The 113,856-nt window shown below is 47.9% G+C and overlaps 4 protein-coding genes and 2 long non-coding RNA genes across 11 annotated transcripts; 2 read left to right on the forward strand and 4 right to left on the reverse strand.

Annotated features, from left to right (window-relative positions):
- Positions 16,451–29,731, reverse strand: PLIN1 (perilipin 1). Its single transcript, NM_001038638.1, is given in 9 exon segments — positions 16,451–16,603; positions 16,606–16,798; positions 17,761–18,006; positions 18,407–18,598; positions 22,267–22,439; positions 22,777–23,041; positions 24,242–24,324; positions 26,119–26,323; positions 29,667–29,731. Coding segments are annotated over 9 exon segments (1,548 nt in total). The 5' UTR covers positions 29,712–29,731; the 3' UTR covers positions 16,451–16,457.
- Positions 27,973–35,345, forward strand: LOC106510160. Its single transcript, XR_001308377.2, has 2 exons — positions 27,973–29,037; positions 34,528–35,345. It is a non-coding gene; the product is annotated as an uncharacterized LOC106510160 (long non-coding RNA).
- Positions 35,173–43,187, reverse strand: PEX11A (peroxisomal biogenesis factor 11 alpha). 2 transcript variants are annotated; one of them, XM_005653526.3, is made up of 3 exons: positions 42,960–43,187; positions 40,268–40,383; positions 35,173–37,582 (listed from the first exon to the last, which is right to left on the reverse strand). In XM_005653526.3, the coding sequence occupies exons 1-3, from the start codon at positions 43,013–43,015 to the stop codon at positions 37,011–37,013; spliced, it is 744 nt and encodes a 247-aa protein (XP_005653583.1). In that variant the 5' UTR covers positions 43,016–43,187; the 3' UTR covers positions 35,173–37,010. The 2 variants fall into 2 exon arrangements, with proteins under 2 accessions (XP_005653583.1, XP_005653584.1); XM_005653527.3 differs by lacking the exon at positions 40,268–40,383 and having other exon boundaries at positions 42,960–43,181.
- On the forward strand, positions 43,174–95,330 carry WDR93 (WD repeat domain 93). 5 transcript variants are annotated; one of them, XM_021098963.1, is made up of 17 exons: positions 43,174–43,233; positions 47,829–48,173; positions 49,062–49,254; positions 51,476–51,540; positions 63,944–64,022; positions 68,054–68,169; positions 69,986–70,024; positions 71,110–71,194; positions 75,459–75,630; positions 77,741–77,811; positions 78,776–78,862; positions 80,716–80,835; positions 81,140–81,353; positions 83,238–83,301; positions 84,807–84,963; positions 85,581–85,782; positions 94,983–95,330. In XM_021098963.1, exons 2-17 carry the CDS (start codon positions 47,847–47,849, stop codon positions 95,080–95,082), a joined length of 2,091 nt encoding a protein of 696 aa, XP_020954622.1. In that variant the 5' UTR covers positions 43,174–43,233; positions 47,829–47,846; the 3' UTR covers positions 95,083–95,330. The 5 variants fall into 5 exon arrangements, with proteins under 5 accessions (XP_020954622.1, XP_013852569.2, XP_020954623.1 ...); XM_013997115.2 differs by having other exon boundaries at positions 43,199–43,233; positions 47,802–48,173; XM_021098964.1 differs by lacking the exons at positions 43,174–43,233; positions 71,110–71,194; positions 77,741–77,811; ... (5 more) ...; positions 85,581–85,782; positions 94,983–95,330 and having other exon boundaries at positions 47,266–48,173; positions 75,459–75,583.
- Positions 45,063–99,337, reverse strand: LOC110261554. The gene is made up of 3 exons (XR_002345805.1): positions 98,972–99,337; positions 75,186–75,598; positions 45,063–46,049 (listed from the first exon to the last, which is right to left on the reverse strand). It is a non-coding gene; the product is annotated as an uncharacterized LOC110261554 (long non-coding RNA).
- Positions 100,950–106,534, reverse strand: MESP1 (mesoderm posterior bHLH transcription factor 1). Its single transcript, XM_001925990.6, has 2 exons — positions 101,579–106,534; positions 100,950–101,295 (listed from the first exon to the last, which is right to left on the reverse strand). Exons 1-2 carry the CDS (start codon positions 102,272–102,274, stop codon positions 101,221–101,223), a joined length of 771 nt encoding a protein of 256 aa, XP_001926025.1. The 5' UTR covers positions 102,275–106,534; the 3' UTR covers positions 100,950–101,220.

Here is a 113,856-nt window from a genome sequence, read left to right on the forward strand (position 1 = left end):
TGCCACCTGGACTTGGGTTCCTGGATGGACAACTGCCCCTAGGAGAGGTCACTGGAGGTGGGGGCTGCTGTAGACATCTTAGCCAACCTCTCTGGTTGGGGAGGCAATTCTGTGGGTGCATGGCCAGTGGAAATCTTGCAGAGGCATTCATTCTGCATCCACCTGGGCAACTGCTGCCCAGGGCTGCCCCCAAACATCTCTTCCAGCAGATGCCCCTCCATCCATCCCATCACTGAAGCCATCTTTGACTCTTCTCTTCCACCATGTCTGATTACCCCTCCTCAGTAGCTTCTAAATCTGGGCAGATCTGTTTTCCACAACCTTTCTGCCCAAGTCACCACTGTCTTTTGCCTGGGCCACTGCAAATCCTCTTTGCTGGCCTCGCTTCTTATAACATACGCCAATTTTAAAAACGGGTTTTAAAGAGCACAAAAGCTGGAGTTCCCACTGTGGCTCAGTGGTAATGAACCTGTCTAGTGTCCACGAGGATGTGGGTTAAAGCCCTGGCCCCCCTCAGTGGGTTGAGGATCCGGTGTTGCTGTGAGCTGTGGTGTAGGTCACAGATGGGGCATGGATTCCCACATTTGGTGTGGTTGTGGTAGGCCAGCAGCTGTAGCTCTGATTCGACCCCTAGCCTGGGAACTTCCACATGTCTCAGGTGTGGCACTAAAAGCAAAAAAAACCAAAAAACAAAAAAATAAAAAAATAAAATAAAATAAAACTCAAAAGTACAGAAGAAGACAGGTAAGCATAGTCATGTCTTGGAGGGTACCCCTCTAACTATTATTCTCTATGTGTCTTTGTCCATTCAGGCTGCTGTAACAAAATACCACAGACTGGGTGACTCATAAACAGCAAATATTTATTTTCCACTATTCTGAGGGCTGAGAAGTGCACGACCATGGTGCTAGAGGACTCAGGGTCAGGTGAGGGCCCACTTCCTAAATGGCCATCTTTGCGGAGTGTCCCAATGGCAGAAGGGACAAGCTAGCTCTCTGGGTTTTTGTTCTTTTCTTTCTTTCTTTTCAGGGCTGCACCCGCGGCATGTGGAGGTTCCCAGGTCAAACCGGAGCTATAGCCCCACACCACAGCCACAGCAACGCCAGATCCGAGCCATGTCTGTGATCTACATCACAGTTCACGGCAACACTGGATCCTTAACCACTGATTGAGGCCAGGGATCGAACCCGAGACTTCACGGATACTAGTCAGGTTCGTTTCCGCTGCGCCCCAACAGGAACTCCTGGGGTTCCTTTTTATGAGGGCACTGATCTCAATCATCAGGGCTCCACCGTCATGACCAAAGGCTCCACCTTCGAATGCCTTCACACTGGGGGTTAGGATTTCAACATACGAATTCGGGGAACACAACATTCAGACTATAGCACTATGATATACAAGCATGTACATACACATATAATATACACAAGAAGAATATACATATTATAACTTGTCCTGCTAAACTGTGAGGTCCTTGAAGGAGGTGTGCCTTATTTATCTCCAAGTCTTTTCCGTGGCCCGAGACCTGGCATAGTCACTCCATAAAGATTTTGGTCAAAGTTACTGAAGAAAAGAAGGAAAAAACTGTCTTTGCATTAACAGAAATATGGACATGGATCAATATGGCTCATATTTTCATTTTGTAGACACAGATGACTGAGTGGTATGCAGAACACCTCTGCAGAATGCAGGCATAGCCTCGCGATGGCATCTCCTTATGTCACGTCTCCAAACTGGACACCAGACAACCCTGTCCTCAGCTCAGAGTCCTTTCTCCATTCACCCCTGTTTTCCACTCTCAGTCCCAAACCACCCCTCCTCACAAAAGACCAGCAGAAATTTACATCTCCCTACATCTAAAAATGCTTTCTCAGATTTAAGATTCTTATTTGCTCACATTTTAACATCTCTGAAATTAAGTTGTATCTTGTAGTCATTGCTAAGGGAAACCAGGCACCAGAAGAGGTGACATAGGAATATCCACATGCTGCCTTAAAGAGATGGTGTTTTCACCTCTGTGACCTCTGATGGGTTGGTGACATTGGGAGCATCATGCATGGCTAAATTTTAATGAACATCTAGAAGCATATTGGTTACTTAAAATGCCATTAGAGAAATTGAACTTGGGAGTTCCCATTGTGGCTCAGCGGGTTAAGGACTCAGCATTGTCTCTCTGAGGATACACGTTCCATCCTTGATCTCACTCACGGGGTTAAGGATCTGGTGTTGGCACAGATCACAGATGCAGCTGCCACTCTGATTCGACCCTTGGCCAAGGAACTTCCATATGACACAGTATGGCCATTAAAAAAAAGAAGAAGGAAGAAAGAAAGGAAGGAAAGAAGGAGGGAGAAAAGAGAAAGAAAGAAAGAAAGTAGGAAGGAAGGAAGGAAGGAAGGAGGGAGAGAGAAAGGAAGAAAACCAAAGGAAAAAAAAGAAGAGAAAAACTGAAATCTGAGACAGTAATGAAACAATTTATTATATGTGCAGAAAATTGCCTGTCACAGACAAGCATTATAATTAAAGGCTGTGGAAATTGCCAAGCCTCTTGGGATAGATCTGTATTAGGAAACCCTCAACCTCAAGAAACAGAAACCACAACTTGAAGTGGCTTGAACAATAGACCATGTGTTATCTCGGTGAACAAAGAGACCAGAAGGAAGAGGGCTCTCAGCCAGGTTGAATCAGTGACAGGAGACCTGGCTTTTCCATTTCTCCCCTTTGCCGTCACCTTCTACCAGAAAACTTCCAGAGGAGAGCACTGTGTCATGCAGCACACTGTTTGGATCGGGGAAGTTTTCCTAGGCACCTTGCTGTCAGCTTTCCTGCACATCTCCTGTACCACATGGCTGAGGCCTGTCCATCCCCCAGAAGTAACCACTGGCAAGGAGGGAGGATTGCTATGGTTGGCTTGCAATATTCACATGGGATGAATATGCATGGATGTTGGGATGTATGATGGTTTGTTGGTTGGTTGGGTTTTTTTTTTTCCCTTTTAGGGTCCCACTTGCGACATATGGAATTTCCCAGGCTATGGGTTGAATCGGAGCTATAGCTGCCGGCCTATACCACAACCAGAGCAACTCGGGATCTGAGCCATGTCTGTGATCTACACCATGGCTCACAGCAACTCCGGATTCTTAACCTGCTGATCCAGGCCAGGTATTGAACCTGCATCCTCATGGATACTAGTCAGGTTCATTTCCGCTACATCACAATGGGAACTCACAGTGAGGGTGTTTTTGAATGAGATTAACATATAAATTTGAGTAAAGCACACCCTTCCCCAACATGGGTGGCCCTCATCCCATAAATTGAAGGCCTGAAGACAACAAAAAGGCTGACCCTGCTCCTGCCAGTCTTTGAACTGAGACTTTGGCTTTTTTCCTGCTTTCAGACTCAAACAAATATCGGCTCTTGGAGTTCCCGTTGTGGCTTAGTGGCTAACGAACCTGACTAGGAACCATGAGGATGCAGGTTTGATCCTCGACGTCACTCAGTGGGTTAAGGATCCAGTATTGCTGTGAGCTGTGGTGTAGGTCGCAGACTCAGCTCAGATCCCATGTTTCTGTAACTGTGGCAGCTGCAGTTCTGATTTGACCCCTTGCCTGGGAACTTCCCCATGTCGTGGGTACAAGGGGAAAACAAACAAACAAACAATATATATATATCGGCTCTTCTGGGTCTTGAGTCTGCCAATCTTCAGTCTGGAACTACACCATTGACCTTCAGGCTTGAACTAGAACTAAACCACTGGCTCTCCTGTGTCTCCAGACTTGCCAACTCAGCCTGTAGTTCTTAGGACTTGCCAGCCTCCACAATCTTGTGAGCTGATTCCTTATAATAAATTTCTTTATATATGTGTGTATGTGTTTATATAGTTACACATACAGTTGACCTTTGAGCAACACAGGTTTGAACTGTGCAGGTCTGCTAATACGCATGTATTTTTCTTTTTCTTTTTTTTTCTTTTTTCTTTTTTTGTCTTTTTGCCATTTCTTGGGCTGCTCTCGCGGCATACGGAGGATCCCAGGCTAGGGGTTTGATTGGAGCTGTAGCCGCCGGCCTATGCCAGAGCCACAGCAACGCGGGATCTGAGCCATGTCTGCGACCTACACCAAAGCTCACGGCAACGCCAGAGCCTTAACCCACTGAGCAAGGGCAGGGATCAAACCCGCAACCTCATGGTTCCTAGTCGGATTTGTTAACCACTGAGCCACGATGGGAACTCCTATTTTTCAATAAATATATACTACAGTACTATACAACCCCTGGCTGGTTGAATCTGCAGATGTAGAGGGCTGACTGTAAAGTTATACTAGGATTTTTTTGGAGTTCCCATTGTGGCTCAGCGGAAACGAACCCGACTACCATCCATGAGGATGCAGGTTTGATCCCTGGCCTGGCTCAGTGGGTTAAGGATCTGGCATTGCCGTGAACTGTCGTGTAGGTCACAGATGTGGCTTGGATCTGATGTTGCTGTGGCTGTAGCTCTAATTCCACCCCTAGCCTGGGAACTTCCATATGTCTCGGGTGTGGCCCTAAAAAGACAAAAAGTAATAATAATAAAGTTATACTAGGATTTTCAACAATGTAGAGGGTTGGCACCCCAACCTGTGTGTTGTCTGAGGGTTAGCTCTGTATATTTCCTACAGGAATAAATTTATACTTCCTATTGGTTCTGTTTCTCTGGAGAGCCCTAATGTAGGAAGTCCTACATAATATCTACCAACAACCTCCTAGAATTTTCTTTCTTTTTTTTTTTTTTTTTCCTTTGTGCAGCCGCTCCTGTGGCATATGGAAGTTCCTGGGTCAGGGGTTAAACTGGAGCTGCAGCTGTAGACTATGCTACAGCCATGGCAACACCAGATCCGAGCTGCATCTGTGACCTATACCACAGCTTGCAGCAATGCCAGATCCTTAACCCACTGATCAAACCTGCATCCTCACAGAGACAATGTCATGTTCTTAACCTGATGAGCCACAACAGGAACTCCTCTTAGAATTTTTAAAGCTAAGAGAAGCTGGTCAACTGATTCATGTATAATGAAGGGCCATCATTCAGGGACTATACATCTATCTGTCAGAAGCTGCCAAAAGGTGTGACTCTTCCTAAAATACAGAATTCAATTAAGGAGAAACTAAAAATTCAAACATTTGGGAAAAGTAGATGAAACCCCAGTGTTTTCTGACATGCTATAGATTATACTGTTTGTTCTAAAATACTCTTTTTTTTTTATTTTTTTGTCTTTTTGGCCGCTCCCACGGCGTATGGAGGTTCCCAGGCTAGGGGTGTAATTGGAGATGTAGCCACCGGCCTGTGCCAGAGCCACAGCAACGTGGGATCCGAACCGCCTCTGTGACCTACACCACAGCTCATGGCAACACTGGATCCTTAACCCACTGAGCAAGGCCAGGGATTGAACCCACAACCTCATGGTTCCTAGTCGGATTTGTTAACCACTGACCCACAACGGGAACTCCCCTGTTCTAAAATATTCTAAAGCAGTTGGGGTCCTCAGCTGGAATAATTCATCCTGTTACCATAATGATTAAAAAAAAAAGATTCATTTATTAACACAACATTGTAAATCAACTATATACTTGAATAAATTTTTTTTTTTCTTTTTAGGGCCACACCTGAGACATATGGAGGTTCCCAGACTAGGGGTCCAATCAGAGCTACACCTGCTAGCCTACACCACAGACACAGCAATGCCAGATCCAAGCCACATCTGTGACCTACACCACAGCTCATGGCAACGCCGGATCCTTAACCCACTGAGCGAAGCCAAGGATCGAACCTGCGTCCTCATGAACACTAGTCAGATTAATTTCCACTGCACCATAACAGGAATTCCTCAATAAACTGAAATTTTTTGTCTTTTTTTTTTTTTTTTTTGTCTTTTTTTTTTTTGTTGTTGTTGTTGTTGCTATTTCTTGGGCCGCTCCTGCGGCATCTGGAGGTTCCCAGGCTATGGGTTGAATCGGAGCTGTAGCCACCGGCCTACGCCAGAGCCACAGCAATGCGGGATCCGAGCCGCGTCTGCAATCTACACCACAGCTCACGGCAACGCCGGATCATTAACCCACTGAGCAAGGGCAGGGACCGAACCCGCAACCTCATGGTTCCTAGTAGGATTCGTTAACCACTGCGCCAAAATTTTTTAAAAAGATTCACTTAGATGCTGAATGCGAGAAGTCTAAAATTAAAGACTTAGGTCTCTATGTGTGTAAAATAACAAAAAGTGATACTAATTGATGAAAGTTCATATTTAAGAGAAGGAGGTACAATTATAGTTACACTTATAGTACTTATGTTTAGAGAGAAGAAAATTGAAACTTTTGCTACAATAATTCTTTAAAAAATTTGTGATGTTAGAGGTTACCGAAACTATCAGTGTGAATTAAATACCTTTTTTCTAGCTTTCACTAGTGGATGTGCACTGCTTTTCTATCACCAATATTCACATGGGACAATCAGATAGGCATACCCAGGATCCAAGATATTGCCCTTTGAATGTAACCGATTCTGGAGTTCCCACTGTGGTGCAATGGGATTGGTAGCATCTTGGGAGCCCTGGGACGCAGGTTCGATCCCCAGCATTGCCACAGCTGCAGCTTAGATCATGACTGGGACTACTATTTGATCCCTGGCCTGGGAACTCCATATGTCATAGGGCAGCCAAAAATTTTTAAAGAAAATTTAAAAAATAAAAGTAAAAGTAGCTTATTCCATGGATTAGGTCAAGAACTGGAATAATTTTTTTATGGTCAGAAAACTCAGATGCTTTAAAAATGTCTGTCGTAGGCCTAAAGGACAAAGGTCCCAACTTAAAGGGGTCAAACTGTAACTATTTGAGCATCAAAAGTACAAAGAATAATTACAGTTAATTGAAACAAGCTGAGTCTGTAAATTTTCCTTTCATGAAATTTGACAAGTTGACTTTATTGTTTGTATGGAAAAGCAAAGAGCCAGAAGTTGCAAAGACCCTCTTCCAGAAGATCAATGGCAGGGGAGGGGGCTTGCTCAACCAGATATGAGAACATTATTTTTATTTATTCATTTTATTATCTTTTTTTTTTTTTTTTTGTCTTTTCTAGGGCCGCACCCACGCCATATGGAGGTTCCCAGGCTAGGGGTTGAGTCAGAGCTATAGCTGCCAGCCTACACCAGAGCCACAGCAACACGGGATCCGAGATGCATCTGTGACCTACACCACAGCTCACGGAAACCCTGGATCCTTAACCCACTGAGTGAGGCCAGGGATCGAACCTGCAACCTCATCGTTCCCAGTCAGATTCGTTAACCATTGAGCCACGACGGGAACTCCTGAAAACATATTTTTTAAAAAGTTTATGGCTGCACCTATGGCATGTAGAAGTTTCCTGGCCAGGGAGTGAATACAAGCCACAGCTACAGCAATGCCGGATCCTTTAAACCATTGCGCCATGGCAGGAACTCCTGAAAACATATTTTAAGTCAGACAATGTCTTAATGCCACAGGAACAGAACACACTTGGAAACTTGATCTTATTAGAGAAATGCAAATCAAAAACACTGAGATATCACCTCACACCAGTCAGAATGGCCATCATTAAAAAGTCAACAAATAACAAACACTGGAGAGGGTGTGGAATGTAAATTGGTACAACCACTGTGGATAACAGTAAGGAGGTACCTCAGAAAACTAAATATAGAACTATCATATGACCCAGCAATCCCACTCCTGGGCAGATATCCAGACAAAACTTTCATTGAAAAGGATACATGCACCCTCATGTTCACTGCAGCACTATTCACAATAGCCAAGACATAGAAATAACCTAAATGTCCACTGACAGAGGAATAGATTAAGAATATGTGATAATATACGCAATGGAATACTACTCAGCCATAAAAAGAACAAAATAATGCCATTTGCAGCAACATAGATGAAACTAGAGACTCTCACACTAAGTCAGAAAGACAAATACCGTATGATAGCACTTATGTCTAGAATCTAACATACGGCACAAATGAACCTTTCCACTGAAAAGAAACTCATGGACTTGGAGAACACACTTGTGGTTGCCGAGGGGGAGGGGGAGGGAGTGGGATGGCCTGGGAGTTTGGGGTTAATAGATGCAAACTATTGCCTTTGGAATGGATAAGCAATGAGATCCTGCTGTGTAGCACAGGGAACTATATTTAGTCACTTGTGATGGAGCATGATGGAGGATAATGTGGGAAAAAAAATATATATGTATGCATGACTGGTCACTTTGCTGTACAGTCGAAATTGACAGAACACTGTAAATCAATTACAATAGAAAACATAAAAATCATAAAAAAAAGAAACTTGATCTATGACAGAGCTGAGAGTGAGGGGAAGTCAGACTACTCCATACATGAGGCAGAAGCTGGTCCCTCTGCCCCACCTAGATGCAAGAAAGCATCGTTCAGGTATCAGACATCAACAGGCCAGAAGCTTCCAGATGACTTTCATGAGAAAATCTTAACCTTCCCACAGTATAAAATTCAACTAAGGAGAAACTAAAAAATCAAGGAATTAGAAAATATGTAGGATATGGAGTTCCTGTCGTGTCTCAGTGGTTAACGAATCTGACTAGGAACCATGAGGTTGTGGGTTCGATCCCTGGCCTTGCTCAGTGGGTTAAGGATCCGGCATTGCCGTGAGCTGTGGTGTAGGTTGCAGACACGGCTCGGATCCCATGTTGCTGTGGGCTGGTGGCTACAGCTCCGATTCGACCCCTAGCCTGGGATCCTCCATATGCCACAGGTGCAGCCCTAGAAAAGACAAAAAGAAAAAAGAAAAAAAGAAAATATGTAACATAACCAACTATCCATGTGGAAGAAAAAGTCAGATTCCTATTCAAATCATACATAAAAATTAATTAGATGTATAAAGTAAACCTATGAAAACATTTGAAGGAAATACAGGGGAATATCTTTATGACTTCTTGGCAGGAAGAGCTTTTAAAAAAATAATTCAGGAGTTCCCTCATGGCTCAGCAGAAACAAATCTGACTAGCATCCATGAGGACGCAGGTTCGATCCCCAGCCTCGCTCAATGGGTTAGGTTAAGGATCCCACTTTTCTGTGGCTGTGGTGTAAGCCAGCAGCTGCAGCTCTGATTCAACTCCTAGCCTGGGAACCTCCTAAAAAGACCAAAAAAAAAAAAAAAAAAACCAAATTGCAAAACATAAAGGAAAACAATTATAATTATATTATAGATGCAAGAAAGCATCGTTTTAATAATAATTTTATATTATAAACAATTATAATTTTGACTAAATTTGATTATAATTTTGACTAAATTAAAATTCAGAACTTTTGTTCATTGAGAGAAACCATAAAGAGAATGAAAGACAAGCCACACACTGGAAGAAGTGTGATGTGCAGAGCTGATAAAGGATTAGTAACCAGAAAATACAAAAATCTAATAAAGATCAGCTAGAAAAAGAAAAACTACCAATAGAAAATTGCTCAAAAGTTTTGACAGACACTTCACAGAGGAGAAATACAACTATTCAATAAACACAATAAGCCATGTTCAATATCATTGCTAATTAGGGAATTAACTCTATAAAGAGGTACCATTATATACACTTCAGATTTGCAAACATTAAAAACAGACAATGTCAAGTGTGATAAGAATATTGGCAAAAAAAAAAAAAAAAAAAGACAAGTGCAACAACAACAACAACAACAACAAAAAAAAAGACAAAAAAAAAAAAAAGACAAGGGAGTTCCCATAGTGGCTCAGTGGTTAACGAATCTGACTAGGAACCATGAGGTTGCAGGTTCGATCCCTGGCCTCGCTCAGTGGGTTAAGGATCCGACATTGCTATGAGTAATGGTTTATGTCACAGACGTGGCTCGGGCTCGGATCCTGCGTTGCTGTGGCTCTGTTGTAGGCCATTGGCTACAGCTCTGATTCGACCCCTAGCCTGGGAACCTCTATATGCCGAGGGAATGGCCCTAGAAAAGGCAAAAAGACCAAAAAAAAAGAATGTTGACCAAGAGCACTAATACTTCTGGTGAAAATGTGAATCAGCACAACCAAGTTGGAGGACAAGTTGGCAATATTTGGTTAACGATACACATGATTCTTTTTTTTTTTTTTTTTTTTTTTTGTTGTTGTTGTTGTCTTTTTCAGGCTGCAACCACAGCATATAGAAGTTCTCAGGCTAGGAGCTGAATCAGAGCTGTAGCTGCCAGCCTACACCCCAGCCACAGCAACGCCAGATCCAGGTCACGCCTGCGACCTACACTATAGCTCATGGCAGCACCAGATCCTTAACTCACTGAGCGAGGCCAGGGATCAAACCTGTGTCCTCACGGATACTAGTCTTTTTGTATGCTTTTATTGGCCATACCCACAACATGGGGAAGTTCCAGGGCCAGGGATCCAACCTACGTCACAGCAATGGCCTGAGCCACAGCAGTGACAATGCCAGATCTTTAACCTGCTGAGCCACCAGGGAACTCCAGCAATCTCACTTTGAATTATATTCCCTAAGAAACTCATAATAATATTTGCTGCCCAAAGTATGTACTAATTAAACTATAGAAACAACCCAAATATCTGTGGACAAGACAGTGGGGTAGCAGAGACTTCAACCTGCCCCTCACTCCCAGGATCCACTCCCCTTCCTAGGAAGACCTCAGGTTTTTAGCTGGATGCCTAGCCACTCCAAATGAAGATCATATTTCCCAACCTTGCTTTCAGCTAGATGTGGGTACGAGACTAAGTTTTTTCCAGCAAGTTATAAGCAGAAGGGGCATGTTGCATTTGTCTTACCCCCTTGCTCTTTTCTGTGGCTGGGATGTGGAGTTGATGGCTGGGGCTAGAGCACCTCTCTTGGTCTATGAGAAGACTTTAGAAAAGAAACTCAGAATGTACATATGGATGTGTGCCTGGGTCACCTTGCTATACAGTAGAAAACCAATGGAGCCCTATCAACCAGCTGTAATGGAAAACCATAAAAATCATAAAAAAAAAGAAAAAAGAAAAGGACCTCACTCACAGAAGAACAATAAAATCGAAAAAGCCTGAATCCCTGCCATCCCAGCTCTGGACCATTCATCTCTGCGCTTTTACATAACAGAGAAGTAAACTTCTATCATAGGCTGAACCAGTATGTGCTAGTTTGCATTACTGTTCAGCAAGTATTTGCTTCTCTACCTCGTCCCCTTCCCCACTGATGTGGCTGTGGCTGTATGACATGGTTTGGCCAGAGGAAGTTTGAGTAGATATGCAAGCAGAAGCCTGTTGATCTTGGTTCTCACTCACCAGTGATTTGTTATGGGGAGAGCAGACCCCACAGAGCACAGCCACTGATGCTGCAGCCCTGAACCACCACACCTAGAGCAGATCTGAACCCATGCACAGCCAGGAGCCAAGTTCAGCTGATCCACTGGCTGAAGCAGAGCCACTGTGGGTGCACAGTGGTGAGCTGAACAACAGTAGACCTGCTGACCTCAAAACATAAGAGTAAATGCATGGTTTTGTAAGCCACTGAGTTTTAGGATCGTTTCTTGTGCAGCAATATTATAGCCAAGGCTGACTGATACACACTGTTATTTAGGGCTTTCAGTCCCTCAAAACTGAATTGAATCCAATACAAAAAACTAAATAAGTTGTCACATGTTTATATATTTTTATTAAATTAAAAATACATTTGGCTTGGAGTTCCCTGGTGGCTCAGCAGGTTAAGGATCTGGCATTGTCGCTGCTGTGGCTCTGATTACTGCTGTGGCTTGGGTTCAATCCCTAGCCTAGGAACTTCTACGTGCCACAGGGGTTGGCCAAAAAATAATAAAATACATTTTTCTTAGTCTATTTGGGCTGCTCTAACAAAACACTGCAGAGTGGGGTGGCTTGCTAACAACAGAAAGTTATTTTGTACAGTTCTGGAGGCTGGGAAGTTCAAGATCAAGGTGCCAACATTGTCACATTCTGGGGAAGGCCCTCTTCTGGGTTCATAGCCAGTGTTTCCTTGCTGTGTCCTCACACCTGGTGGGAGAGGCAAGGGATCTTGCTGGAGCCTCTTTTATATGGGCACTAAACCCATCTGTGGGGGCTCTGCCCTCCCATAGGCCCCACCTCCTAATACTGTTATTTTTTGGGGGGGGTTAGGTTTTCAACATATGAATTTGGGAGAGGATACATATAATCAGGCCATATAAATAGCTGCATATTAAAATCTCTAGTGAAAATGAGTGATTCTTAAGAACTTGATTTTGAGTGGGAAAAAAGCAAGTCTCGGAAGAACACATGTAATCCTAAAGTTACAGCATGCAAAAGTAAATAATACTGGGATGTGGTATATACATAGGAAATAAATCTATAAAGAAAAGCAAGGGGGGAGTTCCCACCGTGGCTCAGCAGTAATGAACCCAACTAGTATCCATGAGGATGCAGGTTCAATCCCTGCGCTCACTCAGTGGGTTAAGGATCCGGTATTGTCGCAAGCTGTGGCTTAGGTGGCAGATGCAGCTCAGATCCAGTATGGCCGTGGTGTAGGCCAACAGCTGCAGCTCCAATTTGACCCTTAGCCTGGGAATTTCCATATTCCAGAGATGCAGTGAAAAGAAAAAAAAATGTTAGGATTGTGGTGGAGGGCGCCAGGGTGTAGGTTTTTCCAGTTCTGCTCATGGTCTAGCTCTTCCATGTGCTGGGAAGGGTAGGAGAAGGGTGCTGTAGGAGGAGACCTCACTGAGCCTGTGCAAGCTTAGGCCCCTCTCTGCAAACAGAGGAAACTCTGGATGCGGACAAACTCCAGCGAGATGTCGATAAGACATGCAGAGGTTTCCATTCACTCAGAGTTGATAGAAATGTTTGGCAGAATTTGACGTTTTAGTTTGCAATCAACATTTAAAGATTTTAAATAATTTGATTCATGCATTGTATAAGCTTATATATGAAGTGATTAAACGTTTAGGAAAACTATGCTTAATACAATGAGCATTAAAATCCAAGTCGTGGGCTGTTCTCATGTGAATCAGCAGGTTGAAGATCCGACATTGCCACCGCACTGAGGGGTCAATCCCTGGCCGGGGAACTTCCACGTGCTGTGGGTGAGGCCAGCAAAAAAAAAAAAAAAAAAAAAAAAAAAATCCAAGTTTTAGAGGTGGCTCTCTCCAGGCACAGAAGTCCTTTGGATATTAAAATCCTAGATAAGTATGGGGGGGAAACGGTAAGTAATTGCATATGGATGTTGGGCTACACCCCACTGGCCTATGAGGCCCCGTGCTCGCCCAGCTTCAAGACCGAAGAAAGAGCCGAGAATCAGCAACAGAGCTATCAATGGTTTAATGGATGGAGCTGACACAGCTAAAGTAAGGAGCTGGCAGTTCCTGTCATGGCTCATCGGAGATGAATCTCACTAGTATCCATGAGGACACAGGTTTGATCCCTGGCCCTGCTCAGTGGCTTAAGGGTCAGGTGTTGCCCTGAGCTGCAGTGTAGGCTCAGATCTGGCGTTGCTGTGGCTGTGTTGTGGGCTAGCAGCTATAGCTCCAATTCTACCCCTAGCCTGGAAACCTCCAAATGCTGCGGGTGCAGCCCTAAAAAAAGGACAATAAATAAAGGTCCTGAAGCAACTCTCTCCTACCCCTTCACCCCCTCCCCACCCCTACCCCCCACCTTCCCACCTCATAGTGTTCGGCGGACAGCAGGCAGGACAAGATGGGTGTCTTGCTTCCTGAGGGAAGGGAAGATTGCCAGTTATAGGGGGAATTGATGCCAGGTTTGTTCATTAGTTTCCAGGGAAACCAGCAGAGGGGCACGGCTCTCAGCACCCCTTTGATAAGCATCACCAGCTGGGGCCTGGGGCAAAGAGCAGGAAGGTAAGTCATGGGCACGAAGGGTGCAGATGAAGCAGGCACTGGTTGAGCAGGGGCCGTAAAGAGAGCAAGAGAACAGCCATCTTGAGTGGCCTGATCACAGAAAAGATAAATGATGCTATGGTCTGTACTGCTTGTGTTTCCAACTCCGAAAGCTGTGATTGAGTTGGAGGTGCATTTTGTGAGCTGGAGTAGAAGAGAGGGGACAGTGTAGAAGAGGGGGACCTGGGCATCCCAGTGTGAAGGGGAGGTCTTCCTGAACTTTGGTCCAGAGCTACCAAAGGCAAGTGTGGACGAGCCCTCACATCCACCTGAGCAAGAAGGCTGGCCAGAGTGATGCCTTGCAGAACAAAGTCCCACATCCAGCCTGGGGCCAACAAAGCAAATTTCTGCTCTTCAGAGGAGATGCTTTGCTCTCATTTCTCACTAAAAAGTATTCAGGAAAACTGAGGGCCAGGCTCAAAGCACTTGGCTCTCAACCTAATGTTAAAAAGAGACTTTTATGACAAACTATTTGCTTCCTGGCTTGTGCTGTGCCATACACTGGTTCCTAGCACCCTGGTTGAGGTCCAGGGCATGGGGAGGGGTCTGGGTCTGACCAGCGGGTGTGTTGACTTCTACAGCCCTCCTGGGTTGCTCCCCCGGGGCAGGAAGGGCCCCTGGACTACGGAGGGGTGGACAGTCAGGAGTGAGGTTTCCGGAGTTCCAGGAAGAAGGCAGCAAGGACAGGCCAGCTGCACATTTCTCTCTACACACCCAGGCCTGAGGCCAGTTCTCCAGCAGCAGCTAGGCTGGGCTCTGTCTTCTTAGCCAAGTCATATCAGCTTCCAAGGGCCCCTCTTGCCAGATCCACACCCCCTCCCCAGGGAACTGCTGAGTGTGGTGGGGATTGTGAGGGGAGAGTGGGGAGGGGTTCCCAAAGCTAGTTCAAGGTCAAAACCATGCCCACATGTATAAGTCCATCAGCAGGCCCCTTTTCCCATTCTGGGCATCCTCAGAGTCCAAAATCATGGAGCAAGGCCAAGAACTCATTACATCAAAGATCTGCCTGGGCCCAGCGTCAGTGTCAGGGGGCTGGACTCACAGAGTGGGGGCCAAGAGGGTGCTCATGGATCTGAGGGGGTCCTATAGGAGAGAGTGTGTATATACACGTGTCTAAAAGGACTGACAGAAGTGTCAGAATTATCTGTGCAGCTGCAAATGCCAATAACAAGAAAAATGGAGTTTGTTTTGGAGGGCCACTTGGCATTATTTGTCAATATTTGAAATGAACATACTCTTTCACTTGGCATGTCATGGTTCCAAGTTACAAATGTTTCCTATAGACATATGCACATATCTACATGAAACATTTTGTATAGAGACATTTATTGCAGCACTGTTTGCAGGAGCAAAAAATTGGGAAACAACCTAAGAGTTCATGACTAAGGAACTAGTGTAATCAAATACAGCACATTTATATTATGAAGCACCTACTACGTGACCATTAGAAAGAGCAAGGAGGATTTATGATACTGACACAAAAAGATTTCTAAGATGTATTGTTGAGTGAAAAAAAAAAAAAGCAGTGAGTATAACATCCCACACATGTGTAAATAGAGTAGAGGGTGTATATAGGTAAGCTTGCCCATGCACAGCCGGTAACCAGAAGGATACTCGAGAGACTGGACCCCCACGGGCTTTGGCAAAGTGGAACCAGAGAACTCAAGGAGGAAGGCACACACCCTTTTGCAATGTCTGAATTTTTACATAATATGAAGGCATTTACCAAATATTAACATTTTCAAAAATAGGGCTGGGAATGAACTGTGGCCATAGAGCCCATATCTAATATCTATATGATCTATATAATGAACGGTTTCTACTGTCCCTCAGCATGCAGGCGGGGGGTGGGGGGTGGCGGGGGGAGGAAGGCAGCATTCAAAAGACGGCTGGAAGGGTGGAAGTGCAGGTGGAAGGAAATAACGCTGCAAATGGAAATGTGTCTGTTGAGCAGGAAGGTGTCGCTATACAGCACAGGCCACGACTCAGCCCGGGAAGACAGCCGGTTACTCAGAAAGTGACGCTAATATGTACATAAACGCTCCTTAGCTTTTGCACCTGACCGCTGTTCCCTTCAAAGTGGTCTGCTGCGAACCTGGATACTCAGAGGAACCTCTGCATTCGGGGCTTAAAAATGTGTCAGGATCTCCCGCTTGAACCCTCGGGGTGGTGACACGTCCCTCGCTGGTGGCAAATATTTGTCTACAGAAGATGGATGTAAATACTGGAAACAGTTAAATGTCATTTGGCCACAAGTTTGGTCAAATAAGCGAGAGATCAAGCTAGGCAATTAATTTTTTGGTAAAAACAAAACAAAACAAAAACCAAGGCATAGAATCAAAGCGGGCTGCTACTCTGATGCTTCTCAAAAATGGGCTCTGACAACTAAGCCCCAAAAGGATGCTCAAAAGATGATGTGTGCCTTGGCAGCGTCCTTGGAACGAAGCTCGGGACGCTCGCTTGGCCGCGCAGGTTCTTCTGGTTTGCAGGAGACAGCGCCCTGGCCCTCGGGGGAGCGGGGGGCGCGCGGGCCGGGCCAGGCCGGGCGCGGGAGGCGAGCTCAGCTCTTCTTGCGCAGCTGGTTGTACTGCGCGCGGCCCAGGATGGGCTCCATGACGCTGGGCCGGAAGAAGCTGTCGCTGACCCTGCGCGCCGGCTTCTCGCGGGGCACTGCCGGGAAGGCGGGGCGCAGCGCGGCAGCGGTGTCCCCCGGTCTTCGGCGCCAGGGCCCCGAGCGCTGCGCAGGCTGCCGCGGGTCGGCGCGGGGCGCGGCGCGGCTTCCGGGGCGGCGGGCAGCGCCCCGGACCCCCTGCGCTCCGCCTCCCGGCGCTCGGCCTCTGGCGGCGGGTTGTCGATGTCCCGGAACTCGCTCTCGGGCTCCATCAGCGACAGCCTGGGGAGCTGAGGGCCCGGCAGCCCCGTTAGGGCCCCGGCTTGGCCCTCATCCCTGCTCCCTCAACCTCCGCCCCTCAACCCGCGCCGGGGCCCCGGAAGCGGCCGTCAGGAAGGCACAGGCGGCGGTGCAGGAGGAAGGGGGGTGCCGGGGACACCGCTGAGCCCCTGCCCTCTCTGACCTTGTGCACAACCCAGACCCCCAAGGCAAGGCAGGCAGCCACCCTCTAAAGCTTCTGGACCCTTCTGGTCACCCTTGGAGGTCCCTCAGTGAGAGGTCAGCGGCTTTCCTGACCCTTCCTTAGGCTGAGTTGTGGGCTAAGGACGGCCCCCACTTTCCCCCCTCCGGGCACGAACACCTCGCTGTTTCTCTGTTCGAGGCCCGAGGTGGCTGCCAAGACCCCTGTCATGCCTCTTGGTAAGAGTGACTTAGTAATCAATTCCCCCCCACCCCCGACCCCGCAGCACCAACCCTCAGCTCGAAGGGGCTTCCTGCCCAGACCAGCCCTCCTAGTGGCTGCACAACCTGTAACTTGCTCTGGGAAGGGACCCAGGGACTCCCAGAGTGATAGTCCTGGTACCCTTGGAGTTTTCCTGTTGCCCTGGAAATCTCCGTCCAACCTCTTCCCAGGGAGCAGTGGGCAAACCTGCCAGGCCCTTCAGTTGGGAGCTGAAGGGTGAAGGCTGGGCCCCTGGGGATCCCAGACTGATGGTGGGCGCCCTGTGAGCAGCAGGTGGGAAGGGCGGATGTGGGGAAAGGTCTCAGGCCAGGGCCATGGGTCTCTATGCTCTCGGGGCTGTGAAGGCCCCCAGTCAAGGCCAGAGTACGTCGAGGTGTTTCTGGGGCACTGAGGATCGGAGAACCCCCAGGAGACTGGGGAAGGAGCGCAGCTGCAGGCGCTTCTGTCAAATCGGCTTTACCCGTCCTTTCCAGGGGAGAGGGGATTAGGGCAAGGAGGGTGGGGACTCACCGGCACGTAGTGCACCACCGTGTCCACCACGTTGTCAGTAACGCCCTTCAGGGCGTCAGACAAGGACATGGCCCTCCCCTTGGTCGAGGAGACAGCGCGAGCCGGCGTGAAGGGCAGCATCCTCCCAGCGGTGCCCAGCGCAGTCGCAGGTGCCCAAGTCACGAGGGAGATCGTGCTCTGGAGCGCTCTCTGCAGGGTGTGCACCGCTTTGCCCAGGAAGCCTTGCGGGCCAGGCAGGGCTGCTCCCTGGAGGCCAGAGCAAAGTCAGTGCCTCCAAAGGAACCCCCCCCCACACACACACCAGAGCCTTCCCCTCCTCACTATCCCCAGGGATAGAGGGGAAAGGACGTGGTCACCAAATTGAAAAAAACTATCGGCCTGGCTCTTGGGTAGGTCGCTTCTGCTTTCTGCACCTCAGTCTCTTCATCTGCAAAATGGGGATGACAAGCTCTGTCCTGCCTATTTTATGGGGTTGTTGTGAAGCTCTGCTGAGCGGACTTTCTTAGCTGGGTGTTCCAGGGTGAGGTGAAGGGCCACTGAACCCATGTCCCTGGGCCTGGAGGCGGAGACCTTGTCTCGGCCGCTCAGTGGGCTGTGGGATCCCCAGTTTCCGTCATCCCCACTCAGCTTCCGCTTTCTCCCTTACCTCACTGAGCTTATTCTCCTCTGTCTCTGGTTCCGCCTCCTCCTCCATCTCCTCCCCCTCTGTGTCCGTCTGGTCATCGTGATCCTCCTCCTGGGTGGCCGCCAGGTTGTGCAGCCAGGGCACCCGCACCACACTCTGCCGCCGGGACACCACCTGCATGGCCGCTGATGCACCCCACTGGGCCAGGCTGCTCTGGGGGTGGGAAGACAGCAGGCCACTGACTTCACAGCACCTGCCAGAGGCTGGGCAGCCCCAGCAGGCAAAGCTCCTCTCCCCCAGGGCCTGACCCCAGCAGACTGTCCTTCACACCTTTTATGGTGTGGTAACTTACACCCACGGAAGCGCACTCAGCCTTGGAGTACAGCTCCAGGAATATTAAGAAGCACACACCTCTGGGACTACCACAGATCAAGATACAGGCCATTTTCAACACCCCAATAGACTCCCTGGACCCTTTATCTAGTCAGTAACCCCCAAGGGTGGCTGCTTTCTAGCCTCTGTCATTCTCTATCATCATGCACTGATTTTGCCCATTTTTGAACTTCATGTAAATGAACTCAATGTGTTATGAACTCAGACAATATGTTTTCTTTTTTTCTTTCTTTTTTTCTCTTTTTTTTTTTTTTTTTGCTTTCTAGGGCTGCACCCGGGGCATATGGAAGTCCCTAGGCTAAGGGTGGAATCAGAGCTACAGCCGCAGGCCGACACCACAGCCGCGGCAACGGCAGATCCTTAACCCACTGATCAAGGCCAGGGATGGAACCCACATCTTCATAGATCCTAGTCAGGTTCGTTAACTGCTGAGCCACGAAGGAACTCCCACACAATGTGTTTTCTTTCATGAATAGCTTGTGTTCAGTGTCATGAGATTCATCCATGTTTATCTGTTTGTTTAATTTTATGGCCACACCTGCAGCACATGGAAGTTCCCAGGCCAGGGATTGAATATGAGCCACAACTGTGACCTACACTACAGCTGCAACAACGCCAGAACCTTTAACCCACTGCCCTGGGTTAGGCTGGGGAATCAAACCCTCATCTCCACCACGACCACAAGACCTGCTGCAGATAAGTTCTTAACCCACTGTGCCACAGTGGGAACTCCCATCCATGTTATTACTAAGTGTCAGAGTAGTTCCTTCTTTTTCATTTCTGTGTCTATTCCACTGCATAAAATACACTACAATTTACCCATTTTACCACTGATGAACGTTTTTGCTGTTTTCAGTTCTTGGATAAAGGTAAAGCTGACAGGAACATCTCCAACATGTTTTGGGGGTGATAAACTCTCCTTTCTGTTGAAGGAAATGCTGAGTCATAGGGGATATGCATGTTTAACTTTAGTAGATGCACCTGGCAGATATTTAGAGAGTGAAAAACCAAGTGGGCCAGAGTTTCCTATGGGAGGAAGCTGACCTGGGCAGGTTGGCTGATGTCCACTGAGGCATAGCTTGGCTCATTTCAAACCCCTAGGGAGCCCCACAAAGAGGGTCTCCTTGTTGTACAACCTTAGGAGACACTCTTCTTTTCTTTTCTTTTTCTTTCTTTCTTTCTTTTTTTTTTTTTTTTTGCTTTTTAGGACCTCATCCTTGGTCTATAGAGGTTCCCAGGCTAGGGGTTGAATCAGAGCTGCAGCTGCTGGCCAACGCCACAGCCACAGCAGCGCAAGATCTGAGCTGTCTGTGATCTATGCCACAGCTCACGGCAACGGTGGATCTCACTGAGCGAGGCCAGGGATTGAATTTATAACCTCGTGGTTACTAGTTGGATTCATTTCCACAGTGCCACAAGGGAACTCCCAGGACACCGTTATTTTCTATGTGAAAGGTGATGTCTGAGGTTGTGCTGTACAGCGTCCCCCCACACACACACCACCATAGGGGCTGGGCTGGGGCCCAGGAGTTACTCGAACTCCCAGGGGGAAGTGACTGCCCAGTGCAGACAACAGAGTAGAGCACTACTCTTGTATTGCTATTGGAGGTACCAAACCTGACACACAGTAGGTTCCCAGCAAAGATTTGTTTGAGTGATGGAGCCAGGCCTGATGATGCTTTTAAAACTACCACTGTTTGGAGTTCCCATCATGGCTCAGGGGTTAACGAACCTGACTAGCATCCATGAGGACGAGGGTTCCATCCCTGGCCTCGCTCAATGGGTTAAGGACCTGGCATTGCCATGAGCTGTGGAGTAGGTTGCAGATGCGGCTCAGATCCCGGGGTGCTGTGGCTGTGGTGTAGGCCAGCAGCTACAGCTCTGAACGGACCCCTAGCCTGGGAACCTCCATATGCCGCAAGTGCAGCCCTAAAAACAAAAAACAAAAACAAAAACTACCACCCTTTGGAATTCCCGCTGTGGTACAATGGGATCAGTGGTGTCTCTGCAGCATCAAGATGCAGGTTCGATCCCCAGCCTGGCACAGTGGGTTACAGGATCTAGTGTTGCTACGGCATAGGTAACCTGATCCCTGGACTGGGAGCTCCATGTACTGTGGGGTGGCCAAAAAAGAAAAAATAAAAAAACTAACACCCTCATGATGGCCAAAAAGTGGTTATCTTATTTGCTGACCTTTGTTGTTTAATGCTGTTTTACTTTTTTCTTTTCACCTTAGTTTCTCACTAATGTTCCTATGCAAAAAAAAAATTCAGGTGGAGTTCCTGTTGTGGCTCAGTGGGTTAAGAACCTGACATAGTGCTCCTAAGGATGTAGGTTCGATCCCTGGCCTCAGTGGATTAAGGATCCAGCATTGCCGTGAGCTGTGGTGCAGGTTGCAAACGCAGCTTGGATCCCGTGTTGCTGTGGCTGTGGTGTAGGGCGGTGGCTGCAACTTTGATTCGACCCCTAGCCTGGGAACCTCCATATGCTGCAGGTGCAGCCCTAAAAAGAAAAAAAAAATTCCAGACTATCTCTGCTAAAATCCAGAGAGAGGTGGGGGTAGGGTGTAGTGGGGAGTAAGCCCTATCTGGGCTTAGAAAAGGAAGCTTTGCGTGGGTGCAGTGGGATGCAAATTAGAAGCCTCTAGAAGGGCCCAGGACCCTAGGGGTAGGTAGGACACAGACAGCTAGGGCTCTCTTCCCAACAGAAGGGGTTTTGTGCCTTGCTTATTTACAGGTGACACTCCCTAGTACCTGCAGGTTTCCTCACGGGGACGGGGGTGGGAGGGCCACTTGGGAGGATGAAGGCTGGGATGAGGGTAAGACTCAGAGGGAGAATGACAGCAACAGAAGAGAAGGAGAGGCAGGACCCCCTAACAACCAGGCCTGCCCTTGGCTCAAGTCGTGTCCCTTCTCTCCCCTGGCATCCTAGAGGACTAGCCTACCTCCCCTCTACTTTTTTTTTTTTTCTTTGGTGGCGGGAGTGCCCAAACTCATGGCATATGGAAGTTCCCAGGCCAGGGATTGAACCTGAGCCACAGCAGTGACAATGTGGGACTCTTTTCTTCTTTCTTTCTTTCTTTGCTTTTTAGGGACGCACCTGTGGTCTATGGAGGTTCCCAGGCTAGGGGTCGAATCGGAGCTGTAGCCCCTGGCCTATACCACAACCACAGCAACGCTGGATCCTTAGACCAATGAGTGAGGCCAGGGATCGAATCTGCATCCTCATGGATGCTAGTCAATTTTGTTAACCGTTGAGCATGACGGGAAGTCCCAACTCGGGATGCTTAACCCCCCGTGCACCACAAGGGAGCTCCCACCTTCTGCCTCTCTTAAGGCCTCTTGTTCTTAGACCTAAAGTCCCAATCCCAGCTGGAAGACAGGCTGTTCCCAGGACAGAAGGCGAAGTGGGGTGGAGGATGGACGGGCCCAGGAGGCCCTTAGGATTCTCATGCTGGGCGTCAGTCAGAGCTCAGGGCAGACACTCACCAGGGGTGCCACACCGGGGATCCACATGGCCAGGGCGTGGCCCTGTTTCAGAGCGCGAGACGTGGCCTGGAAGGTGTGTTGAGAGATGGTGCTGGCCAGAGTTCCAACCCTGCTCACGAGGCTCGGCTTGGCCTTGGGAGGCTTCTGGCCATGCTGGTGTCCTGGAGCGGAGGCTAGGTAGGGATTTGGGGGTGGGGGGAGGGAAGGAGAGCAGATCAGAGAGGGCTGGCCAAGCTGGGCTGTGTCTCGGGTTAGAAAGTGGTCATCCCGGCTCCCACCACCAGCTCCCGGGTGATGCGGGCAATTCACTGTCTCCACTTAGGGATGGGGTTGGGTGGGGGTGGGGGTGGGGGGGGGTCGGTGAGGGTGGATCCATCTGAAAACCTTGCTGGGCTCCAGGCCCCCTCTGTTCCAGCAATGGCTAGAGGAGCCCTGGTGGCCTCTTGGTAATTCCCAGGCAGCATGGGGGGCCCACTCACTCCCCAGGGTGCATCTGCCAGATCCTGATACCTGACTCTTCCTTGGCTGGAGGGAGGAGGAGCTCTACCACCTTCTCAACACCCCCCAAGGCCAAGTCGGCACCCCCAGAGGCCAGTCGGCCGGCTCGGGTGTTGGCGGCATATTCAGCAGTGTCTTTGGCCATCCCCCAGGCGAGCTCGCAGCCAGCTAGAGCAGCACCGAGGACTTTGTCCGCAGTGCTGGTGACGGGCACGCTGATGCTGTTCCTGGCACTGCGGAGGCGGGTGGAGATGGTGTCCTTCAGCTCAGAGGCGATCTGGGGAGTGGGCAGGGAGTCAGGCGTGCAGATCTGGCAGGCCCCGAGCCCAGCTTCAGGAAAGCCTCATGTCAAGCCCAAGGGGCTGGCACTGATATTCAGGCACCTTAAGCTGAATTTTATTTTACTTTTTTTGCCTTTTTGTAGGGCTGCACCCGCAGCATATGGAGGTTCCCAGGCTAGGGGTTGTATCGGAGGTGTAGCTGCCGGCCTACACCACAGCCACAGCAATGTGGGGATCAGAGCCACGTCTGTGACCTACACCACAGCTCACGGCAATGCTGGATCCTTAACCCACTGAGCAAGGCCAGGGATCGAACCCGCGTCCTCATGGATGCTAGTCAGGTTCATTAACCACTGAGCCATAACGGGAACTCTCTATAAGTTCTGCACTGAAATACCTTTCTCTCCACTTAGCTTGGGGACTCCTTTGAGACAAAGGCCAGTTGCCCTTCATCTGGAAAAATAAATGAAGAGCACAGACCTCACAGCCAAATAGACCTGCTCCCCCATGACCTTCACTTACAGATGTGTGGTCAGGGGGACGTCTAGATTCCTCATCTCTAAGATGGGGTCACCCGCCCCCATCCCAGATAAGAGGAGTAAATGTGAATTACACATCATGACCCCTGGCAGAGAGTAGGGCTCAGTAAATGTGAGAAGAGTGGAAATTTGTTAGTGAGATGGATGAGCTCTGAGACTAAAGCTTCTGCCCACAAAGTACCTGGCATGGCTCCTACCAAGGCAAATACCCAGCGAATATGGATCTGGATGAAGTGATTTTTCACTTTCATGGTCCATAAAGTCTTGAAGACATGGGACTGTGATCCTGGGATCTGATGAGTTGGACCCGTGACATTAGGTGATGCAGCCACCAAATGGTCCAGCATAGGTCCAAAGGGGCACCCGTAGAAAGGGATCGGGAACAGTGGGCCCCACTCCACCCCAAGTTCCTTTTGGAGTTTGCCTCTGGGCTATGCATGCTGGTTTCAGAAAGCCTGCCTTCACTTGGCCCCACAGGGAGAGGAAGAAGCCTGCTGTGCGGTCTCAGGAGCAGGCAGCTGCCACCAGCCCTGGAGGCATTTGCCATGGAAGCGAAAGTCTCTCAGTCAATCATCGATCATCGGCTGGTGCCCTCTCCTCCCCTGAGAGGCGGGCATCAAAATATGGAGAGCATTAGAGAAGGCGCTGGGGGCTCACCTTTTCAGGAGGATACTGGAGGGCCGGTATCTTTTCTTCCAGGTGGTCCAGGCCTCGGCAGGCCAGCTCATTGGCAGCTGTGACTAGAAGTGAAAGGCCATGGGGGACTGAGCTCTGCCCATCCTGCGAGAACCCAGCAGGGCCTCTGTGCCAAGGAAGGCCCCTTGAAGTTCTCCAACCCCCAGCTCTGTTCCCTCCAAGGGTCTGGGAACTGGAGGCCCTCTGCTGCCCTGAACCCCATCTACTGTGACATCCTGGGACCAGAGCAGTGCCTTCCCCCCTGCAGGAACTCTACAGTCATACAGATTGGCACGCAAAGCAGTGTGGCTTCAGGCAAGTCAACACTTGGCTGAGCCTCAGTTTCCTCATTTGTAAAATGAGAAAGTGACAGAAGCTATGTGCATCACCAACAAATACTGGCTCTCTCCTCTCTCCTCCCCTGAGCCCTCTCTGGGTGAGGGCTGGGTGTACCTGAGTAGGGAGACAAGTGTGCGTGGGTAGGGGCAGCCTTGGTGGGAGCAGACCTGGTACTGCTGTCCTAGAGCTCCAGATGGTTCATGGCCCTTCCCCCCACTTTCTTTTTTTGCTTTTTTAGGGCCGTATCTGCGGCATATGGAGGATACCAGGCTAGGGGTTCAATTGGAGCTGCAGCTGCCGGCCTACACCACAGCCACAGCCATGCAGGATCCGAGATGTGTCTGTGACCTACACCACAGCTCACGGCAACACCAGATCCTCAACCACTGAGCAAGGCCAAGGATGGAACCTGAATCCTCATGGATACTAGCAGAGTTCGTTACTGCTGAGCCACAAAGGGAACTCCCTCATGGCCCTTCCTTTTGAGCTCTCGACAGTGGCAGAGGTTCATACGGAAAAGAAAGGGGCAAGTGCCAGCAGGTGCAAATGTCCTGGGATACCGCCCAGGGACTGCCAAGGGCAGGACCTCTGTGGTCATGACCCTGGACATCATAGTTTTAAAGGATCCCTATATAGTCTCTTTCATGCATTCTTTCTCCAGGTGTCTTAGGTTTCTTCACAAAATTCTCAAGCAGCAGAAAGCCCAGTCAATTTGGCCAGCTTCTGACTGAGCAAAATGAGACCCAGGGCAATGATTTCAGGCACTTACAGGCCGGGAGTCTGGCCAGGCTTGGGTCTCCTTTATATCTACCCTCTCCTGTTTGCCGTGCTGAAACTTCAGATACGCATAACTCCTTAAAGAGGATGATGGAAGGTCCTAGACCTCTAGAGTTTCCCTCCGCCCTGTCAAGGGCTGTGCCTTGGAGACTGTATTTTCAAATGAGGCAGAACAATTTCAACAGGGGCAGGTCTGGTGAGGCCTGCAGGGCAGCTGTCCTCCACCTCCAGGGCCCTGACTGGTAGCTCTCTGGCTTCCCCTGCTCCGCCCCCACTCCCCTCAGCCCTGCCAGGCCAGCCCAGTGCCTGCTGCCTCTGCCTCTGTACCAGGCTCTACTAACTCCTGCTACTGCTGCTGCTGCTGGATTTGGAGCTAAGGTGGGTGTTTGGTCTGGCATGGGCCCCACTCCCACCACTGCCCATGTAGCTCTGCCCTTCCCTTCTCCGGTCAGTCCTTTGGCCCATTATTGTCATCCTAGGAAAATACCAGTGGGGATATTGATGAGGCATCTAGAGATGAGAAGAGACCCATGATCTATAGCTACATGTGCATATCATGTATCTATATAGATGAAAAGATTATATAATGGAATACAGGGAGTTAGGCAGGCAGGCAGACAGACATACTGACAGACATACTGGCAAACAGACATACAAGCTATCAGACAGACTGATGGATGGAGGGAAAAAAGGCTGGCAGGCAGTGAACGAGCAAGCAGCCTCCAGGTGCCTGGACGACTCACACTGGGTGGACAGCCTGCGGACCACTGGCTCCATGCTCCAGGCGGCCAGGCTGCCAGCGCTCTGGATGCCCTTCTCGTAAGCATTGCATACAGATGCCACCAGGGGGTGCGCTTCCTTGGTGCTGGTGTAGGTCTTCTGGAAGCACTCACAGGTGCCGCTCACCACCGGTAGCTGCAGGACCCGCTGCAGCACGTTCTCCTGCTCCTGGCAGGGAAGGAATGCAGCACTGAGGGCAGGCGGCCCCAGGGCCACAGAGCCCATCAGGACTGGCCTGGGTCCAAGGAACCCAGACTAGGGAGGTCTCTGGATGCCCCACAGGAAAAACAAGAACCAGGCTGCCATGCTCTCCTGGTCACAACCTTGGCTCTGGAGAGCTACTAAGGCAACCTCTGTCCCACAGGGGTTGAGCCAAATGCCACCCCATCTTGCAGCCACCCCACTTAAGCTTAACAGCAGAGGGCAGGTGTGTCATCTGGAGTTTTTCGGTTTGTTTGGCTTTTTGGGGGGCCCCACCCCGGTATATGGAGGTTCCCAGGCTAGGGGTCAAATCGGAGCTGTAGCCCCCAGCCTACACCACAGCCACAGCAACTTGGGATCCAAGCCGTGTCTGCGACCAACACCGCAACTCACAGCAACACCAGATCTTTAACCTATTGAGCGAGGCCAGGGATTGGACCTGCATCCTCAAGGATACTACTTGGATTTGTTTTTGCTGCACCACAACGGGAGCTCCCCCCCTCTGGAGTTTTAGTCCACCTTGGATGGGTAGCTTTATCTGAACGTTTTTCTGGTCCCTCTGGAACACCACCTCCCTGCCTGTGTATCCTGGTCCCACCACCTAGGGCGCTCCCCTTCCCTCCTACAGTCCTTTCTGTCTGGCCAAAGTCCACTCCTTCAAAGACAGAATTTTTTTTTGTCTTTTTGCTATTTCTTTGGGCCGCTCCTGCGGCATATGGAGGTTTCCAGGCTAGGGGTCCAATCGGAGCTGCAGCCACCAGCCTACGCCAGAGCCACAGCAACGCGGGATCTGAGCCACGTCTGCAACCTACACCACAGCTCACAACAATGCCGGATCGTTAACCCACTGAGCAAGGGCAGGGACCGAACCCGCAACCTCATGGTTCCTAGTCGGATTCGTTAACCACTGCACCATGATGGAAACTCCCCCAAAGAGAGAATTTGAGCATCACTTTTCCTGGGAAGCTTCCTGCCTCTCCTTTCACATCAGAGGCCACCTCTTCCTCCCGGGTTGTCTCCAGGCTCATGCCAGGGTGCTATACTCGTCTTGGTCATGTGTGTACTTCTCTCTCTCCCAGGAGACTGCTATCACTGTACCTCCAGGGCCTGACCTCAAGCCTGCACATGTGAGTTGAATAAGTGAGTCACTGTTGGGGCTGCACCTAAGGAGTAAGTTCAAATCTGCGCAAGTGCACAGAATCAGGGACTCTCAGGCCTTCCAGGGGCCTCTGTGGCAAGGGTGCCTCCCACAGTCCCTCTGGGAGGCTTGTACTTGGTCATCTACTTGGATGGAGCTCACCCTTCACAGAGCGGCCTATGCCCCTTGTTGGATGGTGTTGCTGAGCTGAAATCCACCTCCGCCCACTGTTCCACCCTTTACCCTGTGAAACAACACGAAGCTATTTCATCACCCATGGGCTGGCCTTTCACACACTTAAGACAAGTATTTCTCCCTTGCTTGTTCGGTCCCTGCCCTTGCTCAGTGGGTCGAGGATCCGGCGTTGCTGTGAGCTGTGGTGTAGGTTGCAGACGCGGCTCGGATCCCGCGTTGCTGTGGCTCTGGCGTAGGCCGGGGGCTACAGCTCTGATTCGACCCCTAGCCTGGGAACCTCCATATGCCTCAGGAGCGGCCCAAGAAATGGCAAAAAGACATTAAAAAAAAATACATATATATATATATATAAACTCAGACCTGAAGAGAGAGTCCAGGTGTGGTCTGAGTGTGGGGTACACTGAAACCATCATTTGCCTTATCGGGGTGCTGTGCTCTTATCAATGTGTTCTAACTTTGGCAGCAGCCACATACTTAAACTTCAGATCACCTGGGAAGCTTAGTGAAAAACCATTGGTCTTTGGGTGAGGAAAAAAATGTGAATTCTAGTCTCTTGGAGAGGGAGACAATATTTACTCAGGGTCATTGTGCTCCAGGCACTTATCGGAGTGTTTTGGTGACATGACTTTATTTAATTTTAACTGCAACTCCCTGAGGTCAGCATTCTCGCCACCACTTTGCCAGCGGGGAGGCAAAGGCTTGGAGATGTGAAATGACTTATCCAAGATCACACAACTAGTTAAGTGGAAGAGCCAGGATTCCAACTCAGGCCTGAGATGGCATATGTGGAATTTGTTTCACAATAACACAAGCTTGGGGAATAGAGTGAGGATGGGACAGAACTGTCCATGGATTACATTGCCGGGGCTAGTGAAGGGCATTCTATTTTTCCGCCTATTTTTAGGAATGTTAAGAATCTCCACATGAACATCTCAGGTCAGATCAGAAGTGCGAGCTCTCTGCAGCTTTGAACACACACTTTTGCGTGGTTCGGCTCTGGAGGGGAGAACCTAGCTTCTTCTGTTTGTAAGAGGCTGTGTCAGAAGACCCATCAGGGAGGCTGGCATGTACAGTAGAGAGCAGGCTATTCTATTTTAGCTTCTGGTCTCACATGTGAGTTTGAAATTTGAACTAGAAAATGATTAGGACTGAAAGTAAGAAAACATTTTCTTTTACATTTTGGGCAGAGCCTTCCGGGGTTGTTTTCGGCAAAGCGGAGGAGCGAGGGAGACCCTGGGAAGGGAACCAACTACCACCTGTTAGGATGGCTTAACCATGCCCTTGACCATTTTACGCCTGTGTTCTACGAACGAATACGAAACATAATGTGGCGATTCCTCATGCAAAGGTGAGTTAAAGCCTAACTTGGGACAAAATGCCTATTATATGGGTTCAAGACTTTTTCAAAGTTTCACTGTTTGAACTGGACCAAATCAGAGGGGCCTTGCCAGGAGGCACTGGGTCCACCTAAACGTGTTAAACCACTTTGAGTCACAGTGAAAACGAGGCTAAAGGCACAAGGCCAGACACACTGCCTCTCCGACCTCCTCCCACCTTCACAGTGTGCACTGTGTAACCCTGAGAGGTGCCACGGACATAGCCTGCACCGTGCACGCCACCTCTGGAGTCACAGAGCACAGTGGCTTAGTCCTGAACATACATTTCACCCAGGTGGACAAAACATGGGCTTCTGCTTCCGGGGTCAGAACCTAGAGCTTCCCCTCCTCTCCTTTCCCTCCCAGCCAGTTTTCCATTCTTTTTGTCCAAGGTGGTTCATTTTCAATAGGCATTTCACTCCTGCAGATCCTCTAATAGGCTTCCGCAAGAAGGAGTGAGGGCAAGAATAACTCAGACATAATGGTCAATGAATTAAGAATATAATCTACACCCATCTTGCGCTGAGGCCCCGGAACCTCTCCTCCCAGCTCTTCCTTCCCCCATCAGTTGTGCACGGCCTCAGAGAAGCCCGTTACTTACAGGGAGGTCTCCATCCAGCAAAGTCAGGCCCTTGTTGACTGCCATCGTAGTTCTTCAAGCTGCAAAGCACAGGGGTCCAGGTCCATGAGCAAGTCCCCTGCCTGAGATCCACAGGCTCGGCCCCCTACCTCTCACCATCAGTTCCCTGAACAGACAAGTGGCCGCTCCCTGGAGTCTGATGAGCTACTCTGCAGCCTTCTTGTCAAGACTGATGTTTCTTATAAAGATTCAGGGTAAGAAATAAAAAATGAAAGTAGCGTTAAGAGAGAAGAGGCCTTAAGATGAAATTTAGGGGCTCTCAGATGACTGTCCAAAAGAGACTCAAGAATGAGTTTCAGGTTTAGTCTTTTTTTTTTTTAATTTTAATAAAAAAGTTCTTCATTAATTCCTTCTTTTTAAGCAAGACTATCTACCAGTCGTTCCCTCTATGCTCGACCAGATGAGAAAGCAGTTGTTCTTAAAACCAGCCATTTCAGCTGTGTTCTGGAAAAGCTGGTGGCCCCGGAATTCCACACCCTTGGTCATTCACCCTGAATAATCTCTCTGCCATTGGTTTCCCTGCAGGCCTCTTCATGCTCAGTAAAATTCCCAGAAGACCCTAACCCTCAACTTCTTTGGTGCTCGAAAACAAACCTAGTAAAGTTGTCCCAGGACCCCGACGCTCGCTCCAGCTAATGCCACCTCAGTCCCACAGAGCCCAGGCTGCAGAGCGTCTCGTCTGGCAGAAGCAGCCCCGTTGCTCTGGGGAGCCTTGAGCAAAGCTCCTAACACCTCCCAGCTAGAGGAGGGCAGAGAGGAAGAGAAAGTTGGATCAGTTGGTTGCTATGGTTATTTGACCCAGTGTCCCCTGGGCACATCCTAACTTCTTTAAGGAGGTTTAGCCAACTAGGGGGTAGATCGCAGAGCTGAAAGAACCAGACTCAGAGGAGTTAGTATTCCAGAGCTGTGAAATATCTGTTCTGTAACTTATTTCTGGCCCCTAGTTCTCAAAAAGCTGTTTCCAGAAAGATGTTGAGATATGTGTCATTAAACTCATAAGCTCTAAAGTTTTATCATCTTTGGCTCCTTTTCCGCAGAGGGGTCCTGTGGAACTGTTTTCAACCCATTTCCATCATGTTTATTTTTCACTTTCGGGAATGAAGTTTGAACAGTAAGATTTAAACCCACACAGGAACAGAGTTCTCTTGAATGTACAAGTCTTTTTTTTTTTTTTTTTTTTTTTTTTTTTGTCTTTTTAGGGCCACACCCGCAGCATATGGAAGTTCCCAGGCTAGGGGTCCAATTGGAGCCACAGCTGCCAGCCTACATACACCATAGACACAGCAACATGGGATTCTTAACCCACTGAGCAAGGCCAGGGATTGAACCTGTGTCCTCATGTTGCTAGTCGGGTTCATTACCACTGAGCCATGACAGGAACTCCTACTAGTCTTTTGATTATGAAGATAAATTTCTCTCAGTGAAGAAGAGAAACAGAGCTGAGGTGGACTCCTTGACAGTCTAGCTTTTGAGAAAGCAACTTCATCTCCGTAAATCCTAGATTTCTTTTTTCTTTCTTTTTCGTCTTTTGATTTTCAGGGCCACACCTGAGACATATGGAGGTTCCCAGGTTAGGGGTCTAATCGGAGCTATAGCTGCCAGCCTATGCCACAGCCACAGCAATGCCAGATCCCAGCCGCGTCTGTGACCTGCACCATAGCTCATGGCAACACCAGATCCTTAACCCACTGATTGAGGCCAGAGATTGAACCGCAACCTAGACGGATTCGTTTTCGCTGCGCCACAACAGGAACTCCAAATCCTAGATTTCAAAATAGTTTATTGAACTCTACCTGGTCTAAGATGTCCCAGACTATGCAGTGGGAGAGCCAACTGGTTTTTATCAGGTTTTGGAAAAGGGACAATGTTGACCAAGATTCTGTTACTGATCATCAGCATCCAGACAACCAGCTGCCACCACTCATCCTTAGCAATTAATCAGGCAGGAGTCCTGAGTTCTAATGCCTGGCTTCAAAGATGATGGAAGGCTGTGGTGTAAACCATGGCCTCCAGCTGGTCTAAGAAGGCCTTTAGAAGTTCCCATCGTGGTGCAGTGGTTAACGAATTGGACTAGGAACCATGAGGTTGCGGGTTCGATCCCTGGCTTTGCTCAGTAGGTCGAGGATCTGGCGTTGCTGTGAGCTGTGGTGTAGGTTGCAGACGTGGCTTGGATCCTGCGTTGCTGTGGCTCTGGCATAGGTCGGTGGCTATGGCTCTGATTAGACTCCTAGCCTGGGAATCTCCATATGCCTTGGGAGCAGCCCTAGAAAATTCGGCAAAAAGACAAAAAAAAAAAAAAAAAAAAAAAAATCCTTTAATTACAGTGGATAATAGCAGCACCTGAACCGTCTTTTATATTCCCTTCCAATTGTGACAACCGCCCACCCTGCCAGGGTAATCCTCTTACTATCTTGACTTCTAATATGTAGGTAAGTTTTTCCTTGTTTTGGATTTTTAGTAAATGGAATCAGTAGTGAAAAAAAAAAAAAAAAGAAAGAAATGAAATAGGATCGATACCAGGACACAACTTATTTCCCTTATTTTTGGTAGAAGCATATCTATTGTTGCCTCTCTGCTAAGGCATATACTGTGGGCAACAGGAGAAAGAGGCACAGGGTGGGGAGACACGGAGATTCGTGACAGATCCTTTATAATCAATTCTGTATCTAGGATATGATAAAGTGGGAGATGAGAAGTCAGGAAAGGGAGGAGAAAGTCAAGTAGATAGTCTCCAAAAGGAGTAATAAATACATGATGCATTTAATACTTACTGATTCAACCGGGCCTTTCAAAAACACAGGATGATAACCGGGAGGAAGGGTGGTGGCTAAAGAAGCAACCTCTGCCCTGACCACACTTCAAGGCTCAGGGCACGTTGTCTACGAGGCTGTGCCAACAGAGCCACCTGGGCCAAAGGGCAGTGTTAAGCCTCTGGAGCAGTGGCTTTGGGCTGCAAGGAGCACAGGGCTCCATGCCCGACACTCTGCTGACAAAGCTCATTCTTTGGCTGCTTCATCTGGGCATCCAGAATGTGGGCAAGAGGTGGGAAGTGGTGAAAGGGCCCAGGAAGGTCCCTAGGCAAAAGTTCACTTTCCAGAAGCTGCTGAAAGGACATAGCTATCTTCTTTCCTTCCCTACTCCTAATGCCCACCTCTCCAACCTCGTCCAACCACTGCCCAAGCACAGGGACCTTGGCCATCTTGGGAACAAATGGTTCCAAATCAGGGACAGCATTCAAACATGCATTACTGACTAAACAAATTCTCAAGCAAAAACATTTAGTTGTGAATGTGCTGACCTGTACACCTATTAGAAATGTCTTTGGACAAATATTATGGTATCACTTATACATGGAATCTAGAAAATAATACAAATGAATCTATACAGATTCACAGACATAGAAAAGGAGCTTATGGTTACCAAAGGGGAGGTGGGAGAGGGACAAATCAGGATGATGGGATTAAACACACACACACACACACACACACACACACACACACACACACACACACACACACACTGCTATATACAAAAGAGATGAACAGGGACCTTACTGGAGTGCCCATCATGGCTCAGCAGAAACGAATCTGACTAGCATCCATGAGGACGCAGGTTCGATCCCTAGCCTCGCTCAGTGGGCTAAGGATCTGGCATTGCCGTGAGCTGTGTTCTCGGTCACAGACGTGGCTGAGATCCAGCGCTATTGTGGCTGTGGTGCAGGCCCGCAGCTACAGTTCCGATTCAACCCCTAGCCTGGGAACCTCCACATGTTGCAGGTGTAGCCCTAAAAAGACCAAAAACAAACAAACAAAAAGGACCTACTGCATAGCACAGGGAATTATACTCAATATCTTGTAATAATCTGTAAAGAAAAAAAATCACTGAATAGTTTGCTGTACACCTGAAATTAACACAATATTTTACAGCAACTATATTTCAATTAAAAAAAAAAAGAAAAGAAACACCTGGGGAATTCCCATTGTTGTGCAGCGGAAACAAACCCGACTAGGAACCATGAGGTTGTGGGTTCGATCCCTGGCCTTGCTCAATGGGTTAAGGATCCAGTGTTGCCGTGAGCTGTGGTGTAGGCTGCAGACGTGGCTCATATCCTGCACTGCTGTGGCTGTGGTGTAGGTCCACAGCTGTAGCTCTGATTCAACCCCTAGCCTGGGAACCTCCATATGCTGCAGGTGTGGCCCTGAAAAGCAAAAAAGAACCATCATTGTAAATCAACTCTAATAGAAAAGTAGAAATCTTATAAAAACCAAAAATAAAAATAAAGATAAAAATACAGTTAGTAAGAATACCTTCCATTTGGGATGGGGGAATGGGGGGAGAAGAGAAATAGGTAAGGGAGAGTAAGAGGTACAAACTTCTTAGTTACAGAATCAGTGTGTCATGGGCCTGAAATGTACAGTGTGGGGAATACAGTCCATGATTGTGTAATATCTTTGGTGACAGGTGGTAACTAGACTTACCATGGTGATCATTTTGAAATGCACAGAATTATCGAATTACTAGGTTGTGCACCAGGAACTAACATAGTGCTGTCAGTTCAGTATTACTACCACCACTACTGCTTCAGAAACAAACTCATAGGAAAAGAGGTCAGCTCTGCAGTTACCAGGGGCAGGGGATGGGGGAGGGGAAACTGGATGAAGGCAATCAAAAGGTACATACTTCCAGTTATACGACAAGTAAGTACGAAGAATGAAATGTACAACAAAATACACAGAAGTAACACTGCTGTTCATTATTTATGAAAGAAAGTCCTAAGAGTCCACAAGGAGGAAAAAAAAATTCCCTATCTTTTGTTTTACAGCTGTATGAGATGACGGATATTCACTAAACTCTGTCATCATCATTTCATGATGCATGTAAGTCAAATCACTATGCTGCACACCTTAAACTTACACAGTATTGTGTCAGTATCTCCACAGAACCGGAGGAACAAAAAAGCACACGTCTTTGGTATTTAGAAGGCCTTATGAATAAACGCAGAGGCTTGGAGGTGGGGGGTTAGTTATAAAGGAGAAAGACGCACAAGGAAGGAGGTAGCAGGGCACCTCGAAGGTTTTCACAGATTCCAGTGGGGGTGGCACTTCCCAGACTCTCCACCACCCACCCCACCTTGTAGAGGACAGACCTACCAACACGGACACTACTGTAACATGCCATGGCAGATTCAAGGCAGAGTTCTCCAGGCAGACGGGAACACACTACTGACAGGGCATCAGGGGACCCTCTCCCGGGTAGCAGTCTGGATGAGATGGTCTTAGAGGTCTCCGTCTACCTGGACATCCCACATCTAAATCCTCTTCATCCTCCTCATCAGCTTGCACCTTCCAACCGGGGGCTCATTTTACCAGAGCTCACTCTACCAACTGTGTAGATGCTGATTAAGTTTGGATCCTCCTGTTTTTAACTCTTCTCCATTGTAGAACACATGCACAGATACGTGAGGACATTCTGTCTACAAGTTTATTAGACATTGTTAATTTATTACAATAGAAGATCTGGACAAAGTAAAAACAGTTAAATTTTTCATTTGCCAGGGCTTTGCTAGCAGCTTTCATTTCTCTTAAAATTCCCCAAATGTTCTTTCTCAAATCCCATTACCTTGAGTGGTCACTTGAAAAATAGAGATCCAAGGACCTGAGTCTACTTTTTAAGAATCTCAATTACAATTTTTTTTTTTGTAAGAATCTCTATCACATTCATGGGAAATTTATTCAGTGCACATTTCTTTTCTCATTTCCATTCAGATAAATGTGACGGCTTTACTGGTAGGACTGACACTGATCCCTTACCTGATGGTACCCTATTTCTTTCTCTCACTTGCCTCAAATTAAGAGGATCTGCAATCAGAAATAAGACCCCAAAACCCAAGACAGAAAGGAGGAACATAAGTGGCACTGACTCAGTATTCTACTGTCCCCTTCACGAGCCCCTCCTTGCTCCTTCCTGCCTCCCCAACCACCCTACAGACATGAAATCTGATTTGTCATAGAACATTACCACCCTCCTACTTTTGTAGTCTTCTTGAAGTTGTGTTTCTTGTTTTTTGCTTTTTATGGCCGTACCTGTGGCATATGGAATTTCCCAGGCTAGAGGCGAATCGGAGCTACAGATGCCGGCCTACACCACAGCCACAGCCACGCCAGGTCCGAGCTGCGTCTGTGACCTACACCACAGCTCACGGCAATGCTGGATCCTTAACCCACTGAGCAGGTCCAGGGATCAAACCTGCGTCCTCATGGATGCTAGTCTGGTTCTGTACTGCTGAACCATGATGGGAACTCCCGTGAAGTTACTTAATTGTACAATTTTGATGAAAATGAATGTAGAAGTGCCCAAACTGTTATAGGGCTTAAACTGAACAATCCAGTTGATGGATCTAGATCTAGTTTTAATTTTTGTAGAATAGAATATAAACCACTCACCAACAAAGGGTCTAAAAAAGGCTTTTTGCACAGGATTCTGGAGAGTCTCATACATCCACTCAATCGGGAAGGCAGTATATGGGGGAAAGAGCACTGGATTGGGAGTCAGAGAAGTGAGGTTCTGCCCTCAGTTTTAACCTCTGCCTCCTCATCTGTCACAGGCACCAACTGTGACTTTCCATTTTATTTTGACCTCAAGTCATTTTTATCTGCTTCCAATTTTTTGTTTTTTCACTGTGTTACCTAAGGATCAATTTATACCATGAAGGTGCCTGATGCATTTGATTTGACTTCTGGATACAGGAAGGACAGGAATACAGTGATGTAAAAGCCAACAAGTTAAGAGGCTATAAGCTCAGCTCTCCTCCATCCTGGCACTGGCAGCTATGGAGGAAGGGGGGGTAAACCACCAGAGAATAAGGGGCCGCTACTAGATCTGAGAGAGGACTGTGCATCACATCTAGTGTAGCTATGCAAAAGTAGGCGGGTACATGGCCCCAAAGTCACTGCATATTAGGGTCCACTTGTTAGGTTGAATCTTTTTCAATTTTTCTCTTTCAATTTTTATTTATTCAGCAACTACTAAGTTCCTCCTATGCACATAAGAGATGCTCAATAAACGTTAGATGAAGGAAAAATACTCAGAAGTTCAGACGTCACTCCAGCACTCTAGAACACATATAAATCATGCTCTCCCCTCCACCATTCTTGGCTTCACCTCTGGTCACATCACAGGTCACAAACTGGTCATGTGAGTAAGTCCTTAAACACAGTATGACATGACTGTGCCTTAATGCAAATGTGCATTCCACTAACAGGTTGTCTTTAAAAAGCAGATACCAGTCTTCAGCCTGAAACCACCTCAGTGGATCTTCAGCTTCATCTGAGGATACGCCAGGGTGATGATGCCTGCTAGAGAGGACACAAGACCTCCAAGGCCTATGATGCCAGCATTGGACTTATAGATCCCCAACTGGTCCAAAGGGTTCAGGATATCACAGAAGTTCTTCACTGTGTCCAGGAGCAAGGGAGGATGCTTCTTCAGAGACCGGAATAAGAGAAGGAGAAAGGACTGGAGCCATTCGGTTTCCTCATCAGCCACGCTGTACCCAAAAGGATCCTGGGTGGGTGATTTCTCCCTCTTTGCCCTGTCGTGGGCAACCTGCTCCATCTGCAGGGAGATTTCATACAGATCCCTGACCAGGCTCAGCAGAAGGGAGGAGCAGTAATAGCGAGCAGCCCACACTTGCCATGTCTCTTTGTTTATGCCAGAGGTGATCCCTATGCTCTTCACAAAGAGGATGGTGTCACAGATGAAATAACCCACGCGGTTCAGGCTGGCTAGTGTTAGGCAGAAGCGGGGCACCAGGTCAGTGGCATGAATGCTCTCTCGAGTCGCCTGTAGAGCATGCACCACATTGCCTACTCTGAACCCTGCAAGAAGAACCCATGACAGTTAACAGTTATTTAATGGGTAGGTAATAGGATTTTATAGGCAGAATCTCTGCATCGGGAGTTAGGTCAGTTGTTTTAACAGCTGACTCATCTGAAGCTCAGCCTTTGCTCAAGAAAGGAGAATTTTACAGTCTGTTAAGGATACCTAAAATGATCCCGGAAGGCAAAAAAGACAGGGACTCGTTAAACACTGCCTCCATTTCACTGACTACATTCACGAGGACTTACAATACACCTTAGGTCAGGTCAGTCTTCAGTGTGGATTGTTATATTTGAATATTACTTCTTTAGCATGAAGGTACTACTATAACATGAACTCAGATGCAACATTCTACACTTTTATTTACTTTCCAGTGAAAAGACTGCTTTAAAAACAAAAACAAACAAACAAAAACCACACCATTATCATCTTGCCCTTTCTTTTCTTTTCTTTTTTTTTTTTTGTCTTTTCTAGGGCCGCACCAGCAGCATATGGAGTTCCCAGGCTAGGGGTCCAATCAGAGCTGTAGCCGCCGCCTACGCCAGAGCAATGCGGGATCCAAGCCGCATCTATGACCTACACCACAGCTCACAGTGACGCCGGATCTTTAACCCACTGAGCAAGGCCAGGGTTACCCGCAACCTCATGGTTCCTAGTCGGATTTGTTAACCACTGCGCCACAATGGGAACACCTATCTTGCCATGTCTCTGCTCCAAACCCCCTTTGGCTCCCTACTGTCGAAAAGACAAAGTAGAGATGGTAGAATTTAGTGGACAGCACAACTAATAATATTGTCACATGTGACTCCTAGCTGAATTAAACCAACCGTCACAAGGGCATGTCCTTTATCTGATGTTGTAATTCAATTAATCAGGGACAGCAGCAATCAACCAATATTTACATAGTACTTTCTCAGAAACAGTTATAGTCCTAAACATTATGGATGATACAAATGAAGTATCTTCCTTAAAGGACTCTATCTTAGACTCAGCAAATGCTCAGAAGTAGCTACCCTCAGGAAACTTACAATCTCAGAAAAATCTTTGGTAATTAATTACTTTATTTATTTATTATTTTGCTTTTAAGGGCTGCACTCGGGGCATAAGGAAGTTCCCAGGCTAGGGGTTCAATCGAAGCTGCAGCTGCCATCCTACACCACAGCCACAGCAATGCCAGATCTGAGCCGAGCCTGTGACCTACATCATAGCTCACGGCAATGCCGGATCCTTAACCCACTGAGCGAGGCCAAGGATTGAATCCGAGTCCTCATGGATCCTAGTCAGGTTTGTTAGAGATGAGCCATGACAGGAGCTCCTGTTTGGTATTATTTTATCAAAAATAACACAAAATATGTAATGAATAATCCTGGGTTCTACTTTTGGCTCTTCCACTAACTGGCCGAGTAACCTTGGCTACGTCATTTCTGGACTTTAGAGACTAGTGACCTTTAAATTAAGGACCTTTGAGCTCCAACATTCTAAAGAGAACTTCTAATCTCGGCTTTCTAAGCCATCCAGAAAAGCTCACCCCGCCCTCTGCTTGACAATTTAAGTGTTTTCTCCATCAAACCAGTTTCTTCATTGATTCTCCAATACAATGGTTTGCTCATAACAATTCTGAGCCTTCACTAGAGGAAACCACCCTTCAAGAATGTTCTCCTTCCTTCTCCCTTTTGCCACACCTCAATTTCTACTTCCTCAAAACACCTTTCTTTTTCTCTACCCCAACCAACATATTTGGTACTAAATTTTATATGATTATACCATGTCATCTTAGGTGTCTCATAAGGCTTAGTACTATATCTTTATGAAGTAGGTACTCGAAAATAATTGATCAACATCTGATTTCTACATTGCAGGCCTCTGCTTATCTGATTCTCATCAACGAGGAGTTAAGCATGCAATTGCTATCAGAAGTATGAGATTTTTCCAGTATGCATTATCATTATTATTATTTGTTTTTTTTAGGGCCAAACTCGAGGCCCTATGGAGGTACCCAGGCTAGGGGTCAAATTGGAGCTGTAGCTGCTGGCCTACACCACAGTCATAGCAATACCAGATCCGAGCTGTGTCTGTGACCTACACCACAGCTCATGGCAACGTGGATCCTTAACCCACGGAGTAAGACCAGGCATCGAACCTGCATCCTCATGGATGCTAGTCATTTTTGTTTCCACTGAGCCATGACGGAAACTCCCACATTATTATCAAAGTGAATCAAATGAGTACAAAACACTGATCATTTTTTGCCTTGAACATGAAGCAAACCCACAAATGACTTAAGAAAATGTATCCATCCATTTCCTCTAGCAGTCCTTCAAGAGAAGAGGAAAAGGCCAGGGTTCAAGCATACAGCAGTTCTGTTCTTCTAGGGCTCCCAGAGCCAGGAGCTTAGGTTAATGTTAGGGATTACCAGAACATTTTGTGATTCTAAGAACTAAAGGTGAACTCACACACTGTAGGTCCTTCTGGCTATGATTAAGCAGAAAGATGTGGAACACAGGACAGTGTTTGTGAACGGTCAACCTTTTTGGCCTGACATTTTGTGAGGGCAGCCTTGCTAGTGAACTTCATCAATAAACTTGACTGACTACAAATCAATGATCTAGAAAGTATTTTGTGCATTACAGGATCTGAAGGTGCTACACCAGGAGCCACTGTCCCTCAAGGGACAGGGTACTTACATTTACGGCCAGTGCTCACACTGGCCTCCAGTTTCTTGAGCTTCATTACCACCTTCTCTTTGTCAGCTTTAGGCTCTAACAAATATCTAAGCAACATGCATGTGTACTGAGTGGCTCTGAAATGGAAAAAAAAAAAAAATGAGGAGAATGATTTACAAACCAAATAAAATTCATGAAGTAAGGGAAGGAGAAATGTGTCTTGCTAAAGGCAAAGTTTCCAGAACAATGTCTCAAGTAGCAGCTCTTACAAGAGCAAATTTTTCAACAGTCACCCCACAGGGCCAAAAGGTAGAACATGCAATGGAAACGCCACACAGAGGTAACACAAAGAGAATGAAAAAGAACTCTGCAATAACACACTCAAAAGGCCTTTGGCTGGCACAGAGAATGGAAGATAATCAAAGCAGTAAATTGCACAAAGATCTACCTCATGTTAATTCTGCAAAGATCTTTACTTATTTTCTCCAATGTAAATTTCTAAAAGATTTTCAAATTTCTAAAACAGATTTTTTTTTTTTTTTTTACCAACTGCTTATATGACAGGTCACACATTCAAACCAGACCCAGTGAAAAGGTCACAGTCTGAGTATTGCTTAACTTTTATAAAAGGTCCAAATACACACCTATACACAAATAAGTATAGATTTGTCTTTTGAAACTAATTAGTGACTAATTAGTGCAGTTCCCATCATGGCTCAGGAGCAGCCCTAGAAAAGGCAAAGAGACAAAAAACAAAACAAAACAAAACAAAAAAAACACTAATTGGTATTTTATATAAAATACAAACTCTTGTTTGATAATAGTAAATGTCCAATAAAGTGATTATTGTCATGAGTACAAACAGCAATGCCTTACCAAGAAACATAAAAAAATGAAAATTTTTTTTTTTTTGTCTTTTTGTTGTTGTTGTTGCTATTTCTTGGGCCGCTTCCACGGCATATGGAGGTTCCCAGGCTAGGGGTTGAATCGGAGCTGTAGCCACCAGCCTACGCCAGAGCCACAGCAACTCGGGATCCGAGCTGCATCTGCAACCTACACCACAGCTCACGGCAACGCCGGGTCGTTAACCCACTGTGCAAGGGCAGGGATCGAACCCGCAACCTCATGGTTCCTAGTCGGATTTGTTAACCACTGCGCCACGACGGGAACTCCAAAAAATGAAAATTTTTATACCACATAGTCAAACATCTAAATGCATTTGGCAGTCTAGTAAACCAAGTAGGCAGGTGCTTGTATTCTATAATCCCGTAACTGCATTTGAAACCCTTTATGCCATAAATACTACTCCCAGTAAAAATGTGGCACATTTTCCAAAGTGGTGAACTGTGACTGAGGGTGAAGTAAAAAGGAACAATCTCTCTCTCTCTTCCTCTTTTGGTATGCTTCTTGGCTAGAGAGCTCAAGCTGCTCAAGTCAATGAATCCCTCTTTCTCAGATGAGGTCTAAAAACAGAAATGTGTCCAAAGACAAAGCACTACTTTATGAATGCCAGTCTGTTCATAGAAGCTGTAGATCACCAAGTAGATTAGGAAATGAATGGCAGAGATCTCAGATCATGCTAAATAAGTACATCCTAAACAATTATTTATTAACCAACTTCACTGATAAACTTTGCAGGTATATTCTGAGTACACTGGAATTGTAGGCTTTGATTTAATGAAGCTTATAATAGAATGCAACCATTTTGAAAATCTATCAAATTAACCAGGAAGGTAGTATGGCTTGGTAATTAAAGACGTGGGCCCTGGAATCAACTGCGTGCTTTGAAATCTCTCAGGTCAGCCATTTAGTATCTATTAACCTCCTGCTTCAGTTTCCCCTTTCTTGAAATGGGGATGATTTAGAGAATTTAATTTCCTAGGGTTGTGTTGAGGGTTTAAGGGGTTAATAGTCGTAACATACTGAGAACAATATCTGGCATAAAGTCGGCTTTCAAAAGTTTCATATTTATTGGGGCTACTATTGGCCTGGGTGTCGTAGCAGTTGTATACCCAGAAGAAGGAAAAGCTGTTAAATCAAACTGCAACTGTAATAATTTTTTTTATTATTGAGCAAAACTCAACTGAATTTCTAAACGAAACATTATGAATTAGCATTAAAAGTGCAACCTCCGTTCAATATTTTCAGTAGCACAGCGTGTGCCTTCGAGGTGCTGTCAGTTCTTTCTCCAGCTCTCCACCCTCTACTTTCCACAAAACCATTTCACACATGGTATCTCAATGACAGGACAAGAATGGAAGATAAATAAATGCATTTTTATTCTCCCCATAAGAAGTTCGTGGGGTCTTCGAAGTTACAACCATGTATGGTAGGCTTCCCTAGACACAGATGTCAACCCCAAGTTTTTCTTCAATAATTCCTCGGAAGAATAATCATTCCCAGTCTTTCTCAGGTTAGGAGAAAAGGGTTGGTTGGCTGGTTTAACACAGCCATCACTCCCGAGAGGGCTGCGGGGTCAGGCACCCGGGCTTTGGGGCGACAGGTTCAGGATGTGAAGCGATGCGTTCGGCTCAGCCCCTTTGAATTTAGGGTGAACAGGGGTTCCAGGACTACATTCCCTGCAGGGGCCGGCAGCGTCCTTGCTGCTTCCGTCCGCTGGGCCACGATCTCCTCCCCGGGTGCCGGAGAACATGAAGCCGAGTCCGGGGTGGAGGGATGGGGCCCGGGTGGAGGCCGCAGGCACCTGACTCACCTGAAGAGCCGGTCCCGGCCTTGGGTCTGGTTGGTGAAGCGGATGAAAGCGTCCATGGCGCCCGGCCCAAGACCATGCGTCGCACTGGGCTGTGTCGCGCGAATGGTCAGGGGCGGCCGTCGTCGGGTCCCCGCGGGAAGGTCAGTCTCCGCCGGCCCCAGGGACCGTCTCTCCGCCCCCGCAGGGGCGGGCGCCTATTCGAAACAACGACTTCTCGGGCTTCCGGCTGGGCCGGAAGTCGTGGTTACTAGGCAACATCAAGCTGCCAGCCCAGGTGAGAGAATCGTGGCTTCGGGCTTCCGGGGCTGCGGCTCCCGGTGGACTTCCACTTACCTTTGGGATCTCCTAGCAGGGGGAGCCGGGCTAGAGAGGGCCGGTCTCCAAGCCTCAGAAGGCCCCGGGGCGGCCTGCGCCTCCCGGCAGATCCTGGGTACCCAGGTTCTCCCGCGGAATCCCTAATGGAGATTCCCCTGAGTTTTCACTTGCGGATTGAAAGGCCTGGTCATTTCCCAGCTCTTTGCCTCCGCGTCCCTTGAGCAACACAGCTCCACTTCTGGGATAGGAAATGGTTAGAGCAGAGTTAAGCCAATGCTTGGAATGTATTTTTAGCATGAGAACTGGGTAAATGAGAGAACTTTCTGTTGGGATTATTTAACACTGCCAGAAGAGTGCTACCTGAGGAAATTCTCAAAGATTAACATGAACAAAATGGGGGCAAAAAGAGATTAAAATGAAACTGCACAGTTGATGGAACTTGGCCTCTGTCCACAGGTAGAAACAGTAATGTGGAGTCAGAGTTTTAGGTGAAGGAGAAAAAAGTTGCTTTTATTGCTAGGGGTCCAATCAGAGCTGCAGGTGCCAGCCACAGCCATAGCCAGGAGGGATCTGAGACACATCTGCAACCACACCAAAGCTCACAGCAACACTGGGTCCTTAACCCACTGAGCGTGGCCAGGGATCAAACCCAAATCCTCATGGATCCTAGTGAGGTTCCTTACCACTGAGCCACAATGGAACTCCTGTTTTTACCTATTTTTGTGACTCATTTTTTCCCCTTTCGTTGGCTTATTAGCTATAACTCTTTGTTTTATTACTTTAGTGGTTGCTTTAGGATTTATAATATGCTTTTGTTTTTGTTGTTGTTGTTGTTGTTTTTTGGCAGAGACAGCATGCAGAAATTCCCAGGCCAGGGATTGAACCCATGTCATAGCAGTGACAACCCTGAGTCCCTGTTGTTCTACATATGTTCTTAACCCCACGTTACATTATTATTTTTGTTTAAACATTTTAAATATCTCTTAAAGAGATTTACATAATAAGAGAAATTCTTTTATATTTACCTACATATCTATCATCCAGTGCTTTTCATTCTTTTGTTTAGATTCACATTTCTCTCTGATGCCTGAAGGCCTTTCTTTCACATTATTGTTGCTTTTTTTTTCTTTTTACGGCTGCATCTGCAGCATATAGAAGTTCCCAGGCTAGAGATTGAATCGTAACTGCAGCTGCCAGCCTATACCACAGCCACAGCATTGCCAGATCTGAGCTGCCTCTGCAACCTATGCTGCAGCTTGCAGCCATGGCAGATCCTTAATTCACTAAGTGAGGCCAGGGATTGAACCCTCATCTCATGGATACTGGTTGGATTCTTAACCCTCTGAGCCACAACAGGAACTCCCTTTGCATTAGTTCTTATAATGCTGATCTGCTGCTGCTGAATTCTTTCAGTTTTTGAATGTATAATAAGTCTGTATTTTACCTTCATTTATTGAGATACGTTTTTTAACCTAGAATTCTTGATTGACAAATTTTTTCTGTTAATACTTCACTGCCTTCTCACTTGCAATGTTTCCTTCAGGAAATCTGTTGTTCTTTGTTCCTCTGTAAATGTCTTTCTATCTCTGGCTGCATTTCAAATTTTGTCTTTATCATTTTTTTTTTTTTTTTGTCTTTTGTCTTTTTAGGGCCCCACCTGTGGCATATGGAGATTCCCAGGCTAGGGGTATAATTGGAGCTGTAGCCGCCAGCCTACACCACAGCTCATGGCAACACCAGATCCTTAACTCACTGAGTGAGGCCAGGGATCGAACCCACAACCTTATGGTTCCTAGTCGGATTCGTTAACCACTGAGCCACAACAGGAACTCCTCTTTATCTTATCACTAGTTTTGATTATGATGTGCCTTGGTATAAATTTCTTCATGCGTAATTTGCTTAGGATTTGTTTTTCTTCTTGAATCTGTGGGTTTAGAGTTTTCATCAAAATTTGAAAATTTTTGTCCATTATTTCTACAACTGTTTAAAAAAATCTCTTCCCTCATTTGAGGATTTCAATCACACTTATACTAGGCTACTTCAGATTATACCACATGTCACTCTTTTATTTTTTTTCTTTTTTTTTCTCTTTGTTTCATTTTATTTCTGTTGCTGTGTTTTTAAGTGCACAAATCTTTTCTTTGGCACATTTAATTTGTCTTGTTTTGAAATCTTTTTATGAATCGAATTCATTGCATTTTTTCATCTGAGACATTGTAGTTTTCATCCCTAAAAGTTCAGTTGTGTGTTTTTAAATATTTCCACATCTTTACTTATCATATACAGCATTTCCTCTTGGTTTTTGGCCTGCTGAGTCTAATATCTGTTAATTATGACTCAGCTTCAAGTGACTGAGTTTTCTCTGTATTATGGCTTGTGGTTTCCTGCTTCTCTGCATGCCAGGTAATTTGTTTTTATTGGATCTTAGGCATTGTGAATTTTACTTCATTGGATGCTTGATCTCTTTGTAACTGAGCAAGGGCTGTTGTGCCCAAGGTGCAGAAAGCCAAACTCTGACAGCAGGTGTTTGCAGCATAGTAAGTGTTTATTGCAGAACCACCAAGCAAGGGAATGGGAGGAAAATCTCAGAACTACTCTGTCTTGTTCTTTGGGTTAGGGGTATTTTAAAGGAGAACAAAGAAACTGGCATTAATCATCATCTTGTGACATTTCTGTGACATGTCTTAATCACAGTTTCGGGAATCAGGATGTCTCTGATTTACAATCCTCTGGTCAGGTGGTCCATGGCTTGGGGGTCTGCGAGCTCATCCTGCCCTGAAGAAACAACCAGAGTGTGTACTTTAAGGATGATGTCTACATGTCTAAGTTTAGTACTTATGATGTTATCAACTACTGCGGTCTTAGTCATCTGATTCTGGGTGATTAGTGTTTAATCAGCACAGGCTTGAGTTCAGAGGAGACATAAAAGGGAATAAAGTTTCAGACAGAAAAATTAATCGCAAACTCAGTAAGGGTACCCTGTGTTAGGGAGCCTAGGTTGCATATTTGTATTCCTATAAGTCTTCTCCAGCTTTGTCTTGGTATATAGTTAAGTTACTAAGTAAGTTTGACCTTCTGACTTCTAAGATTTGATGGGTAATACCAGTACAGTGTTTATTCCAGGGTTAATTTTTCCCACTACTTGGCTAGACTCTTCTGAGTACTCTAGCCAGTGTTTGTGAATTAGGAGCTTTTCCCATTCTCACTAATGGAAACGGTTGTTATTCCCAGCCTTTGGTGAGTTCAGCTTGCTGTTCCCATGATTATTCAGGCGGTTCTTTCCTCTCAGACCCAGACTCACCTTTGCACTGGAAACATCACAGATGTGCTCCAGTGGGTAAGAGAAGATGGTGGGAGCAGAGCCTTTATATGACTTCCATGGATCCAAGACACTCTGACAGTGCAAGACCCTACTCCACTACCTATTAAGCATCTTAAAATCTACCCTGTGTTCCACATTAAATGCCTTTTTAAAACTGTAACATTTGAAAGCCTTTTTTTTTTTTTTTTTTTTTTTTGCCATGCCTGCAACATGCAGAGGTTCCTGGGCCAGGGATCAAACCCATGCCACAGCAGCAACCCAAACCGCTGCAGTGACAACATGAGATCCTTAGCCCACTGTGCCACAAGGGAACTCCTGAAAGTCTTAAACATTATGCACACTCAGAGTGGAGCCAATAAGTTGATTTGGGTTTTTTTTTTTACTCAATATTTTTTTCGAGTCTCAAACATTTCTTGAAAAATCTCATAGGCTCTGGGCACTGTGCCTATAGAGCCCCTGGATGGCAGCAGCGGGACTAGAAAGGAAGGAACAAATTCAACAGTGAGAGTTGGAAGTACTTGAGCTACACCTTATTATTTTTTTTTTTTTTAGGGCCACACCTTTGGCATACAGAACTTCACAGGCTAGGAGTTGAATCAGAGCCACAACTGTGCCACAGCCACGCAACGAGGGATCCGAGCCGCATCTGCAACCTACATCAGAGCTCACGGCAATGCCACATCCTTCACCCACTGAGGCCAGGGATTGAACCCTGGTCCTCGTGGATACTAGTTGGGTTCATTAATCTCTGAGCCAGGATGGGTACTCCGTACTTGAGCTACATCTAATTGGAGGTGAGGGAAAAGGAAGTGCAAAAGTCATGGCTCCTAACCCAGCTGGCTTGAGCACAACCGTTTGCAGAGATGCAAGAGCCAGGAGAAAGCATAAGTTGTAGGAGAAAAGGCATATCCTCTTTGGTCCAGAAAGACAGCCACTCTCTCATCGGGAAGTGAAGAAAGGCAGTAAGGATGCCAAATTTCTTTCCTTCCCTCATAGCACACGTCATCCTGGGCTGGCCTTGAAGATGTAAGCAGTCAGTACCTATCTCAGCAGATAGCCTTAGTAACATGAAGAGCATCTCTTGACAATGTGCTAACAATCATGTGATAAATAAGGAAGGTATCAGTCTCTAGAATAAATAGCTCCCACAGACTCTTGTGCCAAGGAGAAAATAGCTGTCCTTTGTAACTTATCCTTTTTCTCAGAGTACCTTGGCTTGCTTCCTTCATTAGCCTTTCCGAGTTTCACTGATGTTTCCAGCACCACCTTCTGCCATGACAGCTCCCAAAGGAAGTCGAACCCAGAAGATGAAGCTGCCCATTTTTACACGAAAGGGGACCCTGAAGGTACCCTCCCCCACAGAGGAGGACTGGTCTAAGGATGATGAAGAGGATTACATCTTCAAGGGTCCAGATCAAGAGCTGGATTCCTTACCTCAGCCTTATCGAATGATCAACAAGCTGGTGAACTATCTGTTTGACTGTTCATGGGAAATTATTGAGGAGAGGGACAAATCGAGGAAAGCTGAGCTCAGCCGGATCCAGCCCACCATCTACCCTCCACTGATGGAGAGCAAGGTATGGAGCAGCTGACCAAGAGCCCTTGTTTCTCAGTTGAGTGTTGATGCATGAAAGCATCTGATCTAGGGAAGGACTCCTACCAGGAACCCTCACTCAGTAAGACAGGTGCATAGTTGAAAGATGATGGGCCTGCTGATGCTGATTAAAATAGATTTAGTAAATGCCTGAGGTGGTTGTTCTGGTTCATTAAAGAGTATACAGTTATGGGAGTTCCTGTTGTGATGTGGCGGAAACAAATCTGGTATCCAAGAGGATGCAGGTTTGATCCCTGGCCTCCCTCAGTGGGTCTGGGATCCAGCATTGTTGTGAGCTGTGGTGTAGGTTGCAGACACAGCTCAGATCCCGTGTTGCCATGGCTGTGGCTGTGGCCGGCAGCTGCAGCTCTGATTCAACCCCTAGCCTGGGAACCTCTATATGCCACACATGTAGCCCTGAAAAGAAAAAAAAAATTATACAGTTTTATCTTTTACATCCTATTGTTATTTTAAAATCTTCCTGAGTATAATAATCACTCTCTTGCTGGATTGTTGGGAATCTGCCAGGGCATCAGCCATTGTTCTTTCTGCAGGGTTCTAGATGAATAAAACACAGAGAATGGGGTCACTGGTCCACTCAGCACAGGGCCCACAACCATACTTCATGTTGGGATTGAGCACTTTATTCTCAATCTCTTTGCTTTCTCTGGCCCTGTTCCCCTAAAAGTGGAATGCTCTGACTTTCTTGATGCTTGAGCAAGACAATTAGATGGGCACTGTGTTTAGGCATGATACCGTAAGTACAAAGGATTTACATCCCTCTTTGCAAAGTTAGCTCATATTACTTGCAGATGGTGATAACTGAAAGCCATTTCTTTCTTTTTTTTTTTCTTTGTTTTTCTTTTCTCAGCTCAACAAAATGCCACACTGCATGGCTCTTTCCCAAGACTATGTGTTTATTGGAGGAACCAAAGGATTCTCCATCTACAGTCTGTATAATGCTAAACGAGTCTATGCTTGGGAGAAACTTAAGGTTGATGTCACGTCCATCTGGGCCACAGATCTGGGAAGTGAAATACTCATTGCTCCTGTGGATGAAATGGGTATTTGTCCCTCATCTTCCTTTTTAGCCTAGTTTGCAGATATCGGTAGACTGGTGTTCAATTTAATCTCCTTTCCAGGCATGGGAGGCGCCAGACATGGAGAGTCCTCCATGGCCACACAGTATTAACTAATATCTGCAGGACAGTCTGGTGTGCCAGGCACTGTTCTAACAATTCACATCCCATTTAACCCTCACGACAGCCCCTGGAGGTAAATAGAGTGTTTTTCAGAAGACTAGACAACCGAGGCATGGAAGTTAAATAACTTACTCGAGCCCACGCAGGAAATAAGGGACACAGGCAGGATTTGCAGCAGGCAGTATGGCCCTGGAGGCCACACCCTTTCTGGCACTTAGCAATCCAGCTGCTCAGATAAGCCAGAGTTGCTTTATTTTCTCTTGGCCTAAGGATGAGCCAGGCCTGAGGACCACAGTATAGAGAACTATGGACCATTCCTGGATCCTGTTTCTGCAGGAGAGTGGCTCCTCCAGTTGGCATTTTAGGAAGAACACCCTGATAGTGTTTGAAAAAGTAAAAAGGAGAGGTTGAGAGACCAGGAAGAGCTAGTGCATCTGATGAGGGTAGGAATTACCAAAGTCTGAACCAAGGCGGGGGCTGTTAAAATGAAAAGAAGGAGTTCCCGTCGTGGCACAGTGGAAACGAATCCGACTAGGAACCATGAGATTGCGGGTTCAATCCCTGGCCTTGCTCAGTGGGTTAAGGATCCACTGTTGCCGTGAGCTGTGGTATAGGCCACAGACACAGCTCAGATCTCGCATAGCATGGGCCAGCAGCTGTAGCTCTGATTGGACCCCTAGCCTGGGAACCTCCACATGCCTCTGCTGTGGCCCACCCCCCAAAAAAGCAAAATAAATAAATAAATAAAAGATAATAACATTAAAAAAAGATAGATTTGCACTTATCACCCTGCATTATATCTAGTTGGTTACATATCTGTTTGAGTTTTGTGATGAATTTGAGAGCAGAAATTGTCTTGGTTGTCCCAGCACATTCATGGTCCTGGAGCAGATATACCATGAATGTTTATTGGGTTGAGTTAGACTTGTACCCACAGTGGGCCAAATGCCCCTACAAGGTCTGTATTATGGCTTTAGGGGCAGGTTATGAGTGTCTGGGAGGCACCCCAAGAAAGAGGCAAGAAATCATGGTGGGTGATGATCATATACTGGAGCCCTTAGGTTAGATGGGAATTAGAATGACAGAATTACTTATTGAGGAGTTCTGGTTGTGGCGCAGTGGAAAGTAGTATCTATGAGAATGCTGGTTCAATCCCTGGCTCGCTCAGTGGGTTAAAGATCCAGCATTGCTGTGAACTATGGTGTAGGTCATAGATGCCGCTCAGATCCCAAGTGGCTGTGGCTGTGGCGTAGGCCAGCAGCTGTAGCTCCGATTTGACCCCTAGCCCTGGAACTTCCATATGCTGAGGGTGCAGGCCTGAAAAAAAAAAAAAAAAAAAATCAAACAAACAGATTACTTATTGAATAAAAAAAAAATAACCGCATAAGGAGCTTTTTGGGGTTTGAGAGATGAGGCACATAGAAGAGTAAGATATGATCCTTTCCCTTGAGAATCTGTACATTTGCAGGAGGAATAAAAGACTCAGGAAGCAGCTGGCAAACAATGGGAAATGCTGCTGGAGGAGATGCTAAAGCAGGTGGATAGAAGTCATGGAGATTGGTGTGGCCAAAGTGCTTACATGAGGATTCTAGAAGAGGTGGGGCCGGGGTGGACAGAGAGGACTGGGGAGGGAGAATAATTTGAACATTTCAAGTAAGAGGTAGAAACAAGGAGAACAAGGTGCTCCTGGGCAGTGGAGGGGCCAGGGAAGAAGCCTAACATTGCATGAACTTAGAATGGTATTTCAGAAAGTCAAATATAAAATTCCAGTTTTTGGAGTTGCCATTGTGGCACAGAGGAAACAAATCTGACTGGGAACCATGAGGTGTCAGGTTCTATCCCTGGCCTCGCTTAGTGGATTAAGGACCTGGTGTTGCTGTGAACTGTGGTGTAGGTCGAAAACATGGCTTGGCTCCCACATTGCTGTGGCTGTGGTATAGGCTGCAGCTGTAGCTCTGATTGGACCCCTAGCCTGGGGAATCTCCATATGCTGCGGGTGTGGCCCTAAAAAGAAAAAAAAAAAATTCCAGTTTTTCTTTAGCTCAACTGTCGGTCTTCATTCTTACTTATTTTTCTGTTTCAGGTATCATTAGACTGTTTTATTTTTATAAGGATGGTCTTTATCTCATCAAAGCCATCAATGAAGTGGTAAGCTCCTGTTCTTTTATCTATAGCTGGGCCCAAACTGTAGTAAATCATGTTCATTTCGACATGGAGATCAATGACAACCATTCTAGAGTAAAGAGAAACAGAGACCTCCCTGGCCCGAAAGCCTTCTCCAAATAGCCAATTAAAAGATCCCTCAGTATCAGAGGGTACATGCTGGATGCCTTGGATTTACTTATCTTGTTGTCAACAGAAGAAAATTACCAAGGAGCTCCAGATTGAGTACCAGACCAACATATCTAATAACTACTCACAAGTCCCTGAATTTTCGGCTGCGCCTCACATCCAGTTCCTTTGTCTGTGCTGTTCCCTCTGCCTAGAATGCTCTTCCTTGTCTCCCTACTTACTATGTGTGCCCCTTAAATGTCTCTCATTCTTTAAAACTAGCTCAGGGAGTTCCTGTTGTAGCTCAGTGGTAATGAACCTGGATAGTATCCCTGAGGATGCAGGTTCAATCCCTGACTTCACTCAGTGGGTCGGAGATCCGGCGCTGTGGTGAGCTGTGGTGTAGGTCACAGATGTGGCTTAGATCCTGAGTTGCTGTGGCTGCGGTGTAGGCAGGCAGCTGCAGCTCCAATTTGACCCTTAGCCTGGGAACTTCCATATGCCACACATGTGGCCCTAAAAAGCAAAAAACCAAAACCCAGCTCAGATATCTCCTCTAAGATACTTTCCCTGATTGACCCAAGAGGAGCTAATCTCTTCGTTCTCTGTGCCACCAGCATGTAGGACAGAATTGCTATCACAGTTTTCTCCACTTTCTGTACTTAGCTGTTTGTATGACTGCTTCTTTTCCTGGATGTAAGTTCCTCCAGGGCAGGAGACATGCCTTACTCACCTGTGTTTTTCTGGTTCTTAATACATTGCCTATGTACTATAGGTTCTTAGAAAGTGTTTTTTGAATTAGTGAATCCAAAAAAGGAAGGTATTGCTCAGAGTATATTTTTAATCGGAGTTTGTTTTGTAAAAAAATGTTATTGATGAGTATCAAAGAAATTCAGTGGGGAAAGAGTATTTTCAACAAATAATGCTGGAATGCTAGATAAACAAATGGGGGGATGCATCTCAGCCCTATTTCATACTATATATAAAAATTAATTTGAGATGGATTATAGGCCTAAATGTAAAGGCTAAAAACATTATCCTTCTTGAGGAAAATATTTTTCTAAACTTGGGGCAGAGATTTCTTAGGACATAAAAAGCACTAAACATAAAAGAAAAAAAACACTGAAATTGGACTTATCAAAATTAGAAACTTCTCATTCTGCACACCATATACAAAAATCAACCTAAAATGAATCATATATCTCTACGAAAAATCTAAAATTATAAAACTTCTAGGGAGTTCCCGTCGTGGCACAGCAGAAATGGATCTGACTAGGAACCATGAGATTGCGTGTTGGATCCCTGGCCTCGCTCAGTGAGTTAAGGATCCAGTGTTGCCATGAGCTGTGGTGTAGGTTGCAGACGCAGCTCAGATCTGGCGTTGCTGCGGCTGTGGTGTAGGCCGGCAGCTACAGCTGCAATTAGACCCCTAGCCTGGGAACCTCCATATGCCATGGGTGTGGCTCTAAAAAGACAAAAATAGATAAATAAATAAATAAAATAAAACTTCTAGAAGAAAACATAGGAGAAAGTCTTTGTGACCTTGGGGTAGGCAAGGATTTTTTTAAACTATAACACCCAAAACGCAGTCCATAACAAGAATAAAACTGATATATTAGACTTCATCAAAATTAAAAACTTCTCTTCTGCAAAAGACACTGTTAAAAGAATAACAAGGCAAGCCATAGACTGGGAGCAAATACTTGCAAATAACATCTGTGATAAAGGATTTGTATCCAGAAGTTATAAAGAACTCCCCAAACTCAAAACTCAAAACTAAGAAAACAACCCAATATTTAAGAACGAGTCAAGATTTTGGAAAAAAAAAAAAAAAAAAAAAAAGGACAATTCACCAAAGAATATATATGGAAGATAAATAAGATGTTCACCACCATTAGTCATTAGGGAAATGCAAATTGAAATCACAAGCTATCATTGCACGTGTGTTTGAATACCGAAAACCAAAAAGACTGAACATACCAAGTGTTGGCAGAGATATGGAGCATCTGGAACTCTTGTACACTCCTGCTGGTGAAGCATGGCACTACAACCACTTTGGCAAGTTTTTTTGGTTGTTGTTTGTTTTTTGTTTTTTGAGTCAAGGAATTCTCCAGTGGCTCAGCAGGTTAAGGATCTGGTGTGGCTCCAGTCACTGCTGTGGGTTCAGTCCCTGGCCCTAGAACTTTTGCATGCCGCAGGCATGGCCAAAAAAATAAAAATTAAAAAGTTAAACATCCACTTGCTGTATGATATGGCCATTCCATTCCTAGTAATTTACCCAAGAGAAATGAAAGCATATCTCCATACAAAGACGTGTACCTGAATGTTCCTAGCAGCTCTATTTGTTACAGCCAAAACCCAGAAACCACCTGATATCCATCAACATAAGAATGGATAAGCAAGTCATGGTACATACTGCTCAGCAGTCAAAAAAGATGCACATAACAACATGGATAAGTCTCAGAATAATGCTGAGTGGAAAAAGTCATAAAAAGGAATATCTAGTGACAGGAAACACCAGTTTTTGCCTGGAGTGGGTTGAGAGAGGGGTGGCGGGGAGGCTTACAAAGGGGCAGGAGAAAAGTTTTGGGGGTGATCGATGTGTCCACTATTTTGATGGAAACTACTGCTCATTTCAAGGGGTATACATATGTCTAAATTAATCAAATGGTACACTTTGGGGGGGGGGCACTGGAGGTGTGCCTATGAGACATGCGGAAGTTCCCAACCCTGGGGATCCAACCTGTACCACAGCAGTGATCTGGGCTGCTGCAGTGACAACGCCAGATCCTTAACCAGTTGGGCCGCAAGAGAACTCCCAAACTGTACACTTAAACATGCACAGTTAATTATGTTATCACATCCCTCATAAAGCTGCTAAAAAACTTCTACTCATCAAAAGATGCTATTAGAATTCGATCGGTATCAGGGCCAGAGAGCAGACCCCAGAGAACTTGAGAAAGCCCACCATTCCCCTGTCTAGTGACCCTCACACCCCAGGAGGAGCCGCAGCTGTCACGGCAGCCCCTATCACCATGACCACAACCCTGAGCAAGGAGGCAGAGGCCCAGCCACCCACTGCTCTCTGTGCTGCCCACGCCTGCACCATTCGCTCAAGGAGTGTCACCTGCTGGTGGGACAAAGAGGTCATGGCAACAAAGGTTTAGGGAACAGTTAGATGATTCCTTCAAGTAAGAGTTAAGTTTTCACTGACAGTAAGGACATCAAGGAGGATGTATTTGGGCAGCAGACTTCCATAAAGAGTAACCCCAGGACGTGCCTTTGCTGTGTAGGAGATGGAGGGACCCATGGCGTGTGGCATTGTTGAAGGAGAAAGGATGCAGAGGTCGCTGATGTTACAGGCCCTGTATGATTCTAATTACATGACATTTAAGAATGAGGGAAACTAAGCTGTGCTGGTGAGGAAGAGCAGAATGCTGGTGGCCTATAGAGGTATAATTGACTAAGATGGAGCACTAGGGAACTTTCTGGGGTGATGGTAAGGTCCTATACCTTGACTGTGTATCAGTTACACAAATGTATACATCTGTCCAAACTCACCAAGTTGTACGTTTAATATCTGTGCCTATAACTGTTTTGAAATTCATTGCCTTTGGAAGCTGCTAGGGTACAAACTCAATACTCTGAAAACTGATTAGGGAAAGCATCAAGCATTTATCTTGACTTTTCAGTATCAGCTGTATTTCAGGGTAATCAAATAGTTGATGGTGGAAAAAGAGAAGGATTTTCTTTATAGAAAAATTCTAACAAATGCAGAAGGAATGATATAATTGGGATATCTCAATTTGGTAGCCTATTTCTAGAGTAATGGTATAGGTAATGGCCTTCAATGGTTGATGGGGAACTTTATTTATTTATTTTTTATTTTTTTGTCTTTTTAGGGCCACACCCTCGACATATGGAGGTTCCCAGGCTAGGGGTCAAATCAGAGCTACAGCTGCCGGCCTATACCACGGCTGCAGCCACGGCAATGCCAGATCGGAACCGTGTCTGCAACCTACACCACAGCTCATGGCAGCGCCAGATCCGTAACCAACTGATTGAGGCCAGGGATCGAACCCGCAACCTCATGGTTCCTAGTCGGATTCGTTTCCACTGTGCCACAATGGGAACTCCTGATGGGGAACTTTATAACTGACAAGCCAGGATAACAGCTGTTCTCAGTGATCAATAATGTGGCTATTATTAAAAGAAAGAACAACTAGCTATCATTAATGAGCCTTCTGACGTAAGGCCAGAGGGAAGCACTGAACACCTGTGATTAGTCTTTTTTTTTGGGGGGGTGGCGCTGTCTTTTTAGGGCCGCACTCGTGGCATATGGAGCTTCTGAGGCTAGGGGTCGAATCAGAGCGGTGGCCACCAGCCTACACCAGAGCCACAGCAATGCCAGATCCGAGCTGCATCTTCGACCTACACCATAGCTCACGGCAACAATGGATCCTTAACCCACTGATCAAGGCCAGGGATGGAATCCACTACCTCATGGTTCCTAGTCAGATTCATTTCTGCTGCGCCTCACAGGAACTCCCAGTCTTGCCTTTTGTTTTAATTGGACCTAAGTCAAATTAAACCTCTAGATGTAGTTTCTACTTTACTGGAAAGAGAAGGGACACAAGGACATGTTTAACAATGCAATCAGTCTAATGTAGAAAGTGAAAAGTTCTATAGGACAAAGGACCCAAATAATTCAACAACCACAAAAAAGGCAAAAAGAAAAACAAATGGGTTAACAGCTATAAATTAAGAGAGACTTAAGAGATAAATTGACAAATTAACTAAATACAATATGTGGACTTCATTTGAATCCTTATTTGAATAAATCAATTGTGGAAAGATATTTATAAGACAACTGAAGAAAACTGAAAACAGACGAATTAATAAGTTATAGGGGATAAACAACAAAGTCCTACTGTATAGCACAGAGAACTATATTCAATGTCCTATGATAAACCATAATGGCAAAGAATATAAAAAGTGAATGTATATATGTATAACTGAATCACTTTGCTATACTGCAGAAATTAACGTAAATCAACTATACGTTAATAAAAGAGGAATTATTGTTAATCTTTTAGGTGTGATTAAATAAAAATATTTAATGAAGTTGGGAGGTAATAAAACAACATTTGCCATAGATATATATATTTTGTTTGTTTGTTTGTTTTGTCTTTTTAGGGCTGACCTGCAGTATCTGGAGGTTTCCAGGTTAGGGGTCTAATCAGAGCTACAGCTACCGACCTATACCACAGTCACAACAATGCCAGAACCGAGTCACGTCTGTGACCTACACCACAGCTCACGGCAACACTGGATTGTTAACCCTCTGAGCAAGGCCAGGAGTTGAACCGGCAACCTCATCATTCCTAGTCAGATTCGTTTCCACTGTGCCACGACGGGAACTCTTTTTTTTTTCTTTTAAAGGGCCGCATCTGCTGCATATGGAAGTTCCCAGCTAGGGCTCAAATGGGAGCTACAGCTGCCTACCACTGCCACAGCAACCCAGGATCCAAGCTGCATCTGCAACCTACACCATAGCTCACAGCAATGTCAGATACTTAACCCACTGAGTGAGGCCAGGAATTGAACCCACATCCTCATGGTTACTGGTCAGGTTTGTTACCTCTGAGCCACAATGAGAATTCCACATTATACTATTTTCTGCCTTCATGTGTGTTTGAAATTTTTATAACCCACAGGTTGATATTAAAATAAATACATTAAAAATGTAGAAAAAATGATCACACTACCCAAGGCAATCTACAGATTCAGTGCAATCCCTATCAAAACACTAATGGCATTTTTCATAGAACTAGAACAAATAATTTTAATATTTGTATAGAAACACAAAAGATGCCAAATAATTAAAGCAATATTAAGAAGAACAGAACTGGAGGAGTCACACTCCCTGACTTCAGACTATACCACAGAGCTACAGTAATCAAAAGAGTATGGTACTGGCACAAGGACTGAAACAGGTCAATGGAACAGGATAGAAAGCCTAGAAGTAAACCCACGCACCTACAGCCAACTAATCTATGACAAAGGAGGCAAGAATATACAATGGAGAAAACACAGCTTGTTCAATAAGTGGTGTTGGGAACACTGGACAGCCACATGGAAAAGAATGAAATTAGAACACTCCCTAACACCATACACAAAAACAAACTCAAAATGGATTAAAGACCTAGATATAAGACCAGACACCATAAAACTCTTAGAGGAAAACATAGGCCAAACACTCTCTGACATAAGCGACAGCAACATCCCAGATCCACCTCTTAGAGTATTGACAGTAAAAACAAAAATAAACAAATGGGACCTAATCAAACTTCAAAGTTTCTGCACAGCAAAGGAAAGCCTAAACAAAATGAAAAGACAACCAACAGAATGGGAGAAAATCTTTGCAAATGAATCAACTGACAAGGGATTAATCTCCAAAATTTATAAACACCTTCTGCAGCTCCATACCAAAAAAACAAATTACCCCATCCAAAAATGGGGAGAAGATCTAAACAGACAATTCTCCAAATAAGACATACCGATGTCAAAAAAAAAAAAAAAAAACACATGGAAAGATGTTCAACATCACTCATTCTTAGAGAAATGCAAATCAAAACCACGATGAGATATCACCTTCCACCAGCCAGAAGGGCCATCATCAAAAAGTCTACAAACAATGAGTGCTGGAGAGGGTGTGGAGAAAAAGAACCCTAGTACACTGTTGGTGGGATTGTAAATTGGTGCAACCACTGTGGAAAACAGTACGGAGATTCCTCAGAAAACTAAAAGTAGAACTACCATTTGATCCAGCAATCCCACTCCTGGGCATCTATCCAGAGGAAACCATGACTCGCAAAGACACGTGTACTCCAGTGTTCATTGCAGCACTATGTGCAATAGCCAAGACATAGAAACAACCTAAATGTCCATTGACAGAGGAGTGGATCAAGAAGAGGTGGTACATATACACAATGGAATATTACTCAGCCATTAAAAGGAACGAAATACCGGCATTTGTAGCAACATGGATGGACCTGGAAATTATCATGCTAAGTGAAGTCAGCCATACAATGAGACACCAACATCAAATGCTTTCACTGACATGTGGTATCTAAAAAAAGGACAGACTGAACTTCTTTGCAGAACAGATATTGACTCACAGACTTTGAAAAATTTATGGTCTCCGGAGGAGACAGTTTGGGGAATGGGGGGATGCTCTGGGGTTGTGGGATAGAAATCCTATAAAATTGTATTGTGATGGTCATTGTACAACTACAAATGTAATAAATTCATTGAGTAATAATAAAAAAAAAACCTAGAAATAAACCGTGTACTTATGGTCAATTAATCTATGACAAAGGAAGCAAGAATATATAATGGAGAATCAATGTTCTCTCTAACAAATGGTTCTGAGAAAACTGGACAGCTACATGTAAAAGAATGAAATTAGAACATTGCCTAATACCATAAACAAAAATAAACTCAAAATGGATTAAAGACCTAAATGTGGGACCAGATACATAAAACTCCTAGAGGAAAACATGGGCAGAACACTCTTTGACATAAATCACAGCAATATTTTTCTTGGATCTGTCAACTAGAGTAATGGAAGTAAAAGCAAAAATAAACAAGTGGGACCTAATTAAACGTAAAAGTTTTTGTACAGCAAAGGAAACCATAAACAAAATGAAAACAACCTACAGAATGGGAGAAAATATTTGCAAATGATGCAACCAACAAGGGATTAATTTCCAAAATTTATAAGCAGCTCATACAACTCTACATCAAAAAACCAAACAACCTAATTAAAAAATGGGCAGAACTGGGAGTTCCCGTCATGGCTCAGCAGAAACTTATCTGACTAGGAACCATGAGGTTGTGGGTTTGATCCCTGGCCTCACTCAGTGGGTTAAGGATCCGGTGTTGCTGTGAACTGTGGTGTAGGTTGCAGACGCGGCTAGGATCTGGTGTGGCTGTGGCTGTGGATTAGACAGGGAACCTCCATATGCCGAGGGTGCGACCTTGAAAAGACAAAAACACAAACAAACAACCCACAATAGGTATCACCTTACATCTGTTAGAATGGCTGTTATGGAAAAGACAGACATAATAAGTGTTGGAGAAAAGGGAACCCTCGTGTACTGTTGGTGGGAATAAACTGGTGTAGTCACTATGGAAAACAGTATGGAGTTTCCTCAAAAAATTAAAAAAAAAAAGGGGCAGAACCGAATGGACATTTTTCCAAAGAGGAAATGCAGATGGACAACAGGGAAATGAAAAGATGCTCAACATCCCTAAATCATCAGAGAAATGCAAATCAAAACCACAATATCACCTCACCGCTGTCAGAATGACTATTATCAAAAGAACACAAATAACAAATGTTGGCAAGAATGTAGCAGAAAAGGTACACTGTTGGTGGGGAGGTAAATTGGTACAGCCACTGTGGAGGTATGGAGGTCACTGTAAACCAGCGATAATTGAAAAAGATAAAAATCATTTAAAAAAACAGTATGGAGGTTCCTCAAAAAACTAAAATAGAACCATCATATGACCCAGCAATTTCACTCCTAGGTATATGTCAAAAACAAAAAACAAAAACAAACCCAAACCTACAAATTTGGAAAGAACATGCACCCCTGTGTTTACAGTAACGTTACTGATAATTGCCAAGACATGGAAGCAACTTGAGTGTTCATCAACAGATGAGTGGGTCTAGAAGCTACACACACACAATGAAATACTGTTCAGCCATAAAAAAAGGAGATTTTGCCATCTGCAGCGATATGGATGGAGGTGGAGGGTATTATGAGAAATGAAACAAGTCAGGCAGAGGGGGACAAATACTGTATGATATCACTTCTATGTGGAATCTAAAAAATACAAGTTAGTAAATATAACAACAACAAAAAAGAAGCAGACTCACAGATATAAACAAACAAGTGGGAGTTCCCATCATGCCTCAGCGGTTAAGGAACCCGACTAGCATCCATGAGGACTCGGGTTTGATCACTGGCCTTGCTCAGTGGGTTAAGGATCCCGCATTGCTGTGGCTGTGGTGTGGGCCGGCAGCTTCAGCTCCAATTCGACCCCTAGCCTGGGATCTCCCATATGCTGCAGGTGCAGCCCTAAAAAGACAAAAATAAATAAATAAATAAAAGAACAAACAAGCAGTTACCAGTGGGGAGAGGAAAATGGGGAGGAGAAATATAGAGGCAGAGGATTCGAAGGTACCAACAATTATGTATAAAGTAAGCTACAAGGATATATTATACAACATGGGGAATATAGCCAATATTTCATAACTATAAATGGAGTTTAAACTTTAAAAATTGTGAATCACTGTTTACACCTGTAACTTATATAATATTGTACATTAACTTCAGTTTAAAAAGGAAAGTGAAGGAACAAAGGGATTCGGTCCTTCATTCTTTATTTTGACTGTTGCAGTGAAGATGAGTTTTTGGACTTTTAGAAGCCGTTTGACACCACATAAACTACAAGACAAACCAAGGACTGATGCTCACTGGGGAAAAGAATGCTTAATCTTTTAAAGATTGAATGTTGACCACTGGCCGAATGCTCCCAGTGGGATTTTTCCTAAATAAGCAACAGTAATGTTTTAGGACAATTCACTGGAAAAACTGATCCCTGGGTGGAGGATCCTGCTGTTGGCCAATCTGAAGAATGAAATCTGGATTTGACTGCTCTATTCTCCAGGAATGTTGTTAGGCCAGTTTTTAACCAGCCCCTAAACAGCTGTAATCATTCACTGACCCAGCAGTTCTTCAGATCACACATTAAGAGAATTGTATCTACAATTCTTATCCCTATTAAAGACACAATAATCTGCTAATATTTTGACTGCCAATGTAAAATAAATTAATTAATTAAAATAAAAAAGTGAAAGAAAAACAAAAATAAAAAATGTTTAGGAGTTCCTATCATGGTACAGTGGATGCGAATCCATCTAAGAACCATGAGGTTGCAGGTTCGATCCCTGGCCTCGCTCAGTGGGTTAAGGATCCAGCATTGCCATGAGCTGTGGTGTAGGACACAGACGCGGCTCAGATCCCATGTTGCTGTGGCTGTGGTGTAGGCCAGCAGCTGTAGCTCTGATTGGACCCCTAGCCTGGGAACCTCCATATGCCACGGGTGCGGCCCTGAAAACACAGAAAGACCAAAAAAAAAAATAAATAAAGTTTAAAGTTCATTCTCCTTAAATAATTTAGGGGCCTTAGCAGCCTAATTAGTCTAGCCATCTTAGAGCTAGTCTTAGAGCTCCTTAAAGGTACAGCCCAACCATACACATTGAGTTTTTATCTGGCCCAAAATTTTAGCAGACTTCATACTAGGGTTACATTCAGTCTCTAGTTAATTTGGACTGAATGTTTGTGTCCCCCAAAAATTCATGTTGAAATCTTAACCCCTGATGTGATGGTGTTAGGAGGTGGGGGCCTTGGGAAGATTAGGTCATGAGGGCAGAGTTCTCATGAATGGGGTTCTTATGAATGTGCCCTTATGAGACCCAGAGAGTTTCTTTAACCCTTACACACCATGTGAGAACACAGCTAGAGGTGGCAGGCAGTGCTTTCCAGACACCAAATCTGGCAGAAATTCCTGGAAATCTTGGATTTCCAGCCTCCAGGACTATGAAGAATAAATGTTAATTGTTTATGAGCCACCCAGTCTATGGTGTTTGTTACAGAAACTCAAACAGACCATGACACTAGTGTGGTCTAGATAGATCCTTTTTTCAAGCAACTGATCAGAGTTTCCAGGGCCATGTAGAACTTGTTTCAACTCACTTTGAATAACTGAGGTCTGTAGGGGGTTGTGAAACTGACCAGGACCTCTGATAGCCTGAAATCACCACAAATCATTGAGTATTTAAGAAACCAGTAAATAAGCCCCAAACCTTTAGACGGAGAGTTCCTGTCATGGCTCAGTGGTAACAAACCCGACTAGTATCCATGAGGATGCGGGTTTGATCCCTGGCCTTGATCAGTGGGTTAAGGATCCAGGTTGCCCTGAGCTGTGGTGTAGGTCGTAGACATGGCTCTGATCCGGCGTTGCTGTACCTATAGTGTTAGGCTGGCAGCTGCAGCTCTGATTTGACCCCTAGCCTGAACACTTCCATATGCCGCAGGTACGGCCCTAAAAAGCCAAAAAAAAAAAAGGGTATTAAAAAAAACCCAGGGAGTTCCCGTCGTGGCGCAGTGGTTAACAAATCCGACTAGGAACCATGAGGTTGCGGGTTCGGTCCCTGCCCTTGCTCAGTGGGTTAACGATCCGGCATTGCCTTGAGCTGTGGTGTAGGTTTCAGACGCGGCTCGGATCCCGCGTTGCTGTGGCTCTGGCGTAGGCCGGTGGCTGCAGCTCCGATTCAACCCCTAGCCTGGGAACCTCCATATGCCGTGGAAGCGGCCCAAGAAATAGCAACAACAACAACAACAAAAAGACAAAAGACAAAAAATAAATAAATAAATAAATTAATTAATTAATTAAATAAAATAAAATTAAAAAAAAAAAAACCAGGAGTTCCCATCGTGGCGCAGTGGTTAACGAATCCAACTAGGAACCATGAGGTTGCGGGTTCAATCCCTGACCTTGCTCAGTGGGTTAAATATCCGGCATTGCTGTGAGCTGTGGTGTAGGTCGCAGACGCAGCTCGGATCCAGCGTTGCTGTGGCTCTGGCGTAGGCTGGTGGCTGCAGCTCCGATTCAACCCCTAGCCTGGGAACCTCCATATGCCGTGGGAGTGGTCCAAGAAATAGCAAAAAAAAAAAAACAAAACAAAACCCAAGCACCTTTAAACAGAAAATTGAATTCCATGTCTTTAAATACAGTCTTGTCCAACTCCTGTACAAAAATGGAAAGTTTGAAGCTTTTTTTTTTTTTTTTTTTTTTTTTTTAGGGCTGCACCAGCGGCATATGGAAGTTCCCAGGCTAGGGGTCAAATCAGAGCTGCAGCTGCCAGCCTACGTCACAGCCACAGCAATGCCAGATCCGAGCCTCGTCTGTGACCTACACCACAGCTTACAGCAATGCTGGATCCCCGACCCATTAAGCAGGCCAGGGACTGAATCTTCACGGATGCTAGTCGGATTCATTTCCACTGCATCACAATGGGAACTCCCAAGGCATCTTTTTATGCTTGAGCTTTAAAAGGATTTATGTTCCCTGGTAAGAACCACAAATACACTCTTCTTCTGTCATCAGGCTGAGCTTACTCTATCAGCATCTCTGTATTTTTCAGGATGATACCAGCAAGCAGACCACCTGTGTAAAGATGGAGGTTTCCGAAGGAGGGGACTTTGCAGCCTTCCTCCTCCAAGGCAAGACTAACCAGAGGTTCTTAAAATGGTTCACATTTGCCTACTCTTCCAGATAATCACTCCCCCTACCATCCTTTTATTTAGAAATAATTTACAGAAGAGTTGTAACCATAGGACAGAATTCCCCTAACTGCTTTATCCAGTTTCCCTAATATCAACATTTAACATAACCATGATACATTTGTCAAAATTAAACAAATAACATTGGTATAACATTATTAACTACAGGGTTTTTTTTTTAGATTTTACTAGTTTTTCTTCTAATTTTTCACTCCAAGTTTCAATCCAACGTATCATATTGCATTTATTCATCATCTTTTTAGTCTACAACTATTTGCAACAATGTCTTGGTCTTTCTTTGTTTTTCATGACCTTGACATTGATGAAGAGTACCAGTCAGATATTTTTTCTTTTTTTGTTTTTCTTTCTGCTTTTTTAGGGCCACATCCATGGTATACAGAGGTTCCCAGGCTAGGGTCTAATTGGAGCTACAACTGCCGGCCTAGCCACAGCCACAGCAATGCCAGATCCGAGCCTTGTCTGTGACCTACACCACAGCTCATGGCAATGCTGGATTCTTAACCCACTGAGCGAGGCCAGAGATCCAACCCCGAAACCTCATGGTTCCTAGTCAGATTCGTTTCCACTGCGCCAGTGGAACTCCACCAATCAGATATTTTGTGCAATGTTCCTGATTTGTTTGTCTGACTCTTTCTTCATGCTTCAACCTGGGTTAAGGGTTTGGGAGAAGGTCCGGAAGAAGTGACATGCTCTTCTTGTCGCATTATATCAGGGGGAAGTAGTAGCAGTGTGACCACTCCTGCTGATGTCACCCTTGATCACTTAAGTAAAATGACCTGCCACTTTCCTCCGCAGTTGAGCTCCTGTTCTTCTGTTTCCATACTCTAAGTCCAGACCATACTCAAGGGGAGAGAATTTAAGCACAATTTCCTAGATATATAAGGATCAAAAATATTTAAGACATACACTGAAACTGCCACAGTGACTGATAAATTGAAGGGAGATACTTTGAGAATATCCTGTTTCTCCGTAAAGTTTTGCCCCCCAATTTTTATTTTTTATTTTTATTTATTTATTTATTTTTTGTCTTTTTGCCATTTCTTGGGCCACTCCCGTGGCATATAGAGGTTCCTAGGCTAGGGGTCTAGTTGGAGCTGTAGCCGCCAGCCTACGCCAGAGCCACAGCAACATGGGACCCGAGCCGTGTCTACAACCTACACCACAGCCTACAGCAACGCCAGATCCTTAACCCACTGAGCAAGGGCAGGGACTGAACCCACAACCTCGTGGTTCCTAGTTGGATTCATTAACCACTGCGCCACAACGGGAACTCCTGCCCCCCAATTTATAGAAGAAAATAGATAAATGTTTTGGCTACACCTCATGGCATGTGGAAGTTCCCAGGCCAGGAATCAAACCTGTGCCACAGCAGTGACCCGAACCCCAGCAGTGACAACGCCAGATCCTTAACCACGAGGCTACCAGGGAACTCTGACAGAACATATTTTATTCAAGTGATTGTAAGCATGATTTTTAAATATTTAGATGTATCGTATGTTAGCCTCTATACTCTTGTCCCAGGCTCCTCAAATGTTAGGTGCTTGAGGAAGATATATATTTTATAATGCTTTATGCATCAAAGGAAGCTTTTTTATTCATCTATTTGTTATTCATTTATTATTTTTTAGAACAGCTGTAGTTTCATGGCAAAATTGAGGAAAGGTACAGAGATTCCCTATATACCCTCTCTGGCCCCACACATGTGTAGCCTCCCCCATTATCAACAACACCGGTACATTTGTTACTACTGATGCACCTGCATGGACACATCATAATCACCCAAGGACCAGTCATCCAAAGATTGTTTACATTCCGGTTCTCTCTGGTGTTATACATTAGATGGGTTTGGACAAATGTATAATGACATGGATCCATCATCAAGCTGTCATACAGAGTGTTTTCAATGCCCCACAAATCTTTGGTGCTCTATCTCTTCATCCCTCCCCTCTCCCCAACTCCTGGCAACCACTGACCCCTTTACTGTCTGCATAGTTTTGCTTTTTCCAGAATGTCATGTAGTTGGAATCATACAGTATGTAGCTTTTCACTTTCACATAGTAATATTCATTTAAACTTAGCTTATTTCTCTTTAATTTTTTATGAAAGTATAGTTCATTTATAATGTTCTGTCAATTTCTGCTGTAAAGTGACCCAGTCATATCTATCTATCTAGCTATCTATACACACACACACATTATTTTTCTCAAATTATCTTCCATCATGTTCTATCACAAGTAATTGGATATAGTTCCCTGTGCTACACAGCAGTACCTCATTGCTTATCCATTCTATTTTTTTCAATTTTTTTATTTCCCCAATACAGTTTTTTTCCTACTGTACAGCATGGTGACCCAGTTACACATACAGGTATACATTCTTTTTTCTCACATTATCATGCTCCATCATAAGTGACTAGACATAGTTCCCAGTGCTACACAGCAGGATCTCATTGCTAATCCATTCCAACGGCAATATTTGCCTCTATTAACCCCAAACTCCCAGGCCATCCCACTCCCTCCCCCTCCCGCTTGGCAACCACAAGTCTATTCTCCAAGTCCATGATTTCCTTTTCAGTGGAAAGATTCATTTGTGCCATGTATTAGATTCCAGATATAAGTGATATCATATGGTATTTGTCTTTCTCTTTCTTACTCCACTTAGTATGAGAGTCTCTATTTCCATCCATGTTGCTGCAAATGGCATTATTTTGTTCTTTTTTATGACTGAGTAGTATTCCATTGTGTATATATACCACATCTTCCTAATCCAATCATCTGTCAATGGACGTTTGGGTTGTTTCCATGTCTTGGCTATTGTGAATAGTGCTGCAATGAACATGCGGGTGCATGTGTCTTTTTCAAGGAAAGTTTTGTCCAGATATATGCCCAGGAGTGAGATTGCTGGGTCATAGGTTAGTTCTATGTATAGTTTTCTAAGGTACCTCCATATTGTTCTCCATAGTGGTTGTATCAGTTTACATTCCCACCAGCAGTGCAGGAGGGTTCCCTTTTCTCCACACCCCCTCCAGCATTTGTTATTTGTGGACTTATTAATGATGGACCTTCTGACTTATCCATTCTAAATGTAATAGTTGCAACTACTAAACCCAAACTCCCATCCATCCCACTCCCTCCCCTGTCCCCCTTGGCAATCCCAAGTCTGTTCTCCATGTCTGTTACTGTTTTGTAGGTAGGTTCATTTGTGACATATTTTAGATTAAAGGAACCTTTTATACTATCTGAGTCATGACTTGCTGGGACTGTCGTGACAAAGTGCCATAGCTGGGTGGGTTTAAACCACAGATAGTTATTCCCTCACAGCTCTGGAGGCCAGGAGTCTGAAATCCAGGTGTCTATGTGATTACTCTTTCGGGGAAGCATTTAGCCAGAATCCCATGATGGGAAAGTAACCTTTCCCAGGTTGGCACGTATTCAGTATAGAAGTGGAACATGCTTCTCTAGCAAGAGAGAGTTTCACAACCACCCCATGGCATGTCACCTCCTTAAATCTTGGTCAGAAGAATCCACTTGGGGCATCTCCCTGGATTCTAACCCTTTCTCAGCCATACTTTTCTGATTCTATATATGCCATTTTCCTCCCCAGATGGGAAGAGCTGTAAGACAAAATGTCAGTGGAATTTACTGTTTGGAACCTAGAAAACGTGGGGACCAGGCAGAGCAGACAACTGGGTTACAACTGTTACATCAGCACTGAGAGTATGAGAAGCCCCTATTTCCTTTAGACGTGGTGGATGGAGAGGAGGAGCCAGCAGCTCTCCGTGAGTGAAGGCTAGAATAACCACTCCACAACCACGTCTCTCAATTTGTCAGAGTTGCTGTTCCAAGGGTTCCTGCTGGTCTCTGTGCCAGCAGTTCTGAGAAGGCCGTTTCTCAGAGGCAACTTGTTGCCTGCTTGTGGTTGCTCAATGCTTTCCTGGTTTCCCAATGCAGGAGCCGGAGATATTTGGCTGGACGTGTATAAATTGCCTAAGGAGTCTTGGCTCAAGGAAGTGGAGCACCCCCAATTCGCCTTGAATCCAAAGAAAAGAGTCAGACAGCTGCAACTGGTAGGAAACAACTTATGTTTCTCCTACCCTTGACCCCCACATCTAGCCTAAACCCTGCAATTTCAGGATGAAGGAGGCCTCTGGAGACACTAAAAGAGGACAAGAGGCACACCGGCCCCTGTCTCTCAAACTGATTTGCTTTGGTTAAAATAAGATGTTACAAAGTAGAGGTGTTGGAGTTCCTGCTGTGGTGCACCTGGTTAAAGATCCGGCATTGTCTCTGGGGCGGTGTGGTTTTGAACCCTGGCCTGGCACAGGGGGTTAAGGATCTAGCATTTCTGCAGCTGTGGCTCGGATCTGATCCCTGGTCTGAACACTTCCGTATGCCGCACATGGAGATCAAACCAGCCCCTCCACAGAGACAAGCTGGGTCATGGTCACCCACCATGCTGCAGTGGGAACTCCTGCACTTATTATGTTTTAATCAACAACTAAATTAATTGAGTAGACCTTTGAAACGTATTGTATTACATACTAAATAATCTGTAAAATTGTTAATGTAGGAGACCAAGATTGAGACTCATAGTTGATGCTGAGCTCATTGAGTGGCTCTGGGTAAAAGTTTTTTTCTCTCCGGTGAATGTCTTCATGACAGGGTATGATCTTGTATCTCTGGAAGTTACCGGCCCAGAGAACTTCCTCTTCTAAACTCGTACAGAATTTATTCTCTGTACGTCTCTGTGGTGCTTCTCACACACACTCCTGTTGTGCATGGCATTCCTTCCCTCCTAACTAGGTGATCAGTTTCTAGGTGATTAAGGTCATATCTTCTGCTTTTTTAAATCAGCCAACCCTTTGGCATCCTACTTGGTATCCAACAGATAGAATTTTTGGAGGGATTATTCTCCGAGTGGGAAAAGCACCTTTTGGAATGGGGGTGGTTCCTTGCCACAACCTAATCGGTTTCTATAACTGGGAAGCAGTTAACTACTGCCAGTTGACAGTGGTAGTTCTTGTACCATTGTACAAGAATTATATGTTGAGTTACTTAAATATAATGGCCAACATCATGGATATATTTTTTTGCCCGTCAGAAATTTCACTTCAGGGAGTTCCCGTCTCGGCTCAGTGGTTAACGAATCCAACTAGGAACCATGAGGTTGCGGGTTCGATCCCTGGCCTTGCTCAGTGGGTTAAGGATCTGGTGTTGCCGTGAGCTGTGGTGTAGGTTGCAGACATGGCTCAGATCCCGCATTGCTGTGGCTCTGGTGTAGGCCGGCGGCTACAGCTCCAATTAGACCCCTAGCCTGGGAACCTCCATATGCCGTGGGAGCGGTTCAAGAAATGAAAAAGGACAAAAAAAAAAAAAAAAAGAAAGAAAGAAATATTCACTTCAGGGGTTCCCTTGTGGCACAGGTGTGGCATAGGTTTGATCCCTGGCCTGAGAAAGAAAGAGACAGAGAGACAGACAGAGACAGACAGACAGACAGAGACAGAGAGAAAGGAAGGAAGGAGAAAAGAAGGAAGGAAAGAGGAAGGAAGGAGGAAAGGAAGGGAGGGAGGGAGGAAGGAAGACTCATTTCTCCTTAGATTTTTGTAAGAGTCTCCTAGTGATCTCACTTCCACTCACGTCTCCTCTTACTGTCACTCAGGATTTCTTGTTTCCCCAAATATGTCTGACGATCCTAGAGAACAGGAATTGTGCTAAAATCCTGCAGGCCGGAGGACCACGGAGTTAGTGATCCTCCATGTCTACAGGCTGAGTTCATTTCTCGCGAGAGTAACTGGAGGGAAGAAGGCGCGTCTGAAAGGTTAAGGGAGAACGGGAAGATGTGCCAAAGCCAACTGCGCATTCATTTCTCATTTTTATCCTCAGGACACTCTTGATCCCATGACTGCAGACAATTTAGAAATGGTAAGAAACTTTAAAGAAAATCTAAGTTGCAGGTTAGACACGTGGCTCGGATTTTTTAGATTCTATTAAATTATCCTCCAAAAATGGCCTATGAGTTTACATTTAGTCATTATTTCTCCACAGACCAATGACCTTGATGTTATCAACTAATTGACTTTTTTTGCAAACTGATTAAACAAAATGGCATCTCGTGTTAATTTTCACTAATCTCTTCATATTTTTATTGGCTATGAAGTTTTTTTCTTCTGTGAATTGTCTGTGGATTCTTCGCCCATTATGTATTTTCTTCCAACCTATTATTTCACTTTTTACCTTGTTTATGTGCCTTTTTGTTGTAAAGAAGTTTTAGATTTTGATATAGACAGAATTTTCAGTTTTTTCTTTACAGGTATTATACTTAAGAAGGCTTTCTCTATCTCAACATTATATATAAATTCTCCTGTGTTTTCTTCTAATACTTTCATAGTTGGCTTTTTTTTTTTTTGACATTTAACTCTTTAATACACATGGGAGTTTCTTTTGTGAATGGAGCAAGGAGGGGATCAACTTTTATCTATTTTTAAATTTTTGATTATTTTATTATTTTATTTTTTATTTTTGGCCACACCCACAGCATGCAGAAGTTCACGCCAGAGATCCAGCCCAAGCCATAGCAGTGACAACACCAGATCCTTAACTGCTAGGCTACCAGGGAACTCCTGAAATGAGTTTTTTGCTGCTGGAGTTTTGTTTTGTTTTGTTTTGTTTTGCTTTGCTTTTTAGGGCCACACCCTGCAGCATAAGGAAGTTCCCAGGCTAGAGTTTGAATTGAAGCTACAGGTGCCAGCCTATGCCACAGCCACAGCAGTGAAGGATCCGAGTCGAGTCTGCAACCTACACCACAGGTCACGGTAATGCCACAGCTCATGGCAATGCCAGATCGCTGACCCACTGAGCAAGGCCAGTGATTGAACCTGCATCCTCATGGATCCTAGTCAGATTCATTTCCACTGCGCCACAATGGGAACTCTCTGAAGTAAGTATTTTTAATGATCCTGTTTTATCTCCTTTGTTGGCTTATTAGCCGTGCCTTTTCCTTATTGTAGGATATAAACATTTGTTTTAGAGGAGATTTTAAGCTGAGTCATCCAGTTTACATAATGAAGATCAAACCACCCAAACCAGTTGCAGGTGGGTAGAATTCGATGAATATTCTCTTTCCTTTTACCATTGATTTCTCAGTTTCTTCTTTGCCTTTCTCTACATTTCCCATCTTTCCCATTTATTAGCAGCAATATCTAATTTACAAGTATGGTTCTGAATATAACTTTTTTGTTTTGTTTTGTTTTTGTTTTTTAGTGCCGCACCTGCAGCATATGGAAGTTCTCAGGCAAGGGGTTAAATCAGGGGTATAGCTGGCGGCCTATGCCACAGCCACAGCAATGTTGGGATCCAAGCCACATCTGTGACCTACATCACAGCCACAGCTCATGGCAATACCGGATCCCAGACCCACTGAGCAAGCCCAGGGATCGAACTCGCATCCTCATGGATACTAGTCAGGTTCCTTTATGCTGCACCATGAAGGGAACTCCCAGGAAGATAACTTTTTAAGTTATAAGCTCTGGGACCTACAGACTAAGTATACAGTTAACTAACAGAATTGGGACATCAGGAAAGAGACATGTTCCCCGAGTGCTGTAGAGTTCATTCATTTGTTCCTACATTCCTTCGCTGATTCATTCATCAGTGCTTGCTGAGTGCCAATAATGCACCAAGCACAAAGATGAATAAAACACATTTCCTGTGCTCTCAAAGCTGCTAGTATAGCAAGAGAGAATAGGAGGAAACTACCATAGTAGGATATAATAGATGCAGTAATGGGGAACATCCAGGACTGTGAAAACATAGAGGAAGGAGTAACTAATCCGCCCAGGGAATAGGCAGAGGCTTTATCAGAAGAAGGGTCATTTGGGAAGGTTTTGAAGCATAAGTGGGAGTCAGTCTAGAGGAGCAGAGAAGAGGTCCATTGTAGACAGCGGATGTAGAGTCTATCCTCCAATATTCACACATGACCTCAAAGATATGTCCGCAAGAATATTCACTGTGGTGTTTTTATAGAGGCAATAGATTGGTTGGATGAATCTGGTACCCTCTTACAAAGGAATACTTTGCAAATATTAAAAACAAAGAGAAATGCAAAAGCCCAAGAATAGCCAATTCACTTTTACAAAGAACCTGGTGATATGATTTTCTCCATCAAGATCTATTATAAAGCCTCAGTAATTAAGACAAGGTAGAAAAAGAGATGAGTGAATAATAGATGGAAATATATATAAAATATATATAGAGAAGGAGTTCCCATTGTGGCTCAGTGGTAATGAACCCAACTAGTATCCATGAGGATGTGGGTTCAATCCCTGGTCTCACTTAGTGGGTTAAGGATCTGGCGTTGCTGGGAGCTGTGGTTGTAGGTCGCAGATGCAGCTTGGATCCCGCATTGCTGTGGCTATGGTGTAGGCCAGCAACTATAGTTCCAATTCAACTCCTAGCCTGGGAACTACTGTGCTGTGGGTGCAGCCTTAGAAAGAGACAGAGATTGGTGTTCTCTTATGGTGCAGCAGGTTAAGGATTTGGCATATTCATTGTAGTGGCTTGGTTTGACACTGTGGCGTGGGTTTGCTTCCTGGCCCAGGAGCTTCCACATGTCACAGGCATGGCAAGAAAAGAAAAGAAAAGGAAAGAAAAGAGATTGATCATACCAAGTTAGGATATGGAATTACCAGACCTCCCATACATTGCGCTTAGCAATGAAAATCAGTACAACTACCATGGAAAATGTTTTAATATTATCTAGTAATGCTGAAGATAATTTATATCCTATGACCCAGCATTTACACTCCTAGGTAGGGTGACCAAGCATATCAGTTTGCCTGGTATTAAGGGGGTTTCCTGGGATGTGGGACTTGTGGTGCTGAAACCAGGAACTCCTGAGCCAGCCAGGATAAGTTGGTTACCCTACTTCTAGATATATACCTGATAGGCTTGTAAGTTAATGTGTATCAGGACACATGTACAGAAATGATAACAATGACAAGATTTCCAACAGTCCCAAATCATGAAACACCTGAAATACCCATCAATAAAAGAACAGATAAATAAATTGTAGTCACGCAATGGAATACTATACAGCAATGAAAAGGAACAAACGGCAGCTGTACCCAACAAAATGGAAAAATCTCAAAAATAACCTTAACGCAAAAGAGAACACATACAGAGTTAATACTGTGTGATCCACTATGTACAGTTCAAAATCAGGCAACATAAAGCTGTAGTGTTTATTTATTTATCTTTTTTTTAGGGCCACACCTATGACACATGGAAGTTCCCAGGCTAGGGGTCGAATTGGACTACCGCTGCCAGCCTACACCACAGCCACAGTAACGCCAGGTCCGAGCCTCATCTACAACCTACGCTACAGCTCACGGCAACGCTGGATTCTTAACCCACTAAGCAAGGCCAGGGATCAAACCTGCATCCTCATGGATACTAGTCAATTTCGTTGCAACTGAGCCACCATGGGAACTCCAAAGCTGTAGTATTTAGATGCATATTTAGGTAGCAAAAGTAAAGTGCATGTCATGAGGTAATTACATAAAATCCAAGCAAATGGCTGCTGCTCTTCAGGGGGCTATGACTGGAGGGGCCTTTGGCAAGCTTTTAGGGAGAGGTGACAATCTGTTTCTTGACCTCAGTAGAGACAGATGTCTGCTTTATAATTTATTGAGATCTAATTTTATGTTCTTTTCTGAATGTGTTCTATTTCGCAACAAGAAAAATGTTTAATAAACGAAAATAAGCAACAAACAGTGAAGAAGATCTTATAGCACTGAAATGAAGAGATCTCCAAGATATTTTGTTAGGTCACAATGCAAGGGGTTGAGTGTATGACAGCAATTCTCAAACTTCAGCTGGGTCAGACTTTCTTGGAGAACTTGTTAAAACCCAAATTGTGGGGCCCCACCCACAGTTTCTATTTCAGGAGGTCTGGAGTGGAGCCTGAGGACCTGCAATTCTAACCCTGTCGGATCCCTGCTGATCTGGGACCACATTTTGAGAACTGCTAGTTGATATCTGTTATCATTTGTTTATAAAATAAGTAAAAATGTATATGTAATACATACAATGATATAATACATATAAAACTATATATTATACAATATAATAATATGCTACCATCTCTTTATAGAAAGGGGTCTCCTTCTAGAAAGTTATGCAAGAAAACTGATAACAATGGTTGCCTCTGGGGAAGGGGACTAGGGTTCTGTGAGACCTTTTGGGCAACTCGAGGAACTGGGGTATCCTCCAAAGAGAGCATAATTCTGAACTTCCCATTGTGTTGCAGCAGAAACAAATCTGATTAGTGTCCTTGAGGATGCAGGATTGATCCCTGGCTTCGTTCAGTGGGTTAAGGATCCTGCACTGCTCTGGCTGTGGCATAGGCCGGCAGCTGGAGCTATAGTTCGACCCCTAACCTGGGAACTTCCATATGCCACAGGTGTGGCCCTAAAACGGGGGTAAAAAAAGAGAACAAAGTTCTGAAAGTTGGGGTGTGAACCCAGAAAATAAACCACCTAGTTTTACTGTGGATTTAGGAGCAGATGAAAAAGAAGAAAATGAAAGGTTACTGGGAAGGAGAGTCACAAGGAAGGTGACTGGCAGAGAAGGGAGATTTTTTTAAAGGAAGGTAGGTGGATAAATGTAAGCACAGGAAGAGCTGGGACTGTCTAATGTGGGTCCTCAGCAGCAGCTGAACAATGAGGGTAATTGACAGGTTTGCAGGCTTGCTGCACTGGGGAGACAGCAACAGTGATCTAAAGTCTCTAGTGACATAGTTGGAGTTCTCATCATGGCGCAGTGGGAATAAATCCGATTAGGAACCATGAGGTTGTGGGTTTGATCCCTGGCCTCACTCAGTAGGTTAAGGATCCAACGTTGCCGTGAGCTGTGGTGCAGGCCGCAGATGTGGCTCGGATCTGATGTTGCTGTGGCTGTGGTGTAGCTCCGATTCGACCCCTAGCCTGGGAACCTCCATATGCTTGCTGCAGGTGCAGCTGTAAAAAAAAAAAAGAAAGAAAGAAAGAAAGAAAAAAATTTTTTAAATTAAAAAAAAAAGTCTCACACTTCCTTGGCCTTTGGAGATTCTGTAGTCTGGAAACGGAGTGCTGGCGGTTTGGAGACGGAGAAGCGGGAGGAGCGAGAGCAGTGGCCCTTTGCTTCTGCTCCATGAGCTGGTGGGGCGGGAGGCTAGGAGAAGACTGAACGGCTGGGCAAAGCGAGAGCAGATCTCTGAGTGTGAGGGATCCTGCAGGAAAGTGTGAAGCGTGGGGATGAGGGGAAACCAGGAAGGAGGCAGTCCGGTGGTTTGAACAATGCTGGAATGTCTTCAACCTAGGTACTGCATTTAAAACTCCCCTGGAGGTCTTTGCCAAGATAGAGGACTGCTGCGGGCTGGGCTCCGGGCAGAATCACTTCATCAAGGAGAGTCAGTGGGATCAGCAGGCATCGATCTTCAAGGCCACGTACCAGAAGTACCTGGATGGGGAGAGGGAGGAGGAGCCGCTCAGGTGAGCCAGGGGGTGGGGGTGGGGTTGGCACCCAGCGAGAGCACCTCCATCCTCAGAGCTCCTCTTCTCTGGGCCTCTGTGGAAATCAGCCCAAAGACCTGAGCTGATCTAGGTCTCAAAGCACTTGATGGTTTGGGGAACCTTTCTGAGAACTTCAGAAAAATCTTTTGAAAAGTTGTCTGTTAAATAAAGTTAGAACAGAGGCTGATAGTATGGATTTCAAAGAAGGACTAGAGATCTACGGAGATGGGATGTAGAGTTTATTTTACAATTTTATGTATGATAGCATCTCCTTAAAAAATTTTTGTATTCCTGGAGTTCCCATCATAACTCAGTGGTTAACGAACCTGACTAGTATCCATGAGGACACAGTTTCCGATCCTTGGTGTCCATCAGTGGGTTAAGGACCTGGCATTGCCATGAACCATGAGCTGTGGTGTAGGTCGCAGACATGGCTCAGATCTGGTGTTGCTGCGGCTGTGGCGTAGGCTGGTGGCTACAGCTCCAATTCCACTCCTAGCCTGGGAACCTCATATGCCGTGAGTGTGGCCCTAAAAAAAAAAAAAAAAATTGTTTTCCTAATTATCTAGACAACAGAAGATCCTAAAGATAGGAAAAAATGTCACCACTATTAACATTTTCTCCATTTCCATCAAGTCTTTCTAAATGCAGTACATGAATGTGTAATTATTAAAATACGTTACTTTCTAATCTCGGTCAACAGGTTGGCCTCACTCACCCCGTGTTCTGAGTGTTAAAAACTGAGCCCAAGGCTGTGGGATGGAAATCCTGTGAAATCAGATTGTTATGATCATTATACAACTACAGATGTGATAAATTCATTTGAGCAATTTAAAAAATAATAAATAAATAAATAAAAATCGAGCCCAAGTCCTTAAAATACCTGGCGGAGCCAGTTGAGGAGCTAACTCTCCTCACAGCTACTGTGGGTCTCAGGAATGTTCTTGCTTCACATGGGAAGTGAAACCTCTCATCTTGCCATTAAGTGGACCTTGAATTTTCTCACTTCAGGACGCAAAGTCCCAGGGCTAAGCCCTAACAGCAGCTACCAAGGCCGGAACTGGAACCCATTAAGGTTCAATGCTGTGCTGCCTAAGGAGGTAGTTAGGAATCTTGCAGGCCAGTTGCTAAACCTCTAGTAACTATCTACAGTGCGAGTATTTATACCACAAAAAGCTACAAACACTATAAATCAAATCAGGGTTTTTGTTTTGTTTTACTCTGGTTTTTTCTTTTTAGGGCCACACCCATGGTATATGGAGGTTCTCAGGCTAGGGGTCCAATCGGAGCTGTGGCCACCAGCCTACACCACAGCCACAGCAAGGCAGGATCAGAGCTGCATCTGCGACCTATACCACAGCTCACAGCAATGCATGTCCCCAACCCACTGAGCGAGGCCAGGGATTGAACCTGCACCCTCATGTTTATTAGCTGGATTCGTTTCTGCTGTGCCATAACAGGAACTCCTGGTTGTTTTTGGGTTTTTTTGTTTTTTGTTTTTGTCTTTCTGTCTTTTTAGGGGCACACCTGTGGCACATGGAGGTTCCCAGGCTAGGGGTCTAATGGGAGTGTAGCTGCCAGCCTACGCCAGAGCCACAGCAACGTGGGATCTGAGCCGCTTCTGCGACCTACACCACAGCTCATGGCAATGCCAGATCCTTGACCAGTGAGGCCAGGGATCAAACCTGCGACCTCGTGGTTCCTAGTCGGATTCATTTCTGCTGCGCCACAGTGGAAACTCCTGTTTTTTTTTAAAGAGTGCCAACTTAGCAAACCACTGGGGGTATTGCTCCCAGGAAAGAAGCATTTATGCACCTCATCCAAAGTCTAGTCCTGAAGGACAGAGATGGCTCTGCCCCTGTTGTGTGCTGTCCCCAGCCTGAAAGGAACTCCTGCCTCTCTTCCTCACCAGCTTCCAAGGTCTGCACCCCCCAGAGTCAGCATAGGATGTGCTTTGCCTCATGGCTCTGGGTGCCTGGGAAGGTCCATCCTAACGACCCATATCTGGTCTTAGCACCAAGACCCTGCCAGCATCTCCTCTTGCCAAGCAGTCTGCCATGGCTCTGATCAGTGTCTCTTTCTTTCCCAGTATGGCCACATTCCACTTCCTCTTTCCTAGCTGCCTAATTGCAATGCCAGCAGAAGTCAAGAATCCCCCAGGTAAGTGAAGGTGAAGCAGGTGGTTGTCCTGGGCAAGTGGTCACCTTGGGGGAATCCTCAGCAGGCTCCTAGCGAAGCTCTGCCCCACACACACTGACTGCTGGCAGGAAATGAGGTGGACAGTGGGTTCCCAGCTGTAGCTTAACTGTGTCTGCTTGGTGCTCTGGTCCCCGAGCTCTGATTCCCTGATAAGGGAGACTGGTGCTGTCTTCTGGGAGTGACCTGCCTCGGAGGATGGTAAGCTCACATCCCACTGGCTGCTTCTGGATAGGGATTCCTTTTGTATGAAATGTTATTTATGGAGTTCCCATTGTGGCTCAGTGGTTAACGAATCCGACTAGGAACCATGAGGTTGCGGGTTCGATCCCTGCCCTTGCTCAGTGGGTTAAGGATCCGGTGTTGCTGTGAGCTGTGGTGTAGGTTGCAGATGCGGCTCGGATCCCGCGTTGCTGTGGCTCTGGTGTAGGCCGGTGGCTATGGTAGCCATGGGAGCGGCCCAAGAAATGGCAAAAAGACAAAAAAAAAAAAAAAATGTTATTTAAAACCCTGACAGGAGTCCCCACTGTGGTGCAATGGGATCAGTGGTGTCCTGGGAGCACTGGGACCAAGGTTTGATCACAGTGGGTTAAAGATCTGGCATTGCTGCAGCTGTGGCTTAAGTCACAGCTTTGGCTCAGATCTGATTCCTGGCCCGGGAGCTCCATATGCCTCCGGGCAGCCATAAAAGAGAAGAAAATAAAAGAAATAAAACCCTGACAGCCAAGTGGACGTGAATCATCTAGAAGATGTGAAAGCAGGGAGTTGGGTCTAGAAACAGCCCTCCTGGAAGCTCACCCTTTTGATGGGTGCTGCCCCCTTAGAAGGAACTATTGCAAGCTGCCTTCCTCTTGAGCAAACCCCTTCACACAAACCAAGGGCCACCCAGTCTGCTTACATGATGCCCCTTTGCTCTCATCTTTCCCAGGGGTGGCCTGTGTCCTTGGTGTGCACTGGACTGGAAGTCACAACTTCTTCCTCTATTCACTTAACCGAACGCTCAAGGATAAATTTGGTACTTTACTGTGGAGACCGGGGTAGCCTAAGCTCAGGACTCTCAGAACATGTCCTTCTTCAGCTTAGCTGAGAGCAGGTGACTGACACAGCAACGTGGCTTTAGGGGACCACAGCTGTAGTGGCTGAAGTGTGACCCCAAGCCTGTCTCTGAACTGTCATGTTTCTTAAAGATGACAGGGGAGTTCCCATTGTAGTTCAGCAGATTAAGGACCCAGCATTGTCTCTGAGAGGAGATGTGTTCAATCCCTGGCCTCGCTCAGTGGGTCAAGGATCCAGTGTTGCCTTGAGCTGTGGTGTAGGTCACAGACGTGGCTCGGATCTGGCATTGCTGTGGCTGTGCTGTAGGCCAGCAGCTGTAGCTCCAGTTCCACCCCTAGCTCAGGAACTTCCATATCCCGTGGGTGCAACCCTAAAAAAGCAAAATACAAAAAATAGATGACAGGGTCATAGGGACAAAGAGCCATCAGGCCCTAGGGCCCCTTAGGCAGCAAACATCAAAAGAAGGTGGGGCTGGCACAGGAAGGCCCGGCCCTGCACAGGGGTCAGCAGTGTGATCTCAGGCCAGTCCCTTTAGCTCCCAACCCGTTATCTCATCTGAAACAGAAAGCCACTCAATCACACCATCTTTACCTACTGCACACACATCTGTTGTGAATAACAAAGTCCAAAGAATTTCTGTGCATCAAAGCTCTTTGAAGTTGAAAGGCACTCGGGAAACATGGGTGGTGGTTGTTTGCTTTTTGCAAAGTCATGGAGACAGGTTACATAAGCAAGTTCACTTTGTGAGAATTCCTTGAGCTATACCCTTATGTTGTGCTTCAGAATTAGACTTCAGGAGTTCCCGTCGTGGCTCAGTGGTTAACGAACCCGACTAGGAACCATGAGGTTGTGGGTTTGATCCCTGGCCTTGATCAGTGGGTTAAGGATCCAGAGTTGCTGTGAGCTGTGGTATAGGTCTCAGACGTGGCTCAGATCCCGAGTGGCTGTGGCTGTGGTATAGGCCGGCAGCTGCAGCTCTGATTCAACCCTAGCCTAGAAACCTCCATGTGCTGTGGGTATGGCCCTAAAAAGCAAAAAAAAAAAAAAAAAAAAAAAAAAAAAAAGAATTATACTTCAGAAGTAACATTTACAAACTCACGAAGGAAGAATTTCTTTCCTCCCATCCCTGTCTCAGGCAACCTGGATTCCTTTTTTTTTTTAATTATAGTTAATTTACAATGTTCTGTCAATTTCTGCTGTACAGCAAAGTGACACATATATATGTATGTATCTCGCATTATTCTCCATCATGTCCCATCACAAGTGACTAGATACAGTTCCTGTGCTATACAGCAGGATCTCACTGCTTATCCACTCCACACACACTAGTTTGCATCTATTAACCCCAAACTCCCAGTCCATCCTACTCTCTCCCACTCCTCCTCCCCCTTGGCAACCACAAGTCCATTCTAGGCAACCTTGATTCTAATCTCAGCTTCTGTACTGGTTGGCTAGGTGACCTTGGGCAAGTCACTAACTTCTCTGCCTCAGTCTCCTCATCTGTAAAATGAGGGTGCTAATAGGACTCATCTCATAGGATCCTCTGAGCATTAAATGACGCACAGACAGTGCTTAGCACTGTATTCAGCACCTAGTAAGTACTCACTCAGTGCTAGCTGTAGTATGATAGCAGTGTGTAACTTGTTATATTATCCTGAGGAAGGAGACAGCGTTGCACAGAGAGGCAGGAGATGGAGAGTCCAGACGGGCAGACAGTCTGGGTCTCAGGTTGTCCAGGTGGAGGTAAGGGGTGGGGGTGGGGGTGGGGGTGGGGGTGGGGGGCAGCCTGGTGAGTGGCGTCCTCCCCACTAGACCCCGAGAGTGTGTGGCCCTGTGCCGCGCCCATTGTGGTATCTCAGCTCAGCCACTGCTGCTCCTACCTGGTGCTGGCCTGCGAGGATGGTGTGCTCACGCTGTGGGACCTGGACGAAGGTGAGCCCCGCCCCTGCCTGGCAGCATGTCCCCCTGCCACACCTGGACAGCCCAGGGTCAGCTATAGTGAGTCCCTGCCTGGGTTGGAGCTTCCTTCCTTCTGCTCTGGTGCAGACTCTGTCCCCCCTCCATGGGTCTGGGTACCCCATACACTCTGGAGGGAGCTCCCCTCCCCCTTGGCCACTGGGGCTTCCTGCTGTCCCTCCAGGGGGGAGGGGGTCGAGGCTGCTGCTGGTCGCAGACCCAGCACCCCTGGCCGTGCCCCTCCACCCCCTTCCTGACCTGCCTGTGTGATGACCTTCAGGACTCTCTCTTGGAGTCATCGCTCTTCCTGAAAAATGTATCTGCCAAAGCGTTCACTTCCTGAAATACTTCTTGGTGCACAAGGGACGGAACATGTATCCTGAGGGTCCCGTGAAATCCCGAGTGAAATGTGTGGTTCTGTGCACAGATGCTTCTCTCCATCTGGTGGCAGCCTCAGGGACTCAAGGACCCACCCTCAGCTTGCTGGTGGAGAGGTTGGTGGCTTGAGGGCATGTGGGGGGGTGGGAAGGGGAAATGATGCTATCTAAGAGTCAAAAGTGACCGTCTCTCAGACCAGAGTCCACTTTCCCTCTAGTCAGCACTTTCCTAGTGAGCCTCTCAAGATCACCATCTTTTACATGTGGCTACATGTATAAAAGTTTTCTAACAAAATGTATGATGGCACAAATGACATCTTTCATATCACACATGGCCCACAGAAGGTCATTTCTGCCCAAATAGGGCTGTATCAGTTTCTCCAAGGGTCTCTTTCTCTGTCTTTTATTTTATTTTATTTTATTTTGTCTTTTTGCCTTTTCTAGGGCTGCTCCCGTGGCACATGGAGGTTCCCAGGCCAGGGGTCCAATCAGAGCCGGCCTAAGCCATAGCCACAGCAATGCAGGATCCGAGCCAGGTCTGCAACCTACACCACAGCTCATGGTAACACCGGATCCTTAACCCACTGAGTGAGGACAGGGATCAAACCCACAACCTCATGGTTCCTAGTCGGATTCATTAACCACTGCGCCACGGCCGGAACTCCTCTCTCTCTCTTTTTTTTTTTTTTTTTTGTCTTTTTGCCTTTTCTAGGGCCACTCCTTTAGCATGCGGAGGTTCCCAGGCCAGGGGTCCAATCAGAGCTGTAGGCACCAGCCTACGCCAGAGCCACAGCAATGCAGGATCCGAGCCGTGTCTGCAACCTACACCACAGCTCACAGCAACACCGGATCCTTAACCCACTGAGCAAGGGCAGGGATCAAACCCGCAACCTCATGGTTCCTAGTCGGATTCATTAACCACTGCGCCACGATGGGAACTCCCAGGAACTCCTCTCTCTGTCTTTTAAATTGTGAAATAGTCCATGCATGCAAATGATCTATGCATCACATATGGGGGGTGTATTCAGCCAGATTGAGAGAGAGACTCCCCTGTACTCGTCACTGAGCTTAAGAACTAGATCATCCCCAGTTCAGCTCAGGCTCTGTGTGTGCTCCTCCCTGATCACGTCCTTCTCGCACCTCCTCAAGAAGTAGGAGCAAACCACCGCACAAGGTAATGGCTTAAGAAAACGTCACCGCTTAGCCTCTGATGCGGTAGGTCGGCGATTTGGGTGGGGTTCAGTTGGGGGAATCCCTCCCCTGGTCTCGCCTTGGCTCTCACAGGTGTCCCTGGCCAGCTGGTGACTCGGCCAGGGGCTCGATGACTAAGCAGCCTCACTCACATACCAGGCAGTTGGCCCTGCTGGCCAGGCCCCCTCCTCGTGGCCTCTCCTGAAGGCTGTTTCAGGCTCCGTCACCTGATCGCCTAAGGGCTCCCAGCCGCCAGCGAGGGCGTCTTGATTCAAATGCTTTCCAAGTCTCTGTTTGTGTTACATTGGACAAAGTGCGTCACCTGGCCATGCCCGCATTCAATCATGGAAAAAAACGATTCCACCTTTGTTTTTTTCCCTTTTCTTTTTACGGCCGTATGCAGCATACGGAAGTTCCTGGGCTAGGGGTCAAATGGGAGATGTAGCCGCTGGCCTGCACCACAGCCACAGCAATGCAGGATCTGAGCCCCGTCTGTGACCTACATCACAGTTCCCTGCAATGCCAGATCCTTAACCTACTGAGCGAGGCCGGGGATCAAACCTGCATCCTCATGGATACTAGTTTGATTCATTTCCGCTGAGCCACGATGGGAACTCCTAGAACACAATTACTTAAGCATCCTCCTACCAATGGATATTTAGGTTGTTCCCAGTTCTCGCTACTCTGAGCTGTCTCTGACATATCTCCTGATGCTCATAGACAAGAATTTCTCCAGGACACATGCCTAGGAGAAGATAGCAAAACTTGAAACCTCTTCAAGTCTGGCTGTCTGTGTCTTGTTTCCCATAGGCCTGTGAAGCACCTGGATGAAGCCATCTGTGCAGTGGCCCCGGTTCAAGCCTTCCCTGGCATGGTAGGTTCCTCAGGCCTCTCATTCCTCTTCAGAAAATGTGCTCATTATTCCTTCCAAAAATATCTACCAAAGGCCTATCATGTGCTGAGCACCAGACTGGCTCCGGGTCACAGAGACCCGGGGGCAAAAGCACCTGCCCTCATGGAGCTCAGTTCCTTTGGGAAGGCAGGCGAGTCCCCAAGCAGCTGCCCTGGAACCTGAGAGAGGCCGTGATACATGCTTTGCAGGAAGTATCAGAGAGATGGGCCTCCTCCCTCAGCCTGCTGAAGGTGGTGGGGGCGGAGAGGATGCTTTGGAGGAAGGATGGGCAGCTGAGCTGAGCCCCGGGAGCTAAGAGGGCAGAACCACAGGGGCGAGAGAACTGCGCATCCCAGCACAGCAGCAAGTTCAAGAAGCTGCGGGATCAGACTTCCGTGGGGTGTGGAGAGGGTGGAGGATAGGGATGGGGGCAGGGGGCCCTTGTCTGCAATGGCGCCTGAAGCTTAGAGGGGATTTAGAGCCGGGGTTGGCGGGGGTGGGGGGGCGCAGGGGGCAGCGTGTTCAGAGCAGGATGGAGGATGGCAAGGTGTTAGTGAGGAGACAGACCCCACAGCTCTGGGCTGAAGCTGATCCTAGCTTGTGCTGCTGATTCTCTGATCCTTCAGGGCCCCACTGGGAAAGTCTGAGGATGCCCAGTGTGGCCTGCCCGGGAGGACGGGCTCGTGGAACCTCCAGAGGAGGCTCTGAGAGAGCCCAGGGCTAAAAGCGTAGATTCGGTGTTCAGTGGCCATGGGTACCAGCACAGCTAGTCAGAGAGGAAGTGAGTGGAGAATAAGTTTGCTGGGGGGACCACCATCCCTTACAGGACCGGGGAAACAGCTCACGAAGTGACTGGCAGGGACACCCCAGGGAAACCAGGAGGGGGCTCCTGGCAGCTCAGGGAAGAGGTTTTGGGAGACGGGAGCACAGGGTCCTGTGATGAAGAGAAGCCAGGTACATTGTGGAGACAAGTGTCTGTGGCAAGGGCGATGGAAGGTGAACAGGGGTGGTGGGGTGCGGGTGAGGGAGGGGAGACGAGGGGCTTTGTACAGACTGTAGTGGGTTTAGGATGTTCAGCTTCAGAAAGGAAAGAGCCCTGGCAGGAGAGAGGCCCCAACTGTATCTTGGGTGAGGAGGCGCCCCAGGACTGGACAGTCCCTGGCAAGGTGGGAGGAGAAGGTGTCTGCACAGAAACACAGCTGGATCCTGGCCCCGGAGCGAGGAGCGGGGGGAGGGTGGGGAGCAGCCAGAGCAGCAGGGCCAGGCCAGGAAGGACACAGCGCCTGGGGAGCGCCGCTGCTGGTGGTGGCTCCCAGGGAGAAAGCACACACTTCAGCCCTCATCCCCTGAACAGCTCTGGCTGGACGCAGAGGCTGGGTGCCCAACAGTGACTACATGCTGTTTTTCATTTCTAGCTCCTTTTCTGATTTCACACCCAGGAGAGTGACGGGGGACAAGTCCCCACTCACTGTCTCTTTGCTTCCCAGGTGCTGGTCTTTTCCAGCAATGGCGCCGTGCAACTCATGGATGTGGCCAAGCCCCAGACCGTCTGCGCCTTTGCTCCTCCCAGGTCCTACCTGCTGGCAATCCCCTGGAAGCCAGTGTTTGTCGTGTCTTTACACCACCCGTGTTTCCTGCTCCGAGGTACAGGACCATGAGGGCTGCTGCCCAGACCTGTGGCCTGCTCACCATTTCTGTGACTTTCTCTCTTTTTTTTAAGTGCTGCACCTGTGGCATATGGAGGTTCCCAGGCTAGAGGTCAGATTGGAGCTACAGCTGCTGGTCTACACCACAGCAACAGCAACTCGGGATCCAAGCCACATCTGGAACCTACACCACAGCTCACGGCAACGCCGGATCCTTAACCCACTGAGCTAGGCCAGGGATCCAGCCTGCATCCTCATGGATACTAGTCAGGTTCATTGCAGCTGAGCCACAATGGGGATTTCATTTCTGGGATTTTCTTAGTCCTCTCACAAAGCATATGGCGACCTCCCAGGCTCCATTCCTCGTCCCCTCCCTCCCCGACAGGCCAGAAGGACACCACTGCTGGGTCCTCACGTGGAGCTTAGGTACAATGCCAGGCAAGGCCCCCACTCTGGACCCCTGCTGCTCCAGATCACGTGAGCCACACACACACCCCAGCTCCACTCCCGTGACTCAGGTCTCGGAAGCAGAGAACAGCCCCCTCGTGCCCACTGGACTACAAGGCCTACGGAGAACGTAACCACTTAGAGAACACGGTTTTCCTATGTTCTCAGGGGACCATCCAGACGAAATTGGATCTGCCAGCAAAGCCGACGATATTCCAACTTCTGTTTTCTACTTTAATTTCGAGGCCTACCCACTCCTGGAAAACATCTCAAGAAATTGCACCATTTCTCAGACTGACATGTTGGATGATATGGCCTTCCCCCAGGCATTGCCCTTGGAGAAAAGATGTGAGATTTTCTTCCAGAAAAGGTAGCGTTCTGGGTCTCTGTCCCCTCCCTGCACCCGGGGTTGTATCCCAATTAAGCAAGAGTGGTTTGCTTGATGGTAAAATCATTTTGGCGTTATAAGCCCATTCAGATTGTAGAAAAGGAGGAACGCATTCAGGCTGGTAAAAAAGAAGGGCTTCAGGTTGGTGTTTTCTTTCTGTCAAGACTCTTTGCCTTTCTCAATTCTTTTTTTGTTTTTGGGGTATTTTCTTTCTTTGTTTTGTTTAGTTTTGCTTTTTAGGGCCACACCCATGGCATATGGAAGTTCCCAGGCTAGGGGTCGAATCAGAGCTACAGCTGCCAGCCTACACCACAGCCACACCAGATCCAAGCCACATCTGCAACCTACACCACAGCTCATGGCAACGCCAGACCCTTAACCCACTGAGTGAGGCCAGGGATCAAACTCGCAACCTCACGGTTCCTATATAGGGTTCGTTTCCACTGCACCATGATGAGATCTCCTCAATTCTTTTTTTTTTTTTTTAAGCATATTTGGATTATCAGACACAGACAGGGGTTGGCAAACTGCAGCCTGTGAGCCAAATTTGACCCACTGCCTGTTATTGTAAATAAAGTTCCACTAGAACACATCACACCCACTGGTTTATGTCTACTTATGTGGCTACAACAGCAGAGTTGAACAGCTGCAACAAAGACCCTGTGACCCCTAAAGCCTAAATCATTTACTATCTGGCCCTTCATTGAAAATGTTTGCCAGGGAGTTCCCATCGTGGTGCAGTGGTTAACGAATCTGACTAGGAACCACGAGGTTGCGGGTTCGATCCCTGGCTTTGTTCAGTGGGTTAGCGATATGGCGTTGCCGTGAGCTGTGGTGTAGGTTTCAGACGCGGCTTGGATCCTGCATTGCTGTGGCTCTGGTGTAGGCCAACAGCTACAGCTCCGATTCGACCCCTAGCCTGGGAACCTCCATATGCCGTGGGAGCAGCCCAAGAAATAGCAAAAAGACCAAAAAAAGAAAAAAGAAAAAGAAAATGTTTGCCAGCCCCTGGTCTAAGACTCCTTTCTTCTCTCCGTCATCCAGATAAATGGCTAAGTTATACATCTCTCTTGGCCCCCGAGTGCCCCAGGAACTCTGCTTGTGTTCCTTCCTGCTATGAAAACATCATTAGTGGTACTCAGTCCATTCTGGGGAAGCAGGTGTCTCTTCCAATCCATCCATGACAAGCTTCTGGGGTTTACAGATTCTTGTGGACGTTTTCTGCTGTGATCTGGCCCGTGTGTTTCGTGTGGAAGGGGGTCATCCAGGGAGCCCTGGACTCTTGCCCCCCTGCTGCTACAGAGTTGGGGGCCTTGGTGCCCCCCCCCGCCCCCCGCCTTCCAGGGCCTCAATGTCCTTCTGCAACATGAGCTCCAAGATTCTGTGATCTCTCCAATCTCCATAACGTCCTTTCACGGCCACATTTCCCTTTCTTTCTAACTCTTTCCTTGAGGAAAGAAGCGGAGTGGCTGATGTACTTAGGTTTGCGTTCTAGGGCCACCACTTACACTAACTGGGAGGCCTTGGCTGTGTTACTTAACCGCTCAGAGCCTCCGTTTCCTCAGTCATTCAAAAAATATTTAGTCAGCACCTACAATGTGCCAGACTGTATCCTGGACATTTTTTAAAATTATAGATGATTTAAAATGTTGTGTCAATTTCTGCTGTACAGCAACGGACCCAGTCATAATATATATATATACATTCTTTTCCCCACATTATCCTCCATCATGTTCCACCACAAGTGACTAGATATAGTTCCCTGTGCTACACAGCAGGATCTCATTGCTTATCCATTCCAAAGGCAATAGCTTGCATCTATTAACCCCAAACTCCCAGGCCATCCCACTCCCTCCCTCTCCCCTTTGGCAACCACAAGGCTGTTCTCCAAGTCCATGAGTTTGTTTCTTTTCTGAGATAGATTCATGTGTGCCATCTATTAGATTCCAGATGTAAGCGCTATCATATGGTATTTGTCTTTCTCTTTCTGACTTACTTCACTTAGTATGAGAATCTCTAATTCCATCCATGTTGCTGCAAATGGCATTATTTTGTTCTTTTTTATGGCTAAGTAGTAGTTCATTGTGTATATATACCACATATTTCTAATCCAATCATCTGTCAGTAGACATTTGGGTTTTTTCCATGTCTTGGCTATTGTGAATAGTGCTGCAATGAACATGCAGGTGCATGTGTCTTTTTCAAGGAAAGTTTTGTCCAGATATATGCCCAGGAGTGGGATTGCTGGGTCATAGGTTAGTTCTATGTATAGTTTTCTAAGGTACCTCCATATTGTTCTCCATAGTGGTTGTACCAGCTTATATTCCCACCAGCAGTGCAGGAGGGTTCCCTTTCCTCCACACCCTCTCCAGCATTTGTTATTTGTAGAATGAATGATGGCCATTCTGACCGGTGTGAAATTGTATCCTGGGCATTTTGATGATCCCTCATTTCCTGGTTTGATAGGTATTCAGTGAGAAAAAGACATGTAAAGTGCTAGGCACAGGGTAGTCACTCAGTAAATGGTAGGTACAAAAATGGTGCCGAGTCCCCTTCAAGTTAGTTCAAGTTCATACCTGGGGAAATCATAAATATCACCACGAGGTGGCGCCACAGCCCTCCTCCGTGACTGCATTTACTGGCTGTATTGGGTTCCTTCCTGACTTGTGGTGGGTGCTTAGGGGACTTCCTGGGGGAAGCATGCCCACCCACCAGGAGGGGGATATGGCCCAAGGGTCTTGGGGAAGGAGGACAGTGAAGACAGGCTCAGTTCCCCTGATTAAAGATTTACCAAGAACGCATGGCTATTCCTGACGTGGAGGTTTCCTATGTTGGCTCATAAGGATTTGACTTGTTCTTAGGAGATGCAGCTGAAGAATTTAAGGGTGAAGTATGACGTCCACAACTTACTTGCAAGTAGTCCAAGAAACATTTGCAGGGAGAGACAGAGGGAAAGAGAAAATGTTAACAATGCTGAAACCCAGGAGAATATTTAGAGAGAGAGAATGAGGGAGGTGAGGTGTTCTCGTCATGGCACAGTGGAAATGAGTCCGACTAGGAACCACGAGGTTGCAGGTTCAATCCCTGGCCTCGCTCAGTGGGTTAAGGATCTGGTATTGCTGTGGCTGTGGCTTAGGCCAGAAGCTGTAGCTCTGATTAGACCCCTAGCCTGGGAACCTCCATTTGCTGTGGGTGTGGCCGTAAAAAGACAAAAAAAAAAAAAAGGATGGGGGGAGATAAAGTGTTACCAACTGGTGAATCTGGGCAAAGGCTGATTGCACTACTTGCAATGTTTCTGTAAGTTTGAATTTTTTCCAAATAAAAGAGGGAGAGAGGTTATATTATTTACAGTATAATCCTGATTTGAAGTAAGAGAAAACTAGAAATAGGTACACTGCGAGTGACAATAGTTATATTTGGGTGATGAAGCATGTTTGATTTTTTTCTTTGTATTTTTCCTATTTGCAACTTTTCTACAAAAAATATGCATTATTTTGGACATTTATAATTTTTTTTTTTAAGTCAAGAGGATGAGGTTAGGTCACAGCTGTCTGGGGCTGTTCTCCCGGGTTGGAGGTCACAGCATGGAACTTGCCTAGGAAGGGGAACTCTCCCCACTTCACTGGAAGCCAACTGGCTGCCCTCCCGTGGGAACGGGCACCCACCAGCAGCTCCACCTCTGGGCAGCTCACCCCATTACTGGCCACCAAGGGCCCCAGACTCAACCCCTAACTGTCATTTCCCTCCCTCAGCCAGGCTGCAGGAGGAGGTCACCACTAGACACCTGCTGAAACCCACACACCCCTATTAGGTTGTTTCAAGTGTAGAACTGTGACCATAACAGTGATTCTTCACTGTATGAAAGGTATATATACACTTGTAGGAATTTGGAGAACAGAACAATACAAAAAAGAAAATTTAAGTAACCCACAGTACATCACCCCAAATTCCAGGACTGCCATCATCTGTTAGGTTTCCTTAAGGTTTCATCCTTGACATTTTTGCTAAGTTGAGATCATGCTCACTTTTAAAATCTGTTTGTTTTGGGTTTTTTTGTTTTTTTGTTTTTGTTTTGTCTTTTTAGGGCCACAGCCACGGCATATAGAAGTTCCCAGGATAGGGGTCAAATCAGAGCTACGCCTGCTGGCCTACACCACAGCCACAGCAATGGGGATCCGAGCTGCATCTGCAACCTGCACCACAGCTCACGGCAACCTGGATGCTTAACCCACTGAGCAAGGCCAGGGATCAAACCTGCGTCCTCATGGATTCTAGTCAGATTCATTTCTGTTGAGCCACAACAGGAACCCCTAAAATCTGGTTTTATGTCACTCCAGAATATAATTTAATGACTTTTTAAGAAAAACTTCCTTGTCAATACAGTTTTTAATGCCTATGTAATTTCCAGGGAAAGGGTGGCTATAATATAGTCCCAGCCCCCATGATTGGCTCTGCTCTCACAGGGAGGAGACAGCACCTTCTGCCCTGACCTCCTGAGGCCTCTGGAACCCCAGAGGCCCATCCTCCTCCACTGCCCCCTTTCCTGTCAGCACAGCTTGGCTCCCAGGTCCCAAGTTCCAGCCCCTCTCAGGGAAGCTCCCCCTCACCCCCACAGTGGTTGGATGGGGTGAAGCGACTGTCTCTCAAGGAACCTTCTGCAGGGAATAGGGCCCTAGTCAGCACGGCTGGCCAGGTGGGGCACAGGGATCAGAGGCAGGACAGGGACTGAACGAGCAGTGGGAGCTTGGGCAATAGAAAAGCCAGAAAAGCTCCCAGCAGAAGCCAGGAGGGGTCACACTGTGTGCTGGGGGCAGGCCCAGCGTGAAGGGACATTTACTTGGGTCTGATCACAGTATTCGCATGTCCGTCGTGACAACCCATTTTCTGAACTGGGTCCCAGAACTAAATTAGGAAACACTGGTTTCATTTTTATTTGTTTTTCTTTCTTATTTTTAGGCCACCCCTGAGGCATATGGAAGTTTCCAGGCTAGGGATCCAATTCGGCCTACACCACAGCCACAGCAATGCAAGATCTTAACCCACTGAATGGGGCAGGGATTGAACCTGCATCCACTAGTCAGGTTCTTAAGCCACTGAGCCACAACAGGAACTCCGGGAAACACTGATTTTAAAAAAGGCTTTTCCTGTTCTAGTTGCTCTGAGGTCTGCTCTCTGGGGCTTTCCCAAAGAGTACCCCCCCTCAATATTTTATGATGTTAAAAATACAGATGCTTTGAAAAAAAAAAAGTCCATGAACCCACAACCTAGATTCTGCCATTAACATTTTACTCTCATTGTTTATCACATATGATTTTTTTTTCTTATTTACTCTTTGTATATGAAACAGTTTCCACTGGCCCCAAAACTAGGTGAAACTTTAAGGCAACAGACTTATGTGGCAATAGATTCAGAATCGCAATAGTCTGTTCAAATTGTTTTCACAAAACCTACACTTGGGATTATAAATAGCTAGTATGAAACTGAGCCTGTCTTTAGGGCTTTGAAAGGAGGCCAGTTAGCACCAAATGTGCCCCCCTCAACCCCTCCCACAGGCCTGGCTTCAGCTCCCATCCAGCCCAGGGAGACATTTCCGTCTCCAGGACACCATTTCCGTCTGGTTCCACTCCCTGCTGTGGTGGCCGCCCAGCTGGGTCAGACTTTTTGATCATAAGACGGCAATTTCTGCACCCTAGGAAGCAGAAACGGAGTGCCTCTCTCTCTGCCTTCCTTTATGCCCTGTGTAGTACAAGGCCAAACAGGATCTAGGCTTTATCCCCCCATCTTTCCACCGGACGGTGGGCTTCTGGGTCAACCCGACAGCCCCAGGTCCACAGGGCACATGCCCCCTTGGCGAAGGGGTGAGCAGGTCCCTGGTGGACACGTGATGGTCTGGGCGAAGAGGAGGGTGAGGACCGACCAGGACTCTGACCGCTTTTCACTCTCCCTGGGAGGGAAACTGTGGGCCTTTCCTAACCTTCCTTTGCCCTTCTTGAGAAACAAAGGGATGAATTCCTAGAAAGTTACTTAGAGACTCAGGCGGTCAGGCTATTGGAATTCAAAGGCTTTGCACGAGGCTTTCCAGATGTTCCATCTCCTAAGCCACTTGGCGGATGGACAGCCCAGCTTTTGGGAAGATGTGCGCACACACCTTGCTTGGGAATAACTGACAGTGGTCCTATCTGCGGTGCCATCATGGGAAGGGAAACCCTTGCTTTGCTGATGGTGGAGGGAGGGTGTCTCAGCCTCCAAGGAGGACTTTCCCCAGGGGGCTTGTGACCGTCAGGGCACCCTCCGCCGGCCCTCAGGGTCCTGGGCACTGATGCTGGAGGGTGCCCCACCCAACTGCCACCTGCTCCCACCACCTCTGCCCCGGCCGTTGGTGATGACCTCGCCCCCCACCTCCCAGAACACGCCAGTCCCTTGGCTGCCCTCTCACCCAGGTCTCCTGCGCCACCTCCCACGCCCAAGCCCTGCCTGCCCCCTGATTCAGAGAAGGAGGCGCCCTGCTTGTACCCAAGGCTCATGGCTCCTCCTACATTGAGGTCTCCGGCCATCTCCTCCCCCAGGACACCAAGACCATCTCATCCAGCTGGATGGCACACTCTTCCCTCCATTGTCCTAATTCCCCTGGGCATGTGTCCCCGCCATATTCCCATGGGAGAAAACAAGGATGCCTTCCCAGTTCTGCAGCCAGCTTCTCTCTCCCCCACCCAGAGCCCGGCTCCCAGCAGTCACAGTCCACACCCCCCTCACCCTGTGTCTGCTTCTCCCATTTGCTCCCCAGTCCCCTGCAGACTCACTGTGGAAATCACGCTGGCACCACCCTCCCAGCCCAAGGTCCTCACGCAGTCATTTTTGTTTACCTTAAACTGCCTCAGGATAAATTCTTTTTTTTTTTTTTTTTTTTGTCTTTCTGTCCTTTTTAGGGCTGTACCTGCGGCATAGGGAGGTTCCCAGGCTAGGGGTTTAATCAGAGCTGTAGCCTATGGCCTACACCACAGCCACAGCAACACGGGATCCGAGCCGCGTCTGTGACCTACACCACAGCTCATGGCAACGCCGGATCCTTAACCCACTGAGTGAGGCCGGGGATCAAACCCGAAGCCTCATGGTTCCCAGTCAGATTCATTTCTGCTGTGCCACGACGGGAACTCCCTCAGGATGAATTCTTTGAGGCGGGCTTTCAGGGTCACAGGGTAGGCACATTTGCACTGGGACATTTGTGCCCGCTGGCATCCCAGAGACAAGAGGATCCACTCCACGACCTCGTCCCTTCCACGTATGGCCAGAAACGAGGGACAAAAATTGATAGTTCATTACTGATTTAATTTGGAGAAGTTCCCATCGTGGCGCAGCAGAAACGAATCCAACTAGGAACCATGAGGTTTCAGATGCGATCCCCAGCCTTGCTCAGTGGGTTGAGGATCCGGTGTTGCTGTGAGCTGTGGTGTAGCTCACAGACTAGGCTCAGATCCTGCGTTGCTGTGGCTGTGGTGTAGCTCCGATTGGACCCCTAGCCTGGGAACCTCCATATGCCATGGGTGTGGCCCTAAAAGGCAAACAAACAAAACTATTTTAATTTGGAAATAAGGAGGTAGAGCACCTTTTTTGTTATGTACATTCGATTGGCTGCCTCCTAGGTGGTCGCTCAGGGATCCCACACTGTACGGAGCCCTCCCCTCAACAATTTCACTTCCACTTTTTTTGGGGGGGGCCCTGCCCACACCATGCAGAAGTTCCAGGGCCAGGGATCAAACCCGTGCCAGAGCAGCGACCCAAACAGCTGCAGTGACGACGCACATCCACAAGAGAACGCCTCACTTCTACTTAGCAGCAGCATTATGACAATTAACCTTTACTGAGAGCCTACTGTGTGCCAGGCACTATGCTGAGTGCTTCCTGGGCATTATCTTGTTTCTGACTATGATTGTTATCATCCTCACTGTACAGCGAGGAAGTTGTAGCTGACAGAGGTCAGATCACCTGTCCAAGGTCACCTGTTTATATGCGAAGGAGCTAGGTTTGCTCACAAGCAGTGCTGGCCCAAGGCCTAAGCTTCTAAACCATTCACTTCCACCCGGCCCTGGCCCACCTGCACCCACGCACAGGCAAAGACGCCGCATTTGGGACTGGACACCCCAAGTGTCATCAACTGGGAAAGAGAAGGAGGCAGATCTGAGTGTTGCTCAGAAGCAACCGCTAGGTTATATTCTCAGTGCAAAAAGAGCTGTGTGTTGCATGCTCCCATTTAAGTTTAAAAAGAGAAAGACTATATGCGCATCTATGCTATGTGTGCATGAACAGCTTTCAAGGATTTACAAGGAGCAGTGAATTATAGTTGCTTTGGGAACAGAAAATAAGGACCTAAGATGGGAAGGGTTATTTGTAATTGTATACCCACTTGGATCCCTTGGTTTTTCTTTAAGCAAAGCATAGATTACTTTCTTAAGTTTAAAAAAATATATATTTTAATGCACTGAGTACCAGACGCATCTCCGTGTGGCTGTCCCACAGGCAGAGCCACCAAACCAACCCAAAGCTGCAGCCGTTGTTTTTCCCCTAAAAGTGTGCCTCCTCCCATTTAAGCTTTTTAACTTTGCTATCATCAGGCAGCCAAGGCAGAAACTTTGATCTTTCCACCAGGACCAGTCACGAATAGATGCTCAAGGAATGTTTGTTAACTCTAACCATTGAGAGTTCCCGCTGTGGCGCAATAGGATTGGTGGTGTCTTTGCAGCACCAGGTCGCAGATTCAGTCCTGGCCCTGGCACAGTGGGTTAAAGGATCTGGCACTGCTGCAGCTGTGGTGTAGGTCTGAACTGATCCCCTGGCCTGGGAACTCCATATGCTGCAGGGCAGCAGGGGGGCAGAAAAAAGGAACCATTGGCATTCTGATATATTGAACTTTGGTCCTGCAAATAGACTTTTAGTTTGTAAATTCCCCATGCCAGTTGCTAGTTTCGAATGCTAGGCCTATGGTTCCTTCAGGAAGGCTGATTCCAGTGCCTTCTGTGCACCAGGCCGAGCCCTGAGAACACTGACAGGAAGCAGATATGTCATTTGGAGACTTTCTCATGTCAGCCCAGGGTGGTCAGGGTCCTGCCCTGGGCCCTGGGAACTGGGAGGGGGCATGAACGTGGCACAAAGCAGGTTCCTCTTATCTCCAACTGTGTGGCCCCCAGGCTAAAGAAGCTGGCGAATAACAAGGTGAAAGAGCAGGAGCACTGGACCCGGCTCCGGAGGTATTCCTTGCTTCTCCAAAGAGAGAACCTCAAGAAGTGACTGCGCTTCTGTCCTCTGAAAAGGCTGGCAGCAGGCGGATCCTTGTGCTGGGACACCCTGAGGCCCAGAGACGTGGTCACAAAGGACTTCAGCTCAGGAGGCCAAAGGGCCCAGACTTGCAGTCTGACCTCTGCAGAGCCTGCAAAGGGACAGGCACAATCGGGGGGCCTTCAACCACTAAGCTGCTTGTCAGAGCCCTCGGGTGGGTAGATGTATCACCTAAATAAACAGTGACGATGTTTCCAGACTCCAAAGTTGCGATAGTGACCCTTCCTTTCTGCCCAGTCCAGACCCCAGCAATGACATCACCCAGAGTCCCAGGGCTTGTGAGGGCCACTCACCTCATAGACCCAGGAGCCACTCTGCCCAAATGAGCAAGACACCCAGTCCACCCCAGCTCTCACATGGCCCCTCTTCTCCCCACCCACTTCTTCTCATAACCTTTTTTTTTTAAGGGCCGCAGGTGCAGCATATGGAAGTTCCCAGGCCAGGGGTTGAATCAGAACCACAGCTGCCAGCCTACACCACAGCCACAGCAATGCAGGATCTGAGCTGCATCTGTGACCTACACCACAGCTTGTGGAAACGCTGGATCCTTAACCTACTGAGCAAGGCCAGGGGTCCAACCCACACCCTCATGGTTACTAGTCAGGCTCATTACCACTGAGCCACAATGGGAACTCCTGCTGTCTCATAACTTTATGGAAACACTTTGCAAAGGCTGAGGCTCAGAGTAGTTGGGTGACTGCCTGAGGTCACACAGGTATGAAAGGCGGAGGAGGAGCAAGTGAGGAGGCAGGCAGGAACTGTGCCACTACTGCCTCTTGCTTGATGGCCTGGGAAGCCTAGAGGAAGCTGGGGGGCTTGGAGGCACAGGCCGGGGGCAGAGAGGTGCTTTTTCTTTTCTAGAAACTCCCCTTCCTAGGAAAACTGGGTGCAGGCTATGCCTGCCTCTCTGAGGACACCATGTGGTGTGTTTGAGAACTGCAGGTGGTTAACACATCCGAACCCTCCCCTGGATAAACAGCCCACCAAGGCCAGCGGCTGGCGGTGATTGTGGCTGCCGCTGGGTGGCGCCTCCTCCCCTGGGTCCCACATGCTCCTTGTGGCATGACACCTCCATCATGGCACTGATGCTGACTAGCTGAATGTCCCCTGGATGAAAGGGTCCCCAACTAAGACACTGCCCCTTGCCCTCCATACCAAGGGAATAAAAACACAGCAGCATAAATAACTTTTTGCAGCAATCCTTTTCCTCTACACAGTAGGCATGGTGGCAGCCCTCTCTGAGATGAGGAAAGAAGACTTAGGATGATGGTCTTGGCCTTACACGCTACCTAAATGTAACGGGGAACTAACATTTATGGGACTTCTGCCGTGGTTTGTGTATTTAACATGTTAAGCCTTAACCTTGTGAAATGTAGATATTATCTTTATTCCCACTTCACAGAGAGGGAAACCGGGGCTCAGGTTACATAGCTCAGAGCAGCCTGTACCAAATCCCGATGGACTTTTTCAACAGTGTCAGAAACCCAACTTTTGCTATTGCAACAAGAGGAATTGGTTGGCTCGTGCAATGTAAGAGTCCAGGTGTAATGCTTTCCATATGGCCAAACCCAGGTGTTGGATTACATCAGGAATCTCTCTGGTTTTTGTTTTTGTTTTTTTTTTTTCTTTTTAGGGCCGCACCTGTGGCTTGTGGACATTCCCAGGCTAGGGGTCAAACTGGAGCTGCAGCTGCTGGTCTACACCACAGCCACAGCAACATGGGATCCAAGCTGTGTCTACAACCTACATCACAGCTCACCGCAACGCCAGATCCTTAACCCACTGAGCGAGGCCAGGGATCGAACCTGCAGCCTCATGGATACTAGTCAGGTTCGTTACCATTGAGCTATGATGGGAACTCCCACTTCTCAGTTTTGATTCTCTTTTCAGGTAGGCCCCCTGCTTGGGCAGCAACATGACCACCAACAGCACCCATAGTGAGTGTCCCTTACTCCACAGCTCCAGCAAAGTCCTGAGCCTGCTCCTCCCCGGCCTGCACGTGGTCACATCCCTGAACCACTCACCATGATGACTAGGCAGGGTTGTGAATGTGCCCATCCCTGGAGGCGCCTGGAAGTCATGGCCACTCAAACCAAGGAAGGGAGAGCTGTCTGGAGAAAAGAAAATGGCACACCACAAGGGTGCCAAGCAGGCCAAGGCAATGGAGGTGCCCTGTCCACTGTTCCAAAGTCATGTACTGCCAACACCAGGCCACCTCCTCATTTCCCAGTGTTTGTGGGGGGAAGGGAAGTGGAGACCGGGGACAGTCACAGGGAGCCTTATATACCAAGTCGTACAAGAGGGATGAAGGAGAAGGAATCAGGGTGGGGAAAGTGCCAGAAGATGGACAAAGAGAACTGGGACCCAGGGCTCTACCCCTGGGCTCAGTGGTCCCCAAAGAGATACCGGCCCCCTGGGAGAAAGGGACGCTGGGAAGCACCAAGAACCCTGGGTCATCTCAGGGAGTGTTGGGGCTAGGGAAGCTGGGTCCAGGGGGAGGCAAGGGCACGCCTGGGATGCAAAGTTCAGGAGGCATTGTGCAGCTGGGGGAAGTGGGCAGGGAGAGGTGGACAGAGTGGCCTCGGCCTCACCCCGGGATAAGAAGGGGCTTCACAGTGAAAGGGGCTTGTGCCACTTTGGCTCTCCAGGTAGGGGTGTCCCGGAATCCTAGGGCATCCATGTGCCTCTCTGGTTGACCTTGCATTTAGCAACCCTGGCCCTCCTCCAGGAGTCCCTCCCCTCCACCCAAGGCTGAGCCTAGCTCTCCAGTCCCACTCAGTGGATGGTCTGCCATCCGCCCATCCAGACAACTCAGGCTCACCACCCCTTTCCTCCACCCCTGGGTTCATATTATGACCCCAGTGCTTTGAGAGCCTTATTTCTTTTTCTTTTTTGTTTTTTCAGGGCTGCACCACGGCATATGGAGGTTCCCAGGCTGGGGCTCGAGCTGGAGCTATAGCCGCCGGCCTACGCCACAGCAACACCAGATCCCAGCCTCGTCTGTGACCTACAGCACAGCTCAGGGCAACGCCAGATCCTTAGCCCACTGAGTGGGGCCAGGGATCGAGCCTGCGTCCTCATGGATGCTAGTTAGCTTCCTTTCCACTGAGCCACAACTGGAACTCCAGCGAGCTCTATTTCACACACACACACACACACACACACACACACACCGCAACACGTGCACACTTGCCGGCTAAGCTATGACAAAGACCGGATTTGCCAACCACCATCCACTGTTGTCCCCACCCCAAGAGCCGAGGATTAGCTTTGTAAAAAATTCCTTGACTTTTTTCTGTGTCCTGACCGGTAAAAAGGTGTAAGCACCACCTGCCGGCCTCACCTGTGGCTCTAAGGCTAAAATGACTTGAAATCAGTTGGCGAATTTAAAGCCCTAAAGACAGTCTTGGCCCATGTGGCCGCTCCATACGCGCCAGTTTCTCCACCACGTGGGTTCTGACCCGCAGGGCCACCAGGGCAGCTCTTTGGGGAAGGAGGGTGGCACCAAAGAGCAGCGGCGACCAGAGCGCGGGCGGTACCTGCAGGCCGGCCGACGCCCGGAGCACAACCCACCCCCTCGCCGCCCCCACCTCCAGCAGCCCTGCGCCCGGAGCGCCTGGCCCGGCCCGGGTGAGCCGTTCGGCTGTCACAAAGTCAGTGCATCCACGGGGGAGCACCCAGGCTCTGGAGTCACAGCCTGGTCCCCATCCTAGCGCCGCCCCCGAATCTCCGCGCGGGTGGGTTAGCCTTAATCCCCGTCGTCGCGACGGCCTAGCCCGCTGGGGGCTACCTCCCAGGTCGCCCGAGAACCGCGGGGCAGCGCTGGCCGGGGCTCACCTACCAGGACGCTGCTTACAGTCCTCCGCCGGTGGGTGCGAGGGGGGGTCAGTCCAGGAAGAGGGAGGCGGTGCTGGAGGGGCAGGAGGCGCCCCCTGCCCACCTCCAGGCCTCTCGCTTATTAACGCGAACGTGTTAATGAAAATTCACACCCAGGTGCTAATAAACTGTAGGCCACTCCTGGGCTCCGAGAGCGAGGCGAGGCTCTCCGCAGGGGAGGGGACCGGCCGATGAGCCCCACTTATCTACAAAAAGACTTGCTAATAACTTTAATACCCTGTCCTAAACCACCGGGCCTTTGCCATGCAAACAGATTTTCTAAACTGGGCGGGGTCCTGGAAAAGGCTTCCCGCTCTGCCCTTTAAGGCTCTGGGAGGGTGGAGCGCGTTGGGGGTGGAGGCGCGGGAAAGGGGGCGGGTCAGCGAAGGTGTGAGGCCCCGCCCCGCCGCCGGGCCGCTGCAGCCAAATGCTGCCCAGGGGGCGCCTGGACTGCTGAGTCACACACAGTGACACCCCCTGCCCCCGTCCCACTCGGAATTACTGCCCCTCCTGGCCTGAGCCAGAGCACTGGAAATGATCTCCCAAGTGGTTTCAAAAACAAACCTATCAATAGCAATGGATAAAGAAACTGTAGTACATCCATACAAGGGAATATCATTGGGCCATAAAAAGAAATGAAGTCCTGAAACAAGACAGACAAAAAAGACCTCATATGATTTCATTCCTCGGAAATGTCCAGAACAGGTAAATCTATAGAGATAGAAAGCAGAAGTGCAGGCTTCGGTGGGGAAATGGAATAATGAGTCACTGCTAATGGTGACGAGGTGTCTTGTAACCTGTCAAAAGTAGACAGCGGTGATGGTTACATGACTGCATGAATCTACGAAAACCACTGTATTATGTACTCTAAAAGGGTGAATTTTATGGTAAGTGAATTGTATCTCAAGCCCTTATAAAAATGATTAAAGTCAGTATTTCAAATATGTTTAAGAGAGGCAGAGGGGAAGAACTGAGTATCCATAGATGGCTGAGGGAACCTTGGGCAGAAAGGCTACACCCCTTCGCCCCACTGCACTCCCCAGCCTTGACTGCTCACCAGCCCCTCTGACTAGGCTCCTTCACCACACAGTGCTTCCCTAATCTGAATCCAAGCCCATGTAGACAGGGGTGTGGCAGCTTGTCCTGGCTCCAGGTCAGCTGTGTGGATCTGGACACAATTGGATGGACCTCTCACCTCACCCTAGACCTCTGAGAGGTCACAGTAACATACACCCAGGTCTGACTCATTGATATTATTTTATGTCTCTAAACAACATGGAAGAGAAACCAGAGTGAAGGGAGATGGAACACCCCAGGGTCCAGGCCATGATGCTCCAGCACAAAGGGAATAAGGACTTGGGACACATGCAATGCACCCGTGGAGCTGGTGTCCCCTCAGGCCCCAGAATGAATGGAGCTGGCAAAATCCTACCAAAGCTGAGAGCTTGTATTCTGAAGTCACATCTAGACTCGAGTGCTGATCCTTGATTTATCCTTCTGTAAAATGATTAGTTGGGGAAATAACTAAAAAATGCTTTAATATATTTTTTAAATTGGGGAAATAAAAAATGCTTTAATATATTTAAAAAATAAAATTAAATGATTACTTAGGTATTGAAAAAGAATGTGAAATGGACCTGGTGCACGGTAAGTATGTGATAATGGAAATGTATTTTCTACAGAGATACTTGGTTTCATCCAGCTCCTCACCAGGTTCAAAGAAAAGATGGTCAGATTCCACGCTGCCTCTTTCTCACTTGAAGCTCCGCCCCCTTCAAGCTGCCCCATTGGGAACAGAAGATGCTAAGCCAAGGCCGGGGGCAAGAACGAAGGGTGTGTCCTTTGGGGCTGAAGATTGCGACAAACCCTCCCGACTCTCCTATGTTCTTTGGAGAAGGTGAAAGGGGCTTTGTGTCCCTGTACAGGAAAAGGAAGTTGCCAACTGAAACCAGCACAAAGTTTATTCACAAATAAATAAATACATACTAGGCAGAGCCTCCTGCTTGCCTCAAAGTGTTTACCCTCTGGGGCCCTCCATTCTGGGAGGAGTGGGGGAGTCCGTCCTAGGTGGGGTCAGGCCCTTACTTTCAGCAATGCCCTTGCCCTCTTCCAGGAAAGGGAGTCTAGAAAGGGACGGCTTCGAAGGCGCGGAGGCCAAAAAGGCGTCGGTGCTAACGGAACAGGGGGCCAATATTCCACCGTCACGTCAACTGCTCAGGCCGGCGGCCACTCCAGTGGCGAGAGGGGCATCCAGGTCTCCAGCAGGGCCAGTACGTCGCCGGGAAGGAGCTGCGGGGAGAGAGGAAACAACAGGGCTCTCAGCTTTGGCCTCTGAGCGTCAGCGTCCGCGCTGGAGAGCGCACACTCTTGGGGAACCTCTGGCAAAGAGCGGGACCCGGTCACCTGCGTGTCCTCTCCCTCCCAGCAGCGCTCGAGCTTCCTAGCCTGGTGGTGCGAGGGCCGCACAGGGGCCGGTCCCCGCAGTGCGCGCCGGGAGCGCAAGACGATAGGTGGCGCCACCCACGACGGCGCCGAGACGGGAGGAATTCCGCGCGAGGAAGGCGGTACTAACCGGAGAGGAGGGGTCTGGCTCCATCGCAGGCCCTTCCGGGCATGCAGCTTCGTCGTAGAGCTGCGGCGGGTCGCACGTAGCGAGGGCTCCCGGGCAGACAGAAGGAGACCCCCAAGACGTCGGAGCACCGGCGGCTGAGCTGCGGCCCAGGCCGCCCGCTTGCGTCTGCGTCTGCGCCTGCGCGGGGCCGCCGTCGGGGCACCGCGGGCAGCCCCGGGGCAGCACCACGTCGCCGCGTCGCCGGCGCTCGCGCTGCAGGCTCTCCTCGCTGAGGCCCAGCACGGCCGACAGGTGGCCGATGTAGCGGATGGCCAGGCGCAGCGTCTCGATCTTAGTCAGGCTCTGTCCGGCGGGCGCCACGGAGGGCGGCAGAAAGCGGCGCAGCTGGTGCAGCGCGCGGGCGAGCGTGCGCATGCGCAGCTTCTCGCGTTCGCTGGCGCTCTGCCGCTGCCCGCTGCCCAGGCGACCGCCCCGCGCGCCGCGCCTCCCCGCAGGCTGGGCGCGGAGGGCCGCGCGGGCGAAGGGCCTCCCGGGACTGGGCACAGGACTGCTGGCCGGGGCGCTGCACCAGGAGTCCGGGGACGAGGCGGGGGAGCAACCGCAGTCCCTGTCGGCGGTCGGCGGCGGCCGAGCTGGGCCCCAGCCCGCGGAGAGGACCCAGGACTCTGAGAGCGGCGGGCAGAGGGACTGGGCCATGGCAGCGGCGGCGTGTCTGGGGACTGGCGGCGGGCGACCGCTTTATCCCGACCGCGAGGTGTGAAGTGGCCCCTTCCAGGCCACATCAGCACTTCAAAGCGGGCTCGGGGCCTGAAGGGGGCGGGGCTTGACCCTTTGAACCAACGGAGGGCGCGAAGGTGCGGGGCCCGTTGGCTGCGCCAGGTTGGTCACACCTGGGCCCGCGCATGGGCACCTGACCCAGACACGCAGGCCTTCTTCCCGTGCCAGTGGCCCGCGCTGTCCGAGTGTTGGCCCAGCCCAGGAGGCTAAAGGAAGCGACGTCAGGGACCTGGAAGTCCAGTACGTAGGTTTGGAGCTGCCTTTACCTGTGGGGACCTGAGGCACATTCTTCACTTTTCTTGAATCTTCCTTTCCAGTTTGTATAAGGAGGCCTCAGGGCATACTGCAGCCAGGTCCGTGGACTTGCAGTGGGGACTGGCAGTGGGGCGCAGAGGCCAGAGGCACAGTAACCTGTTCCTCCTCTGAGGCCGGCTGGCCCTAGATGCGCCCTTCCCTGGTGGTGGTGAATGGGAGGGATGCTGAAAGGAAGTTACTCCAGGCGGATGCAACAAACTGGCAGAATCTGGTCAGGGTGCCGGACCATCTGAGCCCAGGGTGCCGGACCATCTGAGCCCAGGGAGGGGATTCTTCCGCCCTCCGGGACACCTTCCTCCTGGCAGGATCAGGGACTTAGCCTGGGGCCACAGCTGCTACCACTGGCTAGCAGCTGGTATTCTGCCACTTTGGGGCAAGTATAACGGGCTTTGCCAATGAAATGTGAGTGGAAACGACGCAGAAAAAAATTAACAAAATTCAGCACCCCTTCATGATAAAAAATGTTCAGCAAACTCAGACTAGAGGAGAACTTTCTCAGTCTGATAAAAGAAGCTATAGCTAACATCATAATAAAACTGAAAGATTTCTCCCTAATACTGAGAACAAGGTGAGGATGTGGGCCTCTAACGACACCTGCAGGGGTGCAGTTGGGGGGGGGGTGTCCAGCTTGTGCAATAAAGGAAGAGAAATAAAAGGCATTACGGACTGGGGAGGAAGAAATGAACTATTTACAGACAACATGACTGTCCACATAGGAAATCTCAGGACATCTACACTGCCTGCCTGACTCCTCAGGGGGTTTGAGTTTGTACCTTGTCACAATAGCTACTTCATGCATAGCTGTCTGCTCTCCAGCTAGATTGTTAAGTACATGGTGTCTGGTATCATGTCTTCAAAAGAAGTGGTATCCAGGGTCTCTCTCAGCGTTGGGGGTCTAGTGTTTGCATACTCCCACCCCCACCCCCTGAGTTTCCAGTTCTGTGAGACTGATGGGTGAGCTGGTTTGAAGCAAAGAAAGCCAAGCGTCTATCTGGGCATCTCTATTCACCACCGCCCCCTTCTCCTTGTCCCTTTTTACTTCTACTGCCCTTGGCCTCCTCTAACACCTATGTCCCCTCCCAGCAGCCCCAGATGCTTGTGCCCATGGTCACACCTGGGAGTGGCAGTGCCAACTCACCCTTGGGGAGAAGGAGAGGAACCCACTCCAAGGGCACATGCCACAGGATCCATCTACCCCCAAGGAGAAGCTGGTCCAGGAGGACCCTCCTTGGCCTACAGCTGTCAGCACAGTCTACCCCTTCTGGACCCTGGCCAATAGATGCCTTCCTGGGGTTCCAGATCCAGGCCAAAAACTTGGCATTGGAGCACAGCGAAGTCCCCTTTGATCCCACTGGACTGCAGCTAACAAAGAGTGGGAACTGGTTGTGCACCCAGGCAGGAGGGGTGCAGAGTAAAAACTAGACAGGCAGGTGGGTCGGGGTCTCTGTGGCCAACCTCTGAACGTCAGAAAAAAATCCTTCCTGTTCTTGCGAGTGATTCTGATTTCCACTTTGTAGCTAATTTATTGAGAAAACTCAGAATGACCAAAACCCCCTAAGGTGATCAGCCACCTTTTGTTTTATTGTCATGTCTCTATTTGAAGTTAGAATATACACAGGTGACTAAAAAGTCAAGAGAATGAACAACTGCAGAGGGTCTAACAAATCTTTCTTATCCTACCTCTGAGCCCTCCAAGTTCCCGTCCAGAGGAAAAGGCCATTAATGGCTTGTGGGCAACTATGCTCTGAAGTGAATTTTTATTAAACACAAAGTCACCCAACATTTTTTGGACAAGGGGCCATGTGTAGGTGGCAGACTTTATCTTAAAAAGCACAGCTCTGGCCCCTGAGGATTCTCGGATCTGGGATCCGACATGCATTGCTCACTTACGTGGGAGTCACAGAGTCCTGGAGCGTGAGAGGGACACTCTGAGTGGTGCATGACAGGAGGCTCTCCGGTTGATAGGGCTGAGAGGGTTAAAAAGACCCATGGGTGCCTGTAGAGACAAACCCCAAAACTGGCATGACAGAGGCAGAACAGATGGGAGGGTCCCCACCCACCCCCAATCTTTGGGTCTTTGAGCCCCAAGGGCTGCCTTGGCAGCAAACTGGAGGGGCCATGTGGGAGTCCCGTTGCCTTCAGAGTCTCAGGGCCCAGGGTGTGCAAGGGTGATGGTGAATGAGCCTGATAAAGCCAGGTGGGGGCAGAGGAGGGAACCCCCAACCTGGAGCTGGGCTCTACCCCCTCCTGTCAGCCAGGCTCCCTCTTGCCCTTCCCCATTCCTCTCTCACCTTTGATCTTATCACCAGCCTCTCCAGTGGCTTCATTAGGGAGCTGCCCCAGTTAATGAGTTCTCCAGGCGGCAGGGCCCACACGCCCTCCTGCTGGGGTGAGGACTTCACACTTTTGGGGCCTGTGTTTTGACAAGTGCCGAAGCCAGTGGCTCCTGCTCCCCTGGCCCGAGCCTGCCTCTGCCTGCCAATGTGTCAGGCTGGGAAATGAGGCCTTGGGGCAGCCCCACCGAGCAGAGGTGAGAGTTCAGACGGGGTCCTTGGCCAGGGTGGGGGTGCAGGCAGGACAAGGCAGCACCCCCTTGGGCCCAGGGCCCGGGTCTCTGCCTGCCCACTAGGAACCAGCCGGCTTCCTCAGACCGAGCCTGGGTCCTGGGCGCTGCCCCCTCCCACTTCCCAGCCTCAGTACCCTTATTTTCCGGCCAGCCCCTCTAACATGGGAGTGCTAATCAAAGGTGCAGTGTCGGTTTTCCCCTTGCGGCCCCTAATCCCCATCCCCACTGGAGCCAGAGGCCCCAGGAGAAGGAAGCAGCTCTGTCCTAACGCCAGCCTGTTTAGCATGAGCAGCACACCTCCTGGGAAGCTCCTAATTTGGGTGTCCCCTACTGCCAGGGATCCTCCCACCACACCTCGGCACCAGCCCGCAAGGCAAGCTCTTTCAGGGCAGCGGTTCTTATTCACGAAGCCCCCACCTTCAGATAACCTGGGGCACCCCTCTGGGGTGTGGCCAGGGTGGCTTAGAATAGAATGCCCTTCTGCCCTGTACCACCGGTGGCACTTGGGTAACTCACTCCATGTTTCTGCCCTGGCCTCTGTTTCTGCCCTGTAATACCTCCTGTGCCAACAGTGCAAGGATCAAATCATAGCACAGGGACCGTGCTTTGGGCAGAGCCCACCTGTGTGTTCCTGCTGTCACTTGGGGTCTGACACTGTACTGGGGCTTGGCTGGGTTACAGCTCACAACCACACTGTGATATGAGTGTCATTGCCCCACTTTGTAGATGTGGAAACGAGTGGAAGCCCAGAGAGGTGGTCCTGTGTTGCATGGCTAGTAGGGGAAGAGCTGGGATCTGTTCTGCTCTGTCTGGGACCAAAGCCAATGTTCTGTTTTCCCACCAGTCCCCCTGCCCCCTCTGGAGGACTAGAGTGGCTCCTTTCCTCCTGGAGGGGTGCCCTGGGAGTGCCCTGCTGGGGGAGGGCTATGCCGCATAATCTTTAAGCCCCCAGGAAACCTTGATATACCAGGACCTGTTGAGAAGTAAAAAGAAAACAGGTTTCCAGACCCTGGACCTGCTTGAACCAGAATCCCCAGAGGAGATTCCGGGTGTGAAAAGTAAAATCTGGAGTTCCCATGGTGGCTCAGTGGTTAACGAACCCGACTAGGAACCATGAGGTTGTGGGTTCAATCCCTGGCCTTGCTCAGTGGGTTAAGGATCGGGCGTTGCTGTGAGCTGTGGTGTCGGTCACAGACGCAGTTCGGATCCCACGTTGCCGTGGCTGTGGTATAGGCTTCAGCTGTAACTCCGACTTGACCCCTAGCCTGGGAACCCCATATGCCACGGGTGCGGCCCTAAAAAGCAAAAACAAGAAGAAAAAAAAAAGTAAAATCTCCGGAGAATTATGAGGCTTGGCCACTTTTGAGAAGTAACACCCTAGAGTGAGCACTTCCCAATCCAGAGAAAAGGCATGGGGGGCAACCCCCACCATGGAGCCTAAGCTTCACCAGGTCTTGGAAAGATGAGGCCGTGCTTGTGCTGGCGAGGGGGCTGCAGCCACCTGGAGCCCAGGGCCGTCAGGGGCCCAGCAGGAAGGCTCCCAACTTCTCCTCCACTTCCCCCCTTCCCCACCAGCCCAGCTTATGCCCCCAAAACTCCCAGGAAGCCCCTTCCAACGGAGGCCACCCCCTCTCCTCACACCTTTAGCTCCTGGAGCCACCGACTTGGCAAGCCATATGGAATAGATTATTCTGGACCCATGATAATCTGATTATCTTGGTCATGGATCAGCTGGATGCGCAGCTAGTGGAAGTCACAGGAGGCAGAGTGACAAGGAGGGAGGGGGTGGGAAGAAAGGAGAGAGATTTGTCAGATTCCGGGGAAAGGCTGGAGAGGAAGTGCCAGAATCTCCCCAGTTTGGAGAGCTGGGCAGAGAATGCAGGGTGAGTAGACTGCACCTCTCTCCTGAGGGTGTCACACTTATGCCTCGCTTCATCTAGGTAAGTGGAGCCTTGCAGTGAAACACGGGGAAACCGCAGCATAAAGAGCTGACCAGCCCGAAGCAAAGAGACAGACATGTAAATGTGGGAAAGTTTGTCACATGACCCCTCAGTTTCTAAGCTGTGAAGTGGAACGGGGACCCCCAAGTGCTTGCTGAGATGCCTTGGGGGACTGACTGCATACCTTGTTTGCAAGGTACCGGTCTCAAGCCAGAGGGATGCCCTGGCTATCCAGCCTCCTTGCACTCCCAGCCACAGACAGCAGAGGGCGCTGCCCAACCACTTGGAATCTTGGGATCTGAGGTGGGCCGACCAGTCAGGGGCCTTTTTTCCTGGGGCCTGGGGCCATAGTGAGTACAGGATGGGGAGCTTAGCAGACATGTCAGAAATGCTGGGGCTGGCTTAAGAAAAGGGTGAAGCCAGCTTAGTGCTGGTGTGATGGGCTAGGTGACCCCAGAGAGGCCACTTGCCCTCTCTGGACCCCAATTTGCTCATCTGTCCACTGGGAAAAACATACACCTGTGTGCTGAGAGGGAGAGCAAGATGGAGCCTAGAGGAGTGAGGAGAAGGGGGACGGGCTCAGGTCCCTACACACCCCTGGGAGCAGAGGCAGAAAACAGACCACGAACCAACCAAAACTCTAGGCTCCCCAGCAAGGATTTGCAGGCCCGGCTCGACTGCCAACTTGGGGCGTGTCCAGCACCAGCCCCTGTAGATGGCACAGGAGGGAGCTCCCTCCAGGCAGGATGCACAGGTTTTGGGTGCCTTCTGACCCCACCCCTACCCCAACCGCACAATAGCACAGGGAGGTGGCAGGACAATGATGAGGTCACTGGGTGGCTCAGGCCCTCAGCCAGCTCCAGGTTGTCCTTCCCAAGGACAGGGGAAGGCACACACCTCCTCCTCACCTCTCCTGAGGGATCTGACTTCAGACCCAATAAAAAGCAGAGGGGCTCGCTCGTAGGGCTGAGCTAGAATGCCTGGGCAGGACCTGGTGGAGTGAGGAGCCTCTGGGCTTAAGATCCTTTGCCAGAGACTGGGGGACAGTGACATCCTTGACAGAGCGGAGAACGTGTAGGGGGTGAGGATAGAGTTTAAGGTGACCAGATAATAAATCAAACAGAAGAAGGGTCTTACCTGGTCAGTACCGATTACGTGCCAAGGACTAAGGACGGGATGAACGCAGTCCTCGGCTCTGGAGGTTCCCCCACCAAGAGAAATCCAAGACTCAGCCCTGGCCTGAGCTGAGGGAGTTTCCTTCACCCTTGGAGAGTATGCCTCACCCCAGGCCCCAGGAGGACACGGTCAGCACCTGGCACAGGTGGCCAGGCTGGCTGAGACCCCCTGGGAATGCTGGCTCTGCTGCTGGCCGCCCACAACCAGGCTGCCTCCCAGGCTCCACAGGGCTGGCCCAAGGCTTTTGAACAGCCTTGGCATGCCCTTTGCCCAGGGGTTTCCCTGACCGATGACTCCCCTGATAAGAAAATATTAAAAGGCTCAAGAGAGGGAGTTCCCGTTGTGGCTCAGTGGTTAACGAATCTGACTAGAAACCATGAGGTTGTGGGTTCGATCCCTGGCCTTGCTCGGTGGGTTGCAGATCCGGCGTTGCCGTGAGCTGTGGTGTAGGTCGTGGACACGGCTCGGATCCTGCGTTGCTGTGGCTCTGGTGTAGGCCAGCGGCTACAGCTCCGATTAGACCCCTGGCCTGGGGGCCTCCACATGCCGCAGGAGTGGCCCAAGAAATGGCAATAAGACAAAATGTACTGCTGAACCAAACTGCAGAAAAATCCCTTCAATATGACCCCACGGATATAAGGAAAAACAAAAGACAACAAAAATCTAAAAAACAACCCCTCCACAAAAAGGCTCAGAATGATACCACACATTTGGCAAAAGGGGTTTCTGTATTTATGTGTGTAAATGCATACTCCCCAAATCGGAATAATGTACCAGGACTTATGTGGTGTGGGGGTGTGGGCAAGGCTAGGTTCTGGGAAGTGACAAAGGCAGGCTTTAATCTCATCTGTAATGTCCAAAATGTTTACAGAGAGTTTAAATTCAAATATTACATGTGCAATTTTAAAATAACTTTGAGGAGCTCCCATTGTGGCTCAGCGGGTTAAGAACCTGACTAGTATCCATGAGGATGTGGGTTCAATCCCTGGCCTCACTCAGTGGATTAAGGATCTGCAAGCTGCGGTGTACGTCACAGATATAGCTCAGATCTGGCATTGCTGTGGCTGTGTCAGAGGCTGGCAGCTGCAGCTCTGATTGGACATCTAGCCTGGGAACTTCCATATGCCACAGGTGTGGCCCTAAAAAGCAAAAAAATAAAATAAATAAATACCTTTAAAAATAACTTTTAACATATATGTATAAGGGAGTTCCTGCTGTGGCCCAGTGGGTAAAGGATCCAGCATTGTCTCTTCAGTGGCATGGGTTCGATCCCTGGCCCAGCACTGTGGCACAGTGGTTTAAGGATCTAGCATTGCTGCAGCTATGGCATAGGCTGCAGCTGCAGCTGAGATTTGATCCCTGGCCTGGGAACTTCCATATGCCATACATGTAGCCAAAAAATATACAGATATTAGGATATACCTATGTGGAAAACTTTAAGGCATCTCAGTATATACTAATAGAGAATGTGTTACTTAAACTGTTATCATCACAGCATGGAGTACTAGGCATGTCTTAAAAATCTCATTGCAGAGGAGTTCCCGTCGTGGTGCAGTGGTTAACGAACCCGACTAGGAACCATGAGGTTGAGGGTTCAATCCCTGGCCTTGCTCAGTGGGTTAAGGATCCGGCATTGCCGTGAGCTGTGGTGTAGGTTGCAGACACGGGTTGGATCCTGTGGCTGTGATGTAGGCTGGCGGCTACAGCTCTGATTAGACCTCTAGCCTGGGAACCTCCATATGCCTCGGGAAGCGGCCTTAGAAAAGGCAAAAAGACCAAAAAAAAAAAAAAAAAATCTCATTGCAGAAATACATCTACTGATGTGGAAAAAGTTCTTAATACATTAGTGAGAAAAGCTGGTCACAGAACAACCTGCTCTTTCTACATCCCGAGGAATTGAAAGCAGAGACCAGAACAGATATTTGTCCACCAACATTCATTGCAGCATCATTCATAATAGCCAAAAGGTAGAAACAAGCCAAATGCCCATCAACAGATGGATAAACAAAATCTGACATATATGTACAATAGAGTATTTCTCAACTATAAGAAGGAATGAAGGGAGTTCCCGCTGTAGCTCAGTGGTTAACAAATCTGACTAGGAACCATGAGGTTGTGGGTTCGATCCCTGACCTCACTCAGTGGGTTAAGGAGCCGGCATTGCTGTGGCTGTGGTGTAGGCCAGCAGCTGTAGCTCCGATTAGACCCCTAGCCTGGGAACCTCCATATGCCATGGGTGCGGCCCTAAAAAAAAAGAAGGAAAAAAAAAAAAAAAAAAAGGAATGAAGTTTGGGCATATGCTACACAGTGAATGAACCTTGATGCCATTTCGAAATAAGCCAGATACCAAAGGACAAAAACTGTAGGATCACACTTAGAGGAGGAACCTAAAATAGACAAATTCATAGAGATAGGAAGCAAGCGAAAGGTTACCAGGAGGGGCTGGGGGGCTGGAGGTAAAAGGGGGTTTTTGCTTAATGGATATAATTTCTACTTGAGAGGGCGAAAAAGTTTTGGGAATGGAAGTAGTGATGGTTGCACAACATTTCGAATGTAATTATTGCCACTGAATTGCATGTTTAACAATGGTTAAGATGGCAAATTTGGATTCCCCGTTGTGGCGCAGAGGAAACGAATCTGACTGGGAACCATGACGTTGCAGGTTCAATCTCTGGCCTCGTTTAGTGGGTTAAAGATTCAGTGTTGCCATGAGCTATGGTGTAGGTTGCAGATGCGGCTTGGATACTGCGTTGCTGTGGCTGTGGCGTAGACTGGCAGCTGTAGCTCCAATTGGACCCCTAGCTGGGAACCTCCATATGCCATGAGTGCGGCCCTAAGAAGACAAAAATGAAAAAAAAGGTTAGGATGCAGAGATACTGACCAGTGTTCTTGTTCTCTCTGGGTGGAAGTGGGGGCATCCTAAATTCCTTTCTTTTTGATCATCTGTATCTTCTCACTCTTCCGTAATGACTATGCATTGTTTTAATAAGTTAAAAAAGAAAGAAAAAGAAGGGAAGGAGGGAGGGAAAAGGAAAAGACTGCAGCCCCTCCCCCACCGTGTTTGCATCCAGTAGCAGAGCCTGTGGACTCAGGCACCCCCTTGTGGCTTTCAGAGATCAGGTTGGGTCTTCCCTAGAGGAGCCCGAAGGAGTGAGCACCCTTCCCCCTCCCCCTTTGTCCCTCCCAAGAGCTGCAGGACCACAGATGGTCACTTCTCTCCAGCAGGGCAGGCAGGGGATACTCTTGGAATCCCACATGCTCAACCATGATGCTGCATCTCTAATCCTCCCAGCAAGGTTACCCATTTCATAGATGAGGAGACTGAGGCTCTGCTGGGGACTCAGCCCAGGCACAGCTGGCCCTAGGCCTGAGCTGCCTCCGCTGGGCCTTGCTGCCCCAGGTGCTGGACCAGGCAGCCCTGGGCTCTCTGCAGCCCCTTCCACACCAGCTTCTTTGGCTCAGCCTTCTTGCTGGAGGAAGGTCAGGGGGTCCACCTCCATGCCCCAAGCCTGCTGGGCAGCTCCCTGGATGTCTGCAGCCCCAGCCAATAGAAGCTACATCCTTCCCAACTTCCCCACATTCCCTCCTATGGGATCCCCAGCCCACTCCCAGCACCTCTGCCTCTGCCCCATCCAGTCAGCCCTTGGTGCCTCGTGACTGGTTTCCTGTCTCCAGCTCTTCAACTTCCAACTCCTCTTCTTCCTCAGAAGTTCTGTAGATCTTGTTACCTTCCTGAGTCCAAATTCCTCACTTGGCAGGACTTTCCAAGCCCACCTGGCCCCCACTTGCCTGTCCACCCCCCGCCGACCCTCCCCACCTCCACCCCAGGGCTCCAGCCCTGGGCTTCCCTGCTCCACACTGGGTTCCTCCTTTCCCCTCCACTCGAAGGAAAATCCATAACCTCACATGACTTCAGGTTCCCCGCTTCCTCCAGGGACCCACCCTCATCCCTTGGCCAGGTAGCACTGCTCGCCCATGGTACCCAGCACACCAGGTCCCCACAGACTCAGAGCCAATCTGTCCTTCTCCTCCAGCTCAGAGCTCCCTGGAGCCTTGGCCTCAGGTCCAGGGCAGTATCCCCATAGTGGAAGGCATGGCCTTGAATGGTTCGAATTCTGGTCCTGGGGGACCTAAGGCGAAGGCAGTGGTCTCTCTGGACCCAGTCTCCCCACCTGAGCAGGGGAAGAAGTGCAGGCTGTAAGGCCTGGGGTTCGAACACTGGACAGGTTACTGCAGACACAGCACTGGGCGCTGTGTGACATGAAAGCGCTTAGAGACGGGCAGGTCCGAGGCCCAGTCAGGGTGAGTTCAGTTCCAGGGACAGCTCTGTGACCTTAGCCTCTGGGCCCCCTGGTGACACTGATGGTGCCCTGTGTGGCAGGACTTGGGCATCAGGCTTCCTTGGCTGTGCCCAAAGTCGCACATCAGCCCCCCGGGCCAGGAGAGGGGAGTATATGCACAGGCTGACTTAGGGCTTCCAGAGCCAAGTGTCCACGTGAGGCCCTTGTCCTGCTGTGTCCCTCCCTCCCCATCCCAGGGACACAGACTCTGCCATCCCTGGCCTCCCAGGATGGGGACCAGTAGCCTCCCACCCCCACCCCAGAAGTGCTTTCTGGGGTTTCTGCGGGGCCCTGCTGCCAGGCTGCTCTGGAGGCCCCTGTACACCCTAGTTCCCAAGTCAACACCTTCTGCCCCCGGGGAGGCGGCCTTGTATCCACAGGCTGACAGGAGGTGTGAAGGCAGCCGCAGTGGCCAAGGGGGAGGCTGGGCTGGTAATGAGAAAACCACACGGCCCCTGCAGCCCCCGGGCGGCCTGCCTCCCACTTCACATTCCCACAGCCTGACATCCCCCCACACCCTGGGCCTTGAGGGGTCCCAAGAGGAAGGAAGGGAAAGAAGATGCAGGGGCCAGTTCCCAAGGGCCTTGTGCTGCCGGCCAGGAGGGGAGCAGGTGGAGGACTTCCAAGAGTGGGGCTGGCGTAAACAGACGGTCAGTCCTAGCTCAGCCACCGCGGCTGACCGGCTACACTGCCTCCCACGGCCCCTCGCAGGGCCCGAGCTGAAGGAGCACATTTGGAGTCCAGCCTGGGCCTCTGCCCTTCTCCGGAGATGTCGATATGGAGATGATGGGACAAGGCCTCGGTTTTCTCACCGGTATAGGAGGTTTTTTTTTTTTTTTTTTTGGTTTTCTTAGGGCTGTACTCGTGGCCTATGGACGTTCTCAGGCTACGGGTCCAATCAGAAATGTAGCCACCGGCCTACACCACAGCCACACAACATGGGATCCAAGCCTTGTCTGCAACCTACACCACAGCTCATGGCAATGCCGGATCCTTAACCCACTGAGCGAGGCCAGGGATCAAACCTGTGTCCTCATGGATAGTAGTCAGGTTGTTTCCGCTTCGCCACGATAGGAACTCTGGATAACAGGAATGCTGATGTGGCCATGCTTGCCTCCCCAGGCCGAGGGGCCTCCTGCACGGCCAACAAGCTGAGCCAGAGTC

This window comes from Sus scrofa, chromosome 7, assembly GCF_000003025.6.
Source record: "Sus scrofa isolate TJ Tabasco breed Duroc chromosome 7, Sscrofa11.1, whole genome shotgun sequence".
In the NCBI taxonomy this organism is placed as follows: Eukaryota; Metazoa; Chordata; class Mammalia; order Artiodactyla; family Suidae; genus Sus; species Sus scrofa.

Excerpts from the sequence above, each read along its gene's own strand:
- PEX11A (XM_005653526.3), bottom strand. The coding sequence starts at position 43,015 with ATGGACGCTTTCATCCGCTTCACCAACCAGACCCAAGGCCGGGACCGG. Across the intron at positions 40,384-42,959 it reads GGCCGGGACCGGCTCTTCAG|AGCCACTCAGTACACATGCA; the intron begins GTGAGTCAGGTG and ends TTTCCATTTCAG. Across the intron at positions 37,583-40,267 it reads TGTGAGCACTGGCCGTAAAT|GGTTCAGAGTAGGCAATGTG; the intron begins GTAAGTACCCTG and ends TTCTTCTTGCAG.
- WDR93 (XM_021098963.1), top strand. The coding sequence starts at position 47,847 with ATGTTTCCAGCACCACCTTCTGCCATGACAGCTCCCAAAGGAAGTCGA. Across the intron at positions 49,255-51,475 it reads TGCTCCTGTGGATGAAATGG|GTATCATTAGACTGTTTTAT; the intron begins GTATTTGTCCCT and ends TTTCTGTTTCAG. Across the intron at positions 85,783-94,982 it reads GAGATTTTCTTCCAGAAAAG|GCTAAAGAAGCTGGCGAATA; the intron begins GTAGCGTTCTGG and ends TGTGGCCCCCAG.
- MESP1 (XM_001925990.6), bottom strand. The coding sequence starts at position 102,274 with ATGGCCCAGTCCCTCTGCCCGCCGCTCTCAGAGTCCTGGGTCCTCTCC. Across the intron at positions 101,296-101,578 it reads AGCCAGACCCCTCCTCTCCG|CTCCTTCCCGGCGACGTACT; the intron begins GTTAGTACCGCC and ends CTCTCCCCGCAG.